Consider the following 144,179-nt stretch of genomic DNA (forward strand, 5'->3'; position numbering starts at 1 on the left):
TGTCATTCAAAACTTAAGGCAGCGCAAGAGGTGCAAACCGAGCAGCCATTGCTCTTGGTGGATTTGGTCTGGGGGATGTTGGAGGAGTGGGAGCAGCTGATGTATGAGGTGTATGAGGAGGTGTATGCGGAGGTGAAGCAATTTTGGATGTAGAAGGAGTAGATGGAGGTGAATTTACAACAGACTTTTGATCAGCAATATTAGGCTGCGGGGGAAGGGTGGGAATGAAGGGAGGTTCGGTAGGTAGAAGGAGTAGATGGAGGTGAATTTACAGCAGAATTTTGATCAACAATATTAGGCTACGGGGGAAGGGTGGGAATGAAGGGAGGTTCGGTAGGGATTTTCGAAGCGGATGCCGTTACGGAAGATCCGAGGGTTGCAGATGCAGCTTCTAGGAAATCAACGATATTTGAAACGTGAATTTCTCTCTGAAGGTGCCTCAAGATAAAATTCTCAATTGATTTATTATTTCTTTCAACTTCAAGAGCTGCAGCAAAGTCAGGATTTGGAACTATCGAACCAAGAGCACTTTCGGATTTGGTTTCAAATAATGACAATTCAAACTTTTCATCAAAATCAAGCTCTTCAAGATACTTAAAAATTGTAGGACATGAATGAGATTTAAACACGGGAGTGATGGAGCTTTCTTGGCGAACAATTCTTGAAATCAGATTAGGATTCTCGTAGAAAGGGGGAGGATTTGGATCTGGATTAGCTCTGGTATATCTCTTTGAAGCCAACGTGTTATTTTCAAGAAATCAAAGGAACATAGACAACTTATTCAGCCTGCCAAATTCTAAGCTTATCATCCAAAGCTTAGAAATCTCAAATGTATTGGGGCGATTTACAGGTCAAGTGTCACGATTACAAGCTAGAACGGAGATTGACTGAAGCAACGTTTATCTACTTGTGCTAATGCAAAGCAAAAGCGTTTCGAAGGCTACCTGGCATAACTTCACGCTCCATCTGTAGCTTAGAAAACTAATGACATCAACAAGAAAACCATTTTCTTCCCCAGTATGGTCGCCACTATGTTAGAGCTTAGATTTGTCTCAGGCTGGAAAGACAAGGTTCTAGGTCCACACTATGTTAGAGTCTAGATTTGTCTCAAGCTATAAAGACAAGGTTCTAGGTCCACATCAAACCACGCTCTGCCTCATAACTAGCCCTACGAGGACAGGAGAGGGATCTCTCCCGGTCAATCTCGGCAAAAGGTAATCGATGAGGCTCGAGATGACTAAATTTGCAACTGATCTTAGGCTAGGTATTAAGTGCAAGGATTTGATTTGAGTTTTTTAGGGTTTTGTTGAAAAAATAGGAAAGGCAAATTTGGGGTCGGGGATGAGGCACAGTTTTTGCAGAGTTCCGATTGGGGCAAGGAAGGCAATTGTTTTGATGCTTTAAAGCAAGTGAGATGGATATATCAGACTAGTGAGGAGCTAAGGAGAGCAAGAGAGTCTCAAGAATTCTCCTTAAATAGATGAAAACATGGAAATTTAAACAAATTCAAAGGCATAACATAACAGTTATGGGTTCCACCTTAATCACTCATTTGTTTCAAATTCAGAAGAAGAAGCATGAAAATGAGACACATAACACTATATAAACTTACAATTACTCAGAGAAGCACACCATAAAAACATAAAGCCACATGGATCCCAAATAGTGCTACAAAACCCTGGTCTTTCCTTAGCCAAAAAATGCAGAGATACAATGTACAATAGAGTGCCAAGCTTTTCCTAAGAGTCCAACCCTGACAATGACTTAGAAAATACGTGATATAGACTAGCCCAACCCATTCCCTTGCCTCTAGGGGTCGAGCTCATCATTCTAGGAGTTGTTTCAACCAATTCTAAACAAAGCACTAAAATCTAGGCAATCAAAACAACTTGCCTCTATAAGGTAGGAAACTAATTCATTCATTAAATTTTCACTCTTTGTTGAATGAATCCTCTAGAACAAGTAACTAAGTGTAAAAATTACATCATGTTCACCCAATTACATCAAGATAATTCAAAAATTACATCACAAAGCAAAACTAGTCAAACTGGCCGAATTTCTGAGCTGGAAGGTGAAAAATTGGGCAAAAAACCTCTGTGCGTCGCGCCACTTTGAGGCTAAGTTTGAGGCACTTCCTGAAGTCCAAATTGAGCCCAAGTGTGCTTGTTGGAAAGCCCTGCCTGTCTACTTTTCAACCCAAGTGGAATTTCGGAATTTGGTGCCCATTTGCCCCTCCAAAACGTCAATCTCCAAAGAATTCTTCCTGTGTGTCAAAATAGGGGTAGAGAGGTCATTTTTTGAGTGTTTTTGACCTCTCAAGGACTCAAAACTTGCCCAAACCTCTTTGCCATGCACCAAAAGTCATGATTTTTCATGAAAAATCCAAAACTATAAACTTTTTTGCATTTGGAGCTTCCAATCTTAAGCGCGCACCACGTGGCGCGGTGCACAGGGAGAAAAGCCCTATTTTTTGCACAAAAATTTCCAAAAATACAAAAAATGCCCAAAATTTCTTGAAATTTGGGCTGGAGCTTCCTTATCAAGTGCTATGCTAGGCTAAAGAGGCTTCGGCCAATATCTGAAGATGATCGAGCTCCCTTTGCCTCTTTTTCTTCTTGATTGCCTTCCTCAATTTCGCCTTCAAATTCCTGATTCGGGCCTTGCACACTTTGTTTCGTGCCATGTAGTGAAAAGCCATGTGTCTCAGCAGTGCATGGTCTTTGTTGGCCTTGTCCAACAACCTCTCTAGGTGCATGTTAACTCTCTCGATATTGGCCTCCCGATCCTCATTAATATCTTGCTCCAATGACGTGAGCTCAACTCTTCTCCTTTGTGCAGCTTGGCGATGCTCACGAATGTTTTGTAGCTCCATGATTGCCTGCTGATCTTCAAGTTGTTTGTTCCTCTGCTCCAAGTATTTCATGGTCCACTTAGCCCTCTCCAAGTCAAGGGATAAGGCTTCGATCTCTGATTGCTGCTCTTGGATGATCTCTCTAAGTTTGGCGCTTTGTGGACCCGTATCTGTATCATCATCATGAAGGAGAATGAAGTCGGTCTCTCGTTCACCTGATGGCTCACCTGAATGCCCCTCATCCTGCATTGGCCTCTTGCCTTTGTCCTATACCTGTGATGCTGATGGAGAAAGCGAGGCCCCTTCCACCCCGGGTGGAGATAACACTTGCTTTGCAGCTGCAAACAAATGTCTGGTGCCTCTCTAATATGTGATGAAAACCGGCACACTAGTGGTCTCATGGCGCTCATACTGATGAGAAGGTTCACCTTCATGCTTAACCTCTGATACTCCTCGTGAAGCTCTGAAGAAGTCACGAGAGATGAAATCATCCCAAGTGATGCCCTGCAATCCAAACTGATGAACCACCAAAATCTTAATAAGAGAAAAATGATAGACACTGTTAAGTTGCTGCTGAGGGGTTTTATGCTGTATAAAGGTGGTCATCCTCTCTATGTTTCGGCAAATGAAATACGGAATGTTCATCATTCGTACCCCGGTGAAATGCATGAGCAACCTGATGTGATAATCATAAAGACGAGATAAACGTCCCTCATAGCTGAAATATTTCATGATCAATCTCATTAGTGGAGCATATTCATCTTTCAGATACCGGAACGGGAACACTCCCTTGAGCTGCCTCAAGAAATTGGTTTTAATGTATGGCTCATAATGTTGCTGATCAATCTTCTGTTTCTTGTGCCATGGTTCACCAATATTCGGTATACCGGTTGCTAATGAGACAGATTTTGGTGTAAGTGTGAAGGTGACACCAGCCAAGATAGTTTGATCTCCGTGCAAGAGCAACACAAAAAGACGAGCCAACTCATGATGAAATTGGACACTAGCCACCTTTTGACAAAACTCATAGCAAGACTGATGCTGAAAACACTGCATAGCAAGAGGGCAGGCCTGCAATTCTGTGAGGGTGATTGGTTCTTCCCTAACATGTCTACCACTTTTATGAGGCCTCCGGGGTGCCTGTTCTTCTAAGGGAGAGTCACTTTGGGTTTCCACCTCATAGTCCGATGAATGCTCAGATGCCATGACTGCTGGACAAAATACCTTGAAGACAAAGCTACTGATGTATATAAAATGTACTTGGAATGCTCTTTTGATGTAAAAAACTGCTGTGTTGTGATTCTGCCACCAAGGGGAAAAAAAACAAATGCAACCACGGAATGTTAGGAAGGGGAAAACAGCAGGGGATTAGGGAATATTGAAATAAATTTAATTAGGGAGAGGAGGGGGATTTTATGTATGGGAATAAGGTTTAGGATTTGGGATTAGTTGTATAGGTTTTGAGGTGTGAGGTTGGAGGATTTGGGATAGAGTATGGAGGAGAAGGAGTAATGAATTGAGGTGATAGGGTATTAGGGATTGGTGAAGATAAGGGAACAAGGGGAAGGACAAATGATTTTGGTGGCAAAACTGTGAGCTCTGAAACCCTGGCAGCAAATTTGTTTGTGTTTATAGAAAGAGGGTTTGAATTTTTGTTTCAACCTTTATCACCCTTACACCACCATCTCTTATCATAAAATTTGAAGCAATGTCAAAAAGAAGGCCCTACCTGGAAAATTCACGCAAGGTATTAGCAATTTGGAGAAGTTTGAAACAATTTCGGGCTTTGAATTGTGTGCGCCGCACCAAAAACCCAATGCACCACGCGCTCTCTGTGCGCCGCGCCCATTCAAATTAACACTGGGTAGAAACTCCTAGTGCGCCGTGCGCTTCCAGTGCATCGCGCCACCTGTCATGTGCGCTGCACCGGTTAGCTGCAAGCTCCTTCGCCCCAAAACACACACTTGCTCACTCAATTCGCTTTCAAAGCTTTTCCTCGACCTTGGTATGCACAATGACATTCATCTTCATGGAAAAACCTTTATAAAGACATCAATTTGATTTTTGGTTCTCCAAACCCATTTTTGTAATGTTTTGCAATTGACACTTTTTTCACAATTAATAGAACTCTGACTTTTTGTTTCCTCCTTGATTTTTTGGTTGAAATGATGAATTTCTTGGCAAATTTTTGCAGGAATAGCTGACATGGGATTTGGCAAAGGAGACTAGGGCTGTGCCTGGAGAATTCAAGAACTGAAAATTTTGGAAAATTATTATAAAAAATGAAATGTCGACTTGTCTTCAAACCAAAGTTTTGAAGAAAAGTCATAATCCATCTATATGAAGATAAAAATCTTTTGAAATAACAACTTATCAAGGACCTCCCTCTGGCCTGTTGGCTTTATTACACTTTGTCGAAGACCAAATTGACTAACCCTAGACCTAATGACTAAAATGACTGTTATGACCTAGAAACTGAAATAGGACTACAAATGACTTTTAAGATTTGATTTTGATGGACAGACCTGAGCCATCAGTGCAAAGCATGAGGGGAATGAATGACAAAAGCCCTTCCGTCAGATTTATGGCATGCTCCTAACGAAATGTAACTGATCAAGAGAGATGGGACACCTAAACATGAAATGCAAAAAGAGTTTTGATCTTTGACGGAGGGATGACCAGACCGACTCTAACAGAACCGACGATAATATGATGCGAGACTTTTCTATGATTGTGATATAAATCGCATTGCAATTGTGATTGCTCCAGGGGCCAATTACCTTATCCAATTACGATATTCGATTGTGATTGCATTGCAACCTATTTGCATTGGGGGCCGATTCTATAACACTCATCCACCTGCGATTTGCGATATACGATATCACTAATTGAAAATCAACACTACTTAGGGGTCGATTCGCAACCCACAACCTCCGTTTTCCTCGATACATGATATGTGGGACCCAATGGTAACCTGCTACTTGGCGCTTCCCCATTCGTTGGAACCTTTGCCATGTTATCCAATCCTACTACATTTCCAAGTCAAATCTGAACTTTGACTTTCTCTAACTTCTGCATATGAGCTCAGATTTTAGTGTCGTTCACACCATTGGATTTAGAATGACGAGCTCTTCGATATAAAGCTAAGATTATCAAGATTCTAACACTTTGAATTTTTGGCAAATTTTGAGCTCATGGTCATTGATCTGTATATTGGTGTAGGCTGCAAGGTATTTGCATTAATATTTTCTGAATAATTATGAAAATATCTTGTTAAAATGAAGAACACAAGTAGGTAATGCAAATCAATTTACTGCAGTAGGATTTTTGATTTGTTAGATTCAAGATTTTTCACATGGTATCAAAGCGATTGCAGTTCAAGGAGGACTAACGGCATCAACAAAAAGACAGGGGAAAATTTTGTGCATGAAGATAGTTGTCCCAAGAGACAACTTAGTTTTAGGCCAAGAGAGCAGAGGAGGGGTGACACAGTCACCAAGGCAGGCTCATGCAGAGCATGCGTCAGCCTGATTGGGTGACGTTGTTGTTGCAGAGGGCAACACAATGGTTACTGGGCCAATGCAGAGACTCGTGAGTCTCATTTTTTTAAAGTTTCTGTGGCTAGGGGTGCAACATAGGTTTTATCTGGAGTTGCTGGTGGGGTGCTGATTCTGTTGGTGTAGAAAAATACCTAGTGGGGCAGAAACAAAGTAGAGGGAATTAGTTCCTCAGAATATTTCTTTCCAATAAATATAGATCCAGTGTTGAGAAGTAGTAAAGAGAGATCAGAGTGGGGTGGTTCAACAGAGGTTGGCAGATGCATTTCTGCGAAGGAAATTGAAATGCAGAGGGAGCATGGTCCTTAGAGGATTTCTATCACCAAAGAAATCCAGATCTGAGTTTTGCTGGAAAAACAACAAAATAGGGAGAAGAGAACCAGTTCGACATTCTTTTGAGTAGAGATGGTCGTTAACGAACTGAGGGATCAGGATAGGTTGGATGGAGCATCCAACTTCGTCATATGGAAGGCCAAGATCCTGACAATTTTGGATAAACATTGTATCAAGGATTATGCCTTGAAGACGGTTGTTGTTTTGGTTGATGCTGATCCTCTTAAAAAGTATGAGGAGGCTTAGGAAAAAGCAAAGTGCATGATCATGGATGGGGTCAAGGATCATGGGATCCCACATATTTCTGAGAAAGACATAGTAAGGGAAATGTGGGAGGCCTTGATCACTTTGTATGAGGGAACTTCCATTTAGTGGAAGATGTTGCTTGAGATTCAGCTGAGATACTTTTAGATGAAAAATGGAGAAGAAATTGATCCCTTCCTTCTTAGGTTGCAAAGGATCTATGACCAGCTAGCTTCCTTGGGGGATACACCAGATGCTAAATTTATGGTCAAGACTGCACTGAATACAGTCCCTGAGGACTAGGAAGACTTTGTCCAAAGCATCTTGGGAAGAGCTTCTCTTCCCAGTTGGGAGAAAATGTGGGTAGCTCTTCGATAGGAAGAGATCAGACAATGGACCAAGGCGGGAAGTAGCAGCAAAGGGATTAGAATCAAGAAGGAGGAAGAGGAGGATGTGGCTCTCACATAAGTGGGACAACAAGGGCAAAACGAATTAAAGAAGAAGGACATATCCAAAGTTAGATGATTCAGATGTGGATAAATGGGTCATTTCGCCACGTAGTTCCCTCAGAAGAAGAAGGGAAAATAAGAGAATTCTGACTCAAAGGCTGTTCCAGCGCAAGCCGATGGAGAGGACAATGATGATTGCACCATGAGTGCTCATGCACCTCTAGAAAAGAAGTGGGGTGATATATAACTGTAGTTGAAGCTACAATGAAGTAAGGGGTAGGATCCTTGAGGTGCCCAAAATCTTGGATCACATACGGCTATTGGAGCCCTTAATGACAATAGAAAAATGATGGGAGTCAGTTGGTGCGAGGGATGATGGAGCAAGAGTGGCAGAGCTAGAGAACCAAATTTTGAAGTAGCGCAATGGAGTGTTGTAGCAGTGCAGAAGACATAGATCATATACAATAACAACGCAGTAGCATCATAGGGTCAACACATATTAGTAGCAGAGGTAGCTTCAGCGTCAGGGGGCATCTAGACTGACCAGTATGTCAGTGTTTGGGTGCATTTTCAGTTGCTTACTTCTTAGCAAATGAGTTGCAGTGTAGCAGTTAGTAGTGGCAGTGCTATGGGAAACATGATGCAACATATTGAGAGGGAGCTGCAATATAGATACAACAATGACAGTGGAAATGTCATGGGTAGTAGTACAGATTGCAGCGGCATAGTGGATGAAGGGCAGCAGGCCGAGCATTAGCAACACAGAGGACCGATGTTGTGGATCAATGTGATACTTCTGTTGGGAAGTATTGCTAGAGCACATTCCTCGCTAAGAGGGAGTGTTGATTTTTTGGTTATCATCGGATGTGCTCTAGATTCTAAATTTTGTGGAGGGTCTAGAACACATGAGATCTCCAAGATCTAGAAATCGTTTGGAGAAATTCCACTTGGAGTGCATGCTATTCAAATAATTGATTATTTTTAATGGTGCCTAGGTTAAAACTCAGGAAATTAAAATAATTAAAGTGAATTAATGTAAATATGGGTGAGAAGCTTCTAAGTGACGAGGATAAAGTCTAATTTAATCTTAGCAGTTGATTAGAGATTAGATCACGGTCGTTTATTTCTCAACAGGAAAAGTATAAAGGAAGGTTTGGGGCCAGTTGGAGAATATACATAGGGGAGAGCAACACTTGAGCTAGATCAAAATTCTGGGGCATGGTTTGCTGATTTCGGAGTAAGCTTCTATTGCAGAGAGGGGAAGTTTGACAGTGAGACTTTCATCCAAGGTTGAGACTACATAACAGAGAGGCAGTGCAACACCAGGGAGAGACAATGCATCTCCAGGAGGGTGACGCAGAGGCTAGAGGACTAACATAGTCACGCAAAGGCATCGTTGGGGTTTATGTGAGGCAGATTGAGCATCAATTCATCAGATTGATTTCTGAGTTGAAAGGCTCACCGGAGGGTGATGGAGCTCCTAGAGGAGGTGATGCAGTCCCAACATAGAGCTGGGAGAATCCATCCTTACATAGCTCTGGGGGTAGTGTAGTCACAGGTGGGGTTTGTTCATCAAGTTGCTGGATCCGCTAAAATATCTGTCTCTGGATAGAGGTACTTCTGCCGGGTTATTCCCTATTGGGTGAGCTGGATTTGGCACCCTAGTTGTATTAAAAAATATGCATAATAATAAAACCCTCATATCTGTTGCACTAGTTTTCCCACATTAGGTTTTTCTAGGGATGTTTAGTCCAAAAATAAGTGTGTCCTTTGTGTGGTTGTCTCATTTATTTTTTCCAGTACTTGATCTGTATATTAGTGTAGGATGCAATGTATTTTCATTAATATTTTTTGGATAATTCTAAAAATAAATTTTTATAATGAAGAACACAAGTAGGTAATACAAATCAGTTTACTGCAGTAGGATTTCTGATTTGTTAGATTCAGAAATTTCCACAAATATGAGCTCAACCTGCAAGTGAATAACTTATCTCTCTACTCATTGAGAAGCTCTGACCCAAGCTTAGTCAATTTTTGCCTCTGCTTGAGCCACTATTTCCTTGCGCAATCCCTAAGGAAATTAGGCCCCTATTATTTAGGAATTTCCTCCAAAATGCTTGCGCAACTCCCAAGGATGATCATCTAACTGCATGCAACACCTGTACACTCAAGACTAGTCTACAACTGATGTTACACATCCTTGAAATCTCCACCATAGTTTGGGACATTGAATTTTATGCATGCACTAGCTATTTTTGGCTGATTGATCAGTGACCTGGATAGTCACTGAGTTAAATTGAAGTCTCACTGCACAACTGACCTTCCACTAGTTCCTCTAACAATTAGAACTAGTTTAACAGAAAACAACTTGAAATAACTGACCTTGAATGCTAAAAATTAGAAATCGCACATGCTTAACTGAACTATAACTCCTCTAACTCGAATTTAATAAGCTAACTATGTGAAAAAATCCATTTCACACAAGTTAACTGCATCCAATTTTTTTGCTGATGTGGAAATTCAAATTTTCTCAGTTTGACCAGGGCAAAATCAAATGAGACTTTCTTTATTCATTTTAAGCACTCCCTCTTACAAATAAAATGATTTTCAACCACCCCTATCCTACACCTATGGAACTCAAAATTCCCTCTTGGTAAAGCCTTTGTTAAGATGTCAACATCTTGTTCCTCTATCAGAATGCATTGTAGCAACATTATCCACCTCTGGACACAGTCCTGTAAATGGTGATACCAGATATCTGTATGCTTGGATTGATCATGAAACACAAGATTATTAGAGAGCTTTATGCAACTTTGATTATCACAATAGATGATAGTTGGATCCATCATTTGACCAAACAGTCCCACAAGTATCCTTCTCATCAAAATCGCCTCACATGCTGCTTGACTTGCAGTAAGGTATTCTGCTTATGCCGAGATGAGTGCCACAGATCTTTGCTTCTTGCTATACCATGAAATAGTTGCAGACCCAACACTGAAAATTACACTTTATTTACTCTTTTGGTTCGATGGACTCCCTACCCAATCTACATCTGTGAAGCCACACAAATTCACTCCCTTTGTCCTTCTGTACCATAGTCCAAACTGGTTAGTGCCTCTGAGGTACAGTAAAACATGATTAGTTGCCTTCCAAAATAATTTGGTCAACCTAACCATAGCTTCGCTCATTTGGTTGACTGCATAACACATATATAGTCATGTGTTCACAAGATACATTAGTGAACCCACTAGCTGCTGATAAATAATAGCATCCACTTCTTCACTTGAAGTGGCATCCTCCTTCCTCTTGTTGGTCGCTAGAGGTGTCTCCATGGGTTTACAAATCTCCATGAGGAATCTCTGTAGTATCTCATTTACATAATTTCCATAAGAAACAAATATTTCCCCATCGCCTTTCCATACTTCCATCCCGAGGAAGTAGTGCATGAGACCCATGTCCTTCATTTCAAATTCCCTTGCAAGGTACTCGTTGCAAGGTCTGATCAATTATAGTCCTTCGACAATGCAATCCTTAGATGCATAGGAGTATATCAATTCCTGTAGTCCTTCTAAAACTTTCTGGTTTCGTAGCAACTTCATACAAGTTTGTAAGAAAGATTTAAAAAAGCCTAGATCCATATCTTGTGTCGCAACTACTATTATGTCATTGTTATTCTTTTGCTTCATTTGCGTGTTAGATGTCGAAGCTCCTGCGTCCATAAAGCTTCACTTCGCCTCCATAAAGACTTCTTTTTCCTTGTGAATATCAAACATCAGTGCTTTTTCTGTAGTCTTTCTAACCCATGTATCTTCAACTACCTTCTTCCCATTTGCTTTTTCATTTCTACTCACAGCTCCACTCCTTGTTACAATATTAATGCGAGGTTCATCTATCCTAGGTTTCGCAGTCATCATATGAATGTTTTGGGTCGAATGTGGATTCTTATTTTCTTGTATTTTCTCTATAAGTACTGGACACTCTTCAATGATATGGTCAATTTATTTACAATACTTACAGGTCATAGTCAGATTTTGATAATCTCTTGCAAAGTGACATAACTGGCTGCAGTTATAGCAAATAATCTAACCTCATCCTCGACTAACTCTGCCTCCTCGACCTCCTCCTACATAGCCACCTCAGCCACCACTCTATTCACTTCCTTCGTGTCCCTATTCTTCGGCTTTCATTATATACGTATCAGCACCACGATCCATCCTCAATATATAGGCTCGATAGTTATTTTCATCATGCCCCACCGATTTACAGAACTTGCAAAATAAGCTCTTTGCAGTATGCACATATTTTTGTAACAAATAGAAATCTTCAGAGTGATGTTTGCCTCTAGTTCTGGATATATCGCACCATAAACTAGATCCAACATTCAAAGGATTAGGTGCTCCACTAGCTATGTAATTTATGAAAATAGGACATTGCTCTTTAGAGTTACCTTCTGCTTTGGATTTTGTACACTAGACATCTTCACGAATTTCTTTACTCTTCTTCATGTCCTGTAACTGCATATTCAAATTCACCATATGAATCTATATTTGCTGCATACTCGTATTTTTATCACTATCGACGAAACTTTTAACTTCATTGCCAACTCCAAAGCTTCGGCTTGAGTCTCTATTTTTTTCCCGTCTCAAGGGTAATCTTATGTGCGGAAACAACATAGCTATAAACCATTCCTTGTGATACTGGGAGCTATGTAAAATCTCACTTGATCCAACAATACCTTGAACCTTTGATCAAATTCCCACACTGACTCAGCCGACCTTTGTTTGATCTACTTTAGTTCTATGATGCATTGCGACTTGGATTTTGGTTTATTGAATTGTTTTACCAATGCTGATTTAATGTCTACATAAGACTTGATCTAGTTTCTCAAATTTTTCATATACTAATTTAATGTTCAATCTCTGAATGTTGTGGCGAGATGCACCTTTTTCACATTTTCATCATGGACCTGCTTCACGGTCCATATTGCTTCGCATAAGAACCAAAACTGCTCCAGATCCTCTAATCCAGTTCCTTTAAAGATTGGAAACTTAATATCATCGACCATCATTCTTCTCGGGGGGGGGGAGAGAGGGGGATGGGGGGTAGGGGGGTTAGTGGGGATAAGAGGTGGGGAAAACTAAAATTTGTCTGAATCTGGCTAGATTTGGGATTTGACGCACTTTCAGGCTGAAAGGGTGAATACTGTGGAGTTCCTTCTAGATTCTTAGGGGGGTTTCCTTCACCTTCATATTCACTCAATAGAGGGCTATAGTAAGTATCTATGAAAAGCTTCAGATCTTGATCGTGAGATCCCTTCTTAGTGTCTACTTTATACCTTTTTCCACTACACGTTGTTCTAGTCTCTTCTTCAGATCTTTTTCCAAAAATAATCTACTAATTTGACTACATTCAAAGAATTCCCTTTTCACACAAAAGAATTTTAATCGAGAATTTCAAAGATCTCAAGTACTTACATCACGGTCCCTTGAAAAAAATGCGTTCAACTTCACTGTAGGACACCGTTGTGTCTATTGCAAATTCAGTAATAAACCCTCCCAAAACACTGTCAACCTAGAAATCAACATCTCTTGAAATGTTGTTATCAATGTTCTTTAGTTGTTGTATTAATTATGGAGTCCAAATGCTTAGGTTTGTCTCCTTTAAAACAATTCTTCGTGGATCCCTCTAGATTTTAGTGGTGTATCCCTCTAGATTTTGTTGTTTGTAGCGTGCTCCATCCCTTTCCTTAACCAAATGATCGTGCTCCTTCTCCAATGAAGCTCTTTCCTTTTCCACCTGAATATTTAACAACGAAGTGCGTTGTTCTCGCTCCTGCAGTTCAACTGTTATACCTTGGTGGAACTCGTGTAATGTTGAGGTTGGTAGTGTGGCGATGTTGATATTGACACGGTCCCACCCTTTTTCTCGTTCTCTATCTTCAGATGATTCAAACTATAACACTCTTACTGGTATCTTCAGAATCCTTAACCCAAATATTGTTTCTATCCGTCGCTCTAGTTGCAATGGTTGTCCCATCTGTTCTGGTTGTCTGGCTATTTGTGACAGTGCCTTTAACTTTGCAATACCTTTCTGAACATCTACCAAGAGTGCTATGTAATGATTACCAATCCTGTCCCAGTTTTCTACTGTTACTTCCTGCACTTTATCTCCAATTTTGTCGATGTCCCCATCAGTAAGGACAAGTGGTATTTCACCCTTAGATTTGTCCGCCTTCTGCTTCTTTCTTGCGCTCACCGTAGGCACTGTAGGTATCATTTTATTGATGATGAACAGGGATTCATTCTCTTCTTCGCTGAGAGGGTCCTCGGTACCCTGTTCTCACTCTGGCTCTATCTCTTCTACTTCTTTTCCTTTGTCCTTTCCACTTGGACCCGCATCTGGAATGAAATCCTTCTCTGCTCTGATGTGTTCTATGGTTGAAGTCATCCACTCTGCTGACCAGTGGTGTATTGTGATAAGAAGGCCATCTTTGGTGACCAAATATGGTAGAGGGTGCCATGTCTCTATCGAATACTTCCGAGCCTTTACATATACCCTGTGAAAATCTGCCTCAAAATCTGCTATATTGTGATACTGAACGTACAAACTTGGTGACATCCTGGGATGTTGGTTCACCATCATTTTCAGCTGGTCTCTTTTCTTGTCTTATTTTTGGTTGTTCTTCTGTGATTACTTGCTTCCACAGTGACCTTGCATGTGTTGGGGTCACAGGTGTTAGCACTCAGAATGAACCTCAAGGCTGAGAAGAGGCAATTTTGAGGTAACCATAGACCAAGCTTTTGATCTGGCATCTAGCCCTGCCAGACTAGAGAGGGCTCTCTCTTTGCCAAAAAAACGTGGTTGTAATAAGTGAATCTTAGGCTAGCTATGAATTACGGGGATTTGATTGAAAGTTGTGGGTCGAAAACAGCTAGAGAAGGGACCATTGGGCTATGGAATCGAGGCTAGTTTCTGCCAACAAACTTGGGGAAAAGTAAGCGCAATGTTCACCCAGATTAAAGATATAATGAGAGAAGGAAAGAGGAGAAAGCCTGATGCCCTATAAGAATCAATCAAGGGACAGATGTACAGTGGCAGCGTTAGAAGAAAAATAAACACCGGGTTACTCAACAAAGCATCTAACAGAGGATGGATTCTGCAAAGATAACCACTACATCTAACAACAAAATCATTGCGAAAGGAGCATCGCGCATGGATGGATTCCTAACACTTCCCTTAGATAATGCTGTAACAAGAATTAGCAGAAAAAAACAAAGTATGTAAGTGATTTTACAAGGAACACATGCTGCAAATTAAACATGATGATGGATCCCAAATCTAAAGGGCAGAAACTGCTCCATTAAAAATTATATTCAAAAAAAAACTTTACACAGTCCAAAGAAGATTTCCTTTGCTAAAAAATTCAAACCTTTTACACTCTGTAATTCATAAAATATATACAATTAGCTCATCCCCATACTAAGGGAGTTGAGCTCAACCATCTCCCTAAAGATAGAAACAGTTACATTAAATTTGGACCGAATTTCTGAAAATAGGGGTCAAAGTCGTATCTCTTGAACCATAACACCTATTACAAAAGTGAAAGAGATTTTTGTAGATAAGGTCATGTTTGAGAAAAAAACCCTCTCAAATTGTGGAAATTAGTTTCCAGTTGCTCGGAATCTGTGCCACAAAATAATCTCTAAAACAGGAAAGAATTAAATATTTAAATCTGTAAAAATAGGCTCTAAAGATCTAGTCAAATATTCCAATTCATGACACCTGTAAATGAAATGAAAGAGGTTTTTGTTATATGGATCGTGGTTGACATAAAAATCCTTGGGTTTCTCAAAATTACTTTCCATATGTTGTAAAATGGTGCCACACTACAATGACTAAAATAGTAAAACAAATGCAAAATTTGTTTTGTTTTAATGTAGGCTTCAAATATCACTACATATCTCCCACATAGTAACACCTGTGCATAAAATGAAGGAGGTTTTTGTTATTTGGTATGTGATTGACAAAAACCACTTTCATTTTTGTAAAATTCATTTCCATTACTTCAAAAACGGATTTTGTAGTAAACTTGTCCTTGTGTGCAACAAATGACTTCAAAACATGCATAACCAAGAATCAATCATTCATTTCGATCATATCTTCCGATCCGGGAGCCGGTTTTGGGAGTGTGATATACCATTGGAAATATTTTTATGAGATGCTTCTGATGAACATGCTTAGGATATGATTTGCACTGAATATCATGTGCAAAACATCTCTAAAAAACAGACATAGTAAGAGCCCATTTTGATCCCCAGTGACAAGCTGCGAAGACTGGAAGTAACAACAGGTACACTTGATGTTGCGGATTTACCATTCTAGGATTTCAAGATGCATGCTAGCACTTTCTTTGCAAACTCTCTAGCAATCCCTTCGAATCTTCTCTCAGACATACATCAACACACTTGTCTCACAGTTGGTCACAAATTCTCAAACTGAATTCTCTAGATAGAAAAGTGTAAAATGTGGAGCAGGACATGGATTTTATAGCGAATTTGAATTTAAAACCCCATGATTAGCTTATATCCCACTCATTCAATGCAGATATGGCGCTAGGTCTAGCTAGTTGTGCTTCATAAATGTGTTTCTCTCGCGCCTTTTAATGACAAGTTTCTTTTAACGACAAATTTTTCCTTCCAACGGTCATATTTCTAGTGAACTTCGATGAACCTTCCCTTGTGGCACAATAATCCTTCCTTCATCATGGTTCTTTCAAACTTTGACATACTCCTGAATATCACACAATAATCTTCCTTTGGCGAAGTTCCCTTCTGCAGAGTAGTTTATAGTCCAATGCCCACTTTCAACTGTAGGTGGCACTAAGACTCTTTTCCTTTCGTCCTTTAACACAAAGTTCTAGGGACAGAGTCGTCCCTGTATACCTTAAATCTTCTACCATTGACTCATTCTAGAATCATATGACCATTTAGCTTTGCGAGCTGAACTGCACCACCATCAGAGATGTTCTTGATGATATACGGTCCTAACCAATGTGTTTTAAATTTTACTGCGAACTTCATGAATTTGATATTATATAAAAGTACAAGATCCCCTTCCCAGAATGTCTTCTACTTGATGTGCTTGTCATGCCAAGATTTCTCCCTTGCTTTTTTCACTTGCTGATGAAAACCTGCTATAAACCTGTCTTCTTCTAGAGCAAGTAATTGTGCCATCCTTTCTTCCATTATATCGGAGTCTGCCATGTCTGTGAAGGTTGCAATTCTTAAACTTGGCACAATGTACTCCATAAGCATGATTTCTTCTTGTCCATATACCAACCTAAAAGGTGTTTGTCTTGTCAGTTTCTTACATGTTGTCCTATATGCCCACAAAAACGTTGGAATCCTTAGATCCCAATCATTTCTGTTCACATTGCACACTTTTGTGAGTGCATTCTCCATAATATTATTGAATGCTTCCACAATTCCATTTGCCTGAGGATGATAAGGAGTGCTCTTCTAGTGGTAAATTTGAAATTCCTTAGTTAATGCTTCAATGGTTTGATTCAATAAATGTGACCCTTAATCACTCAAATCTGCACAAAATATACTCAAATATGAACTTCGTAGCAGTTTTTGCGATACAATCCTTCACAGGCTACGTGTCAGCCCACCTAGTCAGATAATCAGTTGTAGTGATTATATACCTCGCACCAGTAAGTTTCCTTGGTGGATTAATCGGTCCAACAAAATAAATAGCCCATTTGTCAAAGTCTGCAATGTTTCTTGAGGTACTAGTGGGATTTCATCTCTTCTTGAAGGGTTTCCTGTTCTTTGGCAGATATCACAAGCTAGATAATATTCCTTTGCATCTTTGTGTCATGTAGGCCACCATAGTCCAACTCTTAATTTTTTTTGCATAGTGGATTTCCCTGCATAATGCCCACTAGTTGCGCCATTATGAGCTTCTGTCAAAATTTGTAGTCTTTCGTGCTCAAGAACACACTTGAGCAATATTCATCTAGTCCCAATTTATACAAATTCCCTGCTATCATTGAAAAATCTTCTACCTTAACCACCAATTCTTTCTTCTGTTGCGTAGTGTAGTCTGAAGGGGCCATTCCTGTGGTTAAGAACTGAATAATATCAATAAAGTGCTCATCTGCTAATTTTATTGAAAATAGTTGTGCATCAAGAAGATTATCCTCTATATTTATTGGTTCTTCTCTTGTTCTATCCTTGACAAATGATCAGGTCCAACATTTAGTCTTCCTGGTTTAACAATAAATTCAAAGTCATATTCTTGAAATAATAATAGCCACCTTCAAAATTTTCCTCCTAAAACAGGTTTGTTTACCAAATATTTTAGTGTAGAGTGATCTGTGAACATCTTGAAATGTGATCCCAAAAAATAATGTCTAAACTTCTGTAATGCATATACCATAGCTAGACCTTCCCTTTTTGTAGTTGTATAGTTCTTTTCTGCTTTATAAAATTTCCTACTTGCAAAAGCTATGGGATGATCTATTTCTCCTACACTAGGCTATGCTAATACTACTCCTAAATATATGCATGAAGCATCCACATGAACATGAAATTCCTTATTCCATTATGGGAAAACCAAAATAGGCACAATTACCATCTTTTGTTTTAATGTGTCGAGGCTCTTTTGACACTTTTCATTCCATATAAATATTACATATTTCTTTAGCAGTTTTTCCGTCAACATAGTGATCTGCGTATATCCTTTGATAAACTTTCTGTAATATTCTGTATGTCCCAATGTGGTGCGAAGTTGCCTCACTGTCTTTAGTGGAGGTAAATGCACAATAATATCAATCTTCACAATATCCACCATCAATCCTTGCTTGCAAACAATGTGTCTTAGCAATATACCAAAAGGTACACAAAATATACACTTTTTGATATTCAGAGAAATTTGATACTATCTGCATGTGTCAAGCATCAGCCTTAAGCTCAAAACATGTTTCTTCAATAACCCAAACACTGTCCAATTATCGAAGTATACTTCCAAAAAGTTGTGAATATACTCTTTGAAAGTTGCGACCACTACTATTGAAAATATGGAAGGGGAATTCTTCATACCAAAAGGCATCACTGTATTGATATGATCCCCATTCTGTAGCGAAGGTGGTCTTATGTCGATCTTTTGGTGCAATTGTAATATGATGGTATCCAAAAATCCATTTGTAAATGAATTGGCTTCCTGACCTCCTACATTGTTCAATACTTAATCAAAAAAAGGAGTAGGGAATGGATCATGTAGACATGCATCATTTAACTTCCTTAGATCAACACAAATCTTGATTTCCCCCTACGCTTTCTTTTCTTGTACTACCATAGGACTTACCCACTCTAATTCTTCCACAGTTCAATGATTCCATCTGCTATCATTTTCTCAAGTTCTTTCTTCACTTTTTCTTTGTATTTTGGATTTAGTCTATAAGGCCTTTGTTTAACTGGCTTCAATCAGGCTTCAGAGGAATCTTCATAACTCCGAAGTCACCTACTATGTCTTACATATCTGGGATCTTAGTGGGGAATAGGTCCTGATATTCATGCAAAATATCTGTTACCTTGCTGACTGTTTCTTCATCCCAATAATCTCCTATGGTTGCAAACTTTGGCTCATCTTATGACCCTATATTCACCTTCTTTGTTTTTAATGGCTTGGTTATATCATGCATTTCTATCTCAGGTCCATTTACTTCTTGGTAACCTTAAGATTCCGTTATGTCAATATTGTGAGGATCTTCATCTTCTTCTGAAAAGATGTTGTAGCATTCTAGTACATTTTGTAGCTACGCAGCCCAATCAGGTTGTCAAATGAGTGGAATTTCATTCTAAAAAATCTTCTTTTTAACTATCTGAAGGGTCGAATCTATGTATGGATAGTCATCTTCAAAGCTAAATGTCAAAATAAACCCATAAACCATCTCTACCTAGCTCGCAATACCATGTTGAAGTTCAGTTTCCAAATACCAGTTTTGAGGAATTGTCTCCAATGTATGGATGAACCCATGCACCCATTCTTCTTGTGGAATATCTTTCCATGCTGTCATGCAAAGATGGATGTTCTCTCTAGGATCAGTTTGTCCATCATATTTATTTGTCAATTCTATATCTACATGACCAAACCTTACCCATATAAACCTTTGACATTCTTTCCAAGTTCCTATATTCTTCTTATGTGTACCCCACCATCTAGCAGGAGTAGCTCTTAGGGCTATATCCAAGGCTAATAATCTTTAACATTCTGGTACATGTTCTTCATATTCTTCAAGAAAATTATTTATATCAACCAAACCATCATAGTAAGGTAAATTACATACCTCAAAGGTTATACATCGAAGTGATTTAGTCATTCTTGCACATCGTCTTGTAAACACTTCATGTAACCTCTTTTTCCAATTTTCTAATTATTCTTCCAAATTTGAAGTGCAAGAGATGTTATACTCCCAACTCAAATTTCCATCTACAGTAGGGTTGATCCATTCTTCTTCTTTGGCTATCATTTGATAGATGTTATCTATATCAACTGCGCTATACTCTTCTTTAACAGGTTCAATATACCTCGCTCCTTCTGATGGATCTAATGGAACAATGACTCTCATATTGTTGCTTTCAAATATTGTTTGCCTCTTCTTCAAGTTGATTATATCCAAGTTAGAAAATGTCTAATCCAATCCAAGTAATGCAAGATAGGGATTACTGTCATCTACAATTTCTATTACCTAAAAATATGTAGTAGTGCACACCCCTTCAATGTCCACTATGATTCCTAATAATCTTCCCAGAGGAACAATGTTTTGTTGATTTTCCATTCTCAGTTGAATAGGTGACCATTGCAACTTCAGTTTACCCATTAGTTCCCATGTTTTCTTCGTCAAGACATTATCCCAGATCTAAAATAACTTGGTCCATATCATATTATCCTATTTGTGCACTAAGCCTCATTTCCTTTCTAGTTCTCTTTTGTCTATTTAAATTATTTACTTTGCACATTTCACTCCATGGTACTTCCTTAGATGCATAAGAGTCTATCAATTCCTACATTCCTTCTACAACTTTATGGTTTCGTAACAACTTCATACAAGTTTGTAAGAAATATTTTAAAATACCTGGATCCATATCTTGTGTCACAATTTCTATTATGTCACTATTATTCTTCTACTTCAACTGCGCGCTAGATGTCAAAGCTCCTGCATCCATAAATATTCACTTCACCTCCATAAAGACTTCTTTTTCCTTGTGAATATCGAACATCGATGCTTTTTTCTATAGTATTTCTAACCCATGTATCTTCAACTACCTTCTTCCCATCTGCTTTGTCATTTCTAGCCGTAACTCCACTCCTTATTACAATATTAATGCGAGGTTCATCTGTCCTTGGTTCCACAATTATCATCTGAATTTTCTGGGTCGACTGTGGGTTCTTCTTTTCTTTCATTTTCACTATAAGTACTAGACACTCTTCAATAACATGGTCAAATGATTTACAGTAATTACAGGTCGTAGTCAGATTCTGACAATCTCTTGCGAAGTGACCTTCCTGGCTGCAGTTATAGAAAATAATCTAACCTCATCCTCAACCAGATCTACCTCCTCAAACTTGTCCTGTATAGCCACCTCGCCCACCACGCTATCCACTTCCTTCGTGCCCCTATTCTTTGGCTTGCATTATATATGTATCAGCACCACGATCCATGATCAATTCATAGGCTCGACAATTATTTTCATCATGCCCCAATGATTTACAGAACTTGTAAAATAAGTTCTTCATAGTCTGCACATATTTTTGTAACAAATATTAATCTTCAGAGCAATGTTCACCTCTAGTTCTGCATATCTCACACCAAAAATTAGATCTAACATTTAAACGATTAGGTGCTCCACTAGCTATGTAATTTCTAAAAATAGGACATTTCTCTTTAGAGTGACCTTCTTCTTTGCATTTTATAAACTAGAACTCTTCGCGAAATTCTTTACTCTTCTTCATGTCCTGTAACTATAGAATCAAATTTTCCAGTTGACTCTGTATCTGCTGCATACCAACATTTGTATCACCTATCAAAGAAACTTGTAACTTCATTGCCAACTCCAAAGCTTCAGCTTGAGTCTCTAATTTTTGATGTGTCAAGGGTAATTTGATGTGTGGAAGCAACATAACTATAAACCATTCCTTGTGCTGCTATGGAGTTATGTCGAAGCTCACCTAATCCAATAATACCTTGAACCTTTGATCAAATTCCCACATTGACTCAGTCGACCTTTGTTTGATCTCCTTTAGTTTTGTGATGCACTGTGACTCAGATTTTGGTTTCTTGAATTCTTTTACTAATGATGATTTAATGTCTGCATAATACCTGATCTGGTTGCTCGAATATTTCACATACCAATTTAATGCTCAATATCTCTATGTTGGGGCGAGCTATGCCTTTTTCACATTTTCATCATGGACTTGCTTCGCAGTCCATAATGTTTCACATAAGAGCTAGAACTGCTCTGTATCCTTTGGTCCATTTCCTTTAAAGATTGGCAACTTAATATCATCGACCATTGTTCTTCTCGAGGAGGGGGAGGGGGAGGGGGAGCGGGATGGGGGGTAGGGGAGTAGTGGGAAGGGAAAACCAAAATTTGTCTGACTCTGGCTAGATTCAAGCTTTGACTCACTTTCAGGATGAAAGGGTGAATACTTGGAGTTCCTTCGAGATTCACAGGGGGGTTCCCTTCACCTTCGGATTCACTCAACAGAGGGCTATAGTCAATCTCTATGAAAAGCTTCAGATCTTGGTCGCAAGATCCCTTCTTAGTGTCTACTTTATACCTTTTTCCACTTCATGTTGTTCCATTCTCTTGTTCATATCTTTTTCCAAACATAATCTACTAATCTGACTGCATTTGAATAATTCCCTTTTCACACAAAATCATTTTAATCGAGAATTTCAAAGATATCAAGTACTTACCTCATGGTCCCTTGAAAATTTTTCATTCATCTTCACTATAGGACATCGTTGTGTCTATTGCAAATTCAGTAATTAACCCTCCCAAAATGTTATCAATCCAGAAACCAACAACTCTTGAAATTTTGTTATCAATGTTCTTTAGTTGTTGTATCAATTATGGAGTCCAATGCTCATGTTTGTCTCCTTTAAAACAATTCTTTCTCCCTGTCAATCTTGAAATCCACTCATACAACTCGATGTGAAATGAACCAAATAATATTTCTTACTGATATTTGAAGATATACTTCTCCAACCACTTTTGAGATGACAATTTAAGGTTTTTGTTCTCTTGATATGCAAATTATCGTTCCTTCTTTTCTACCCACTTCTGGATCTCTTTCTTCGACGGATGCCGAAACATATCCCTCAAATAGATCTTGGTCTTGGCTACGGAACCATTTGTTGGCTTAGGTGGGCTAGACCCAGGTTCAAAGTTTGTTGCACACCAAGAAAACCCTCAACCACTGGCCCTCTCGGCAATGACCTGTAAGCAGACCACAGTCTCACCCGAAGTGATTATGGGAGGTTGTAGAACCAGGTTTCTGCAGCCTAAGGGATACTATGTTGTGGCAATGTTGTATTTTTTTTATGCTTTAATTCTTATAAACAAATTCACATTAATAAACAACTTCACACGTATACTTTACTCCGTGGAGTTACATTCATCAATTAAGCATAACATAAACATTCATAAACTCTACAGAACTGAAATAAAGTGCGCATAATAAGAAAATGAACACTGAGACATAGATTTTACCGTGGTTCATCCCAATGAGGGACTACATCCACAAGAACTGTTGCTCATAACTTGGAATTCGATACAACAAATAGTTCTTCCCTGTGCACAACTGTAAGATTTTTATGCACGAAGCTGCAGATGGTTTGTGTACTTAGCTACAGACCTAGGTCTCTGTGCACATAGTTGCGGGGCCTCACCCTTCCTCCAAAGTACACATGACAAAAGTATCACATAAACACAGATCTGTTCCAATACATCATCATAGGATTGATTCTCTTCTTATTATTCATCCCTATATATATTATTACATGAGGCATAGTGCCTTAATTCATGACAATTGAAGCATTTAATTATGGAAAAATCTTTCTTCTTGCCCCCTTGGTTGGATTCTAGTTTGGTTTGAGATTTATTCCCTTTCCCTTCTTTCCCTTTCCAACCAATGCAAATTTTTATTCATCCTCGCCCTCGGATGAAGTCCCATCTCTAGTATTCCGCCTTATCTCCTCTTGTACCAAACCAAACCATAAGCGTTCCCAATTTGATAATTTCTCCCTCCCATTCATCGAGTCTTGGTATCTATGCCAGCTTTTGGGAAGGCCTAGAATAGCTAGGATTATCAAATCATCTTATTCAACATTAACATCAACCTCACCAATTTCATCATGAACTTGTGTAAATTTGCTTAGATACTGTGGGATAGTGTCATTCTTCTACATCTTGATATTTCAAAGTTTATCCTTGAACGCTAGTTTCTTATGGTCGCTGTTATTATTGAACAATTCTATCAATGCTTTCCACATTGCGAAAGGAGTTTCTTTCCCACGGAGATTTGAGAAAATGTGATCCCGTACTCCCTCCAAGATTATTCTCCTCACTTTGGCTACGTCTTTCTTCCATTGGGCTAGGTTCAGTGCATCAAAATGCTTGTGGTTTTACAATATCTATCTTGACATATTCTAGCAAATCCATTGTCATTCAACATTGCCTTCATGTAATCATTCCATGCAATGAAATTAGAGCTTCCTTCCAAGGCATACTTTAGTCTCAGCCCATTGAAGGTCATCTTCCCAACTATGAATAATATCGCTACATTGAACTACAAATTTGATCCTCCTGAGAAATAAATTTGAAATTCCTATTTTAATGTGATCCTGTTATGATACAATGTAGAAATCATGGTGTAGAATTGTAACTACTCATGAAATTTTAATCAAAATCACAAGACACAATCCTACTCTAGTTTTTTGCAAAATTAAATTCACAATTTAGAACATCAATCACAAACATGCAATGATAAATAACACACATGCACACAATATTTTTCCAGGGTAAAGAAATCTGCTAAAAACCCCTTTGCCCGCTTCCATTAATATGATGAATAAATATGTATTATAATTTCTATCTCAATCTAAGCTTAACCTGCAAGTGAATAACCTATCTCTCTACTCACTGAGAAGCTCTGACCCAGACTTAGTCAATTTCTGCCTCTACTTGAGCCCCTATTTCCTTGTGCAATTCCCGAGGAAATTAGGTCCACATATTATTTGGGAATTTCCTCCAAAATTCTTGCACAATTCCCAAGGTTGATCACTTGACTACATGAAACACTTGTACACTCAAGACTAGTGTACAATTGATGTACTTACATTGCCTTGGAATCTCCACCACAACTGGGGAACTTGAATTTTCTACATGCAATAGATATTTTGGTTTGATTGATCAATTAACTGGATGATCACTGAGTTAGACTGAAGTCTCACTGCACAAAAAACCTTCCATTAGTTCCTCCAATAGTTAGAACTAGTTTAATGAAAACAACTTGAAATAACTGTCCTTGATTGCTACAAATTAACAATCACACATGCTTAACTGAACTCTAACTCTTGTATCTCGAATTTACTGAGAGAACGGAGTGACAAAACTCATGTTACACAAGTTAAGTGCATCCAATTTGTTTGTTGATGTGGAAGTTCAAATTTTCTCAATTTGGCAAAGACAAAACCAAATTGAGACTTTCTTGCTGCATTTTCAACAAGGTACATGAAGAAATTGAAAGATTTTGTTTGACAAAGGGAAAAACCCAAGGGGTCTATGGAAGAGGGGTATACATCATATGATTCCTTCTATTATGCTAGTGAGTACATCAAGAAGATCGAAAACACATCAGTTGCGGTGATTTGTGACGAGAAAAGGGATGAACACAAAAGAAAATGGGGGATGATCAAAATGAATGGAAAGAGGCGCATGATAAAGAGTAAGTGCAGGCTTATCATTTGTCAAATTACCACACAATAACTATTCACACTGAACTTCATATTAATGCATATTTTTATCTCATACATACTATATATATGTTAGCTTGATTTCATCAGCGAATTTAGAAATTGAAGCCATCAAAAAATTCATTCTTTACAATATGGAAGCGACACAACCATGGGTCGCATTGTACGAACAAAAGAGGAGGAAATGGGATAGTGACAGGAAAGAATTCAAATGGTTGAATGGTAGAAGTGTTCCTTATCTTGATCATTTAAAATAAAATATGCCAATGACATGCCCTAACAATTGGGTTGCTGATCAAGTCAGAGAGAAATATGGTGCATCTGGTCGTTACCCACGTGCTGAAGAGGATGCACTAAACATAGGGATTGGGTGAAACAACTCAGTAATTATAATATCTTTATGTATAGTTTTAACTTCATACTGAACCTTTGAAACGTAACATCTATATATATTTTATATTTTTAATTATGTTCGTATTTATTAGACACATCACTATGATTTTTTCATTTTTTTATAGGTGCATTTGTTCCCATCTATATGGGCATATGGACATAAATTTCACATGGAGGTTACTGATGATGGATGCATGACACAAGATTGTCGAGTGGAATTCAAGTTCGACCTATCTATTCGTGCTAACCACCACGATCAAAACCTATTGCAAGGGATGCTAGGTTACATTGGAAAGATACAAGAGATCATTCAAGTGGACTGCTCTTCGTTCCAATGTGTTATTTTTAGCTGTAAGTGGTGGGACGTCTTTGATCATAATAATGTAAAGCAAGGTCACAATAGTGGGATGATATCTATTGACTCTAGAAATATGTGGCATGAAGCTAGGGAGCCTTATGTTTTCCCAAAACACTGCAACCATGTGTTTTTTTACCTAGATGTGTTGGATATGGATTTTTGGTTCGTATTAAGACACAACCCTAGTCAAAACATAGTTTTGAGAAAAAACATGTTATGATGCCAAGCGAGGAAGATAATTAGGGTGATGACAATGGAGAGTGATATGTATTTGTGTTATTTCATCATTTATACTATTGTTGTATGTTTTTATTTTCTTTATTTCGCTAATTATATTGTTTTTTTATTCATCTTGTTGGCATTTTATAATATAATTGGTAAGGTTCACAAATGCTTTTACACTTTTTTTTTTGGCAGTGGAAACATTTTTACACTTAAAACTAAGTATTTCCAATTGTGTACAATATCTATGATAATAAGGATTCAAGGTCACAATCCTTCTCAAATTGGAAAATGAGAAGAAAATAGTGAATTTAGAAATAACATTGAAGATTTAGTCTCGATTTAGATACTTATTGGTTTATTAATCAATTCACATGTTTTTATTCTTGTTTAGTTCAAAATCAATATAAATCATCATGTAGTGATAACTCTATGAGGACTTTAACAATGAAAAAAATGTGTATTAATATGTAAGATTCAATTCTTGACATGAGAGGTAAAGTCATGTTTACTATATTTAAATTATAGTTCTTGCAACATTTTGTAAACCAAAAGGAGGGCTTATGCATGTATAAAAATATTTTACCTTTAATTAAGAAATAACTAAATTATTTTACCTTTAATTATTTTTTCCTTGTGAGTATTGAAATATTTTACTAATTAAGTTAGATTGAATATCAATGAACTATCTAAGCAATAAAATAATATTTATTGTAATTTTACAATCATAGTTTCAACCATACTAAAATTTGTAATTTATAAAAATACCTTTGCATTTGTTTTTTAAAGTAAGTCATTTTGCATGTAATTTTGACATGTAAAAGTTTGATATAAGTTCACCAATACATAATCTATAATAAATATTATTTCATAAAAATAAACATCATGATGATAACCATCTAACGTCAAACATAAACATCATTTAAGATACACATTTGAATTCACCACCATCGTCTAATTATATACACCTATAACACATATAAACATCATTAGCTAACACACAAATATAATAATTTAACATTGCATCATCATCATGATCACATTTAACAAAACACAAACATTGTAATCTAACATCATCACCACACACATCCTCAAATTAATATACATCTCATGTCAAATAACTACTATCACATACACATCTATCTGCAAGCACATTAAATGAACATATCTAATATGACCTAACAATATACACATCAACACCAACATAAAAATTAAGTACATAAACATGAACAAAAAAATGAACCATATATATATATATACACAGAAACAAGTAAAATAACTGCAATAAAATATCTGATACAACAAATGTAGTAGTGCTAGCTGTATGGTTTGCAGTAGAAGATGATTGGAGGATGTTGTTGTGGCCTGGCAATAATATTCAACAACTTTTTCAAATTTGGAGGATGCTACCGGTGTCACAATAATATTAATTTAGGATTCCAAGTTGAAAATTAAATTTAAATTGATTTGAATATTTAGAAAAAGTGTAATCATATTTTTAGGTTTTGATTTTTTTTTATAAATATTTTTCAATCAGTATGATGAGTATTACTACACTTCTAACAATAATATATTATATACAAAATTTCGGTAATAATAAATGATAAGGCTACATAATAAGGTGTTGCGTGTGATATATTATTAAAATATATCTTACCAAGAATATTCATTGAAGGTCACGAGCCCAAGCCATATACATCATGTCACTGAAAGTCACGAGCCTAAGCCATATACATAATGTCATTGAAAGTCATGATCCTAAGCCATATACATCATGTCGCTGGTTTGAAGGACATCAATTGTACGATATGATTGTGGCGTGAAAGGCATGCCTACAAGTTTTCATGGTGTTTGGTGTGTGACTGATAAGACCCATGAAACCCTAATGTGATATATTTTCTCCATACCACTGCCTTCTCGTTTCAATCTTAGTTTACCATTTGAACCGAAAACATTTAACAAAGTATAAACTTTTCACAATTCCATTTCTGAAATCCATGGCACTATGGTGGGTTGTAGCAGGAACCTTTGAGATCCAGGTAGGACACCTGGAGTGTGTATTGTAGGACAACAATTAGGTTTTCTCCCTCTCTCTAGCCTCCCATGGTCAGACCATATTGTATGGGTCCACTATTTTCTACTGTTCCCTCTGCTAACGTATCTGCTACATATTTGACATATAAAATACATCAACCTCATACATAGAATACATTTTTTCTTATTAAGTGAAAATTGTGTTTATAAATATGGATACATAACTTTCAATTAAAAAGAAATCATCGGTGCACCCAAGACACAATGATGCACCGACTCCAATGTGATGTAAAAAACAATCACACTGATAATGATGCATACATACATATGATGTAGCACTGTTGGTTCCAATTTAAATTTTCATCGCTGTGTGTCACACTTATGCACCGATGCCCAGATCCTTCAGCTGTTACCTAGGGGCGACGCATCTGCTTCCAACGGCTGCTCTCGATACGCCACACCCTTTAAGGTACAAGTTAACTTTGAAATCCCCATATTCGAGGGTCAGATAGACGCAGATGCTGCAGATAAATGGTTAAATATGCTAGAAGGTTACTTTTTTGTTCATGATTTTTCTAGCTGAGAAAAGATCACTTTTTCACTTCTCAAAGCAGCCCCCCAGGTCAAGGGCTGGTGGGAAACCTACTGCGAGTAGAAGGATGAAAGTACGAGCTCACTATTTTCAGCGCACCCACTTGTAATACATTCCAGGATGCCATCAAGGGGCAGTACTACCCTATCAGGAGCTATGAGGACAAATACATAAAAGTTGACCATGCTGCGGTAGGGAAGTGACCAAGATGTGCCGAAGTTCACAAATATTTTTCATACCCTTCACACAAAGTTGGGTATCAAGGATTATGAGCTGAATTTGGTACTCAAATACCGCGGTTGCCTACACAGGTACATCCAGGACAAGATGGATTTCCTGGACATCTCCGCGCTCAGCACGACATACCGATATGCTGTCAAGATCAAGCATAAGTTTAAACAAAAGAAGTGAGACTTTGGATCTGTGAATCCGAAGAACAAAGGACAAAGCCAGGCAGGGTGACCCAAGACAACTCGTCGAAGCTGCAATAGAAGAACAACACCACGAAGTCAAAGAAGGACACAAGAAAGTGGTGTGAGTTCCATAAGAGCCCCACTCATAAGGCAAGTGAGTGTCGGACCAAGAAGTCACTGGTGGCCGAGTTGAAGGCTTCAGAATCAGATGCATGTTCCGACCCTGAGTCAGAACCTGACAATGGGAATGAAAAAGGGAAGAAAATCATTGATGCAGAGCCCAGCTCCACTATTTCCACTGCCAAGGTCTAGAAGAATGAGCCCAAAGATTTAGAGAGGGGGAGCTTCTTTTCCACTCACAAATGTGGGTGAAGGGTTCGCCGCTACAATTCATTGTTGACAGTGGCAGCCAAAAGAACCTCATTTCAGCAGAGGTCGTGAAGCGGCTGGTACTACCAACTATACCACACCTGCAACTGTACAACATAAGGTGGCTTTACCAAGGATGAGATCTTCGAGTCCACTAGCAGTGCCACCTTCCCTACAACATCAAGCCCTTCACAGATGAGGCATTGTGTGGTGTTGCACCGCTTGATGTTTGTGATGTATTATTAGGCTAACCATACTTGTGGAAGTGACATGCTGTGTATGATTTAAGGCCTCGCACTGTTATTATTTCTTTGTGTAATACATTATACAGGATACCGGAGGTAGCCCCACCTACTGCCACTTCTTTGATCTATGCTAAGAAATGCACTAAGATCATCTCCCAGACTAGGAAATTTATTTTCTGTCTGGTTTGCCCTCAAAGTAAGGGGAAGATCATAGCCACATCCATGGCCCCCCGGGAAGGGTTCCTCCATGTAGCAGAAGTAGGTGGATATGGTCATGAAAGAAGACAGGGACATCTTCTCCTCACCCACAAGGGTATCGTTGAACTGTCAGGTCAAGCATTCGTCCCATCTGACTCCCGGAGCACCTCTACCCAATGGGACGATATATCGCCACTCCATTATGGATAATGCCAAGTACAAGTAGTGACATGATTAGCATCAGGTACCACATAAGTTTCAAGTGGGTGAAAAAGTTTGGTTGCATCTACAGAAAGAATGCCTTACACGAGCCCATCAGAAGCTCAGACCACTCCGATATGGTTCTTACACCATTACCAAAGTTGTGGGAAACAATGCTTTGGAGCACAAGATTCCCCCATTCCTTCGCTTGCACCGAGTGTTCAATGTGGACTGCCCTCGACCATGCTTCCCACTATTACTGGACACATCAGAGGCTGCAGAACAGCTCACCAGGGACCAAGTTCAACAAAAGTTTCCTCATCTCATCGAGGAACTCAATGCAATGGGGACCATTGCTTCCTAAGGGGGGAGGAATGATCCAGGTGGATGTCGGTGGCCACCCGCCTATCCCACTTGGACCCCCACAATTGTCTCTTTCAGTTTCCTTAATTGTAGCACAATTTACTATTTTTAGCAGTTTTTCGGGTCTTGATCTTTCAGAGCCATTTTGAGGCCCTAAATGATGTTTTTTGGGAAAAGTGGGAGCAACATGGGTCCTTGGACCAATGTTTCTCATCGTAAAGTTGTAGTCCTCGGATATATATTTCTAACGAGGTATTGTACGCGTCAAATGGAGATCGTATGCCAAAGTTATGACCTCGGGAAGTTGATGTACCAATTTACCCAAAAAGGGGTCCATAGTTTGGTGCTTCATCTCCTAGGGTTAGGTTTTGGATGTTTAGGGTTTTCCATTGTTTCTCAACAATAAATAGAAATTCGAGCATCATTGTAAGATAGTTCAGAGGCATGTAGCTGCCACCTCTCTTCTAAGAGATAAGCTACCATCGCCCTAGCTGGTTTATTTCCATTTCTGTTTGTAAGCATATTTCAATATTTTACATTAATGAAATGAAGTATTATTTCTCCTGCGTCTCTGTGTTTATGGTTATATCTGTAATTTGTTGCATTCCTATTTAAATATGAATCAGTGGTATCAGAGTGGTCTGCTCTCTCTCTGTTTTTCTTTGCATGTCCCCAACGAGGTCAAGATATAAGGAGTTAGGGATTGAACTGGTTGAAACCTTACAAGACCAGCCTCACAAATCCTGACGACCTCCCATGGTAGATGAAAAGAAAGACAAGGGGGCATGAGATCCTATCAAAATCTTACTTGAAGAAGCCCTCGAGCGGAACGCGATGATAGAAAACTTTGCCCAGAGCCTTCAACGGCTACCTAGGGGTGACACATTTGTTTCCAACAGCTACACTGGAAACACCACACCCTTTAAGGTACAAGTTAACTTTGAAATTCACATATTCGAGGGTCAGATAGACGCAGATGCCGTAGATAAATGGTTAAATCTGCTAGATGGTTATTTTTCTGTTAATGATTTTTCCAGCTGGGAAAAGATCACTTTTGCACTTCTCAAAGCAACCCCCCACGTCAAGGACTGGTGGGAAACCTATTGCGAGTAGAAGGATGAAAGTACGGGCTCACTATTGTTAGCCGCACCTACTTGGAATTCATTCCAGGATGCCATCAAGGAGTAGTACTACCCTGTCAGGAGCTATGAGGACAAATACATAAAGTGGACCACACTGCGACAGGGAAGGGACCAAGATGTGCCAGAGTTCACAAATATTTTTCATACCCTTCGCACAAAGTTGGGTATCAAGGATTATAAGCTGCATTTGGTACTCAAATACCACAACTGCCTACATAGGTACATCCAGGATGAGATGGAGTTCCTGGACATCTCCTTGCTCAACACGACATACCAATACATTGTCAAGATCAAGCAGAAGTTTAAACAAAAGAAGCGAGACTTTGGATTTGTGAATCCGAAGAACAAAGGAAAAAGCTAAGGCAGGGTGACCCAAGACAACCCGTCGAAGCCACAAGAAAAGAAAAACACCACGAAGTCAAAGAAGGACACAGGAAAGTGGTGGGAGTTCCATAAGAGCCCCACTCATAACACAAGTGAGTGTCAGACCAAGCAGTCGCTGGTGGCAGAGTTGAAGGCTTCAGAATCAGATGCATGTTTCGACCCTGAGTCAGACCAGACAAGGGGAATGAAAAAGGGAAGAAAATCATTGATGTAGAGCCCAGTGCCACTGTTGGCACCGCCAAGATCTAGAAGAATGAGCCCGAAGATCTAGAGGAGGGGGAACGTCTTTTCCACTCATAGATGTGGGTGAAGGGTTCGTCGCTGCAATTCATTGTTGACAGTGGGAGCCAAAAGAACCTCATTTCAGCAGAGGTTGTGAAGTGACTGGGCCTACCAACCACACAACACCTGCAACTGTACAACATCTGGTGGCTTCACCAAGGATGAGATCTCTGAGTCTGCCAACAGTGTCGTCTTCCCTATAGCATCAAGCCCTTCACAGATGAGGTATTGTGTGACGTTGCACCTATTGATGTTTGTGATGTATTATTAGGCCAATCATACTTGTGGAGGCGACATACTGTGTATGAGCCAAGGCCTCGTGCTGTTATTATTTCTTTGTGTAATACATTATACAGGATACCGGAGGTAGCCCCACCTACCACCACTTCTTTGATCTCTACTAAAAAGGGCAGTAAGATTATCTCCTAGACTAGGAAATTTATTTTTTGTCTGGTTCACCCTCAAAGTAAGGGGAAGATCGTCACCAGATCCATGACCCCCGAGAAGGGTTCCTCTACGCAGCATAAGCAGGTGAATATGGTCATGAAAGAAGACAGGGACATCTTCTCCTCACCCACAGGGGTACCATTGCACTGTCAGGTCAAGCATTCGTCCGATCTGACTTTCGGAGCACCTCTACCGAACGGGCTGATCTATCGCCACTCCATTATGGAAAATGCAAAGTACAAGCAATGACATGATCAACATCAGGTACCACACAAGTTTCAAGTGGGTGACAAAGTTTGGTTGCATCTATAGAAAGAACGCCTTACATGAGCCCATAAGAAGCTCAAACCACTCCGATATGGTCCTTACACCATTACCAAGGTTGTGGGAAACAATGATTTGGAGCACAACATTCCCCCATTCCTTCGCTTGCACCAAGTGTTCAATGTGGACCGTCCTTGACCATTCTTTCCATCATTATTGGACACATCAGAAGTTGTAGAACAGCTCACTAGAGACCAAGTTCAACAGAAGTTTCCTCATATCATGGAGGAACTCGACACAATGGGGACCATTGCTTCCTAAGGGGGGAGGAATGATCCAAGTGGATGTTGGTGGCCACCTGCCTATCCCACTTGGACCCCCACAACTCTCTTTCAGTTTCCTTAATTGTAGCACAATTTACTATTTTTAACAGTTTTTCGGGTCCTAAACTTCCGGAGCCGTTTTGAGGCCCTAAACAACGTTTTTCAGAAAAGTGGGAGCAACATTGTTCCATGGTCTAATGTTTCTCATCCCAAAGTTTTAGTTCTTATATAGATATTTCTAACGAGGTTTTGTGCGCGTCAAACAGAGATCGTATGCCAAAGTTACGACCCCGGGAAGTTGATGTACCAATTTACCCAAAACGGGGCCCATAGTTTGGCACTTCATCTCCTAGTGTTAGGTTTTTGGATGTTTATGATTTTCCATTATTTCTCAACAATAAATAGGCCTTCGAGCCTCATTGTAAGGCAGTTCAAAGGCATGTAGCCATCACGTCTCTTCTCAGAGATAAGCTACCATCGCCCTAGCTAGTTTATTTCCATTTATGTTTGTAAGCATATCTCAGTATTTTACATTAATGAAATGAAGTATTATTTCTGCTGCATCTCTGTGTTTATGGTTATATCTGTAATTTGTTGCATTCCTGTTTAAATCCAGATCACATGTATAACCGTTTCACACTGACACGAAACGTTTAGGTTATCGAACACACCGATCTATAGCTATATTTTTAAATATTATTTTGTGGTGTGTTTGGTAAATTTAGATGCATCTGGAGTAACGCACCAACATAGAATTTTTACCTTTCCCAGTGTGTTTTCATTTATGAAGCACACCGCAACAATAACAATGTGCTACATTCATGCACCGAATTGTGGTGCACCTTGTAAATTTATAAGGTGCACTACTCTCGGTGTGAGCCGAACATATTGAGCACAACGCATAGGGAATTTTTTTTTTTAAACAATTTAAATTTTAAGCTAATTTGCAATTATAATCCACTAAAAAATTAAATTAGAGAGAAACATAGACATTACCTGGACATTTGGTTGTCGAGGAGGCATTTTTGACACGTAATAGAGAAAACTAAATTTTACCACTGTTTGAAAAAATTGGAAAGTCAGGGAGTGAGAACAATATGGAGGGATGATGAGCAAGAGAAGCACCAATGTCAGGGCGCTTGCATGAGGAAAGAGTAGCATCGATGCTTCAGATCTCTCCAGCACTATATATGGTAAAAATGAAATTTACGGCCAGGAGGTTTTTTTTTTCCTTATTTAACCCTCCTCCGATGCGTTACTATAACTGAACTAGTGCGGAAGATATCCAAGAGCACCACGTTTTTTTTTTTTAAATTAAAAAATCTCTAGCGGTGATTTTGTTAAGACATCCCGGGGGGTTCTAATATAGGTATCGCACCAGTGCTTAGTTTGAATATAACACCGCTCTTTAAAAAAAAAATTAAAACCACCTAGTGGTTCTCTTTAGAAGACACCCCAGGAATTTTAGTACATTTACAACACTGGTGCATCGTTGGAAAATAACACCGCATTTCTTTGAAATTTAGAAACTATAGCAATGGTCCTTCTTTGTATGCACTGAGGCGTTTTACTACATGAAGGGCACCAATGTTGCAGGTGTATATAACATCGATAATTTCTAAAAGTAATATTTTTTTGGTGCTATTAATTGTTCAAGCACCGATGCGGTTTGTTATTTAGCACATTGTGTTTTTTGTTTTTATAAAAATAATTTTTCCATGGTGCACCATGTTCTATGCGGCACCAATGATTGTATGGATGGTAAAGCACCGGTGCATTTGTAGATTGTAAATGCACAGTCCAAAAAACATTTGATAAAACATCCCCCTCCTCACCTCCACTAGTGACCTCTGCTATAAACTAATTTTTGGCTATTTTTATAGGGGCTTCCACAAAAACCTCCACTATAAGGTTTTTTCCTTGTAGTTATGTGTGTGTTACAGCTAGCATGAGAGGTAGTAATCCTTCTTGAGGAACATCTTATGAAAGTAATGAAACAATGAACCGATTATGCATTCATGACCTGTAGGTACTACGTTTACAAGGTGTTTGTCTAAATGATTAACACATGTTGGTAAGCTTGAACAAGAATTAAACTTAGAAACAAATCTTGGAGCCTCATATAGATTGTTGATAAAGTTTTGGGCAGTTGGCCTGTAGGCTAACCCTAAAATTCAGGAGAAAAGCTCGTGGCCACACCCTCAGAACTGGGAAATATTGGCTCTAGTCACACTAAAGGTGGGTTGTGTGTGCATCCGGAGGCCTCTAGCTGCATTGACTAGCCTTCATGCATGTGGTTGGGCTGCAATCTAGGTCAAAATGTGATTCTAGCTTAGGGAAAAGGTCACCAGTGGAAATTGTTTGACACGTTTGTGATCATGTGTCTCTGAGTGTTGTAGTAAGTTGGTAAGTGGACCCCACCTCCATAACTAGATATTAGATGCTAGGTCATGCATAGTAACTCTCAACTCATGTTTACCTTGGTGTTGTAGTGGCTACAACCATCCTCCAAAATTTTGCCTTGGCTTCGTTTTGGAGCCTCCCTACCAACCATCCTTAGCAGCATGTCTTGCACTTCCTAGGTACATATGCTTTTAGTTGAGTTTCTTGGATTATCATCTTGTGTTTGCTAACTTGTTTTCCTTCACCCGCAAGCTGACATCTCGTAACTTGGTTTTCTAATGGATCTTGTGCTCACTTGCAGAATTGCGAAGAACTGGAGGGAAACCAACCTTGCTCTCTAGAATTGCACATAGCATCAAGGAAGCCTGATGCTCTCCAGAAATGTGTAGAGCAAGAAGATTCCCTTCCCCCTGAAAATTGCACAAAGCAGCCCATCATTGGGGTTGCTCTCAGAATTTGTTTAGTTCTGGATGGCAGCCTTGGCTTTAGTCTAGAAATTGCGTAGATGCTGAGGGGCAGCCAGAGCCACTCAGCCCAGAAACTGTGTAGAAGTCACTCCAAGGCTTGTAGTCTGTTGCATGTGCTCCCAAGTTAACTGGTTCCCTCCAGGACCGAGCAATATTTCTTTGCATGCATGGGCAAAATTTTCCCGAAAAAGAAAAAAGCATCCATAGATTTTAGGGATCTATTTTCAGCAGCTGGGGGTTACATGCAAAAGCCATTTTTTCCTAGATTTGTGGCACGGGCGTCATAAGCCTTGATCTTGTCAAATATATTTATTTGACACTTAAGAGATCATTATTCACTTTGATCTTGGAGCTCTGGCATCCCCAATGCATCTAGGAACCTTCGACACACTCAACTCAGCTTTTTCTGGGTAAGTTCGCTTTTCATGTCTTTTGCTGCTTTTATGTCACTTTTTATATTTTGGTTTGTGTGAATGTTGTTTGCTTGGTTTTGTTGAATGATTGTTGTCGTTTTAATGCATGTTAGCTTGTAGAAGCACTGTTTCAAGTTTTCCATTGCATCTCCTTGTTGTCGCATGCATGACACTGTTTCTGCACTAGCGGTCGCCGTTGCGGTGACTCGCTTCACACACTCAGTTTTCCTTATTGTTTTAATGAATCTTGCACTCACTGATTGCATGCATGTTCATTCACTCATGTCTACACCCAACTTCACACATGCATTCAGTCCTTATCGCTTTCAGTCGCCTGTCGGTGGGTCTGGGCTGCCTTGGCCTAGACCTTGCCTTGCCCAACTTGCATTGCACATTTCTGCGATGGAAGGCCTTGCCTTTCTCCCAAAAATTGCGTAGATATTGCCTCAAACTAGCCTCCTAGGCTTTCTATGTGAAATTATGAGAGGCAGTTACTTAGTTGGCCCCTGGAATTGCGCAATGTAGTTTTAACGGGTTGTAGTCATGTTGACTGAAACTGCGCATTGTGTAGTTTCAGTCCTCAGCATTCCAAGTTGGATTGTTCTCTACACAATTTCAACAGTCAGACAGCTCACTGGCAGTTCGGACTGTGTTCTGCATAGTTCTGGCAGTCTAGACTGTGTTCTGCGCAGTTCTGGCAGTCAATCTCTCAGCCTCCCAATGAAAATTACGCAAATCTTGCAGTCGTCACCCATGTGTGTTGCATGTCCGTCCTCAGGGTGCTTTTGGTTTTCAAATGACATTATGTTTGCCATGAGTGTTGCTCTATCTCCAGGTATCACTGGTGTTTGTTAGTCTCTCAGAAATACAGGTACAATGGATTCCAAGAGCGCAGGGTCAAAGGACACCATTGAGATCGCAACTGGAGATGTGGTCAAGCAAGTGTCTATGAGCTTGTCCATCTATGAAGACACTAAGTTGTTCATATACAAGGATATCTAGATCACTTTTCAAGCACCTTTGAGAAGAATTTGGAGGACCGCAGAGTATATTTAAACATACACAAGTCTTGTAGAAATTCTCACTGTAGATCACCTGATAATGCAATGTAACTAAAGCAAAATACTTGATCTACTTCTACAAACAAACTTGCGGAAGCTTAATCGATTTTGAGCAAGATAAAATAGAACACATATAACAGATAAAGAAGAAATCAATCACACATGAACACAAAAGAATATTCTGGGGAAAGCCTTAGCTAAAAAACCGCTATCTGTATTATCATACAAGTGGAAATATCTCAGGATTACACAAAGCTTTAGCTCTCAAGCTATCCAACTCTCAGTACAATCCTTCACTGCTGCTCATAGACAGAATAGACAACACATATTCCTTTCTTCTGTCCTCCAAGCCTCCTATTTCCTTACGCAGTTTCTCCTGGGTCCTTAAGCTGCCACCTGTGTGTAATTACCTCACACACTGCTCACTAACATCTGAAATAATTGCGCAATCCTCAAGGAAAGAATTCCTTCTGCATGCAAGAGAATCCTCATGGGAATATTCCTGCAATTGATAGTACATTGTCCCATCCTTTGATCTCAACTGGGTCTCTCTCTGAACTGACATGCATGAGTTATTTATGAGAGAATATTCAGTTATCTGAAGAACACTAGTTGCATGCATACATGCATTGACTAACTGAACTCATAATCAGTTCCATAAATTGTTGGAACTAATCTAACTGGACTTAACTCAGTTAACTGAGCTAACTAATTACAACTCAAAGTACAACTCATCCTGATCTCCTTAATTAAGGGATAACTTCCTCAATCAAAGGGATAACTGTTGCATGTCTTCACATAGACTTCATGTTGATTTTCTTCAACTAATTAACTCAAGATAAATTAATTAATTATTTTACAAACAATTGCTGAGATCAAATTCGAATTTTAATTATCAATTTTAATTTAGGGACTAATTAAAATTGGAATGTATCCCGAAATGCTATCTATAGCAATACTATCTATAGCAATGCTATTTTTAGCATTTCTATTTTTATCATTTCTTGTTGCTATTTTCAACACTCCCTCTCAACAAGAAAGGGATTATCTGTCACCCCGATCCTGTCTCTGTGGAACTCAAATTTGCATTTTGACAACACCTTAGTCAAAATGTCTGCATCCTACTCCTCGGTCGAAACATACTGCAACAACATGATCCTCTTCACCACACAGTCTTGAAGATGATGATACTGGATATCGATGTGCTTGGACCTCTCATGAAATATTGGATTCTCAGAGAGTTTGGTACAACTCTGATTATCGCAATATATCACAGTAGGATCTATCCTCTGATCAAACAACCCAACTAGAATTTTCCGCATCCAAATGGCCTCACATGCTGCCTGGTTTGCAGCCATGTATTCAGCCTTTGCTGAGCTAAGTGCAACTAATCTCTGTTTTCTACTGTACCAAGAAACTGCAGCTGAACCAAGGTTGACAATTCCTCCTGAAGTGCTCTTCCGATCTGATGGACTCCCTGCCCAATTTGCATCTATGAAGCCCTGAAGCTTCACTCCCTCTGTTTTTCTGTACCATAATCCATACTGAGATGTGCCTCTGAGGTATCTCAGCACATGCTTAGTTGCCTTCCAAAATAGCTTGGTAGGCGAAGCACAAATCTGGTCGTGTGTTCACTAAATACATCAATGGATCCACAAGCTGTCGATACACAATAGAAGCTACTACCTCACCTGAAGTAGCATCCTTCTTCCTCCAATTACCTGCTAGAGGAGTCTGCATAGGTTTGCACTTCTCCATGTGGAATCTCCTGATTATCTCATTGGCATACTTGCCTTGAGACACAAACACTTTCCCATCCTTCTGCCACACTTCCATGCCTAGAAAGTAGTGCATGAGACCCATATCTTTCATCTCGAACTCCCTTGCAAGGTCCTCCTTGTAAGAAATTATCAACTAATCATCCCCTGTAAATATCATATCATCGACATAAAGAACAATGATCAACTGCTTACCTTCCACCACGATGTGGTATAAGTTCGCATCAACCTGGTGAAGTAGTTGTCGATCCTGGTGTACCAAGCACAAGGTGCTTGTTTCATCCCGTACAAAGCTCTCTTGATTCGGCACACATGTGACTCACGATCGAAGGTCTCAAATCCTTCTGGCTGTTCTATGTAAACCTCTTGCTCAATCTTGACATTGAGGAATGCAGTCTTCACATCCATCTGATGGATCTTCCAACCCATCTGTGCTGATAGTGCCAACATCGATCAGATAGATGAGTACCTTGCTACAGGAGCAAAAGTCTCATCATAGTCGATCCCCTCGACCTGTGAGAAACCACGGGCAAAAAACCTTGCCTTATGTTTCTCCACACTACCATCAGCTGCTTGCTTTACCTTGTGAAGCCAATGGGAACTCACCACTGACTTTTTCTCCGGTCTTGGAACAACATCCCAAACACTGTTCCAAACTATGGGGCCATACTCCTCCACCATAGCATCAACCCAAACTGGTTTCTGCACTGCTTCCTCGAAGGAAGATAATTCGGTCTCTATACATTCCCAAACAAGGGCCATGTAACCAGTGTACCGCTCAGGTGACCTCCTCTTTTTGCGCTGAGAAGATGTCTCTCCCACATTCTCTCTCGCATCCATCAACAATCTGTCAGCTTCCCCAGAGCATTTTCGCCCATCTCTGGAAGACTCCGCATGAGTGGATGTCTCCACTCTTGGATCCTCTGCATGCAGTTACTCTGCATCAGTTTGAGGCTCCTCCTCCTTAGGAACCAAAAGTTCCTCCTCTGCATGCAACTTAAGCTCCCTCTCAAGGGAAACTCGCATGGCCTTCAACTCATTGAACTTAAGATCTCTACAAACCACTGTCCTTTGACTGGTAGGGAAATACAACCGATAGTTGTGGGGAGTACTAGTGTACCTGACAAGTATCCCCAACTCTGCTGTTGGCTCTAGCTTCTTTCGGGCATCTTTGGTCACATTGAAAAATACCGATGAGCCAAAGATCCTGAAGTGACTCACATCTGGTATCTTCTTGGAGAAGCCTCCTCTAGTGTCTTCATCCCAAGTATGCGATGTGGGCTTCTATTCTGCAAGTATACCGCTGTATTGCATGCCTCAGCCCACAAATGAAGTGGTAGGCCTTGGTCATGTAGCATCGCCCGAAATTCTCCCACAATCATTCTGTTCTTCCTTTCAGCCACCCCATTCGGCTATGGGTTATGGGGTGCCTTCAACTCCCATTTAATTCCTTCTTCTGCACATAAGTCCTTAAACTCTTGAGAGACATACTCTCCACCATTGTCGCTTCGCAAGGCCTTGATCTTCTTCCCCGATTCTTTCTCAGCCAAGGCTTTGAAATCACAAAACCTTGAGAAGGTTTGATCCTTCTTCTGCATGAAATAGATCCAACATCTATGAGAAAAATCATCAATGAAAATAACATAGTACATTTTTTTAGTGGTGGAGGCTGTCGAGAATGGTCCACACACATATGTATGAACTCGCTCCAAGATTGCTTCAACTCGACTGTCTCGATCATGAAAGGAAGATTTTGCATACTTACCCAAGGTACAACCTTTGCATGTGTCCACTTGCTCAAGTTTACCCTTGGGAAGTCCGGTAGAAATCTGTTGCATGATCTTCAAGGCCCCATGGTGCAAGTGGCCCAATCTTCTATGCCATAGCTTGTTAATATCTCGGCTTTGCACCAACTCTGCTTTGGAACTCAATGCAACACAGTCATCTACCTCCAGCTTGTAGAGATTCTTTACTCGAATCCCAATCGTCTTGGTATGACCTATGGCGATGTGTCTTAGAAACGCCTTTCCTTTACTAAAGACTACATCATAGCCTTTGTCTTCCAACATTGCGATGAATACCAGGTTCTTCTTCAGTCCAGGCACATACTTTACATCAATCAGGGTGAGAGGAGCTCCATACTCCCTCTACAACACAACCATGCCTTCACCTGAAACATAATACTTTCCATCATCACCCATCTCTATCAGCATCTGGAGGTCCTTCTCCTCCAAGGTACTGAATAAACTCTTGTCGCTGGTCATGGGGAATGAGGCTCCAATGTCCAGGTACCAAACAAAACCCACCATCGATGAAACCATGCATGTGATGAGGGTAAAATCCAATTCGAATTGTGAGGCCAGTGCCTCACCATCTGATCCTTTCAAGGATCCTTTCTTGGATTTCTTCTGTGGACAATTTATTGCATAATGGTCCACGTCATGAAAATTAAAGCATCACACTTTAGATTTGTCAATCTTCTTCCCACCATGGGAAGAACTGGATTTAGAATGGGAAGCCTTCCCTTTCCCTTTCCTTGCCTTACTTGCTAAGGCTAGATTTTCTTCATCATCATGCTTTGATGAAGAACCATCTTTGGTGCTTCTCCTGATCTCCTCATGCATCAGATCTAACCATAATCATTCCCAATATGGCAGTTTCTCTCTTCCATTCACTAAGTCTTGGTAGCTATGCCAGCTCTTAGGAAGACCAAGGAGAGCAAGACTCACCATGTCATCATCGGCTGTCGTGATTCCTACACTTCCAAGCTCATCCATGCAGGTGGTGAGCTTGTTCAGATATGTAGAGATCGTGTCGCCCTTTTCACACTTGATTTTCTGAAGCTTGTCTTTCAGTGCCAGCTTCCTCTAATCACTGCTTTTCTGATATAGATCCTTCAATGTCTTCCACATTGAAAACTGTGTCTCCTTCCCATGGAGACTTGAGACAATATGGTCTTGAACTCCCTCCAGAAGAATCCTCCTCGCTCTAGCCACACATTTCTTCCATTCCGCCAATTCTTGGGCATTAGCTGCTACTGGCTTGGGGACTTCTTGATCAATGAAGTCCTTCAAACCGTTGTCCTCTAATATCACTTCCATGCGATCCTTCCAGGATATTTAATTCGAGCTGCCATCTAGGGCATACTTGAGTCTTAAACCATTGAATGCCATTGGTGAACTTTGAGATGTGATAAGAATTCGATTTCTTTAATCAAAAACTTCAAAATTTTAACTTCTCCTTTCTTTGTATACTATTCTCTGCTTTGATCACCTTTGCTCTGATACCATGTAGAAATTCTCACTATAGATCACCTGATAATGCAATGTAACTAAAGAAAAATACTTGATCTACTTCTACAAACAAACTTGCGGAAGCTTAATCAATTTTGAGCAAGATCAAATAGAACACATATAACAGATGAAGAAGAAATAAATCACACATGAACACAGAAGAATATTCTAGGGAAAGCCTCAGCTAAAAACCCTGCTATATGTATTATCATACAAGTGGAAATATATTAGGATGACACAAAGATTTAGCTCTCAATCTATCTAGCTCTCAGTACAATCCCTCACTTCTTCTCATAGACAGAATAGGCAACACATATGCCTTTCCTCTGCTCTCCAAGCCTCCTATTTCCTTGCGCAGTTTCTCCTGGGTCCTCAAGATGCCACTTGTGTGTAATTACCTCACACACTACTCACTAACCTCTAAAATAACTGCGCAATACTCAAGGAAAGAATTCCTTCTGCATGCAAGAGATATCCTCATGGGAACATTCTTGCAATTGATAGTACATTGTCCCATCCTTTGATCTCAACTGGGTCTCTGTCTGAACTGACATGCATGAGTTATTTATGAGAGAATATTCAGTTATCTGAAGAACACTAGTTGCATGCATGCATGCATTGACTAACTGAACTCACAATCAGTTCCAAAAACTGTTGGAACTAATCTAACTGGACTTAACTTAGTTAAATGAGCGAACTAATTACAACTCAAAGTACAACTCATCCCGATCTCCTTAATTAAGGGATAACTTCCTCAATCAAAGGGATAACTGTTGCATCTCTTCACATAGACTTCATTTTTGATTTTCTTCAACTAATTACTCAAGATGGATTAAGTAATTATTTTACAAACAACTAATGAGATCAAATTCGAATTTTAATTCTCAATTTTAATTTATGGACTAATTAAAATTGGAATGTATCCCGAAATTCTATCTATAGCAATGCTATTTTTAGCATTTCTTGTTGCTATTTTCAACAAGTTTGCCTTGTATCAGGTTTCATGCAAGTATCCTGTGTTGCCATGAGTGGACATAATCCACTGGATTGTCTTGCATAATGATCCAGAGGCAATGGTGTTGATTAGTTTGAGTGGAACAAAACTTGCTACCTTCAGGGCAAAGGACTTTCAGGAGATGTATCACTTGCCGCAGTCGGTGGTCACAATGGATGCACCCTTCACTAGGCCCAACAACAGTGAAAACTCAAGAGACATCTTCAAGAGCTGGGTGAAAGATCCATATCAGTTCATGACAACACCCAACCAGTTATACAAGACAAGGATATTGCGGAAGACTTATCAGCTCTTGGTCATCTTCGCATGTCGATTATATGCCCATGAAAGTACACAAACCTTCCTGCAAAGTTGGGTGATTGTGCTAGATCAACTGGTGAAGGAAGGAAGACCTTTCAATTGGTCTGACATGTTGGATCTCCAGCTAAAGGGACAAGTAACAAAACCTGACATCCTCCTAAGGGTCAGTAAGAAAAGCTCTTTATGTCCACTTACATACTTGATGTAATCTGTGCCCATCAGTAGTTCCCTGGCTTGGGTTGGGCATGGAAACCTTCAGAAACCTCTGTGCACACCTATTGTAGGTTGTTCTCCAAATGCAACTTCCATCGAGTTATAATAAAACTATAAGACCACTTCGTCACCCGGTGTACAAGATGATCTAGGAGTAGGATCTACCTTGCATGTCACAGGAAGTGATGGAGGAATTGGTTAACATACAAGATTTGTATGCCCCACCCCTTGGCACCTTCATCTGGATGTACAACACGGATAAGGCTCCACATGTGCTACTGAAGTTTGCTATGGACAAGTTGGTCTTTCAAGAGGTTTCATAGGGTTGTCAGCAAGACTACATAGGAAGAAGAAGACACCTTGGCCCACTCTTCCTTTGTGGATCAGGTTGTATGAGATCTAGAATCTCAAGCATGCTGAGGTTGAGACAAAGGAATTCAAGAGGTTCACATTCGACACCAGAAGTTTCAATCCATATGACCTACATCACTTAGTGGAAGAACACTGTACGAGAGTGTATCATCCTTGGATCCACGGGGCGTGTCATTGGCCTAAGGAAGACCCATTGAGATATTGCTATAACTTCTCAAGGCTCAATGAACCGATCATAATGCCAATAAAGTGGTTAGAAGCACAGAAGGAAGCAACATCTAAGAGTGTAGCAACAATAGCAGGAGATTGAAGTAGACCTGTGCTTGACAAAGGCAAGAGGAAGGTTGTTAACATCGCAGACATGGAGCAAAGATGCTCCACTTTTGTTAAGAGCATCTTTGGGGAGTGAGGCAAAGAGGTGACAACGCGACAGAAGGATTGCACACAAATAGAGGGAGAAGAAGAAGCTGGAGGAGGCAGAAAAGGAGTTGCAGGAGTTGAAGCAACAACTGAGGGAAGAACAAGAGCTGTGCAGAAGAGAGAAGGAAGCGAAACAAGAACAAGAACAACAGGAGGCACAACATGCACACATTGATGAAACTGTGGCCATACTAGTTATTGAATCATCTGAATAGCTAGAAGATAACAAACAGGGTGAGCAGTCCTAGGAGAAGCACTTGGCTCAGGATATTGAAGAAATGTTGGAATAGATGAACACGAATGTGGTTCATCCAGAGCTAGATCAAGATATTGACCTCATTCCTAAGAACCAATAGGTCACTCCACTGGCTTCACCAGATCTGGGAGCATAGAAAGTCCCAAGCGACCAAGGATGCACTAAAATCCTTGAGGATAATCTAGAAGCGGAAGTGCACAACATATCCTTCGACGAGTCAAAACAAAGAGTTGTGCAGTCATGCAGACTACCCACTCCAGATTTCCATGTATCTCCTGCGCAATTTGAAGAGTGAGTGATTGTGTCTGATGTGCGTAGACATCCAACTGCATTGATTGATGCTACAAACGCATATGTCTAAGCCACCAGCTCAAGTGTTAGATTCTTGATAGTTGAGAATGAGTGCATGGCTAAGGAGCTACAAGTGGCCAAGCAGGGAGAAGAGAAAGCTACAACATCCACCAGAGTAGAGTTGAAGAAAGCAATACTTGATGAAGTATCGTCTCTCAATACGGTCATGCATAAGTTGTACTTCAGGTTTGTCACCGTGCATAAGTCAGTTGTCCATCTTAACGGTTGGAAGTAGCGTTGTGCTAGGAGAGAACACATCTTTTCAGACATAAACACTACTGTCGATCCATGCAGATATGAAAAATGAGGTAGAAGGGAGCCTCGTTGCACTTGCCAAATATTATGAAGCCAAAGGTAGTGGAGTTGAAGGCATGCAGCCGGAGTCAGATCCGAAACTATGAGGAACTCCCACATCTCATTACTAGCTTACAGGCTTCCCATGCCCGAGTGTTTAGGAGCATGTGTGTCATTGTGTGCATGCATGTGATCCCATCCATTGGAACATCCATCGAGGCAAAAGAAAAGAACCAAGTCCGACTAGAGTTGGAGATGTACTTCGATTAGTTGATGTGCATAACCACCAACGCAGACTTGCAGATGTACACAGACACTATGCACCAGTATGTTGCTGGTCTGACTACACTCAAGACCATGATACACATGCTATCCGATGAGTTGGACAGAGGTGCCAAATCAGTGTAACCGGATGCAACGAAGGCAAGAGTTCTCTTTCAGAAGGATGTTACCATGGAGTATGTAAACACCATAACAGATTACCAAGATTGGCATCAGTTTTCCACCGTCGATCATCAAGAGGATGTCATAGAGTTAGTCTTCCCACAACTATCCAAGTCTTAGTGATGTCTTGTATGGCTTACTCAAGCCCATTTTTGTCTCACGTGGGTATATGTGTAGATTGTATTGTAAACATGTTGTAAAGTGAAAGACCAAGTGTCAATAGTAGAATGTAAATAGTCATGTGTAATTTGAAGAGTCATGAGGGTAGTTGAAGAGTCACAAAGGAGAATTCCAAGGGTCACCCCACCCTTTGCTATATATAGAACCTCATAACTCATTGTATAGGCTTTTGGGAGCCAAGCTTCTGATAGGTATAACTTAGAGAAAGCTTGGAGTGTATTGTAACGAGCCTTGGCTTCTCCATAGTGTAGAGCTAGTACATCTCTTTGGAGGAGTAGGCAACTGTGACTGTAATGTTCTGCTATTAGGGCTAGTGGTTGTCGTGGTTGTATGTGTTAGTGTCAGTCTTGTTAGCCTATCACCTGGATCAAATATGCTTTTACAATGCTTGTCAGGAATATCAAAATCAATTTTTTTATGTCACTAGGGTTACACAGAAAAATTTGGTCAGTCTAGAAATGAGGCCAGTCTTTTGAAAATTCACTCATGCTAGTAACCCATCACATTTCTATGAAGGTGTCATAATAAAAGCAAGTCAGTCATCATCACATCCCATTTAGTTTCAGGTCATTGATTAGGTCACTAGGGTTTCCAAGGTCCATTATTTTCATGAATAAATCCAGTAGTGAAAAGAGCATGACAAGTAGCTCTTTGGTATTGATTTGTGAGTTATCACACTTTCATCATGTTTTCATGTTTGAAAAGTTCTAGAAGAAGAAGTTCCAGTACTCCGGAAACTGAAAAGACAGCTAAGGTTTCAACATGAAAGGTGACTCTGTTTTCAAAAGTGAAAAAATCAGTTTTTCAAACGTTTGTGGGTCGCATTTATTTTTAAAAAGAGAAATATATTTTCCTATATAAACTCAAAAGCCCCAAACTTGTTTCCTTTACCTCTTATTCACTCTTGAGTATCAAGCTCTCCACTCAAAAAGAGAGAAAAAATTCGATTTTTTAGGCAAAATTGGAAAAAATCTCAAGGCGCTGCGCACAGAGACAAGGCGCTGCACTTGGAGGCTTGGCACTGCGCACAGAGACACTATGCTACACACAACCTAACTACACTGCGCATGGGGCAGACTGTCCAGAAAACGCCACAAGGTTTTTGTCATCATGGAGGTCGAATCTTCACCAGAGAGGAAGAGACATCACAAGGGAGGGAAAAGCCTCAGATATGAGCCATCAAATTGCAGTGAAATCAACTCATATCCCTTTATCAAACAATGCTTTGAAGATGCACATCGCTTGTATTCCTATAACAGGGTGAGTGAGGTGGGCTTTCATGAGCATTTAACAGATTGGGTGGCAACTTAGTTGAAGGGTGAAAGTGCTGTTATTGCTGGTGTTGAATTCATTTTTTCAGTGGCCTCCATTTCACTTGCTACAAGGCTACCAAACAATGGTGAATATTGGTTCAAGGGAATGAACCTAGATCTTGAATATTATAAACCTTTCTTAAAAACACCATACAGGGAAAAACATGCTCACACTATGCCTTTCAGATACTTATTGGAGAAATATGCCCCTTTGATGAAGATTATCATGAAGTTCTTTACATGTGAAGGAAGATTCTCCAAGTTGTATGCTTATCATTTTCGCCTCCTAATGCACTTCACCTCTCAGAAGCCACTCAACATGTGTAACTTCCTATTCAGGAGCATTTCCAAAATGTCAGAGAAGATACAAATGAAGAACAAGGAGCACTACCCAAGCCTGTTTCATCATAGTCTGATCAAGACTATAGTCCTTCACTAGCTTGCAGAGAAAGGTATGACTTGGGAAACCTTTTTGGAAACAACCCTGAAATGGCATGAAGCCAATGTAGCAGCTCAAACCTCTAGCATACCAAAACAAAAAAGGGAAGTGGGGTCCTCTAGAAAATTAGTTGATAAAAATAAAGCACCTAAGCCTGAGGTTACTAGGATGTACAAGAGAGGACAAAGGCTTGTGTTTGCTTGTCATGGTGAGAAAGGGGCCAAGCCTTCTACATCAACAAAGTAGGAATCAACAATGCAGGATAAAGAAAAAGTTGAGCATGAGTCTGAGCTAGTTGATTTAGAGGCAGAGGATTAGACTTCAAGTATGCAACAGACAATCAGAGATAAAGAATATCAGATCAAGGAGCTTACAATCAACATGGTGAGAGCTAGATACATCATTTCATTCCTTGAACAGGAGAATAGTTAGCTCAAAGTAAAGCAATCGATAATGGAAAAAGGGTAAACCAAGTTATTACAGTAGGTTGGCAAGGGCAAAGAAATCATAGAGTCAAGTGAGCTTGAAGGAGAAAAAGAGAAAGGTAAGAGGAAAAGGCCAAGAACAAAGGGCCTAAAGAAGGCATTACAAGAAGAGGAAGAACACATCCTGTTGAATGAAGACATAGACCTAGAGGACAAAATTGCTCTTGAGGTCAATCAAGAAAAGGAGTATTGGCTCAACAGGGTGAATGAAAACTTGGAAAAGCTCCTTGAGAAGGAAAACAGAGATAATTGGTTGCATAGGCATATGGCGCATCACTACCAGGCTCAAAACATGATCGCCAATGTCAAGGTAAAGCAGCTTGAAAACAAGCTCAACGAAGCAAAAAAGGACCAAAAGGATGAGGGAAACTTGGAGATGCTTGATGACACATTTATGTAGGTTTAACATACATTTTTACAGCTTCTAGCCAATTTCGAGCAAATTTTGAGCAATTTTGGTTTTTTGTGGATTTTGGAGCTAAATTCAGAAAATCAGCAGCTCCAGAAGCACAACGCCTTGGCGCTGTGATTTTTCCTCAGGCATCTATTTTAGGAGAAATTTATATTTTTGGAAAGCTCTTGCCATCCTCTAAAAGCCCATTTTCTCATATTTTATAGAGGTGGCTCAGTTTTGGATAAAAGTGGCAAAAAACTAGCATTCTGGACCCTTTTTTGATAGGCGGTGCGCACCTGGAGAGACCTTGGGAGAATGGATCTTTGAAGGCCTTCCCATGGGTCAAATTCAAAAATTCAAACTATTTTGGAAATAAGACTTGAAGTGCTAGTTGACCATTCTCTCAGACTTGCATTTGGACCTCTGGAAGGCACCTGAAAGTAAAATCAAAGTTAGTGCTACGCTTATGCACTTTTCTGTGTTTTAATTTGTAAATTTCACTGTGTAAAATTTCTAGTTTCCAATTTGACTTAGTCAAAGTCAAACCTCTTTATGTAATGGCACTAGTTTCGAGGCTAGGTGATGTAGGCATAAATAAATGTACATAATAGGTTGTTTTTTATGTTTATTAGGCCTCATAAAGGAAGCAAACTCCTAAACAAACTCTCCAAGAAGTGTTTGAGTTTCACCTTCTCACTCTCACCTGTTGGTTGAGAGAATCTTGGAGTCAGTTCCTCCACCAAGGAATTCGAATCCTGAAGGTTGGCAAGTGGTCTAAGAGAGTCTTTATAGATCATTTCTCCTTCAGAGAGAGGGGTTGTACTTTTTGTGGAGGAGGCTTGCATGTAATCATCTTTTCAGCTAATACATAAACATTTGTAGCTATTTTCACGGAACTCTAGCCCAATGAGTTCATGGTGTTTTTTCTTCATTCTATTTGTTTTATAAAGGTTAAAACATCTTTATCTACATGACATCTCTTCTTTCTATGGATGCCTTACAATGAAATATACAAAATTCTTGTTTCTCAAGCTTTATTTATCTGGTTTCATAGTTATGTTTATGTCTTCCTAAGCTAATGAAATCATGTTTACTTATGCTCATTAGTTTCTTCTACATTTTTCTTCTATACTACATTGACAATATTCTAAATACACCATGGCTTCTGATATCTAGCTCCTTCTCATATTTGCTCCTGCACTCCTACAACCTAGACTTATTTGTGGCTCCAAACCCTAGTTCAGTAAACCATAAAACCAAAATTTTCACAAACACACAAACAAATATATATATCTAGCCTTAAAATCATTTGCTTTAAAGCCATATCACTAATAAGAGACTTAGAGAGATCCCTCTCATGCTCAGTAGGGCTAGCTACTGAGCTGAAGTGGTTTGAGGTTACCCTTCTTGATTTCCTTTTTAGCCTAGGAAATTGTAAGGACTAACATTTTTGGCGCTGTTGCTGGGGAATGACTGTTAAATCATTCCTGGGAAATATCTAAGAGCTTTCAAAGAACTAGTTCTGTAGTTCACAGCTTCTAGTATCCAAAGATAGGTTGAATTCATAAATTTCATCAGTTTAGGGTTTGTACATTCTGGCTTCTAAAAGGCATACCAGGTCAAACCCTGACCCAAATCCACCCTTCATTGTTGAAGATCTAGAAAGACTTCTTAGAAAACTTAGATTACCCATCACTAAAAGTGTAGTTCGAAAAATTAAAAGAACAACCTCTCTTCCTAAAAATCTATTTGCCTTTGAGCAAATTCCTTTTGATGAGCAGATAGAATTATCTCTTTCCAGGTCAAAGTCTGAGTCCTGTATTTCTGAAGTAACATTAGAGCCTTTAAAGGTTGAAACTCACTCTATTTCTTTAGAATCTTTGTCTGCTAAAACTGATCATGAACTATGGTTGAATTTTGACAAGCTTCAAAGCCTTGCTGACCAACTCTAGATCACTACTGAAAAGGCCTTCATCCAGTATCAACTTGAATACCTAGCCACTGCTTCATCTTCTATTTTGCCTCCAAGCACATCTGTTACATCTCCCAAGACTTCAGTTTCATCATCTTTCATACCACCTCCATTTGTTCCATCTTTGCCTATACAACCAATTGCAGTAACTCTGCCACCCCCATCAGTATCATCATCCTTACCTACACAACCCATTGTAGTACCCCCACCACCTCCAACAGTCATGGCACGATTTGCGCCCCTCATACTACCTGCTCAACTTTCTGCTTTGCCTCAGAATTATGGTCAAAGACTCCCCTTGTTTGATGGAAGTGTATAAATCACAACTCAACATCATGTTGATAAATTGATAGATTTTATTGACCTAGAAGAAATTGATGATGATGATGCTAAAATGAGAATCATAGCTTAAAGATTTTCAGGGGATGTGAAGAAGTGGTTTCGCAACCTAGCTGCTAATTCTGTAAATAACTCACAAAGGTTGATTGAGTTGTTCCTAGCTCGTTGGCAAGAGAAGAAAAATCCATTGCAGATATTGGCTGAGTATAATTCAATGAAAATAAATGCAAATGAGACAGTTCAAGAATTTACAGCAAGATTTAATTTGGTATACAATTCTATTCTTGATGATATGAAGCCTCCACCTGGTCTAGCGCTTCTCCATTATCCCGATGCCTTTGACTCAGACATGGCATATCAGCTCAGAGAGAGAGAGACCCTGCTACTCTTGAAGAAATGTAGCAAAATGTAGTGAGTGTTGAAGCCAATCTGCTTATCAAGAAGTCTAAATCAAAGCTTGAGAGGACTAAGAAGAAAGTTGTCTTTAAAGAAGAACCTGCATCATCTTCTGATGTAAATCTTGACAATCTGATAAAAACTATGGAGAGGATGATGGATAGAATATCCATAACTGATTGACAAGCAGAACCTTCAGTGAGGAATCCTAACTTTTGTGGATAGCAACAACAACAGTTCAGAAATCGACAGAAAGAGCACCGAAACCAAGATCCTCAAGGTCAAGTAAGAGCTCCATTTCAACAAAATTATACTGAAGGCCAGGATGAAGATGAAGAAGAGATTGTGGAAGTGAATCACTTCTTTCAAGAAGATGAGCTGCCTACTTTCCTAACAGAAGAAGATCAATTTTCCGAAGATTCTCTCATACCGAGTGATCAACAACTTGTGCTAGCAAGTGACGATCTGTGGGCTGTTCAAACTGAAGAATACCAAAGAGGATATCAGAACACCCTTAGTCATCTCCAAAAGTAGTACAACTTGAGAAATAGAAATGTACTTGTTACCTTGACTTAGAAAAGACAAAATGTACAAAAAGACACACCAAGCAAGGAACCAAATCCTGTAGGTTAGAATAAAGAAAAGGAAATTGTCATACTGAACCGGGACAAAACAAATGAAGCCTCTACCAGCAATGTGAGGAAGGACAAAGAATTTCAAACTAAAAGTCACAAGAAAGAATCTCAAGCTAAAGGATAAACAAAAAAGAAGGACATCACTGCAAAGGAGGTAGAAAAACAATCTAACCTTTTTAGTTTAGAAAATGAAATTTCTAAATTTAAGGTTTCTATTCCCCTCACTGAATTAGTGAATAATGACAAATATAAATTTCAGATTGCAAAAATGCTTAAGGTTGACCAGATGTCAGATACAGTTAATGTAGCTAATGATGAACCAGCCATCCTTTTTGGTCCAGCCTTAGAAGGTACTCCTGAAGATAGTGAAATCCCTCCTTTTTATATGAGTCTTAAGTTGCATGATTTTATCCTCCATAATGCCATGCTAGATTCTGGTGCCTCACATAACCTTATGCCTAAAGTCATCATGGACAAAATAGGACTCAGTATCACCCGACCCTACCATGATCTTTATTCCTTTGATTCCGGGAGAGTGTCATGCCTTGGACTTATTAAAGACTTGGTAGTATCCTTGGACCAAATCCCAACCAAGAATGTGCTTATGTATGTAGTAGTTCCTGATATTGCTCCTAGGTTTGGCATGTTGCTTTCAAGGTCTTGGGGAGAAAAACTAAAGGGCACTCTACAACTTGACTTTTCATATGTCACTATCCTTGTTTTTGGTCAGCTCCAAAAACTTTATAGGGAAAAGAAGATGAAATTCATGATTAGCAGTAAGGAGAAGCCAATCAATCATCCTATACATGTTGTCCATAGTGATATTGATTGTTTCATTTTATTTAGCGACATGAATTTTGTTGATGATGAAAGTTAGCTAGTGGAAATTTCAGAAGTTCCTAAGGTCATGAGCAACATGCATGAAGTCATTACAGTTGAAGGGAAAGAGGTGAATGAATAGTGTTTGCAGCCAACGAATTCTATTAAGGAGATTGAAAGAATAGTGCAGAAAATAGAGAGTCTTGAGACAGCTGACCATCTTCCTAAAGAGAAAACAATTTAGTCTTCAAAGATCCTTTTTCTGGATGAAGAAAATGGTCTTTGGACCATGGAGTTCGATGGTGCATCGGGAAGAGAAGGAGCTGGGATTGGTGTCTGGATACATGGTCCATTGCATCAGTCAAATAAAATTCCTCGAAATGTGAGAATGAGTTCTTACAAGTTGGCTTTTGAGTGTTCAAATAATGAGGTGGAGTATGAGGCATTGATTGCTGGCCTCAAAATTCTGAAGAAGTTGGGAGCAAAGAAGATTTCTATTTATGGTGACTCCGAATTGGTAATCAAACAAGTTAAAGGGGAATACCAGGCCAAGCACCCAAGAATGAGAGCTTATCGCAATGCTATACTTGACATCCTCAAGACTTTTTCAGAATACACTTTGTCTCTTATTCCTAGAACTTAGAATGTCATAGCTGACTCACTCGCCATTGCAGCAAGTATGGTGAAGATTCCTATTCATCCTAATCAAAAGTACTCCATCCATGTCAAACATCGCCCAGCTGTTCCAGATAACATGAGATTTTGGCAAGTGTTTGGGGATGATAAACAGATAGACAATTTTCTGCAATTGGAAGGAGAATTTCAGAATTCTCACATTGATGATGCATCCAATTTGAATGATCCAAACATCCACTCAGCTGAGATTGAGATATTACAGCTCAAGGACAACAACATTCCAAGAGGCTTGGTTCCTTTGGAAGAGTTGTTTGATCATGATGATGTCGCCAAGAAGCCCACCATGGTTCCTACAGAAAAAGGAGTTGAAGATGTAAACATTGGCACAACTTTCTTATGTATTCGCTGATGTGTTTGCTTGGGACTATTCAGATCTGAAGGTTTATGACAAGAGTATCATTCAACATACCATTCCTATCAAGCCCGATCAAAAGCCATTTCGCCAGAAACTAAGGAGGATCAATCCCAAGATGCTGCCATCAATTGAGAAAGAGGTAAATAGACTTTATAAGTCTGGTATCATAGTCCCTATTAGATTTTCTGAATGGATGTCTAATCTAGTGCCTGTAAGAAAGAATATCAGGGAGATTTGTCTATGTATTGATTTTAGAAATTTGAATAAGGTATCCCTGAAAGACAATTATCCCCTGCCCAAGATGGATCATATACTTTAGAGGGTGGTTGGGTCCTCTAGGATGTCATTTCTAGATGGATACTCTGGATACAATCAAATTATGGTACACAAGGATGATCAGCTCAAGACAACCTTCACAATGCCATGGGGTACATTCATGTATGCTAAGATGCCTTTTGGATTGAAGAATGCAGGAGCTACTTTTCAGCGGGCTATGGACATAGCTTTTGCAAATGAAAAAGATGTATTTCTGGTTATCTATTTAGATGATCTTACAATGTTTTCAAAATCTGATGAAGATCATTTACATCATTTAAGAATTGTTTTTTCAGAAATGCAGAAAATTTGGCATCTCACTCAACCCAAAGAAGAGCTTATTCGCCATGGAAGAAGGTAAGATATTGGGACACATCATCTCTAAAGATGGCATTCACATTGATCCTGCAAGAGTGGAGGTCATTCAGCAATTAGATTTCCCAAGGAACAAGATATATAGTCAGTATTTCAATGGGAAAATCAATTTTATGAGAAGATTCATTCCTAATCTAGCTAAGCATTTGAAGGAAATGACAAACATGCTGAAGAAGGACAGTGAGGTAAAGTGGTCTTTAGAGGCTAAGAAATCATTTCATGCAGTGAAGTTTGCATTATCTACTGCTCCTATTTTGATTAGTCTAGATTACACTTCAGATTTCATCATCTTTTCTTTTGCATCTGAGCATACATTAGCAACGGTCCTAATGCAGAAGAAAGATTAGAAAAATGAGCAGCCCATAGCGTTTTTCAGTCGCACTATAAGAGATGTAGCACTAAGATACAATATCATTGAGAAGCAGGCCTTGGCTTTGGTGAAGGCTCTCAAGGATTTCTGAGTTTATATTCTGCATTCTCACACCATTGCTTATGTTCCTACTACAACAGTTAAAGAAATTCTTGTGCAGACAGATCTTGAAGGCAGAAGAGGAAAGTGGATTGTAGCTATGCTAGAGTATGACTTGGAGATAAAGCCTACAAAGCTCATCAAAGGAAAAGGTTTGGCTAAACTCATGGCTGAATCAAATCTACATGCACTAGACATCAATTTGATTGTTGCACTTTCTAAAGCACAAGAAGAAGACGATGCTTTCCTACAAGTGTCTAATATATTTATTTCCTCCTTGGTATTCCAACATTGTCCATGTCTTGCAGCACTTGAATCCTCCACCGGAAGTTCCCAAAGGTAAAGCTAGATCTTTAAAATTGAAGGCTTCAAAATATTGTATTCTAGATGGTGTTTTATATTGGAAAGATCCTGGTGGTGTGCTGCTAAATTGTTTGGTAGAAAATGAAGCCAAGGATGTCATGAAATATTTCCATAAAGGAGACTGTGGTGGTCATCACTTTTGGAAAACTACAAAAAATAATATCTTAAGAGTTGGCTTCTATTGGCCAACCCTCTTTTTTGATGTATACAAAACAGTGATGAGCTGCCATGAATGTCATATTTTTCAAGGAAAGAGAAAGATTTTGCCATTGCCCTTGCAGCCTATCTCAATTTCAGCTCCTTTTCAGTAGTGGGGTCTTGATTTCATTGGCGAAATCCATCCTTCATCTTCAACACAACATAAATGGATATTGACAGCCACCGACTACTTCACAAAGTGGATTGAGGCAATCCCAACCAGGAAAGCTACTGATTCTGTTATCATTCAATTCATTGAGTCTAATATCTTGTCTAGATTTGGCTGCCCACAGAAAATAATTATTGATAATGCTTCTACCTTCAAGTCAAAGAGAATGGTGGACTTTTGTGCCAAATACCATATTGTTTTAGGACATTCTACTGCTTATCATCCACAAGGGAATGGTCTTGCCAAATCCTCCAATAAATCCTTGGTCAACATCATCAAGAAGGTTCTAGAAGTGAACAAGAAGAACTGGCATAAAAATCTCATCAATGCCTTATGGGCAGACAGGGTCAGCACTAAAAAATCAATAGGTATGTCCCCTTTTCAGTTGGTATATGGGATTGATACAATTTTTCCTTCATCTCTTGCTGTCTCGGTCATGAAAATTTTGCAGGAATTGGATAGTGAGACTAATGATATGCAAAGAAGGATAAATTAGATGATTCATTTACAACAGACAAGGGAAGAGGTTCTTCAGAACACATCTAAACTCCAGGAGAAGATTAAAAAGATTTATGATTGCAAGACCAAGGAAGACAATTTCAATCTAGGAGATGTGGTTCTTCGGTGGGATGCTAGAAATGAAGAGAAGGGAAAACATGGAAAATTTGAAAACTTATGGAAGGGACCTTACAAAATTTCTGCTTTCAGAGGAAAGAATGCTTTCTTATTGGAAGAAATGGATGGAGGAGATTATTCAGGAGGAGCGATCAATGGTAGGATTCTCAAGCACTACTATGTTTGAAAGAGTTATGAAAATTCATCATCATTGTATGTACTTTATTTCCAACAATATAAGTAGCTGTCATAGGAGATTGAAGCCCGAAGAGAAGGCCCTAAGGCTTCTATGGTTAGTTCCTCTTTTGGTTTTTATTTTACTCTTCAGTCATTGTCATGTCAAAAAGTCAGTCAGTTTTAAGTCAAAAGTTTTTTAGTCTAGTTTAGTTTTTTTTGTTTTTTTTTTCTTTTCTATTTTTTTGTTTTTGTTTTAGTTTTAGTTTTGTTTTTTGTTTTTTGTTTTGTTTTTTGTTTTTTGTTTTTTTTTGTTTTTGTTTTTGTTTGTTTGTTTGTTTTGTTTGTTTGTTTGTTTGTTTGTTTTGTTTTATTTTGTTTTGTTTGTTTGTTTGTTTGTTTGTTTTTTTTTTGCATGTTGACTCCATTGCCCAATGGATAAGGATACGGTGTTCTTGACACCTCCAAGGAGCTGCCATCCCCAGCTGGAGCCAATTTTAGTGTTAGTCTTGTTAGCTTGTCACCTGGATCAAATATGCTTTTACAATGCTTGTCAGGACTATCAAAATCAAATTTTTTTATGTCACTAGGGTTACACTGTAAAATTTGGTCACTGTTTTGTCAGTCTAGATATGAGGTTAGTCTTTTTAAAATTCACTCTTGCTGGTCACCTATCACATTTCTATGAAGGTGTCATAATAAAAGCAAGTCATTCATCATCATCATTCCATTCAGTTTTAGGTCATCCATTAGGTCGCTAGGGTTTCCAAGGTCCATTATTTTCATGAATAAATCCAACAGTGAAAAGAACATGACAAGCAACTCTTTATTATTTATTTGTGAGTTATCACACATTCATCATGTTTTAATGTTTGAAAAGTTCCAGAAGAGTTCCAGTACTTAGGAAAGTGAAAAGACAACTCAGGTTTTAGCATTAAAGGTGACTCTGTTTTCAAAAGTGAAAAAATCAGTTTATCAAAGGTTTGTGGTCACATTTCTTTTTAAAAAGAGAAATAATTTTGCCTATATAAAATCAAAATCCCCAAACTTGTTTCATTTACCTCTTATTCACTCTTGAGTATCGAGCTCTCCACTCCAAAAGAGAGAAACAAGTGATTTTTTAGGAAAAATTGGAAAAAATCTCAAGGCGCTTATTGGGCGCGGGATCCACCAAGGGAAGTTTTGGGGCTTAAAGCCAAGATTTTGTCTAAATCTGATGTAAAGACTCCGCGTTTTGTGGGCGTGGAGCGCGACCTTGTAAATGAGTCATAGGGTTGTCTGCCCTCATTTTTGTAATGTAATGCGACTTTAGAGATCTACCCATGGTCCGCGGACCATGGGATTGTATAAATAGAGCGAGGCTCTAAGTTGTAAAGAAAGAATGAAGTCATAAATGAAGGATGGACAATTGAGTCTTATTTAAGTGTAGAGTTGAGTCTTGGGTTGTAGAGTAGGGAGGCTCTACAACTGAGTGCGCAGAGGCCTAGTAGTCCGCAGCTGAGTGCGCGGACCCCTGCAGCTGAGTGCACAGGGCGAGTCGAGTTTGTAACCATTGGAGAAGTAATAAGGAGAAGTTTCATATCATTTCTGTATCTTTTTCCTATTTTGTGCATTAAATGTGTTGGGTATAAATTACATTTCTGCTGTTTATATGATGCGCGAACATACATTATTGTGTTGATTAAGTGAATATAAGATAAGTATCTATTTACGCGAAGTTAACTAACAGTGATAAAAAGATAAGTAAGATTCAGGGTGTAACTTGGGGAACTAGCGCAGATCGCTTCCTTAGCAGCGCGAAAGCACCTTAACCCCTGGTTAGGGCTACGTGAAGGCAATTATAACAGATCGTGAGGGTATCGCAGGTCAGGATAATGTGCGAAGTGACCTGCACGAAGGTATTCACAGTTGAACTAAATTGACCCCTCAGACATCTCGAGGGTGAGAAAACTTGGTTCCAGAATGCATCCATACTGCTTCGGGTGAGACTTTAGTTTGCGCTCCATGGGCTGATGCCAAAAGGGCCAGTAGTGTAGGGATTTGTTTGGCTATTTAACTCTGAACCTGGGTTAGGCCCCTTCAAGCTAACAAATGGTTCTGTTGTCGGGACAGGAATCTACATAGAGATGTCTGATGTCGTATCATTGGAATCCAACTAAGAAGGAAATTGAAGGTTGGTTGGAGAGGAGAATTCATGAGTTCGCGACATAGGAGAATAGGAATCTGTGATTGACAAAAGAAGAGTGGTTATACTGCTACCTGTACATAGAGATCCATGAAATCTTCTTTGCATCTTTCCCTACTGAGCTGTATGAGTGGATCGCGAAGCTAGCAGATAGCTAAGGAAGTTGGAAACTCAACGGTTCTATTGTGTGGACCCTAGAGTTGGTGTGTAGATTGGAAGCATCAGAGGATAAGAGCGCGCACTCTGTTGATCACTAGCTCGATCAGATTATAGGAGGATTCATCACTGAATTCGCGGTAGACACTTCAGTCAGCTATAGCGAGGCAGAGCGATGCTTTCTCAAAGGACCGTGAGGCAAGTACGTAAAGTCTTTGAATACTTGGATTAAAATGCTATTGTGTGAAAAGAGGGTTATGCAATTACCTTGATGTTCAGAGCTACGTGAAGCAGAAAAAATTACAGAAACGAAGGAAGTAAGGGACCAGAGAATAGCCCTTTGGTTTCACCTCCGTGAGGGGACGTGAAAGAGTTCGCGAAGTGCGATCCATTTAATAAGGCCGAGGATTTTGAGCATACCACCCCCACCCACACGACCACCAGCTTCACCACCATCACCTCCATCTTCACCAGTACCACCTCCGCCACCACTGTGAGTCAATATGGAAAGCACGATAAAGTTGCCTGTGTTCAAGGGAGTGGGAAATGAGGATCCAGACCAATTCTGGTTCGTCATACGAGCTGTATGGGAAGCATAGGGAGTTACAGATGACAATATGAAGAAAGCGACACTAGTTAGCACCCTGCAGGACCACACACTGACCTGGTATATTAAGCATTCTAATGACAATATGAATGCGGGAATCACAGATATCCAAATTGCGCTAAATAAGGAATTTAGCAGGCTGAAGTGAGAAGCACAGCCAGTAAAAGATTGCACGACCGCAATGGCCGTAAAGTTTCTGTTTGAACACTTATTGACACGATTTGGATGTCCGAATATCTTGATGAGTGACCACGGTACACATTTCCTGAATGAGATGATCAACTTGCTTACAGAAGAGTTTCAGGTGTATCATCAGAAAAGCACACCGTATCATACACAAGCTAATGGGACAGTAGAAGCATTTAACAAAGTACTGGAGACTACGCTGACCAAGGTATGCAATGCGTAACAAAGTGATTGGGACCTATGTGTACCTGCAGTATTATGGGCTTATAGGATGACATGTAAGAAACTGATGGGACAGACACCTTTCCGGCTGGTCTATGGAGTGGAAGCCATAATGCTGATGGAATACATCGTGCCTAGTCTACGCATAGCAGTGCTCACAGGTATGATGGACTGCGGAGCCTTGGAGGAGAGGCTCGCGCAGTTGGAGGAACTCGAGGAAGAATGATTTTTGGTTGGCTTTCACCAACAGGTACAAAAGCAACGTGAAAAGGCTTGGCATGATCGACATATTAAGTTGCACACCTTCAAGGTGAACGATTTGGTGTTACTGTATGATAGTAAGTTTGATAAATTCCCAGGAAAACTCAAAATGCATTGGCTGGGACCGTATGTTATTAAGGAGGTCATCGATGGAAGCACGGTGAAGTTGGTAAAGTTAAATGGAGAACCTTTCCTAGGAAAAGTGAATGGCAGTTGGTTGAAGCCAAATAGAGGTGGCCAAACTATCTGACTAGCTGACCGAAGCATAGTCTTAGCACGCTAGGTAGCTGAAAGAAGGCGCGAGACTATAAACAGGTGTAGGGCAGCAATTCAGCTACAACGTTCTCTGAACAACGCATCCAAGAGGTATAGTAGGTAGCCGCTCAGTGCGCTGCCGACCTTGCAGCGGTCCGGGTAGAGTTGGGAGGTCTCCGCACTGACAGAGTGACTCGAGGGCAAGTCACGATGTTTGTGTTGGGGGCATGTTGGGTGCGTGATCCCCCAAGGGAAGTTTTGGGGCTTAAAGCCCAGATTTTGACTAAATCCAATGTAAAGACTCCGCATTTTGAGGGTGCGGAGCGCAACCTTGTAAATGAGTCATAGGGTTATTCACCCTCATTTTTGTAATGTAATGTCGGCTTTAGAGATCTACCCATGGTTCGTGGACCATGGGACTGTATAAATAGAGAGAGGCTCTAAGTTGTAAAGAGAGAATGAAGTCATGAATGAAGGATGAAGAATTGAGTCTTATCTAAGTGTAGAGTCGAGTCTTGGGTCGTAGAGTAGGGGAAGGCTCTGCAGTTGAGTGCGCAAAGGCGTAGTAGTCCACAGTTGAGTGCACGGACCCCTACAACAAAGTGCGCAGGGTGAGTCGAGTCTGTAACCATTGGAGAAGTAATAAAGAGAAGTTTCATATCATTTCTGTTTCTTTTCCCTGTTTTGTGCATTGAATGTATTGGGTATAAATTACATTTCTGCTGTTTATATGATGTGTGAACATATATGATTGTGTTGATTAAGTGAATATAATATAAAGTATCTATTTACGTGAAGTTAAATAATAGTTATAAAAAAATAAGTAAGATCCGGGGTGTAACTTGGGGATCTAGTGCAGATCGTTGCCTTAGCAGTGCGAAAGCACCTTAGCCCCCGGTTAAGGTTGCGCGAAGGAAATTATAACAGATCGCGAGGGTATTGCAGGTCAGGATAGTGCGTGAAGTGACCTACGCGAAGGTATTCACAGTTGAACTAAATCGGCCCCTCAGACATCTCGAGGGTGTGGAAACTTGGTTCCAGCATCCCCCCATACTGCTTCAGGTGAGACTTCAGTCTGTGCTCCATGGGCTAATGCCAAAAGGGCTAGTAGTGTAGGGATTTGTTTGGCTAATTAACTCTGAATCTGTGTCAGGCCCCTTCAAGCCAATAGCTGCGCACAGAGACAAGGCGTTGTGCTTGGAGGCTTGGCGCTGCACACAGAGACACTGCGCTGTGCACAGGCACTGCGCACAGCCTAACTGCGCTACGCATAGGGTGGAGTGTCTAGAAAACACCCAAATCTCTCCCAAATTTGATTTTTAAGCCTGCAAACTTGAGTTCATTACTTCCTAAGCTAAGTAACAAGATTTTGTCATCATGGAGGCACAATCTTCACCAGAGAGGAAGAGACATCACAAGGGAGGGAAAATCCTCAGATATGAGCCATCAAAGTGCAGTGAAATCAACTCATATCCCTTTATCAAATAATGCTTTGAAGATGCACATTGCTTTGATTTCTGCAACATGGTGAGTGAGGTGGGTTTTCATGAGTAGTTAACAGATTGGGTCGCAACTCAGTTGAAGGGTGAAAGTGCTATTATTGCTGGTGTTGAATTCACTTGCTACAGGACTACCAAACAATGGTGAATATTGGTTCAAGGGAGTGAACCTAGATCTTGAATATTATAATGATCCCAAAAATCTTTTCCTTGTGATGCATTAAGAATTACATATTAAACTTGCATTTATCCATGGAATTACAAGTGCATAAAAAAGGAAGAGAAGAATAGCAATTCACACATAGAAGACACCGGATTGATATTGGAGTTCATCCAGGAGGGACTACATCTCTGGGCCCTACTCGAATTAGTGGGGAGGCCCTGTTTTCATTAGATGGAAAAATAATGAAAATACATCAAAAGTCAAAATGACGACCTTATACCTCCAAAATTGAAGAAAGCCCAAAAATTGTAGATCTTTGATGGAGAAACAGACAACACTGTTGAGTTCGTGGCATTGAGAAATGCTGAAACCATATAAAACTTGTCAAAAACTGATAAAGTGAAAATCTGACCCCCTGGACAAATTGCTCATATCATGGTTCTAGTCCCCTCTCTGCATCACTTAGGGTTCCACCTGCATAGAAATCTGTGCCCGCCCCTTGACCTCCTCCTGACGCACTATGAAAAAGGCATATATATTTATGAGTGGGTGGATTACCCAATGTGGGCCGTTGGGTGCATTGGCTAATTTAAAAATTTCGTTGAGGAGGGGTTGGGTGGTCAAACCCCGCCCCTCCCATTTTTAACACATGTCCATTTTATTGTTTAACTATGGGGTGGCGGGTACACTATTTTGGTGGCCCACGCCCCTTTTTCCACCAATAGTTGCTGCGTATTATGGGAGGTGGCGAGGGCGGCGGGGTTGACAGCCCGCGCCCCCACCATTAACGCTCCGTTGCTGAGCAAGCTCCAGGGGTGGCGGGGTCATGGCCGCCCACCCCTTGTTTTGGTTATGGTGTCTAAGGGAGGGTCAGTAGGGGTCATGGCCTGTCAGCCCATAATTAATTATTTTTTTATTATTGGATATGGGGGGGTGGCGAGGTTGGTGGCTCGCCACCCAAAATTGATATTTTTTTGTTTTATTTAAACAACAATTGGCCATTTTTAAAAATTCAAAAAATGACCGAAGGAGACAAATTAAACAAGGCACAAATTCACCTGGAATCTAGCCTAGGTTGGCCGGAATCTGGTGGTCAGATTTTGTCCAAATTGCTGCCTCCTTAAGCTTGCCCAGTCACCCAAGTCAACCCTAAACTTTGACTGCTCCTAACTTTCACATACAGACTCGGTTTGACGAAACGTTCATACCACCACGATCATGACGATGAGATATTCAACATGAACCTAGTTCGAGCACAATGCAAACACTTTGATTTTTGACCCTTCCTGAGTCCTCTTGGACTTCTGCATGTGTTTGGAGCCACCAGGATCAATCCTCTCCACTGAGGAGCCTTTGGACCCCAACAAAATTTACACTTAACGCACTGTTTGTGTCTTTTTCAATCCACACTTTCGGTCACTTGCACGCGAAACTAGTACATTCTTTGCAAGCATGCACACCACAAATGACTTAACAACCCTTCCTTGCCAAGACTTTATAGCACACACTCCTTGGCTAAGGATTACATAAAAAGTAATCAATACCTCAACTACTAATAAAGAAAGGCCAAAATATCATCTTTGCATTTTGAAGTGATAGGAAACACACCATCACTTTTACATTTGCTTGTAACGTATGATTTACAATGGTGGCCATAACAAGACACTACCTTAGAAAAACCAACTTAATAAAGTAGACCACCGTGAATGGGGTGGATTCATTTGTTGAACATGTTCACCTTTCGGCTCCTCTAGCGATGTTTCGAGAGCATGGAGCATCGGACATGCGGTTTGTTGGTGTCCCTCTTTGTTGCAATGACTACAACGATTCTTTTTCCTCCAAACTTTCGAGGCTACCTTGGGGCGCTTTCCCCTAGTGTTCCTCTGGTAAGTGTTTATGGGGCCCTCACTATTGCTGGATTGTGAGGATGGAATTTCATCGTCTGTCATTGGCTGGTTACTAGTTGTATTGGAGCTTTCTCCCATTTCCTTTTCGACGTATTCGAGTCCTGCATGACGCGACAATTCATCGACTTCGATGGGGTTTATGATGCCTTAGCCTTTGATGTCGAGGCCCCTTCCCTGATACCCCATCTTCTTCAATAGTTTGGATCCAATCCCTATAGTATGTTTTTCAAAAGTAGCGAATTCATCATCATGAAAATCATATGAAATCGGGGAATCACTTTTTACCTCTAAATAGTGATGCTGCAGCTTTTCCAAGGCCTCATCCTTGGCTTGCAACTGGCGTAGTAATGTTTGTTTTTCTTCCCTTGCCTCTTGTAGAAGCCTCCTTACCTCAGCATTCTCTGCTTGGATGTGGTGGTTGATCTCCTCAATTTCTTGGAGTCTTGCTGCGGGGAGTGCCCTTTTCATTATGTTTGTTGAAATCCTTGATTCATGGCCGGAATCAGACCCCAAATCTATGGGTCCTCCTACCACGATCCCAAGGGCTGCAAACTTCATTTCATCACCGGAATCAGACCCCAAGTCAATGGGCCTACCTCGTGCAAATCCTGCAGCTGTGACCTTCTCATCTTCCTTTGACTCAGAATCTTGGTTTTGTTGCACGGTGGTGACAACCTTCTGCTTCCCCTTTCTGTCATTCCTTTCAAGTCTCAGCTCAGGGTGCAACTTCCAACAATTTTCTTCATCATGCCCCTCTTTCTCACAATGTGTACAAGAGGGCTTTTCTCCCCTTCTCTTGGCTGTTGCGGTTCTCTTTGGGTGGTCATCTCGTTCATGTGTTCCCCTGTTTTCCAGATGAATGGCCTTTACACTAGCCGAGTCAATGGTAGTAGGTTCAAACAATAATAATGAATGTCTAATGTAACTATGTAATGATCCAATATACTTAGTTACTACTTCAGGTGAGTCAAGTGCAATGCCCAAATTAAGTGCTTGTTTTCTAAACTCCTCGGTAAAGCTTTGAACATCCTGACCTCTGCCTTGCCTTAAGTATTGCTAATCCATTAAGGCTTTTTGCTTATAACCCAAGGGATAAAATTGTTCCTTTAATGCAGAAATGAAAATAAGCCATGAGGAAAGAAGATTACCCACGCTCTTACTGCTTCGCAATTTTCTCTCCCACCAGATGAGAGTGGTGCCACTCAGTCGAAGAGAGGCCAACTGAATATTTGCCTCATCCTCTTCGATCTGCTAAATCCTACAGTAGATCTCAATCTTCCTAATCCAATTATTAAGATTTTCTGCATTACTTTCACTGTTATACATGGGAAGATCAAATTTGACATATAATTTAAAGAAAGGTTTCTTAGATGCACCCCTTGAATTTCTATGATGATGGTGATGAGAGGAAGAAGAGCTTTCACTCATGGAAGGAGAAGGAGGGGGTTCTTCTCCACCATTTCCATGCACTGACCCTTGTTCTTCTACCTTTTTCCCTTCCATTTTCTCCAACCTTGAAAGCAACTGACCGACATTTTCTGCCATTGTATAGAAGGTTTTATGGAAATTGAGCTCCCCTTCATAACGAGCCTCTTCATCTGCCATGTTTCTCCTTCGATGTGCACGCCTCACTTCGGGATCGAAAGACCTTAGTTTCCCTTCGCCTCTTCGGGGCCTGTTTCTTGTTAGCATACAAACATGCAATTCACATCTACAAAGACTAGCTCTGATACCACTTGATCCCAAAAATATTTTCCTTGTGATGCATTAAGAATTACATATTAAACTTGCATTTATTCATGGAATTACAAGTGCACAAAAAAAAGGAAGAGAAGAATAACAAGTCACGCATAGAAGACACCAGATTGATATCGGACTTCGTCCAGGACAGAATACGTCTCTAGGCCCTGCCCGAATTAGTGGGGAGGCCCTATTTTCATTAGATGGAAAAATAATGAAAATACATCAAAAGTCAAAATGACGACCTTATACCTCCAAAATTGAAGAAAGCCCAAAAATTCCAGATCTCTGATGGAGAAATGGATAGCACCATTGAGTTTGTGGTGTCGAGAAATTTTGAAACCATATAAACTTGTCAAAAAATGACAAAGTGAAAATATGACCCCCTGGAGAAATTGCTCAGATCATGGTTCCGGCCCCCTCTCTGCACCACTTAGGGTTCCACCTGCATAGAAAACCATGCCCGACCCTTGTCCTCCTCCTGGCGTACTATGCAAAAAGGCATATATATTTCTGAGTGGGCGGATTACCCAATGTGGGCCGTTGGGTGCATTGGCTAATTTAAAAATTTCGTTGAGGAGGGGTCGGGTGGTCAAACCTCGCCCCTCCCATTTTTAACACATGTCCATTTTATTGTTTAACTATGGGGTGGTGGGTCCACTATTTTGGTGGTCCGCACCCCTTTTTCCACGGACAATTTCTGCATATTATGGGAGGTGGCGAGGGAAACGAGGTTGACAGCCTGCACCCACACCATTAACGCTTCATTGCTGAGCAGGCTCCATGGGTGGCGGGGTCATGACCACCCACCCTTTGTTTTGGTTATGGTGTTTAAAGGAGGGCCGGCGGGGGTCATGGCCCATCGGCCCACAATTAATTATTTTTTTATTATTGGATATGGGGGGGGTGGCGGGGTTGGTGGCCCGCCACCCCAAAATTATATGTTTTTGTTTTATTTAAACAACAATTGGCCATTTTTGAAAATTTGAAAAATGACCGAAGGAGACAAATTATACAGGCCACAAATTTTCCTAGAATCTGGCCCAGGTTGGCCGGAATCCGGTGGCCGGATTTTGTCCAAATTGCTGCCTCCTTAAGCTTGCCCAATCATTCAAGTCAACCCTGAACTTTGACTACTCCTAACTTTCACATATAGACTTGGTTTGATGAACCGTTCACACCACCGTGATCATGACGACGAGATCTTCAACATGAACCTAGTTCAAGCACAATCCGAACACTTTGATTTTTTACCCTTCCTGAGTCCTCTTGGACTTCTGCATGTGTCAGGAGCCACCGTTTCTTTTTAAAAAGAGAAATAATTTTTCCTATATAAACTCAAAAGCCCCAAACTTGTTTCATTTACCTCTTATTCACTCTCGAGTATTGATATCTCCACTCCAAAAGAGAGAAACAATCGATTTTTTAGGGAAAATTGGAAAAAATCTCAAGGCACTGTGAACAGAGACAAGGCGTTGTGCTTGGAGGCTTGGCACTACACACAGAGAAACTGCGTTGCACACAGGCGTTGCGCATAGCCTAACTATGCTATACACGGGGCAAAATGTCCAGAAAACACCCACATCTCTCCCAAATTTGATTTTTAATTCTACAAACTTGAGTTCATTGCTTCCTAAGCCAAGAAACATGGTTTTTGTCATCATGGAGGCAGAATCTTCACCAGAGAGGAAGAGACATCACAAGGGAGGGAAAATCCTCAGGTATGAGCTATCAAATTGTAGTGAAATCAACTCATATCCCTTTATCAAACAATGCTTTGAAGATGCACATTGCTTGGATTTTTGCAACAAGGTGAGTGAGGTGGGTTTTCATGAGCAGTTAATAGATTGGGTGGCAACTAAGTTGAAGGGTGAAAGTGCTGTTATTTCTAGTGTTGAATTCATTTTTTTAGTGGCCTCCATTTCACTTGCTACTGGGCTACCAAACCAGGTGAATATTGGTTCAAGGGAATGAACCTAGATCTTGAATATTATAAACCTTTCTTAAAAACACCATACAGGGAAAAACATGCTCACACTATGCCTTTCAGATACTTATTGGAGAAATATGCCCTTTTGATGAAGATTATCATGAAGTTCTTTACATGTGAAGGAAGATTCTTCAGGTTGTATGCTTATCATTTTCGCCTCCTAATGCGCTTCACCTCTCAGAAACCACTCAACATGTGTAACTTCCTATTCAGGAGCATTTCCAAAATGTCAGAGAAGATACAAATGAAGAACAAGGAGCACTACCCAAACCTGTTTCATCATAGTTCGATCAAGACTATAGTCCTTCACCAGCTTGCAGAGAAAGGTATGACTTGGGAAACCTTCTTGGAAACAACCCTGAGATGGCATGAAGCCAATGTAGCAGCTCAAACATCTAGCATACCAAAACAAAAAATGGAAGTGGGGTCCTCTAGCAAATCAGCTGAGAAAACTCAAAAACATAAGCTTGAGGTGACCAGAATGTATAAGAGAGGACATAGGCTTGTGTTTGCTTCTCATAGTGAGAAAGGGGCCAAGCCTTCTACATCAACAAAGCAAGGATCAACAACGCGGGATAAAGACACAGTTGACCATGAGTTTGAGCTAGTTGATTTAGAAGTAAAGGATCAGACTTCAAGCATGCATCAGATGATTAGAGATAAAGACTATTAGATCAAAGAGCTTACAATCAATATGGCAAGAGCTAGATACATCATTTCATTCCTTGAACAGGAGAATAGTTAGCTCAAAGCAAAGCAATTGATCATGGAAAAAGAGCAAACCAAGTTATTACAATAGGTTGGCAAGGGCAAAGAAATCATAGAGTCAAGTGAGCCTAAAGGAGCAAAAGGGAAAGGTAAGAGGAAAAGGCTAAGAACAAAGGGCCTAAAGAAGGCCTTACAAAAATAGGAAGAACACATCCTGTTGAATGAATACACAGACCTAGAGGACAAAATTTCTCTTGAGGTAAATCAAGATAAGGAGTATTGGCTCAATAGGGTGAATTAACACTTGGAGAAGCTCCTTGAGAAGGAAAACATAGATAATAGGTTTCTTAGGCATATGGTGCATCACTACCAGACTCAAAACATGATCGCCAATGTCAAGGTAAAGCAGCTTGAAAACAAGCTCAAAGAAGCCAAAAAGGACCAAAAGGATGAGGGAAACTTGGAGATGCTTGCTAAAGCATCTATGAAGGTTTAAAATACATAATTTTACAGCTTCTAGCCAATTTTGAGCAAATTCTAAGCACTTTTTGTTTTTTGTGAATTTTGGAGCTAAATTTAGAAAATCAACAGCTCCAGAAGTGTAGTGCCTTGGCGTTGCGATTTTTCCTCAAGCATCTATTTCAGGAAAAAATTATATTTTTGGAAATCTCTTGCCATCCTCTAAAAACCCATTTTCTTAGATTTTACAGAGGTGGCTCAGTTTTGGAGAAAAGTGCAAAAAAGTGGAAAAAAACTAGCATTCTAGACCCTTTTTTGACAGGCGTTGCGCACCTGGAGTGACCTTGGGAGAATGGATTTTTGAAGGCCTTCCCATGGGTCAAATTCAAAAATTAAAACTATTATGGAAACTATACTTGAAGGGCTAGTTGACCGTTCTCTCAGACTTTCATTTGGACCTCTGGAAGGCACCTGAAAATCAGCTCAAAATCGGCGCTGCGCTTTTGCACTTTTCTGTGTTTTAATTTGTAAATTTCACTGTGTAAAATTTCTAGTTTCCAGTTTGACTTAGTCAAAGTCAAACCTCTTTATGTAATGGCACTAGTTTCAAGGCTAGATGATGTAGGCATGAATAAATGTACATCATAGGTTGTTATCTATGTTTATTAGGCCTCATAAAGGAGGCAAACTCCTAAACAAACTCTCCAAGAAGTGTTTGAGTTTCACCTTCTCACTCTCACTTGTTGGTTGAGAGAATCTTGAGTTGCTCCACCAAGGAATTCAACTCCTGAATGTTGGCAAGTAGTCTAAGAGATTCTATATAGATCATTTCTCTTTCAGAGAGAGGGGTTGAACTTTTTGTGGAGGAGGCTTGCATGTAATCATCTTTGTTAAACACACATGGAAAACATAGAATAGGAAAGATAAATCAGTGAGTACATTTTTTTATTAACATCAGATATACATTTATAGTACAATGTGTGACTCTTGGGTTTCAGATCCCAAGGTCTCTTGGACTGCTTTTGTCCATTCAACTTCCACACTAACCATTTAGGATTAGGTGTCCAACATTCCCCCCCTTAATCCGAAGGGTTATGTATGAGTCCAAGAAGAGAGCTGTAATACAAAATGTGCAAAAAATACATGGCAGCACTAGGCTAAATGTGCTCTATGAAATGTTGGTATAAAGGGCGGTGGTTTAAGGATGACCACCAACACTGGAACGCTTAGTGCAGTTCCCGGAACTCTTCCAAAACTGGCAAGAAACTGAAGTTTTCTGTTAGAGGAAGTGTTCTCAATCTGTGATGGTTTAAGGATGACCAACAACTCTGGAATGCTTAATGCAATTCCTGGAACTCTTCCAAAACTGGCAAGAAGCTGGAGTCTTCTGCTAGAGGAAGTGTTCTTAATCTGTGATGGTTTAAGGATGACCAACAACTCTGTAATTCCTGGAGCTCTTCCAAAACTGGCAAGAAGCTGGAGTCTTCTGCTAGAGGAAGTGTCCCAGATTGCCAACTGAAGGCATGTTCAGGCATCTTTGTCTCTGGCTACAACTCTGAAACTGGTGTGGCAGGTTGTGGCTCAGGCTCGCTTGATGTGACTTTGAAGCTTGTAGATGACCATCATTTCCCCCCCTGTCAGGTACAAGGTGAGAAGATGGAGAAAACTCAACTGCAAGACTATTCAATATTCTGGAACAAGTTCTGGCATGTGTTTGGAATATCTTCTTGGCTGTTGATGCCCATTGCCAAGAAGCGATCCATCCAAGATGAATCTTTGTTCTTGCAGGACGTTTGTTTCTGAAGCATCTGTGTGAAGAATGGCTGGTTTTATGACAGTGCTTACATGGATGAAGATCAAAACAATGATCTTTCAAATGGCCAACTCGGTCACAGTGTTGGCATTTCACGATCTGTTGTTGTTGTTGTTGCTGTGGAAGAGGGGCAGAGTCCGGAACAGCTGAAGCTAAACTGTCATAAGGAGCAGGTGAACTGTCATGAATGAATCCAGCACTCTGAAACTGAATGGGCTTGACATAGTCTGGAATATGAAAGGACAAGTCCTTGTCATATCCAAGACCAGTTCTGTGCTTGTTGTGGACAAGCTGTTCCCAAGGTCTGATGACGGGCTTGGGAAGTGCAGATTGAGTTTCTGCATCTGCATGTACAACTGCTGCTTTAGTTGAATGGACTGTAACATTATTGACATGCTGCTGATGGGTGGTTGTCTCAATGTTCTGAACAAAAACAGGTTCAGAATGGTGTCTATTTTGATGTATCTCTTCTTGCTGTAGCTGTGATTCAAGCTGCAAAAAATCAATCTTTTCCTGTGCATTTTGTAAACATGTCTGAATTTCTGAGAGAGATCCTTTGCTGATTTGTAATGTGTCATCAACACTAGATAATATCAGAGTTTTAAGGAACTGTAATACTTCACTGGTTCTGGCCATTTTTTTCTTCAATGTCTGATTTACACCTTAAAAACTGATCACAACTATTACTCAATGCAGAAAAGTAATACCCACTCACAGTACACAGCAATATCCTTTATAAATGTGCAGCAAATGAATCAATGCATATATATGTGGACAGATACTATAATGAGTTTTAATACCACAACTGGGGCAGCAGCAACTGCAAACTTGCTTGGATCCTTCAAATACTCCTTCACTAAATGATGGCTATCAAAACTTCAATAATTTAACACCATGTCATGGGCATTCTTTGAACTGTAATTTGCAGCGGTCAACCTCAGCAAAGCATTAAACATATGAATAGCACCAGCAATTGAATCGGATCCAACTATAGGAACAGAAGCACAGAATCTCGGTTGCAAATGGAATTCGAACTATTCAAAGTGTATTTGAAACCAATCACCATATCATTGGATTGTATACCATTCAGGCCTCATACAGACTTATTTAAAACAACAGCTTCAACGTATTTCAGGCAGCATCATAGCGTATTCAGGTAGCTTAAATCACAGTTTTCGTTGCATTCAATACAGCTCCAGGTCAGCACACAAATAAATCAATGAGTGATATACAAAACTGATTTCTTTCATGCATAAACAACACTCCTTTGCAAGAACAACACTCCTTTGCATAAACAACAATCTGCAGTTGAAGTACAAACAGTTCGAGCACTCCTGAAGGTAGAACCAGCACACTAGTGAAGAATGAGTTCAGCTCACTTACATAATGCATAATTCATGTTGTTAACTTCACCATCCGATGCATATTTTATATTATTATTGTCATGCAACAAATTTGATATAGAACCATTAGTGATAGGATTCATCTCCCATTTCAGTTTCTTTACTCGCTCTTTGTAGAGCACCCCCACTGGTTTGGTCTTTACCCAAGATATTGGATGAGAATTAGATTACATCCACAATATTTAAGCAAATTCAGCGCATTGAAGTTGTAGCACTTGGGCAAGTATAGTCAACCAAAACAAAACAGAGGATTATTGGCGTACCATCGGAAATTCTTCGGAACAGTAGGTATGAAACGGTCATGATGTTCATCTCATTAAACATGAATGCAATGTTTTGAGCCTACATATCTCCGAAACATATAAATACCATTCTCATTTAAATTTGATTCAATATCAGATAATTCTTCTGTTTAAAGATGTTTGTACCCCGTGCGCGCTGTTCTCCTAGAGCCGAGAACTAATTATGTGTAATGTCCGCCTCAAGACTTAGGTTGCATCAATCATTATATTTTGGACAGACCAGCGATGAGTGGCCTTCGCCTCTGCGCAATCTAATCAATCAGTTTCTCCTTTTAGATTCTACGAGCTTTTCCTCTCTATGGTTCGTTGGTTTGGCTTATTTCTTTATATGTGGTGGTACAAATTATTCCACCTCGTTAGGGACCACTGGCTCGACCTTTATAGTTGTTATTCAACCCCATGAATGCCTCTAAACTGTCCTCTTAAATGAATTTTCAGCGTACCATTATTCAGTGTACACATGTAAAACGGTCTTCAAAATAGTTCAAGAACCAAAGCAAACATCATCGTTCAATATAGTGCAACATACATACCATAGAATACCAAACGGTCTTCACAGAGCATACACCTCCCAGTACCACAATCTGGCAGAATTGTTTATGTGTTTGATAGCGTGCCACCTGAGAAGGTACAGTCAGTGCTTTTACTTTTGGGTGGTTGTGAAATACCTCCAGGCCTCTCAGGCAGATGTGAAGCCCACTTCAGTCACCATGGTGAGTGTACTTCCGGCATGTGCGTAGCTAGCAAGAATGGAGGTCGAAATAGGAAGAACGGAGCAACGATGTTGATTGTAATTGCACCGAACCAAATAAGCAATACAAACTGATCAAATGGCTCATTCCCCACACTGATCAGATCCCTATCAAGGACATGACAATAATGGAGCGGAATGGATCTCACTTTGTGGTGGATGGCAACGAAAATGGGTGGAATTCGTACTGGTTAATGGAGCAAAGCGTGGACGATTTCAACAGGCACAGAGTGAAGAAAATACTCAGGAGAGGTGCGGAAATGGGTCTAACTGTGATAGATGCTAAGAAATATGTACCTGGTCTTCCAGATGACCTTGCTATTGCTTGCTTAATTCGGGTTCCACGTGTCTTCCATCGGAAACTCAGGCTCGTATGTAAAAGGTGGATTGTCTTTTGGCTGGAAATTTCTTTTATTCTCTGAGAAAAAGCCTTGGCATAGCAGAAGAGTGGATCTATGTAGGCGTTCTTCGATCCGCTTCTGCAGTTCAGCTTCTGCAGTAATATCTGAGGACAAAGACGAGATCTTTTACGCAGTAGGCGTTCTTCGATCCGCTGACCCACTGTGCTTGGCCGGGTCCTCCTGCTCAAACGATTTGCTATCACAGAACCAGCAAATAATCGATGTATCTACAAACGCAAACAAGATTGGCAACGATAAGAGCGAATCAGGCATGGGCGCGAAGCAATACTTAGCCCACCATTCCCAGGAATGGCAGTGGAAGAATCATTTTGGGAGCAAATGGGGAATATTTATGCAGAGAAAGGCGAGATACGATCCTCTGAACATTCTCGCTCCAGGACAAAGCATTCTCAATAGAAAACCACCGAGCATGACCTGATCGATTGATATATATGTATACGCTTGTTATAGCACTGCTTTGCATGTGCTTCAAGCTTCAACCACAACGCCTCAAATTCTCAAAACCTCAACGCTTCCCGCGGAATTAGGGCGATTCCGTGCTCCTTTTTCGCTCGAATTCAGTAACCGTAACTTGACAGAACGGTGTAATGGCTATTGTGGTATGTGTTGTGTTATTGTTTCAGTAACGCTAACTTGACAGAGGCAGCACAGGCTTGATAAGTTTGAAGAGACAAACAAAGATGCCGAGGTGTTATAGCTAGGGTAGGTAGGTGACAGAGACGTTAGGAATAGTGTCAGACCCGATTTCAGTGAGAGAGAGAAGCGATAATGTTTAGTGCAACTAGACAGGTAGTGCTGGCAGAGCGCTCAGGGAGGCATGACCGACAGTAGAGAAAAGCCACAGAATTGAACTGAGTAACATTATAAACATAGAGTAATTTTATTTCTATAGCTGACTGGCCAAATAAAGAAATGGCAAACAAATCTTGGAAAGAATGCAGCGCTGACAATATATTTGAGTTTGCAGATCTACCAGGCCAGTTTTACTATTACAGGATTATGGGTAGAGGTGCAGCACTGACATGCACATAAAAAGGCCACAGAAAAACAAGCGGCTTTGATACCATGTTAAACACACATGGAAAACATAGAATAGGAAAGATAAATCAGTGAGTACATTTTTTTATTAACATTAGATATACATTTATAGTACAATGTGTGACTCTTGGGTTTTAGATTCCAAGGTCTCTTGGACTGCTTTTGTCCATTCAACTTCCACACTAACCATTTAGGATTAGGTGTCCAACAATCTTTTCAGCTAATACAAAGACAGTTGCAACTATTTTCAAGTGACTCTAGCCCAGTGAGTTCATGGTGTTTGTTCTTCATTGTATTTGTTTTCTAAAGGTTAAAACATCTTATCTACATGATATCTATTCTTTCTATGGATTCCTTACAGTGAAATATACATAATTCTTGTTTCTCAAGCTCTGTTTATCTGGTTTTCATAGTTATGTTTATGTCTTCCTAGGCTAATGAAATCATGTTTACTTATGCTAATTAGTTTCTTCTACATTTTCTCTTCTATACTAGACTGACAATATTATAAATACACCATGGCTTCTGATATCTAGCTCCTTCACATATTTTCTCCTGCACTCCTACAACCTAGACTTATTTGTGGCTCCAAACCCTAGTTCAACAAACCCTAAAACCCAAATTTTCACAAACACACAAACAAATATATATATCTAGCCTTAAACTAATTTGCTTTAAAGTCATACCATTGATAAGAGACTTAGAGAGATCCCTCTCATGTTCAGTAGGGCTAGCTACTGAGCTAAAGTGGTTTGAGGTTACCCTTCTCGATTTCCTTTACAGCCTAGGAAATTGTAAGGACTAACAGTATGTATGATTGGATCTTTCACTCTTTTAATATAGCAAAGCCAAAACGTTTCATGCATATGTTATTATTGTAGTTCGGTTATCCTGGTTACTCTAATGATGTATGTAGTTGTAATTTACGCATGTATGTATGGAATATGCTGTATGTATTTGTATGAAACTTATCGAAGCATGTTGTTGATATAACTCATCACTTTGGATTGTCAACTATCCTGCTTTACATATTCTGATGTCTTTCAGCTCATGTGTTCCCTTTCAAGCTGCTTGTTATCTGTTATGAAACCAGCTCACAAAAAGATAGAAAAGAGAGATCCACGCCTTAGAATTCAGCCTCTTCGAGGGGGCAACCTCCTTTACATTACATAAATGAGAAATTCTTTGATTATTCAAATGAAAAAACCTCTTTTCTATATATAGGAGTCTAAGGCGTCACAATATAACCTAGCCGACCTAAAAATAATAATATAAAGCCACAAAAATAACAATAGAGGGATTCTATGGGGCACAGTAATAACAATATGGGGTCAATAGGGGCACAACAATATTAATAAGGGATACAACTACAATAGTAATGGGGTAATCACTAGTATTATAGGGACCCAACATGCCCCTCTCCTTCAAAAAAGTGTTGTCCTCAATGCTTCAGTAGTTCTGGATGCTTCTGTATAGAATTATCATCTTCCCATGTGGAATATTCAGTGGATAAGTTCTTCCACTTGATAAGATACTCCGAAATTGATCGATTTCGTAACTGTCGAGTTCTTGTTTTTGTGACTGCTTCTGGTTCCAATATAATTTTTCCTTCCTCGTCAAGTTCTAGAAATATTGTTTAAACTGGGAGCTTGTAGCCTATAACCTTCTTTAAACATGAAACATGGAAAACTGGGTGCAATCGAGAAGCTGCAGGAAGCTCCAATTTGTATGCCATAGTACCAATCTTTTGCAACACCTTGTACGGACCATAATACTTTGGTGATAATTTATTATCCTTCTTAGCTTGCTTGAGGGACATTTTCTTATATGGTTGTAGTCATAGGAATACCCAATCACCTACATCAAAACTTCTTTCGCTGCGATGTTGATCTGCCTGTTGTTTCATTTTATTCTGTGCCAACACAAGGTTATCCTTTAAGAGTTGGAGGACATGTTGTTGATGTTCGATGTGATGTTCCATTGCTTTAACCTTAGAATTTTCTCTTAAATATGATGTGATGGATGGTGGCTGATATCCATAAAGTGCCATAAATGGGGTCATTTTTGTTGCTGTATGGAAGGAAGTGTTATACCACCATTCAGCCAGAGGCAACCATTTGACCCATTGTGTCTGTTTATTAGATACAAAGCAACAAAGATATCCTTCCAAACATTTGTTTACTATCTTAGTTTGCCCATCAGATTGAGGATGATAAGATGAGCTATGAGCTAACTGAGTACCAAGACAAGAAAATAATTCTGTCCAAAAATTTCCAGTGAAAATGGGATCTCTGTCACTTACAATAATCTTTGGGTTTCCATGTAGCTTTTGAATTGTTTCCATAAATGCAGTAGAAATTGTACTGGCTTTAAATGGATGTGATAATGCAGAAAAGTGTGCATACTTGGTAAGTTTGTCAACTACCACCATGATGACACTCTTTCCCTCAGACTTGGGTAAACCTGTGATAAAATCCATTGAAACCTCCTCCCAACATTGGCTTGGAATGGATAAAGGTTGTAATAGACCCGGTGTCTTAATTGTTTCAACTTTATTTTGTTGGCAAACCAAACATTCCGCCACAAACTTTTGAATATCTGATTTAAGGCCCTCCCAAAAAAATTCCTTCTTAACCCTGTGGTAAGTTTTTAAAAATCCTGAGTGCCCTCCTAAGGGAGAAGTGTGCAATTCCATAAGAATCTTTTGTTTTAGCTGGGAATTCTTATAGAGGTATAAGCGATCTTTGTACCGTAACGAATCATTTTTCCAACTAAATGTATCAGACGTACTTGAGTCTTGTTGTAACTTTCGAATAAGTGCCCACACTTCTTCGTCATTCTTCCATTCCTCCCTTGCTTCGTTTATCCAATCTAGTTGGATAATAGAAATGGCGCACAACAATGCTTCCACATCCTCATCCTTTATTGAGAGTGCATCTGCCACCACATTTTGCTTCCATTTTTTGTAGATGATTTCAAAGTCATAACCAAACATCTTTATGACCCACTTTTGTTTCTCTTCAAAGGACAATCTTTGTTCTAAAAAGTATTTAAGGCTATCATGATCTGTTTTTACCTTGAAGTGTCTTCCCATTAGGTAGGGTCGCCATTTCTTAAGTGCATGGAGTATTGCCAACATTTCCTTCTCATAAATAGCTTTGTGTAAAAAATTTCCCTTGATTAGACGACTTTCGAAAGCAATGGGTCTTTCATCTTGCATTAAAACAGCACCAATTCCATTTCCTGAAGCATCACATTCCACAATAAAGGTTTTTGTGAAGTTTGGTATAGCTAAGACCGGTGCTTGGCACATTGCCTCTTTACGATGCTCGAAGGCCTTTGTTGCTTCTGGAGTCCATGAAAATGCATCTTTCTTCAATAATGTTGTTAGAGGTGCTGCTATTCTCCCATAATTCTTAACAAACTTGCGATAATACCCTATCAACCCGAGAAATCCTCGCAGATGATTTATGGATGTGGGGATTTTCCATTCCTTAATGGCTTTAATTTTTCTAGGGTCTACCTTAACTCCTTCATGAGATACAATATGACCCAGATATTCCACCTCTTGTACTCCAAAGAAACATTTGGATCTCTTTGCATATAATTGTTTCTCCTCCAATAATTGTAGCACCCTGTCAACATGTTCAACATGATCCTTCCAAGACTTGCTATAGATTAGTATATCATCAAAAAATACTAACACAAATTTTATAAGGAATGGTTTGAAAATGGAATTTATCAAACATTGAAATGTTGAAGGTGCATTGGTAAGGCCAAAAGGCATGACCAAAAATTCATAATGACCTCATGAGTTCTAAATGCTGTTTTTGGAATGTCTTCAGTCTTCATTCTGATTTGATGATATCCTGAACGAAGATCCAACTTGGTGAAGTAAATTGATCCATGCAATTCATCCAATAATTCATCAATGACTGGAATGGGAAACTTATCTTTAGTAGTGAGCTTGTTGAGCTCCATATAATCCGGACACATGCGCCATGATCCATCCTTCTTGTGCACCAATACTACTGGAGCAGAGAAAGAACTTTGACTTGGTTGAATTATGCCAACCTCTAGCATTTTTGCAACCATACGTTCAATTTCACTCTTTTGGGCATAGGGATATCTGTACGGCCTGATGTTTGGAGGAACACTTCCTGGAATCAGATGAATAGCATGATCATGATCACGAATAGGTGGGAGACCTTTGGGAGTATCAAATACCTTGGAATGATTGTCCAAGACTTTTTGGAGATCTGGAGAAATAGATGATTCCAATGTGGAAACATCTAGCGAACATAATTGTGCAATTACACCTCTTTGTTCCTTTTTAGAAGCTTTGTCATACCGTTAGAGCTGATTATCTTTCCCAGTTTCCCTGCAATACCCCTTAATTCAACTTCCTTACCTTCCACAGAAAATTTCATGAAAAGTTCTTGAAAATTAAAAGCTATTGTACCCATTGGACTCCTAGTACAACATCATCACCTCCCATTGGAATGGAAAGCATTGGGCTAGTCAATACATATTCTCCCATGGATAGCTTGATATTATGGCACTTTCCAGAGCAATTTATTGTTCCTCCATTTGCAACCATCACTTGACACTCTGGTGCTGGATATAAGAAGCAATTCAATTCTTTTGCTACCTTACAATGAATAAAATTGTGGGTACTTCCTGAATCAATCAACACTATTACCTTTTTCTTCTTGATTTGTCCTTCTATCTTGATGGTTTGAGGAGTGGTAATTCCTGCCAATGAATTAAAAGATATGGTCGGATTCATTTCTTCTTTATCTAGGCTTTGTTCCTGGAGTATATCCTCTTCTTTTGACCTTTCTTGCTCCTTTTCTTCTTCGTCTTCACAATCTATGTAGAATAATTTCTTCTCAGCACACTTATGACCTTTAGTGTATTTGATATCACAACTGTAACGAATCCCTTTTGCTATTTTTTCTTCCAATTGTTGTGGTGTCAACCTTATAGGTTGTGGAAGACTAGGGGCAACAACACTTCCATCTTTATAGTTGTGAGTGGTATGCTTCCTGGTTGCCATAATTTTGCTTTCCATTTTTCTTGCTAACCTGAATGCCTTCTCAAATGAATCAGGTTCCCAAAGGCGAACATCATGTTGGATATTATCCTTTAAAGTCCCTATGAACACATCAATCCTATGCTCCTCTGGAATATTTTTTACCCTTATGTTCAATTTTTGGAACTCCTCAATGTGCTCCATTATTGAACCCTTTTGTTTGAGACTTATCAATTGGCTAAAAAAAGTGTTGCTTTTTGTATCCTCATAATGTGCTGTCAATTCTTCCGTAAAAATTTCCCAAGTGATAATTTGTTTACGAGAGCAAAGCCATTGATACCATACAAACTGATTTGGTTCCAAATATAAAGTTGCAATACATACCTTTTGTGTGTTTTGCATGTTATTGAGATAGAAAAATTGCTCCATCTGTAATATCCATGTTGCGGGATCCTTGCCATCAAACTTCCTCATATCAATTTTTGGAATATGGTGGGTCTTCGATCCAACATTAGAGTCTATGGAATCATGTTTACCATTTCTTTTGTTCTCATCATGAGTTTCCTTTACTACCCTTTCACCATTAGTGACCATTTCTTGTAGCAACTTATTCATATTTATCTTCAATTCTTCCATCTTATCATCCATGCCATCAATTTTAGCGTCCATGCCATTCATCTTAGCTTCCATGCCATCCATCTTAGCTTCTACGCCTTTCTTTAAACAATCCATCTTAGCTTCTACACCTTTCTTTAAACCATCCATCTTAGCTTCTACATCTTTCCTTAAACCATCCATCTTAGATTCTGTTGCTTTTTGTGCAAGTGACACTTGTTGCACTTGGTCTCGTAATTTTGATATATCATGTTGCATTTCTTCCTCTTCTTCATAAGTCATGCTAGAGCTTTTAGGTTTCTTACTAGGTGTTTGCATTTTTTTTCCTCAGGGCATCAATTACCGATTCAAACTATTTTTCAAACCAAGTTTATGCAAAAATTAAAAAAAAAAAAACTACACACCTTTTTTCATTTTGTAGAAGCTTGATATTGAATCTGATGTATCTCTGCAATTTTGGATCATCCAGTTTTGAAATTGCGACCTGTAGTAGCCCTCTGTGTCCTCTTTCCAATGCCACCAGTCTGATCCAAGTTGGATTCTCCAAGGAAGAGTTATGCACAATCTCCCAAGATGACCTGATTATAGACTAGTTCAGTAGAGCGAACTTGTACGACGTGCCACGAGTCACTATTTTGACCTTTGGATCTGAAAAAGATATACAAGAAACTACAGTCCGTCCTCTTTTTGCACCTTCTTATGAAATTTCAATCCAATGCTCAGAGAGAATGTTATGACAATTTTCCCCAGGTCACCTGTTTGGAATGTAATTCAGGAGTCTTCAAAAAGACCAACTTCCTCAGATCATATCTCTGCAAATATAGCGCTAAAAGCTCTGAAATTCGAACCCAAGATTTAGCGCGATTTCTTCTCAAATGGGTTTTTTTTAGCTTCTGAAATGTCGCAGAAAAAAAGTTATAGCGAAAATTCCAAGACGACCTATTTGGAGCAACAAAACCCTAGAATCCAAAGCTCTGATACCAAATGTTATGAAACCAGCTCACAAAAAGATAGAAAAGAGAGATCCACGCCTTAGAATTAAGCCTCTTCGAGGGGGAAACCTCCTTTACATTACATAAATGAGCAATTCTTTGATGATTCAAATGAAAAAACCTCCTTTCTATATATAGGATTCTACGGAGTCACAATATAACCTAGCCGACCTAACAATAATAATATAAAGCCGCAAAAATAACAATAGAGGGATTCTATGGGGCACAGTAATAACAATATGGGGGCAATAGGGGTACAACAATATTAATAAGGGATACGACTACAATAGTAATGGGGTAATCACTAGTATTATAGGGACCCAACATTATCACAGGCTTTTAAGGGGCGCACTCTTCTCCCCATCCATGTGTTAGAGCCTTTCATGCACCTTCCTTGACTTGTTGCAAGGTCACACCCTTGCTTCCAACAAGCACATATTACTTACCTCTATGCGCAACTGCATTTAAGGCGATACCGTACTACCCACTGCTTGGACTCCTAATCCAAACGGCTTGAGGTGTAGTTGGGGCTTCTTACCAGGGAGATCCCCTGACATGTTGGCAGGTCCAACACCGTCAACATTTCTGGTGCTAGAAGGAGGGCCAGATGACAATATGAGTCCTCACATCTTGTTTTGAACCTTCACACATCTATCATGGATATTGCTATAGTTAACCCTCTACAATGTTTGTCCAATAGACATCCTTTTGAAGTCACGAAGGAGTTCTTTGATCACTTGTCTGAGCTCAGGTATGATGGTGAAGGTGAAGTGGCCTGGCCTGAGCACTTACATGACTTCATTGCATTCATGGAGAATGTGGAAGGTTTTGATGAAGTAAAGGTTAGTATGCGGCTTTCACACACACTTCGTGAATTCCCGTCGTTATGGTTCCGCGAAATACCTCCTAATTGCGTGCACTCATTCAAGTAGTTTAGTGATCTAATTGAATATGTTTTTCACCATTTTGATCCTGAAGCACTTGAAAAAAAATGTTAAAACAATGGAAGGACCCACATGAATCGCCTATGGATTTTTGGAAGCGCTTCCATCTACTCTTGTTTGAATATTCGAAAATTCAGATGAAATTGCAATATCTTATGGACAAATTTGAATATATCTGTCATAAATCACTCTGTCTCAAAGTGAAGAAAAAGCTCAAACCCCGCTCAACATACTTCGGTGATCAAGCTGCACAATCTCAAGTGGACACAGTTGCTGTCACTAGTGACTAGCTGCCTTCCTCTCATAAAAAAACCCCACCCCCACAATGTGGTGTGGGAGAGTGTGCACACAAGACTATTCAACTGGTACATGCTCCCACCCTCATTACTCTCAATTTCTGCACAGATTTGGTTGGGAAGCCCATGGGTTGTTATAAGAACTTGTTACCTCAACCTCCGTCTCCACGTTCTGCTGATCCTATGGATTGTATTGTCTTGTGTTCTTCCATTCCAAACTCTACACTTATTATGAACGAGGATCAAGCCATCGACGGAGTTGATGTTGTACAACCAACTTGCACTGTCATTTACGATGAGTATGACTAGGGATCTGAGCATGAACCTGTGGTGAAGGATGACCTTCTTCTGTCCTCACCTCCTCCACTTTTTCTTGACATATTTTGTGATTATTCTATCTCTGATTTTCCTTGTGTAAATCCATCCATAGATGCATCTACTTCCGATCATTCATAGAACACACCCGATGTCAGTACATCATTTGACAGCGGAGAGGAAAAATATTTCATTGAAAATCCACTTGATTTTTCATCTACTTTTTCTGGAAATGCAGAGGGTGAACATTCTTTCTTCTCATCTACCCCTCTATATGATTCATTAGATCATGAGGATGCCGATGAACTCATTGATTTTTCTGATCGTAGTTGTCATGATCTCTTTACTCCTATATTCGATCACAATGTTGAGTCAATCGTTGTTGAATTTTCAAAGCCACATGTTTATGATGATATATCTATCGATGAAGTTGAAACACCATAGGTTGTCTAGGTACTTCAGCCTGAGCTAATGGTTATGTCAAGCCCTCACTGTCCTGAGGTTGGTTTCACTCCCGATCAGGAAATTGTTGAACTACTAAAGGCTCCTCATCACTCATCTATATGCATTGAAGATCAATCCAACACACAGATTTTGCTTCCTCCACCCGAATCACATGATCCCATCACTCATGCATTGGAGGAATCTTACACAGCAAGCACACTTGGAAGACGTAAGTTGTCTCTTTTTCTCATGTTTTCTTGTCTGTCATAGTCAAGAGAGTGCATATGCTTATCATATGCACACAATGTTTCACAGCACCATGGTAAGTCCACAGATTGCTTGTCGTGTGCTTTCACTATTTTCTTTTCTGTGGACGCATTTAAACTCAGAGTGTGTGGGTATTCATTGTTATATATTTCATGTTTTCTGGTCCGCTTGACTGTTCTTTTCACAAACCATGCCTTCACCAACATGGGTCAACCAATTCGCCAGTGGCTGCATTGGAAATATCACTTCACGTGAGCAGACCCATGCATCGTTAGCTTAGGAGTAGGAGTAGTGTTTTCTTTTGTCTGGTTTGCTTGCATGCATGTTTTCTTTCTTACTTTGTTTGTTTGTTTGCTTTCCTTCCTGCTTTTCTTACTCGTTTTTATTACGCATTTTCTTCCGCTCTTTGCATTTTTGTTTTATTTTCTTGTTTACATTTGTAGGTTAGTTTCACATGGAACCGTGTGACCCTTAAAGACAAGCAGGGTAAAGTACAAGAGGACTTGTACATATATCAACACTTGGTTACATGTCATCCTCTCTGTTATGAAACCAGCTCAAGAAAAGATAGAAAAGATAGATCAACGCCTTAGAATTCAGCCTCTTCGAGGGGGCAACCTCCTTTACATTACATAAATGAACAATTCTTGGATGATTCAAATGACAAAACCTCCTTTCTATATATAGGAGTCTAAGGAGTCACAATATAATCTAGCCGACCTAACAATAATAATAAAGCCACAAAAATAATAATAGAGGGATTCTATGGGGCACATAAACAACAGTATAGGGGTAATAGGGGCACAACAATATAAATAAGGGGTATAACTACAATAGTAATGGGGTAATCACTAGTATTATAGGGACCCAACATGCCCCTCTCCTTCAAAAAAGTGTTGTCCTCAACGCTTGCGTAGTTCTGGATACTTCTACATAAAATTCTCATCCTCCCATGTGGAATCTTCAGCGGATAAGTTCTTCCACTTCATAAGATACTCTGAAATTGATCGATTTCGTAGCTATCGAGTTCTTGTTTCTGTGACTGCTTCCGGTTCCAATATAATTTTTCCTTCCTCATCAAGTTCTAGCAATATTGTTTGAACTAGGAGCTTGTTGCCTATAACCTTCTTTAAACATGAAACATGGAAAACTGGGTGCAATCGAGAAGCTGCAGGAAGCTCCAATTTGTATGCCACAGTACCAATCTTTTGCAACACCTTGTACGGACCATAATACTTTGGTGATAATTTATTATCCTTCTTAGCTTTCTTTAGGGACATTTGCTTATATGGTTGTAGCCGAAGGAATACCGAATCACCTACATCAAAACTTCTTTCACTACGATGTTGATCTGCCTGTTGTTTCATTCTATTTTGTGCCAACACGAGGTTATCCTTTAAGAGTTGGAGGACTTGTTGTTGATGTTCGATGTGATGTTCCACTGCCTGAACCTTAGAATTTTCTCTTAAATATGATGTGATGGATGGTGGTTGATACCCATAAAGTGCCATAAATGGGGTCATTTTTGTTGCTGTATGGAAGGAAGTGTTATACCACCATTCAGCGAGAGGCAACCATTTGACCCATTGTGTTTGTTTATCAGATACAAAGCAATGAAGATATCCTTCCAAACATTTGTTTACTATCTTAGTTTGCCCATCAGATTGAGGATGATAAGATGAGCTATGAGCTAACTGAGTACCAAGACAAGAAAATAATTCTATCCAAAAAATTCCAGTGAAAATAGGATCTCTGTCACTTACAATAATCTTTGGGTTTCCATGTAGCTTTTGAATTGTTTCCATAAATGTAGTAGAAACTGTACTGGATTTAAATGGATGTGATAATGCACAAAAGTGTGCATACTTGGTAAGTCTGTCAACTACCACCATGATGACACTCTTTCCCTCAGACTTGGGTAAACCTGTGATAAAATCCATTGAAACCTCCTCCCAACGTTGGCTTGGAATGGATAAAGGTTGTAATAGACCTGGTGTCTTAATTGTTTCAACTTTATTTTGTTGGCAAACCAAACATTCTGCCACAAACTTTTGAATATCTAATTTAAGGCCATCCCAAAAGAATTCCTTCTTAACCCTGTGGTAAGTTTTTAAAAATCCTGAGTGCCCTCCTAAGGGAGAAGTGTGCAATTCCATAAGAATATTTTGTTTTAGTTGGGAATTCTTATAGAGGTATAAGCGATCTTTGTACCATAACGAATCATTTTTCCAGCTAAATGTATCAGACGTACTGGAATCTTGTTGTAGCTTTCGAATAAGTGCCCACACTTCTTCGTCATTCTTCCATTCCTCCCTTGCTTCGTTTATCCAATCTGGTTGGATAATAGAAATGGCGCACAACAATGCTTCCACATCCTCGTCCTTTCTTGAGAGTGCATCTGCCACCACATTTTGCTTCCCTTTTTTGTAGATGATTTCAAAGTCATAACCCAACATCTTTGTGACCCACTTTTGTTGCTCTTCAGAGGATAATCTTTGTTCTAAAAAGTATTTAAGGCTATCATGATCTGTTTTTACCTTGAAGTGTCTTCCCATTAGGTAGGGTCGCCATTTCTTAAGTGCATGGAGTATTGCCAACATTTCCTCCTCATAAATAGCTTTGCTTAAAAACTTTCCCTTGATTGGACGACTTTCAAAAGCAATGGGTCTTTCATCTTGCATTAGAACAACACCAATTCCATTTCCTGAAGCATCACCTTCTACAATAAAGGTTTTTGTGAAGTCCGGTGTAGCTAAGACCGGTGCTTCTCACATTGCCTCTTTAAGATGTTCAAAGGCCTTTGTTGCTTTCGGAGTCCATGAAAATGCATCTTTCTTCAATAATGTTGTTAGAGGTGCTGCTATTCTCCCATAATTCTTAACAAACTTGTGATAATACCCTGTCAACCCAAGAAATCCTCGCAGATGCTTTATGGATGTGGGGATTTTCATTCCTTAATGGCTTTAATTTTGCTAGGGTCTACCTTAACTCCTTCATGAGATACAATATGACCCAAATATTCCACCTCCTGGACTCCAAAGAAACATTTGGATATTTTTGCATATAATTGTTTCTCCTCCAATAGTTGTAGCACGCTGTCAACATGTTCAACATGATCCTTCCAAGACTTGCTGTAGATTAGTATATCATCAAAAAATACTAACACAAATTTTCTAAGGAATGGTTTGAAAATTGAATTCATCAAACCTTGAATGTTGAAGGTGCATTGGTAAGGCCAAAAGGCATGACCAAAAATTCATAATGACCCTCATAAGTTCTAAATGCCGTTTTCGAAATGTCTTTAATCTTCATTCTGATTTGATGATATCCCGAACGAAGATCCAACTTGGTGAAGTAAATTGATCCATGCAATTCATCCAGTAATTCATCCAGTAATTCATCAATGACAGGAATGGGGAACTTATCTTTAATAGTGAGCTTGTTGAGCTCCCTATAATCCGGACACATGCGCCATGATCCATCCTTCTTGTGCACCAATACTACTGGAGCAGAGAAAGAAATTTGACTCGGTTGAATTATACCAGCCTCTAGCATTTCTGCAACCATACGTTCAATTTCACTTTTTTGGACATAGGGATATCTTTACGGCCTGATGTTTGGAGGAACACTTCCTGGAATCAGATGAATAACATGATCATGATCATGCATAGGTGGGAGACCTTTGGGAGTCTCAAATACCTTGGAATGATTGTCCAGGACCTTTTGGAGATCTGGAGAAATAGATGATTCCGATGTGGAAACATCTAGCGAACATAATTGTGCAATTACACCTCTTTGCTCCTTTTTTAGAAGCTTTGTCATACCATTAGAGCTGATTATCTTTCCTGGTTTCCCTACGATACCCCTTAATTCAACTTCCTTTCCTTCCGTAGAAAATTTGATGAAAAGTTCTTGAAAATTAAAAGCTATTGTACCCAAGGGTTGTAGCCATTGGACCCCTAGTACAACATCAGCACCTCCCATTGGAATGGAAAGCATTGGGCTAGTCAATACATATTCTCCCATGGATAGCTTGATATTATGGCACTTTCCAGAGCAATTTATTGTTCCTCCATTTGTAATCATCACTTGACACTCTGGTGCTGGATATAGGAAGCAATTCAATTCTTTTTCTACCCTACAATGAATAAAATTGTGGGTGCTTCCTGAATCAATCAACACTATTACCTTTTTCTTCTTGATTTGTCCTTCTATCTTGATGGTTTGAGGAGTGGTAATTCCCGCCAATGCATTACAAGATATGTTCGGATTTATTTGTTCTTCATCTAGGCTTTGTTCCTGGAGTATATCCTCTTCTTTTGACCTTTCTTGCTCCTTTTCTTCTTCCTCTTCACAATCTATGTAGAATAATTTCTTCTCAGCACACTTATGACCTTTAGTGTATTTGCTATCGCAACTGTAACAAAGACCTTTTGCTCTTTTTTCTTCCAATTGTTGTGGTGTCAACCTTATAGGTTGTGGAAGACTAGGGGCAACAACACTTCTGTCTTTATAGTTGTGAGTGGTATGCTTCCTGGTTGCCATAATTTTGCTTTCCATTTCTCTTGCTAACCTAAATGCCTTCTCTAATGAATTAGGTTCCCAAAGGCGAAAATCATGTTGAATATTATCCTTTAAAGACCCTATGAACACATCAATCCTATGCTCCTCTGGAATATCTTTTACCCTTATGTTCAATTTTTGGAACTCCTCAATGTGCTCCATTATTGAACCCTTTTGTTTGAGACTTATCAATTGGCTAAAAAAAGTGTTTCTTTTTGTATCCTCATAATGTGCTATCAATTCTTTTGTAAAAATTGCCCAAGTGATAAATTGTTTACGAGAACAAAGCCATTGATACCATACAAACTGATTTGGTTCCAAATATACAGTTGCCATACGTACCTTTTGTGTGTTTTGCACATTATTGAGATCGAAGAACTGCTCCATCTGTAATATCCATGTGGCGAGATCCTTGCCATCAAACTTCCTCATATCGAGTTTTGGAATATGGTGGGTCTTCGATCCAACATTAGAGTCTATGGAATCATGATTAACATTTATTTGGTTCACATCATGAGTTTCCTTTACAACCTTTCCACCATTAGTATGTATTTCATGTAGAAAATTTGTCAAATCTACCTTCAAATCTGCCATGTCTTGTCTTCAAATCTGTCTTCATATCATCCATCTTAGCTTCCATTCCCTTTATCTTAGATTCCATGCCATTTATCTTAGATTCCACGCCATTTATCTTAGCTTCTGTTAGCTTTTGTGAGCGTGACATTTGTTGCACTTGTTCTTGTAATTTTGATATATCATGTAGCATTTCTTCCTCTTCTTCATGAGTCATGCTAGAGCTTTCAGGTTCCTTACTAGGTGTTTGCATTTTCTTTCCTCGAGGCATCAGTTACCGATAATAATGCTTTACTATGCCCTTTGAATTCCTTCAAACCAAGCTTACGCAAAAATAAAAAATAAAAAACTACACACCTTTTTTCACTTTGTAGAAGCCTGATATTGAATCTGATGTATCTTTGTAATTTTGGATCATCAAGTTCTGAAATTGCAACCTATGGTAGCCTTCTGTGTCCTCTTTCCAATGCCACAAGTCTGACCCAAATTGGTTTCTCCAATGAAGAGTTATGCTAAATCTCCCACAGTGACTTGATTATAGACTAGTTCAGTAGAGCAAACTTGTACGACGTGCCACGAGTCACTGTTTCAACCTATGGATCTGAAAAATTCCTGCAAGAAACTACAGTCCATCCTCTTTCTATACCTTCTTACCAAATTTCAATCCGATCGCCAGAGAGAAAGTTATGACGATTTTCCCCAAGTCACCTGTTTTGAATGTAATTCAGGAGTCTGCAAAAAGACCAATTTTCTCAGATCATATCTCCGCAAATATCGTGCGAAAAGCTCTAAAATTTGGACCCAAGGTTCAGTGCGATTTATTCGCAAATGGGTTTTTTTTGTGACTTCTGAAACGTCACAAAAAAAAAAGTTATAGCAAAAATTCCACGATGACCTGTTTGGAGTAGCGAAACCCTAGAATCCAAAGCTCTGATACCAAATGTTATGAAACCAGCTCAAGAAAAGATAGAAAAGATAGATCAACGCCTTAGAATTCAGCCTCTTTGAGGGGGCAACCTCCTTTACATTACATAAATGAACAATTCTTGGATGATTCAAATGACAAAACCTCCTTTCTATATATAGGAGTCTAAGGAGTCACAATATAATCTAGCCGACCTAACAATAATAATATAAAGCCACAAAAATAATAATAGAGGGATTCTATGGGGCACAGAAAAAATAGTATGGGGGTAATAGGGGCACAACAATATAAATAAGGGGTATAACTACAATAGTAATGGGGTAACCACTAGTATTATAGGGACCTAACACTCTCTCTTTATGTAGAACTTGTTTTCTTTAGTCAATGATATACCAATGGAAAATACGTTCTATTTGAAGTGAATCTTGTTGAAAACACAACACTTGCGCTCTAACTAGTGCCACTTACTCTAGTCGGTTGTTTTTGGGTTAACCCTTGTCAGCTCAGTCAAGTAGAGTAAGGTGAGGGGGAAAACCTTAACAAGTATGTCAGAGGCATACATAAAATACTTATCTGAAGGAACAACCTCTTCTGATCTCAATAAGTCGGGATCCCTCTTTCGCCTCTTAAATAAATAAGTGCCTATGCATAGTTCTTTGAAAAAATGAAAATATGAAAATATGAAAATTTTGAAAAAAAGGAATAAGGTGAAAGAAGAGAAAGGCTTCCTGCGTAGAGAGGTGATGCAAGTAATTCCGCCGGGGTACTAACTAAGCTCGCTCGCAGAGGAGCGATGCTCATGTTCATGCATGACTCCACCGGGGCACTATCCAGGGCTGCTGGCAGTGCAACAACACTAGAGATGAAACTTAAACTCTGGCAATCATATTGCTTGTGCATCAATATACCCCTCATTCCCAATCGAAACAACTAAGTTGACTAGGCTTGGAATGCGTGTTGACCAATCAAGAGCATGATAGGTGCTACATATTTCACTCAAGTTAGTGTGGAAACCACGATGATCAAAGAATTGAACAATACTTCCAAGAGGAGTTCAAATTTCTTTTCACGAAACAAGGTCCATTCAGAGAGTTGGAGTTCTACTAGTGTGTTGCCAATGTTGCAACGACTACAACCATCCTCCAAAATTTTTGCCTAGCTTCGTTTTGGAGCCTGCCTACCAACCATCCTTAGCAATATGTCTTGCACTACCCAGGTACATATGCTTTTAGTTGAGTTTCTTGGCTTATCAGCTTGTGTTTGCTAACTTGTTTGCCTTCACTCACAAGTTGACATCCCGTGACTTGGTTTTCAACTGGCTCTTGTGCTCACTTTCAGAATTGCGTAGAACTAGAGGGCAACCAACCTTTCTCTCCAGAATTGCGGAGAGCATCAAGGAAGCCTGCTTCTCTCTAGAAATGTGCAGAGAAAGCAGTTTTTGTTCCCCCTACAAATTGTGTAGAGTAGCCTATCACTGCGTTTGCTCTCAGAATTTGCACATTTTTGGATGGCAACCTTGGATTTAGTCCAGAAATTGCGTAGAGCTTAAGGGGTAGCCAAAGCCACATAGCTTAGAAAATGCGCAAAAGTCACTCCAAGACTTGCAGTCCATTGCATGTGCTCCTAAGTTGACCTGTTCCCTCCAAGATTGAGAAATCTTGCTTTGCATGCATGGGCAATTTTTTCGCAAAAAAGAAAAAAGCATCCCTAGATTTTAGGGATCTATTTTTAGCAGCTAGGAGTTACATGCAAAAGTCATTTTTTTCTAGACTTTTGGCATGCACATCATAAGCCTCGATCTTGTCAAAACTATTTATTTGACACTCTAGAGCTCATTCTTCACTTCGATTTTGGAGCTCTGGCATCCCCAATGCATCTAGGAACCTTCGACACACTTATCTCATTTTTTTTTTTTTTTGTTTTTGTTTTTGTTTTTTTTTGGGTAAGTCTGCTTTTCATGTATTTTACAACTTTTCTGTCGCTTTTTGTATTTCGATTTGTGTGAATGTTTTTTTCTTGGTTTTTTTGAATGCTTGCTGTCATCTTAATGCATGTTAGCTTGTAGAAGCACCGTTTCAAGTTTTCCATTGCATCTCCTTACTGTCGCATGCATGACATTGTTTCTTCACTGACGGTCGCTGTTGCGGTGACTTGCTTCACACACTTAGTTATATTTCCCATTTGACTGAATCCTGCACTCACTGGTTACATGCATGTTCATTCACTCATGTCTGCACCCAACTTTGCACATGCTTTTACTCACCAATTTTAGTCGCTTGTCGGCAGGTCTAGGTTGCCTTGGCCTCAAACTTGCCTTGCCCAACTTGCATTTCAAATTTATGGGATGGAAGGTCTTGCATTGCTCCCAAAAATTGCTCAGAGATTGCCTCACAATGGCCTCCCGGGCTTGCTCTACATAATTCTAAGAGGCAATACTTGATGAAGAAGAGTTGAACAAAGCGATACTTAATGATGTATCATCTCTTGAGATGGTCATGCAAAAGCTGTACTTCAAGTTCGTCACCATGCATAAGTCAGTTGTCCATCTTAACAGTTGGCAGCAACATTGTGCTAGGAGAGCAGACATCTTGTTAGAGATAGAAATTGTTTTTGATCACATGCAGATATGGACAATGAGGTACAAGGAGCCCCGTTGCACTTGGAAAAGATGATGAAGCCAAAGGCAGTGGAGTTGAAGGAATGCATTCGGATTCAGATGCAGAACTACGAGGAACTGCCACAGCTCATCACCAGCTTATAGGCTTCCCATGCATGACTGTAAAAGAGAATGGATGTCATTTTGAACACACATGCGATCCCATCCATTGGCACACTCACCGAGGTGAAAGCAAAGAACCAAGTCTGACTGAAGATGGACATGTACTTCGATCAGTTGATGTGGATAGCCACTAGCGCAAACTCGCAGATGAGTGTAGATATTATGCACTAGTATGTCGCTGGTTCGGTTGCACTCAAGACCATGATGCACATGCTATCCGATGAGTTGGATAGAGGTGCAAAATTAGTGTACTCAGATGCAACGGAGGCAAGAGTTTGCTTTTAGAAGGATGTCACCATGGAGTACATGGACACCATAACAGATTACCAAGCTTGGCATAAGTTCGTCACCGTCGATCATCAAGAGGATGTTGAAGAGTTAGTCTTCCCACAACTGACCGAGTCATAGTGATGTATTGTATGGCTTACTCGAGCCCATTTTTATCTCACATGGGTACATGTGCAGACTGTATTGTAAACATGTTGTAAAGTGAAAGACCAAGTATCAATAGTAGAATGTAAACAATCATGTGTAAGTTGAAGAGTCATGAGGGTAATTGAAGAGTCACAAAGGGGAATGTCAAGGGTCACCCCACCCTTTGATATATATAGAACCTCATAACTCATTGTACAGGCTTGTGGGAGCCAAGCTTATGATAGGTATAACTTAGAGAAAGCTTGGAGTGCATTGTAATGAGCCTTGGCTTCTCCATAGTGCAGAGATAGTACATCTCTTTGGAGGAGCAGGCGGCTGTGACTGTAACATTCTGCTATCGAGGCTAGTGGTTGTCATGGTTGTATGTATGATTGGATCTTTCAATATTTTAATATAATAGAGCCAACACGTTTCATGCATATGTTGTTATTATAGTTTGATTATCTTGGTTACTCTAATGATGTATGTAGTTGTAATTTACGCATTTATGTATGGACTATTCCATATGTGTTTGTATGAATCTTATTGAAGCGTGTTGTTGATATAACCCATCACTTTGGATCGTCAGCTATCCTTCTTTACATCTTGTGATGTATTTCAGCTCATGTGTTCTCTTTCAAGCTGCGTGCTATCATAGGTTTCTAAGGGGCGCACTCTTCTCCCCTTCTGTGTGTTAGAGCCTTTCATGCACCTTCCTTGACTTGCTGCAAGGTCACACCCTTTCTTCCAACAAAGACATATTACTTGCCTCTGCGCACAACCACAGTCGAGGCGATACCGTAATACCCACTGCTAGGACTCCTACTCAAAACGGTCTGAGGTCTAGTTGGGACTTCCTACTGGGAGATCCCCTAACATGTTGGTGTGTCCAACACCGTCAACACCTGGTGAACTTGTAAAAGTGGGTAAATGTGGGGTGGGGTGTTTAATATTAAGCCAAAGTCATGCACAAAAACTATGAGTACATACATACCCAATAAAGAATAGTAGAGTATATATATTCATATAGAAAATATCTAGTTTAGGTATTAAATCCTGCATGTCAAACACATGTACATCAAAGAAATATATTCATACTCATAATTTCTAGGCCAACTAGGGTTTATTGTTAAATACGACACACGAATACATGATACAATGAATCCAACATTGAAATCATAATGGTGGATAACATAACACATAATTATAATTCATAAAATTAGGGTTTTTCCATATTGCACTCCCACACAACCGTTTTAACATTAATACACAACATAATACTCATAGCACAAGAACCCTGGCTAGGTTTTACAACCAAATGAATCATATTTGCAACACGTGGCACACATAATTAAATTAAATACCCATTTTAGGGTTTAATCAATAGAGTTCACTATTACATAAAATATACACATAACTATATCATAGATAGTCAGTATGGTACGTAAAACCAACAAGGTAGACTAGGATTTTCAACACATGTCATATAATTCACAAAGAACATAAGATATGATTATTATCTGTAAAAATAGCGACTAACCATGGGATCTCCACATTCCACCCTACCATAGACCTTGTGGTTCAATAATTTCAAACATGGGTCACCCCCAAGCCAAGGCTGCAACACCATAGGAAAAAAATAAACCAATAATAACATGTTCTCCATGGAAAATATGCCAACCTAATAACTATGTTGCTCCAAGGCTCCAGGCCACAATAACTAATTTGGCTTGCTAGTTAGTCCAGAACCCAAGTGGCACACCCTTATTTGGGATGGGTAGTCCCTCTCCGGTGCCCACCTTTTAGGTCTCACCAATTTGTTCATAAGCAAATCCATGTCGTCCTCCTCCAAGTAATGATCATAATAATAATTGTCATGATAATAATTGTTATAACCACCCCTTTGTCTCTTTTCCAAGCACATATATACTTCTTCCACTGCATGGTTCGTTTCCACCATGTGGCACTACTGAAGCTACATGGGCCATAGGCACCATTTTTTCATTGGCATTTGTCGCCAACACTCGATTCCTTGCCCCGTGCAGTCTCACTGGTCCTCAAACCCTTTTTACGTGGAGTACCACCCAGGCATCCTATTTATTATTAATAATTGTCTTAATACATCATAATTACAAATCCGACTCTTTGGCCTTACAAACATTAAAGACATTTATATTTGGGCACGCTGGCCCAAAAAGACATAACATAAATACATAGGCATGTAGGCCTATAATATAATTATGGCTCACCATCCTACTAGTCAAAGTACATGTAATTACAATATCATAAATGAGTGCGAGTATTGCATTCCTTCCCCCTTTATTTTATGCATTGTCCTCAGTGCATTATATGTCCATAATCTGATTTAGTTGCTACAAAGTGGCTAGAGATCGCAATGTTGTAATTGTAGGTCCATGTCCTCATGCATGATTAGTGTACAAGATCAGCACCATCCTCCTCACACCTAGAGGACATTGAACAAATAACATTAATATTACTAATAGTTAATGCTTGCCTACACACACACACACACACACACACACACACACACACACACACACACACACATCCTCCCTATCAACAAGAAACAATCAACAATCAAATGTACGCAAGCAAAAACAAATCCTGATGAATGGAATTTTCATATAATGTAAAAAGCCATAGTCAAAAATTGTTTCCAAGTGCTGCAATCACATGCACAATATCCTCATAGGATCTTTGCATATGAACATATTTATGTGAATTTTGTTGTTGCGTTTTTGGTTTCCTTTATTCATGCTGCAATTTCTAAATTTACATAATAGGGCATTTTGGCAGCACTGTATCAAACTTGTGACAAGTTATTATACTTTGTTATAACAATATTACCCATGTTAATGACACTTGGAAATGTTCTTCCAAAGGCCTGTTAAAATCTGTGATAAGCTTGTCATAACTTAACAGTATCCCTGCTACAATCCTGTTATCACCCTGTGATAAACCAATCACAAAAATGTTATAGAACCCGTTTCAAAATTTTTTATCACTTGTGACCAATTCCTCGATTGTATCTTGTAATGATCTTGTCACCTACTATAGTGTACTAGGGTAATTTATCCCTAGGGTTTCTTAGGATTCTAGGGTTTTTTAGGCAACTCTTCCTTGACAGTGGAATTTCTCAATATTACAATGAATAAACAAATTCCACACAATCGAACAACGTAATAACAATGTTCAACAAGTAATGTTCATGTTTAGTTAAACCCCAATTCGGCCATACAACAAGTTCAATATGGTAAACACACTTAGTGGATATCCACCGATGCACATGCAATATAGTTGATACAATAGAGAAAATAAAACAAAATTGTTTAAACATATAAAGGTACCCAAAGTAGAAGGCTATCCATAGTTATGCAATACTGGTATGGATAATCGGTTCCAATTTTTTGCCTTGTGTTAATTGTTTCAATCCTGGTGATAATCTTGGGCTTGTAAAAGGGTGATTCCTATCTCTATTATAAGATCCGTACCTTAGATACGTTCAGAGCTTGGGATTCGCACCAACCAAAGAGTTTGCTGAAGACTTCTCCTCCACTATGTGGTATCTGAACCACTCATAATTACTAAGTATCACTGCAAAATGCCTTTCCTAACTTCATAAAACTCAAATCCTTTGCCACAATGCTACTACAATAGTATGATGCCCAAACTTTAATCCCAAATTACTTGTCTACATAGAAATTGCATAATAGGTCACAAAATTCACAATTGGCCATAGAGGCTCAGAAATCCAATCACAAAACTCACAATTATACCATAGAGCTCTGAGTCAAGTAACAACACCCACACTCTCCAGTCTAGGAAACCCTTATCTGCTTAGTCCCAGGAAAATACATCTGCTCTTAAGAGAGTTCGTTGATTAGAACAATCCTCCTTCACAAATTTGTGCCAAGAAAGCTTCAGGAAAGAAAGAATTCCTCACTAACTTTCCTCTTGGATGGTTTTCCTATGCTAAGAGAAAGAATCATAGCTAACAGAGAATTCGTTGTATTCTCTATATATTTTCCTATGTTAAACAAGGATCAAGAACCAATAGATTTTTTTTCCTTTCTAGATAGTATTCATGTGCCAGTATAGAGAGAAAATAATGGAATGGTGTCAACTAAGGTGGAATCTTTCACCACCAAAATTGACAAGAAGAAAAGTGGTCTTAAAACCCTCAGAGATAATGCTCTAGAAACATATGAATTGATCCACATTGATGCTCCAAAAGGAATTCAAACCTCTTGTATTTTTATATTTCCTAGAGGGGTCTATTCTTCTTAATTAATTTAGTAAATTTTACTCCAAACCCGAATTTTGGGTTTCTTTGCCCAACTACCTCAAAACTCACCTAGACATTGCCTATTTTGGGGGATTTCCCATTTATTGAAGACTTCAGCCTACGAGGATCAATATGATATTTTTTCCTTAATTCATCCTCAAGTTATAGAGGACATTACAACCCCCTGCTTGAAATTTCTCTCATTCAAGTAATTACAAATTTGGGTGCTACAAAATTCATTCTCCTTCCCATGTCACGTCCTCTTCTGGTATAATCTTCCATTTTATAAGGTATTATGGGATTAGTATCCCTCTTAACTGATTTTCTTGCATAACCATTATTATTTATAGAATCAGTTCCATTTGTCCCTCTTTGTCTAATGGAGACAATTCGATAAATATGGTGCCCTATTGTCCCACAACCTTCTTGAGGCATGGCACATGGAATACATTATGGACGTTGCTGTCCCTCAGTAGTTCTAACCCATATGCCACTTCAACAATATTTCAGTGAACTTTGTAAGGCCCATAAAACCTAGGCTTCAACTTTTCTGTGTCACTTTTCTTGAGTGCAGATTGCCTACATGCCTACAATCTCAAGAAAACAAGGTCTCCTACCTAAAAGATGCGTTCTATTTTATGCTGGTTGGTGAACATCTTATGCCAATTTTGAGAAAACTACATTTTTTCCTTGAGTAACCTGAGAATTTCCTGAATCTCTTATATCCAGTATTTACAATAGGCCCCTTTTTGTCTCCAAAAATCCCATCGATAAATGATGGTGCATCATACCTATATCATTCTTTGAATGGTGTCATTCCAATGGATAAATTGTAGGTGGGTGTTGTAGCAATGCTTCCCAAGGTACAACCATTTGATCCATACTTTTTTCTGACCCGTCACGTAATTGCATAGGTACCTTTCAATCCGCTTATTCACGATTTCTATTAGACCATCAGTTTGTGGGTGATATATAGTACTAGGGGTTAATTCTGTTCCCACTAGTCTAAAGATATCTTACCAAAAATTACCAATAAACCTATTGTACTGATCATTGACTATATTCTTTGGTAGTCCATTAAGTTTGAAGACCTATTTGAAAAACAATTATGTTACTTGTTTAGCTGAATAGTCAACTAATATGGAAAAGAAGTGTGTGAATTTGGTCAACTTGTCCACCACGATGTAGATGTAGTCCTTTCCTTGCACTTTGGGTAACCCTGTGATGTAATCCATCAATATGCTCTCCCATTTTTGTTCTGGGATTGCTAGAGGGTGTGTGTGTTCGGCCTTATATTTTTTGCATGTCACACATATTTGACGTATTTCATCACATCATTCTTAAGACATTTCCACAGAAAATGCTCCCTAATTTTTCGGTATGTTTTGAAGAACCCTTGATGTCTAGCTAATGGATTGTCATGTGTGATCTTAAAAATATTTTCTTTGAGGAAAAATTCTAGAACCAAGTATATCCTATCTTTATAGTGCACAACCTCACCAATTATTTTGTATCGATCATATTGAATGAGCATGTTAGTTAGTGTGCACACGAACTAGTTTTTGGCATATTCAGCTGAGAGCTGAGTCTTCCAGTTTTTTGTAAGATCCAAAAGGGTACATGTTATTGGTTTCCTGGAAAGGGAATCAACCATAATATTCTTTTTCCCTTTCACATAGTAGCAAAATAATAGGCTTGGATCTTACTTACCCACTTCTTTTGTTGTTCGTTCAAGTCCCTTTGTCCCAAGAAATGATGCAAGTTGTTGTGATATTTCCTTACTACAAACCTCTTTCCCCCCAAATATTGTCTACATTATGCCAAAGCATGCATGCTAGCCAACATCTCCTTGTCATATATAGAGTAAAGTTTCTCTAAATCCTAAAGCTTCTAACCTTCGAATGCAATTTGATGGCCCATTTTCCTTATGACAACCCTAATTCCCTCTACGGATGCATCACATTATAATATAAAAGGTTAACTAAAGCCGGGGAGGGCCAAAATTTGACATGAGCTCATCACTTCCTTTAGCTTGTTAAACTTCTTGTTGGATTCTTCTGTCCACCTGAATGCTTCCTTTTTGGTCAAATATGTTGAGGGTGGACTTAATTGAGAGAAACCTTTGATAAGCCATCAATAATAGCTACAAATCCCAAATAATCCTCGTAACTCAGTTAGGCTCTTGGGTGTAGGCCAGTCCAATATTGCATGAATCTTCTCTTGATGAACTTGTACTCCCTTTTCATTGATTATGTGTCCCAAGTAATGAATCTCTGTCAATCCAAACTCACTCTTTTATGCCTTGGCATAAAGTGACTATTCTTTCATGACGCTCAAGATTTTATCCAAATGTTCCAAATGATCATCCCATGTCTCATTGTAAATGAAGGTTGTAAAAAAAATACTAATAAAAACTTCTTTAGTTGCTTGTTGAAGATGTTGTTCATGCAATATTGGAAAGTGGTGGGGGTGTTGGTTAGTCCAAATAGCATGACCAAACACTCAAAGTGTCCACAATGGCACTAGAACATTGTTTTCAACACATCTTGCTCTCGAACTCAGATTTGATGATACCATGATTGTAATTCAATCTTTGTAAAATATACTTCTCCATGACGTTCATCCAGTAACTCATCGATCTTGGGAATATGATGCTTGTTTTTGATGGTTTTCTTGTTGAGAGCTCGGTAATAAATATACATCCTCCAAATTCCATCCTTCTTCTTCACCAAAACCATGGATGAGGTGAAAAAACTTGAGCTAGGTCTGATATGACCCATTACTAATAATTCCTTTATGGTCTCCTCTATATTGTCCTTGAATTTCTTTGGATGTTTATTTGGTGTGGTGATTACCGGCTTGGTGCCTTCTTCTAGTTCTATAGTATGCGCAAACCCTATCTTAGGGGGCAATCCTGGAAGAATCTCACCAAACACTTGAGCATGCTTGTCTATCACTTGTTGAATATCTAACCTGTATTGTGGTTTGTCATTGCTAAGGGTCATTTTGCTCATAATCCTACATTATACTACATATGATACATCTTCATGCCTGAATATGGCTTCCATCCTCCTGGATGAAACGAACTATGGGCTGCCATTATCCATGCCTCTCAAGACTACCTACTACCATTTGGTTCTTTAAATTCCATTTTGAGTGCTTGGTAGTCCATTGTGTTGTTGCCCAATGAATACAACCATTGAACCCCTAGTAACATATTGAGGTCTGTAAGGTCTATTACATAAAAGTAACCAGTAAAAGTATTGTTACCAAGAGTTATGCTCAAACCTGGGATCATTCGAGTGTAATATACTTTGTACCCATCCACAACTTTCACATCCAGGCCCTCAAACTCTTTAGTGGGAAGTCCCCTTTTGGCCACTGGGGTTGCAACAATGAAATTGTGTGTGGCTCCTCCTTCAATTTTTGCTATGATGAATTTTCCTTTTATGACTCCCCTGATTCTAAAGGTGTAATACTTAGGCATGCATGAAAGGGTTGTAATCTTAACTTGTGGTCATGTTTGCTTCCCTCTATTGTGCCTTTCCTCTCCTTTCACTTCCTCTTGTGGTGATTCCACCTTGGGGCTGCTAGGATTTTCTTCTTCTTTTGCTTCCCTATGTGGTAATTCTTATTCAACATTTGAAATGGGCTCCTCTCCTCCCTCATCATCATTGGATACAACTTTGATGTAGTGAACTTTTCCCTTATCTTAGTAATGATATCCTAGTTCCCATGGCTCCTTGCAATTAAAGCATAGATTCTTTCGCCTATGTTTACTTCACTTCAGGTTTTGTCATATAACCTGTCTTTTCTGGGCCATTCACATTGAAAGGGATTCTTCTTCTTATCTTTTAGGGGAATGAAAGGCTTGGATGAAGCTTGCACCAAGGAAGCTTGAGGAAACAAAGAGTTCCTCGCTAAGTTTCCTCCTGGATGGTCTTCCTGTGCCAAGATAAAGAATCATAGCCAATAGAGAATTTGTTATCATCCCTGATAATTTCCCATTCCAAAAAAGGATCAAGAACCAATAGAATTAGTTTCCTTTCCAGATAATATTCTTATGCTTTTGGATATATCCCACCTCGGTGCGGTTAGCTAAATGCACCGATGGAGGGTTAAATAAAAAAACCTTCTTGGTCGGAATTTTATTTTTACCATCTACAGTGCGAGAGATATCTGAAGCACCGATGCCACTCTTACCACATGCAAGCACCTTAACGTCGGTGGTTCTCTTGCTCATTGTTTGAGTTTCCAATTTTTTCAAACAGTGTTAAAATTTGGTTTTTCTCCATTACGTGTCCACAATGCCTCCCTAGCGACCAAATACCCAAGAAATGTCTATGTTTCTTTGTAATTTAATTTTTTAGTGGATTATAATTGAAAATTAGGCTAATTTTGCCACTATTTTTGAATTATTTTTTCCACCGCATGGTGCGCTTGATATGTTCGGCTCGTACCAGGCACGGTACGCCCTGTAAATTTACAGGGTGCACAACATGTTGGTGCATGAACATAATGCACCACTATTGTTGCGGTGTGTTTTGTAAATGAAAAAACATCAGGAAAGATATGAAATATTGTACATCGGTGTGTCACAATAGGTGCATTTGTATTTACCAAACGCACTGCAAAAATAATATTTAAAAATATGGCTATAGCTCGGTGAATTCGATAACCTGAACATTCCATACAGGTGCCAAAACGTAATACGTGCGCACTGGTGCACAAGTGTTTCATACCACTATCAAAAGTTAAATTTGTGAACCAACAACAATGCGTCATACTTATTTGCACACTGATAGCAATGTGGTCGAAATTAAAAGCACGTCGAGGTCGGTGAATGACTGTGTTTTGGTGCACACCAGTGATTTTTTTTTAAATTGAAAGTATGTTTCCATATTTATAAATACATGTTTCACTTAATAAAAAAATTGTAGCTTATGAATGATGTTGATGTATGTTTTATTTCAATCATGTAGTAGAGATGTCAGCATAGATATCATCAACAGGAGTAGGAGTAGTAAGCGGACCCATACAATATGGTCCGAACATGGAAGGCTACAGAGCGAGAGAGGGATTTATACCCTCACCCTATTAGTGCAGTGACCCAAGAACTCTTGAGGAATGTAGGCCTCCTCAAGTATTATGAGGAGGCCACATCCATGAAGGCACACTCTATTTTATTAGCACATATGATCCACTCATGGAGTGCCCAAGAATAGGCTTTTTGTGTAGGTCCTACGATGTGGTATAGGCCCACTGAGGAGGATATATACTTTATCACTGGCCTATCCATGAGAGGGGAGGATTTACCCCTATTCCCTGATGTCCTCCATGGTGTTGCAAGAGAGAGTCAACTTGCATACACTTAGAGAGATATCGGGCCTCATGCGGTCCGTCCATCATATTTTTAGGTCCATGGTGGACATCTCAAGGTTTCTTCTTTTGCTGTAGAGGAGGTTAGGTGCATGTTGTTATTAGTCACAACCATTGCACACTCTAGTAGTGATGGGAATCACATTAGTTTCCCTCTTTTGTATTATGTTGATTCTTTGATTCAGATGCCATGTTGCATCAAATGTTTTTTCATTTTTTTGAGGTAGTTTTGCATGGATTTAGATAGATGTCATGCATTGAGACATGGGAGGGAGACCTTTCCTTTCTATTTCGATATTTTTTGTTTTTTTTTTGAAAGGTTTTCAAAGACGAGGCCTAAATTTGACTATTCCCTCCTAGGCTGATCATTGAGGTTCGAATGTGCATGTGGGGGCAGATGATGCCCAAGAGGGGCTTGCCAGATTTTCTGGCCAGAATTTCTCCTGATGCACTGGTGCTACTAGGCAGTGAGGATAACCATGCATTTGTCACGTTGGCATTTCCATATGTGGGGATTGATTGGAGAGGGTGTCCCAACATATTCTTCACAATGGATGAGCCCCCTGATGATAGAGGTAATATTAGTGTTTTCTTTAAATTAATCTAGTTTCATTTTCTTGTTTTAATTAATTAGAATAAAATTTATTTTAGCATGTTCTTTAACTTGTTTTATTAAATTGTTTAATGAATTTGTCTAATTATTTTTCTGTACTATATGTTTTATAGACATTGTCACATTAGATGCGGACATGCCTCCTCCCCTACCAGATGTCAGAGGATATGAGGAGATGGGCAAGGCCTAAGAGGGTGAGGAACATCCTTTGGGGGTGTGGGTGTCCAGGGCCGTAGTGCTGGTCTACGAGTTTAGATGGACTACTGCGATAGATTGGCCAAAGATTTATTTGATGCGGGAGTCTGCTCTACGAGGGTTCGAGATATCACCACAGATCCTAGTTTCATGGGTTTCTACTAGGAATGTTTGTTGGTGATGATGTCTCTTATGCCACATATCATCGAAGCTAGTAGTGTCTTGACAACAATGATGGATGAAAGCCAAGATCATGCAACAACATATACATTAGAAGAGGGTGGTGATGATGATGATCGGGGTGATGATCATGATCATGATGATGAGGCTGGCGATCATGATTCTTTTGGTAGTACCACCCCATCAGATCATGGCTATGAGGGTGATAGTGATCCACCTGGCAGTACACCTCCTAAGTCGCCTGATGACGAGATGCTAGAGCTAGAGGATGTCCCTCATGTTTCTCCTAATAGAGCAGACCAACCACCTCGTCCTCCACATCATAGTTCACAAAACCGCGTTGAGGGTGCAGACGTAGTTAACCATCTATCGTCTTCTACTACAGAACGACCTGACACTACGTCTATTTTATAAAATATTTGATTGCACTTATTTGACTTGATGTAATTATTTGATTTGTATATATATCATTTTTTTTCATGTTTATGTACTTAATTTATATGTTGGTTTGATGTGTATATTGTTAGGTCATGTTAGATATGCTCATTTAATGTGCTTTCAGATAGATTGATGCAGGTGCATCTAACCTAGGTCAAATGTTTACTAGAGGAGTTAGTTTACAAAGTTAGGATTTAATTAATTAATGTATTTTTTCTATAGTTTTAAGAGAACAATGAGAATTCTTGTAAATAGGAGAAGATTCGAGAGTATGTTCGAACGTTTTAGAGAATTGTGGATTAGTTAGATCTTATCTAGGAATAAGGGATTAGATGAGAGATTTTATGGAGTATGAGATATATTTTGGGAGTTAGTTTAGAGATCTAGAACATACTCGTGCTTTAATCCATCTTTATAAATTTAGGTGAGCCATGAGGCATGAAGTATGTAGAAGTGTGTGAGTGAGTATGAGGAGTGAGAGGCCAAGCATGAGGCCAATAGTTCTCTTGTAATTATTTTATTAATTAAATTAATTCTAAATATTTTATGTGCATACTTGGTGTGTGGATTTTAGTTCAGTTTGGTGTTGTGTGTGATAATTTTCTTAATTTGCAGACCCTATGGTTAGACCTGCGTCATAGATGTGTATGCGATAACAATTATTTGACATGATATTTATATTAATTTGAGGATGTGTGTGGTTATGATGTTAGATTACAATGTTTGTGTTTTGTTAGATGTAATCACAATGATGATGCCTAATTAGATTATTAGATTGTTGTGCTAGCTAATGATGTTTATATGTGTTAGACGTGTATATAATTAGATGATGGTAGTGAATTCGAATGTGTATCTTAGATGATGTTTATGATTGTTATATGGTTATCATGATGATGTTTATTTTTATGAAATAATATTTATTATAGATTATGTATTGGTGAACTTATATCAAACTTATATAATGAAATTGCATGTAAAACGACTTACTTTAAAAAAATGCAAAGATATTTTTATAAATTACAAAGTTTAGTTTGGGGGAAACTATGATTGCAAAATTATGATAAATATTTTTCTATTGCTTAGATAGTTCATTGATATTTTTTTTGTAAGCGTGGCATTTGTAAATATTCATCATCCAAATTCTCAACCTGATCAAGGGGATAGCACAAGATTTGAACACAAGACTTCTGGTTCGATGAGACTTCATTTCCACGACCATTGCCAATTGAGCTACCCCAAGCAAACTATAGTTTATTGATATTCAATCTAACTTAATTAGTAAAATATTTCAATACCGACAAAGAAAAAATAATTAAAGATAAAATAATTTAGTTAGTTCTTAATGAGATGAAAATGTGTAACGCATTCAATTTTTAATATAAAATATTATTAACAATAAATTATTCAAAAATACAATTTAACTAATTCAATATTGGTTTATAAAGTTCAATCTATTGTTAAATTTAAAAAACTTAAGTCACAAATTTTTATAACCTGCAGCCTAGATCCATCTTAACTCTGGATCTACCAAACTTGGAGAGAGATCAAATTCAATCTTGAGATGCAAACATCTTTGAGAGTGAAAATGGCTTCGAGAGAGATCAAATTTGATCTTGAGATGCAAACATCTTTGAGAGTGAAAAGATATTTGATCCGTCTAGACGCTTGGTAAATCCAGAGTTAAGATGGATTTAGACTGGTATAATATATATGTAGTTGACATTGAAATATTTTATTTATAATTCATGTTCTCTACATTAAAATGTTAAAATATGCCCCCTCATAACGTTTTTACTGTATGTATACATTTAATTATTTTTATTATTAATATTTTTTAGAAGATTACATATCAAATCCATATTAAACATTAAAAAATTTACAAATGTCCCTCATACATTTAATTAGAAAGCAACTCTTAATGAAATAAGAATTCTCTCAATCTTTCTCACTAAAGTAAAAATATAATAAAATTTTCAATTTAAATTACTTTACTTTTCTCTATACAAAATATCTATAAAATTATGTTATTTAATATGGACATTGAAATATTTTACTTATCAGTAAAATATTTTTTGTTATAAATATATTTTTGTTTTAAATATCACATGTAAATGGAACATAGAATTAATTACACATAATGTAATATCAATAATACTATTTCTTGTCATTTGAAAAAATTACATTTCTTCCTTGTAGTAAAATGTAAGTGTTTTTAGTCATTACATTTCTTCCTCATAATAAATGCTAAATTAGTTTTTTTAACTTTCGGTTACTTTATATCTCTATATAAAGTTATGTGAGATTAAGGTGTAAATTGAATTATTATAATTATGGCTGACATTAGCTTTTTTTGTTATTACTTTTTTTAATTTGACAACATCTCTCCCATATTGAGTTGTAGAGCACCTCTCGACGCAATTAATTTAGATTTAATATAAGTTAAAAAATTCTATTTTTATAAAATTTAATTTATTACTAAAGTTATGATATTTTCAAGCAATTTAAATTTTATATTTATAACAACTCTTACCAATTTAAATTAGATTTGCTCTATTAGAAGTTCTTCCTTAAAGAGGCAAGTGATTTTTTTTTCTAGTCATAAAAATATAACATTTTGATGTTATTTTGGTTCTTTATTTGCTATTGTAAAAGTTTAAATTTAACTCTTTTTAATAATAAATATGAATTAAATAATACAATAATAATAATATATCAGATTTAAACTTTTGACAGATAATATATTTGATTATTTTTTAATAACAACTCAAAAATATTATTTTTTCCACATACTTATCATGAGATAGTCACTAAAATTCATGTTTTTCACATTTCTCCTAGCTAATAATATATCATGTTCACATTGATAAAGACGTGTCTACTTTAAATAATTTAGTTATAAATACATTCAAAATAGATATTTATTTCACATAATATAAATAGGAAATAAAAATGCATCACCAAGTCTATTTGAAAGTCAAACAAATGCCTATTAATCACCATCACAAATTTGGTGCGCTTGATATGTTCTTCTCACACTGGTGCGATAATATTTATCAAACATGTCACAAAAAATAATACTTGAACATATAGTTATAACCCAATGCATTCGATAACATGAATTTTTTGTATCGGTGCTAAAACGTCATACGTGTGCACTAGTGCATAAGTGTGATGCACCACTACGGAAATTTAAATTTCTGAACTAACAATGGTGCATCAAAGGTATTTATGCACCGATTCCAGTGTGATTGTGTCTTAAAGCGCATCGGCTCTGGTGCATAACTGTGTTTTGGGAGCACCGATGTTTTTTTTTTTTTTTTTAATTGAAAGTTATGTTTCCATATTAATAAATACATTTTTCATTTAATAGAAAAACTTTGTGAATCTTACCAATTATATTATAAAATGCCAACAAGACGAATAAAAAACAATATAATTAGTGAAATAATGACAACAAAAACATATAACAATAGTATAAATGATGAAATAACACAAGTACATATCACTCTCCATTGTCATCACCTTGATTATATTCCTCGCTTGGCATGATAACACTGTTGTTCTAAGAAATATGTTTTGATTTAGGGTCGTGTCTTAATACAAACCACTAATCCTCATCCAACACATCTGGGTAAAAAAACACACGGTTACAGTGTTTTGGGAAAACATAAGGCTCCCTAGATTCACACCACATCTTTCTAGAGTTGATAGATATCAACCCATTATCACGATCTTCCTTTACATTATTTCGATTAAAGGTGTCCCACCACTTGCACGTAAAAATAACACATTGGAACGAATAGAAGTCCACTTGAATGATCTCTTGTATCTTTCCAATGTAACATAATATCCCCTTCATTAGGTTTTGATCGCGGTCGATAGCATGACTAGATTGGTCAAACTCGACTTCCATTCCACAATCTTGTGTCATGCAACCATCATCAACATCCTCTGTGCGAAAATGATGTCCATATTCCCACATAGATGGGAACAAATTCACCTATAAGAAATTGAAAAAATCAAAGTGTCATGTGTCTAATAACTCGAACATAATTAAATATATATATATATATATATATATATATATATATATATATATATATATAGATGTTACAATTCAAAAATGCAGTATGAAGATAAAATTGTACAGAAAGAGAATATAATTATCGAGTTGTTGCACCTAATCCCTATGTTTAGCATATCCTCTTCAACACGTGGGTAACGACGAGATGCACAATATTTCTCAATGACTTGATCAACAACCCAACTGTTAGGGCATGACATTGTCATATTTTATTTTAAAGAATGAATTTGTTGATGGCTTAAATTTTTGAATTCGCTGATGATCAAATAAAACCAACACACACACATATACACACACACACACACACATATATCTATCTCTCTCTCTCTCTCTCTCTCTCTATATATATATATATATAGTATGTATGAGATCAAAATATGTATTAATATGAAGTTTAGTGTGAATAGTTATTGTGTAGTAATTTGAAAAATGATAAGCTTGCACTTACTCTTTATCATTCACCTCCTTCCATTCATTTTGAGAAGCTCACCTTCTCTTTTTTCTTCATCCCTTTTGTCGTCCCAAATCACCGCACCTGGTGTGTTGTCGATCTGCTTTATGTACTCACTAGAATAATAGAAATACTCATACAATATATAGCCCTTTGCCATAGACCCCTTGGATTTTTCTCTTTGTCGAACAAAACATTTCAATTTCTTCATGTACCTCTCTAAGAAGAACATCCAATGACAAGAAACAACCCCAACTAATTCAACCTCATCTACTAGGTGAATTATAATATGAACCCGCAATCCATGAAACTCATCAACAACTCCTTCTCAAACATACATACAATCTTAGCTATCTCTTGATTCCACCATGGAATTATATCCATATGAATCTCCTTTGATGTGATCTAAAGTACAAATGTAGATAAGTTAGATATGGCATGTCATAGATCTTGGGGGAAGTCATGATTCACACACCCACGCATGAACAGATGATAATGAGACTGCACAATAAATAGTACATTATACAAAAATTAATTTACTAAAGCTTTTTTTGTTGAAAATTATTTGATTTATTTGTAAAATATATTAATTGGCTTCTATATTGAATGCTACATGTTGTATATTGATAAAAAATGTCTCGGAAGGTTTCAAGTAAAAAAACTATTGATCAACACATCAAAAAAGGTAGAGAAGGCAAGTTCTTTGTAAATTTGTTACAAAATTAATATGTTTGAGCTATATGTAATTTTAACTAATATGCATTGGTTGGTGTGTGTCATGCAGAGCTGCAAAATGAACAAGGTCGATAAGATTATTTCTAATCTAAGTGTAGAAGAATGTAAAAGATTGATAAAAGAATTGAAAAATGATGAATAAGGTGAATGAAAAACTACTATTCAATATGAGTTATTTTTTTTGAACTTTCATTAAATAATATACTTAAGAATATTACATAACATGTTTCAAACAATCTATTAATTCATATATGTTTAATTCATATATGTTTAGTGTTCTATAGGGAGCAATAATGAAGGAAAATATCAATGTCGTTCTAAGAAAGGAAAAATTATAGAACATGTAAATGACGATGAATTGGTCCTTAACTCATATGGAGTGGTGCTAGTGGTTAATAAAAGGGTTTTTTTTTTTTTTTTTTAACAAAACTATGATGGATCTAGTGGAACAGACATTTAGACATACTTTCCACTTACAATACAAAAATCAATCCAATGAATCTAAGAACTAAATTATATCTAAACTATACGAAGCATTTCCAAAGGAATGGTCAATGAGACATGTGAGACTTGCAATAGCAAAAACATACAACAACAAAAAAGAATCATTCAGAAGGAAATATTCCTAATTGTATAAAATGATTTTCTAGAATTATATGTATATATTACTACAAGCCATTCATTTAATATCGATTTTGTTATATTTAGTTTTCATATGTCATTATAAAAATAGTTTATTTTTTATTTTTTATTTTTATTTTTATTTTTTTATTTTTATTTTTTTATTTTTATTTTTTATTTTTTATTTTTTAATTTATTTTTTATTTTTTATTTTATTTTCAGGAAGATTATGAAAATCCCAAATGATCAACATGCTGATATGTGAAACATGCCAGTAGGAATGTCTAAAAAAGTGTATAAGGAGATGGTCAAAGAAATGGACATAATTGCATCACAGGAAGAGCCATCTCAACAATGAACTTACTTCAAAAATATGTAATCATGATTGAATTTGTACGTATAAAAATATCATTTAGCATTAAAGATTAATTTTCGAGTATTTTCTTGCAGAAAAGAAAAAGATGGAACTAATTCAACACATAAAATAGGACGAAAATGAAGAAAAGGGTTGATTTCAAAGTTTGTGAGTAATTGTCAATATTGCCTTATAAGAACACATGGTTTCATTTTTATATATTTTAAGTTGTTTTACAACAACCATCCTTGAATATCTTCAAATAGGTGCTAACATACAAAGAAGAGCCATCAGAAGAATTGATTGACATTGGGTTAAATAAGGGTTGTGAGTATATGTTGCCATATTAAAAATTAATTGTTGAATTTGTAAGTATCTATGTTGTTTTACTTCTCTGATTTTATAATTAATAGAACAAAAAAATCATTTATATTAAATCTATGATTTATAATGGGGTTTAAAACATGTAAGAAACAAAGTATGGAACTATGCCAACAGAAGACTTGTTGCAACAAGGCATGAGACTTGGTTTTGAAACCATGTGCACAATTTATGAGTCATTTCTTGCTATGGTACATTGCTATTCAATTTACATTGATGTATATTATTTAGTTCAAATTTCATTATTCTCACCAATGTAGATACACTTATTACACTTTATTTCTACATTTGTAGATGGAACTGCAAGATCAAGAAGACAAAAACAGTTGATGCAATCAACAGATAATTCCTCCAAATAACCCAAGTCATGGAAGTAGCCCAAGCACTGGAAATAGTTCCCGCGAAGAATAATGATCGATTTTGATATCAATACAACATGTTTGTATTTTTTGAAATAATTTCCAGTGAAAATCAGACATTTTGTTTAATGTAATGGACATAGTGTCCCAATTGAAAGACAAGGGTTTACCAATAACAATCCCATTTTGTATGACAAAGAGCCTTTTATTGATATATAATAAATACATTTTAATTTATTCTATTGTGTTATTCAATGTCACTGTGAAATGTTACACCACTGATTAACTATATGGATGATTAAATATTATAACGAAGAGATGCGAAATCTGATAATATAACAAATTAATCCAAACATCATATATAAATGCACTAATCAAATCTTAATTTATATCAATACTTTTATAAGATATATGTCAATTTTTCGATGAACAACGAATTTAAAATATTACAAAAATTGCACTGTCACATGTCGATGTTTTCAAAATAAAGAAAATATCATTAAAAAAACCAGTGCGTCTATAATGTAAAAACACACTAGTTCGTTGTGTTATATAAAATCATTGTGACAACATATTTTTGCATTCTTGGTGCCTTTTAAGAAAATGAAAGCACTGGTGCGTTTATCACTTTAAGCTCTGATCCCGTTTGAGATTAATGCCCTGGTGCATTATAATTCTTAATGCACCAATGCTTTCATATTATAACTAACTCCTCGGTCCTACACAATATTATTCCAACCCAATGCTCTATGAAAACTAACATCAGTCCTTTTGTATAATTAATGCATCAGGGCCTTTGTACTAATGATACACATCGACGCTGTAAGTTTAAAAAAAGCACTGAAACAACAATTATTTTTTGCATGCCTCGGTGTCATTCCTTAGAAGAATGCCCTAAGGATTTTTTTTTATCTCTTAGCACCTATGCGGTATATGTTACACATCAATATTCTTTCATTCAACACCTCGGTGATTTTAGTTGTGTATGTTGCTTAATGCTTTTATGTAATTTACACACCAATGCTACATGTTCCATTAAGCGCATTGCAAAAAAAACATCCGCTAGAACCTTCAACCGCCCAAATGTTTTTCAGTTGGGATGAAGTTCCATTAAAACTTCAGCTAAAACATTCGCTATCTCAAACAAATTTTTTAACGAATGTTTTTTTTTATAATTTTTTACCAATTTTATAACACTAAAAACCTCCATTATAACCTCCGCTAGAAGATATTTTCCTTATAATGCCATCTACCCCAAAACTCGCCTAGACATTGGATATTTTAGGGGTTTTCACCTTTATTGAGGACTGTAGCATACATAGATTGATATGCTATTTCATCCTTCATTCATCCTCAATTATAGAGGAAATTACACCTACCTATGAGAAAACACTGTGATTTCTTGGCATTAATATGTCACTAACCCATGACACACTTGTGGTAACCTAGGTATAACTTGTTCTAGTACCTATAGTAAACTCGTCACCCACCAGTGATAATTTATCATAAACATTCTAGGAATCCTGATATTGACCTATGATAAACTTACCTATAATACTTTGTCACAACTTGTAAATTATACTTGTCATCTGCCTGTGATAAGCTTTTGATAAACCTGTGAGGGCCTCGTCACCCTTTTGTGACTAATCCACTTGTAACATTTTGTTATTACCTATACTATAGTTTTCACTTACCTATGATAACATGTTTATATAATATGTAACATACCTGTCACTATCCTATGATTGAGTTGGTATAACCTGTTACTAATCCATTATTCCTTGTAGGGAATCTGGTATACTGCCTGTATGCCTAGAATGAAACCTATATACAATATTGTTACAATATTGATCTTAACCCATCACTGATATGTATTTAATTTTTTCATCCACTCATTTCTTGCTTATTATCACCTTATTCTTTGTAATAAAACATGTATACAACATGCATAAGGTTATTGTATACCATTCCTATTACAAAACTATTATGTTTGTCACAATCTTATGCATGAACCTGCTTTGAAGTCATGCATGTTGCTTATCCAATGTCCATCCTATAAGATGACATAGCCACATAAATTTTCCCACCATCCCAACCTTCCGTTTCAGAGCATTGAACAATCTTCTCAATACTATATTTACCAAAATCAAGTCTCGGTTTTAGGATAGTTATCTAAAATTTCCTGAAGCATACCTGTAAAACCAATAACCTATCTATAGTATCCTATTCCTAAGAATTCACGATTCATAACACATATATTCATAACACCAAAAAGGTAAGATATGTGAAAATAATCAAAACTTGTTAGATGAGCCCTCACATAAGATATTGTATAAATACCAAGCACATGTTCATACAACACATTCGCATATGCATATAGATATACATGATAATAATATTTTATAATTCATCAGAAAGAGAAAGTTTATAGATTTTTTCCTTCTCCTTTTTCTTGTAGATCACATAATTCAATTGACACCGTTGTCCTATTTTGTGATTTTCTTATTATTCATACTCCTCTACTAACCACCTGTATCTTCCATTGCTATTGTTTTCATTGTTGTACCTACATCTAGTATCAAGTTATCCTGGTTTCCTATTCATATTAAGTCCTTACAATACAAACCCTGTCACCTTGACTTGGGCATATGTAACAACAATCTTAATATCATGGTTTCATCAGGGCACTTTATTGTATTTTAGTCGTTATCGATTTGACACTATCGAGGGAACTTGAAGTGAACAAAGTTCCTTCTTCAAGTTAAATACTCCAAAAGACTTGGAATATAAAGGTATCCATGAGGATACAAATATTATATATTAAAATGTATGAAGAATTATGATACAATGAGAATGAGGGACCTGTATATATAACCAGGTAAGTACCCTTTCACGAATAGTTATGTCCTTTAGGGACATACCTTTTCATTAATTTCTAACTAATTAATCATTAAATCATTTTTTTTTTTGCATTATTTGTGTTTATTTTTATATATATTTAGTTTGTTACATTGCCTTCCTCTTCAAAAATATTTGTCCTCAAAGCTTACCGATGAAGGATCGGTTCTCTTCTATTGATCGACATATCTTCTTATTTCTGAGCTTTCATCTTTGTTGATACAAGACGATATGATGTTCTGAGTGATAGACATAATTGTCGTACTGAAAACAGATGAGACCATCCTAGATTAATCTTCTGGGAAATATTCTAACCCTTGGAGCTATGTGGTGAATAGTTATCGTATGACTGGATTAAGCTCACTTCAGTATTCTTCGGAATATAAGTTTTTTGTTTATGTTTTGCATGATATAGATTTGTAGATTTATTAAGGCGTCTACTCTTGTGATTCGGATGTAGATAGGGATTTTTTATTGTTTTAACTTCCTTAAACGTTTTTATGGCAGTTTCCTAATTTCCATCAGGCATTGTTATTGTTGACTTAACTATTGAATCCTTATTTGGGGTGTCCTTTGTTTGAACGACAACCTCTGAGTATGTTTTTACTTCAATAGGGTTTGGATTCGCTTGAACTATGGGATTAATGGTATTGATGTTTATTTCTTCAGTTTGGACTGCTACATATGGATATTTGGTGCTTCCTTTGCGACAAGTTCTTTGAACCTATTTGTCAATGATTTATTTTTGTACTTAAGTTTTTTTTATCTGTTTGAGCATATTTTGATTATGATTTTTGAGACATAGCATTCCTCATTCTTTGAGTCAAATTTATTTTTTCCTTCACGCTTCATGTCTTTTAAATACTTGATTTGTTCTACTAATGTTTGGTTAAGGCTCTTTAAACGTAAATTTTCTTCTTCTCGTTTTAATAAACACTCCTCGAGTTCCTTCTTTGATGCTTTAGCTTTCTTGACTTGTTCGAGTAGTTTTTCTTGGTGAACTCTTAGGCGTGAAATTTATTTGTCTTTGTTGCAGATGACTTCTTCAATCTCTTTTTGCTTCTTTGATATAATTTTTTGCTATCTTGAAACATCAAGTTTGAGATACACTTAAGTTCTTCTAATGAAGATTTTACTGATTTTGATTTACTTGTTATGTCTCGAAATGTGACCATCTTCCCTTATAAGGAAACATCAAAACTTGTTTCTCTATGTTTAACATGAATGTACCCAAATCCTTAAACCAGGGTTGTCTGAGTATGATGTCTCTCTTTTTATCCATCCTTACAACATGAAATCGAGACATGTACCCATAATGACCTATTGTCACTTGTAGATCACTAATTCTATACTCTTTTTGGTCAAAAATATTTTTCTTTACAACAATGCTTAGATTTGGAATTAATAGTTGATTTTCCAAGTTGATGTTGATATAATTTTTATCATTGCTTGGGCTGATAGCGACATTAACTTCTCTTCCTTGGATGCTTCCTTTTAATATAATTACTCCGTGATCTGTAACTAAAAGACCATTATAAGAAAACGTTTCTTCCTTCGTCATTTTAGAATTGAGGTTCATCATTTTTTTTCAATGATTGATCCCATTTGTTTGTCGAGATGAATTAAGGTATTATGTAATCTAAATATATAAAATTTCTTTTAATTTGATGTATTGTGAACACTTAGCTATCAATTGGAATATTCTCCAAATTCACCTTTTTATGTTTTATAAGAATATATATCTTCCCTATAACCCACTAAGGAATAAAATTTAATACTACCCTTTTCTTATATTCACTTATATATATTTGAATGTTTCTCTCTATACTTATATAAAGATATGCTTTCATGTAACCTTCTTAATTTTTAGTTTTTAATTTTTATTTTTTTAAACTTTATATTCTCTCATTTTTTTGACTTGAACTTTTCTTTAAAATACCCCTTTATAATATAAAACTTATCTTTATATATATTTTATTTATAATCTTTTCTTTTTCTTTTTGAAAAGTTATAACCCTAGTGAAACACCACTATTCATCTCTTTGGGGTATAATATAAAATATATGTCCACTTATTTTCCTTTGACTCAATTAATTTTCTCAAAGGTATTGACATTAGTTTTTGAATTATATGTTAACAAAGGTGATGTGGCCTCAACTGAAGTGTTTTACTGAAGTGTTTTAGAGTGTCTCAGCGATTTAAAGTTAAAAGTCAGTGTTTTAGATAGCCCAAACCTTTTGAAATTAAAGGAATTTTTTTTAAATAGCCTCAGTTGTTTGAATTTAAAAGCCTTGTTAGCCTGTAAATATCTTCCTCTTGTGAAGAAAAGAAGCATAAGAATCCTAAAATTATCTAATGCTATATGTACATGAATGCTAAACTATTATTTTATGTTAATACCCCTAACCTACAAGTTCTATAAATAGTTAAAAATGATACAATAATAAAATTAGTAATTAGTTGTTAATATACGATAGGTGATATACAAATTATACAAGAAATATAGTACAGAAAGAAAGGAATTAAAAACTTGTGTAATTGGTGGTAATTATAAAGAAAAAGTTATATTTTCATTATGATATATTCCTAAATCAAATTATATAACTAATTTTGAATTTTAAATACAATTAGACAAAAAATTAATTTTCTCCACGTAAAAGTAAAACTTACCATTCACATATAGAGTTTTTGTATTCCTTTTGTTTTTCTTTTACCTTGAAAATAACATGGGCAATTACCATGGTATTCTCAAACCACGGGCTTGTAAGCCACTTAATGAAGAATTAAGATAATATTATATACTCTTCCTTCTCTTACGTATAGTTTTAAAGATATTTGGAAAGATTCCATCTTAACTTTATCATGCACTTTTTATCAATAATATAGAACTTTTTTATATATATGAATGTTATCCTTCAAATTTCACACCAGACTATATATATATCTTTTTTTTTAATAGTATATTTTTATATGATTTTTTTTTTCTTTGACTATATTTTTTTTGTTTGTTTAATGGCCAAAGGTCTCTGATGAATTAGCAATGAAGAAACTCCCAAAAGTGTAGTGAAACGCTTCAATTTCGACGACAACAATGTTGACGAAACCTGGATGGCCAAGGGCCTAGATCGGAGAGCGTGACTCTGTGCAGCGGTGGAGTGGCTAGAGGATCGAACTGCGCTGATACCAAATGAAGTGAATAAAGTTTCTTCTTCAGTTTAAATACTCCAGAAGACTTGGAATATAATATATCCATGAGGATACAAATATTATATATTAAAATGTATGAAGAATGATGATACAATGAGAATGAGGGTCCTGTACATATAGCTAGGTAAGTACCCTTTCATGAACAGTTATGTCCTTTAGGGACATACCTTTTCATTAATTGCTAACTAATTAATCATTTAATATTTTTTGTTGTTTTTACATTATTTGTGTTTATTTTTATATATATTTAGTTTGATACAAAACCCAATTCAACCCATGCTTCAATGTTCATGATCCTATCAATACTCATTATGTTCCTGTGGTAATTATGTAGCTTTTCAGAAAATTTTCCTCGAAGTTCATACCCATATCTGATTTTTGGGTTCCAACGTATTTTTCTAGTCAATAGCTTTCTTTTGACTACTCTATTACCAAATTTTTATTCTCGAGCTAAAAGTTATGCCCTTTATAAGTCTTAAGTGAATTGCTTATTTTCCAACACCTGTAACTTTTTGTGATATTTTCCTCACAAATATCACCCTCTTTTAAATTCTTGATTCCTAAAATATTCTCCTTGTCAATAAATTTATATTGACTATCTATTTGTGTCATTTCAACCTTTGTGCTAAAAGATATGCTCTATAGAGTGTTACAACCTATTAGGTCATTTTTGCTCCTTTAAGAATGTTGTAGTTTTCTTTGCAATTTCTATGGAATTTTGAAATGCAACCCAATTTATAGGTTTATAATTGTATTGTAATCAAAATTATCTTTCTTTTGACTATTTATGGGTCAAATTATGATTTTTGGGTTCAAATATATGCCCCTGCAAAGTTTTTCTTCTTTTCATCCTACCTCTCAGCTATCCTGCATTGTTGGGAAGGGGTCCCTGAGGGTTAAGTTTTACTAAGTCTTAAGTCAAATTTTGATAAGATATTGTAAAGTCTTTGCATTTTGAGGAGCGGAGTGCGAGTAGCATAGGTTGTTAAGAGTCAAAGGGGATTTTAGGCAAGTCAAAACCCCTTAATTTGTAAAGGGATGAGTTGTTTTAAGCTCCGCCCGGGTTTCATGGACCATGGTAATGTAATGAAAACACTATAAAAAGTTAAGTTAAGGAAGTTATATGTCATTATTGATGCTTAGAGTCTGAACTGTTCTTCTTTGGATTCGGGTGAAGGGGAAGGCTCCTACTGTTGTGTACGCGGAGACCTTGGTAAGTCCACAACTGAGTGCACGGGCCCCTGCAGCTGTGTGCGCAGGGTCTGGAAAGTATATGTATTGAAGATATGGAATAATAAAGAGTATTTGAAGCAATTCTGTGTCTAAACTGTATACTTATGTATTTTCTGTATTTATGCTCAGTCAAATGCTATTTATCTGTAAGATTATCTTATTTACTTCGCAAAAATTTGGATCTACTGTTATATGTTATTTTATGTATGATTATACCTTTAGGTGAAGCTCATAACTCTATTAACTGGAAATTTCTATAAGTTTAGGGATTTTGAGGATAAGGGTTCGCAAAGGTCAGATCAAGCCTTAAACTAAAGAAATGCCTTACCCCCACATCACATAGCCTTTAGATGCAGAAAGTTTGTTCTAGCATCCCCCAATACTGCCTCGGGTGAGACTGTAGCCTATGCTAAGGGGGTTGTTGCCGAAAGGGCCAATAGTGTAGGGTTTTGTTGGTTAGCGAAACTAACTCTAAACCTGGGTCCAAGCCCCCTCAAGCCAACATGAGCCCAATTTCTATTTCCCAAAATTTGTGGCACTCGAGTGGCCCCTAAATTTCCTCAAGTGAGTATGTCTACATTGCTCATGATAACATGGACCACATAAATAGCGTGGTCCTCATACCCAGTATCACATGCCACTATGTCTCATGTGTGGCCCACCTAATCCTAAAAAGGGGAATCCCCACACATTCTGACCATATCTCATCAATCCACAATATATATATATATATATATATATAACATAATTATACCACACTAAAGTCATGCATCATAAACCATATATACGTATATAATTTAATAATATGTTTGTGGATCCTGGTGCATAAGCCACCTCGACAAACACTCCATGCGGTCTAGGCCCACCACACACTCTGGGCCTAAATATTCGACATTATATTTTAATGTAAATGTATGTGGTCCCTCCACTCATTGCATTATAACCATGGCTCCAACCTAACGCAATATCCGTGGGACCTTCCCTGTTGATCAATGGTGGGTATACAATGATGAATGAATTACTTTGATTGAATAGCAGACCCAATGTCACCCTGGCCCACACATGATTCACCTCACGATCGATAGAGGGGAGGTTTCCAACAATATCATCGATGAGGAGGCCATATCGAGTTGCAAATAGTGCGTTTGTTAACATAGCCAAGCCATGTGTTGGAAAGCATGGCCCCACTCATTGTTCTTACATGGAAGCCTTCTGTTGGGATTGGGTTTCAAACGATGCTTCCTTAAACCACTTTTTGAGAGTTTGATACCACCTCATGGGGTGGTTTTGAGGATTGAGAAAAATGTGTATGTCAGTGCTCAATACCATCTTCCTTCCCCATAAAAATAGATAATTTTCACCACTATCTAATCATATTTTTCTACATTTCTAGGAGCAATCTTAACTGATCCATGTTTACAACATTTGCACATTCAGATGATTCTCACAATACAATAGATGGCCATGTCAACAACTCGGCAGGTTCAACGTCAGTTGTTTGTCTGTTTCCTCTTTTTCTCACTAACTTCTAGATTTTTTCGATTTGACAGCTAAGACCCATGGTCACTTGTGGGAACAAGTTTCAATAATCCTTTTAAATTCCTTGGAAACACTTTCTTTGTCCTCTTCCATCCCACTTCTTGCCATACATGGCCAAAAACTCCTTCAAAAATTCATGCGCAATGCCTTAAGTGTCAAGCAACGTGCCATAGAGATCTAAGAGTACATGTGATTTTGACTGTGTGGTGCACCCATCCTGTGAAATCCAAATACTAAAGAGTTGGTACAACTACTAAAGCCCGTGGATACAAAAACAAGTGGGGCTTCAACCATATGCCCAAGAAAGTATGGAAAAGAATATAGCCTCAACGCAGGATTTATGCTGATGGATGAAGTGAGAAAGTACAGAAGCAATGGTTAGTACAGATTTATATTAATACACCCTTATGTCATCATCTCAAGAAACACGACACACATGACTTGAGGGTGAAATCAATGAATTGAACACAACACAGAGGTGATTTCCAATGCAAGATTTGAGATCAATATTACTATGTAGGTGCAACCCCTTCAAACATTTGATTTTTGAATGTCTAACATGTGATATGGGATATGTTCATAAAGGTGTTTCTTTGGAAAGTTAGAATCTCATATATCTTTTCATAAGTTCCTCTCAATGGGAAAATAAATGTTTACAAGAAGTCATCTTAACTAGCAAGGCCAGTTTCAAGATAACAAAGTTTATATGCGCGCACACAATCACTTGATAAGATAGTGCATGGAAAATGGATTTTTCTTTAGTAAGGTCTTTCTTCTGACATGGAAACAAGGATAACATACATATTTTAATGCCTTAGTTACTAGACTTCTCCTCTATTATAGTGGCGAGGGACAAAAGCCTTGGAATAAAAAGACTCATAGATTAAGGCCTTGCCGACACCATTTTATAAGACTAAAGCCCTGTATTAATTCCATTACTAACATTCTTAACATAGTCACCACTTGAGCATTGCCCAATCCTTGGACATTGCTCCCCCAAAAAAAAGACTCTTTCCTTTCCCACATTTATCATGACCCATTAACTTACTTGTTTTAGTCATACATTGTTGTTATCTATGAGAGGACATGTCATTCTAGAATTATGTCAAATAGTTATTGTATATTATGTACTCTTTCACATTAGGTATTCTTGTACACTATAATTCAGACGAGATCTTCCCATAAAATGTAATAGATACCAAATAACAATACTAAGAGGAGAATTAATCATGCATTCCACAATTTCGAATTAAATCCTTCCACAAATTAACAAGAAGTTATCCATCACTCTTTATGCTATCATGATTCAAATTCAACCTTTTGTGGCTAAATTTTACTCAAGACCACCAAATTCTATCCCATAATTCTCTCTCAACTTAGCTAGTAATCCTTCTCGTGGTACCTGCTTTCGAATTGAGGGTAAATTTATGCCACTCCACCATTGTGACTTTTATCAAACAAATGGTAGATAAACTATAACTTGTAAAATTTTTCCTCAACTTACTCCAATTCTAGCCCACTTCAGACCCATTGTTGTAAACTGAGCTCTGATACTACTTTGTAATGTCACCGACCTCCAACTGGGAAACACTACGTAACCATAACCTAAATTCCATTTGCACATTCACTATTTTAATTCCATTTGCACATTCACTATATTTTTCTGTGGAAGCACAAAATGTTGGTTCTCTTTATTAAACCATGGATCAAATTGGTGAAGTACGTATAATCTAAACAATTCCTTAGCCATTATTATTTGTACAACCATTAGGGTTTTCCATATATTAAACTAGGGTTTCACAAAACAACTACGGGTAATTACAAACCCAATAAAGCAAAACAAAGTATATATATTCATATAGAAAATACCCAATTTAGGTCTTATATCCTGCATATCAAACACATGTACGACATGACAATTTATTCATACTCATAATTACCAGACCAACTACGGTTTATTGTTAAATACAACAAATGAATACATGGCACACAATCAATCCAACATTGAAATCATTAATGATAGATAACATAACACATAATTATAATTCATAGAATTGGTGTTTTTCCATATTAAACTCATACACAATCACTTGAACATTAACACACAATGAAATACTCATAACACAGAAACCCTGGCTAGGGTTCACATACAAATGGATCATATATGAAACGCATAACACACATAATTACATTAGATACCCAATTTAAGGTTTAATCAATGACATTCACTGTTACATAAAATATACACATAACTCTATCATAAACAATCATTATGGCATGTAAAACCACCAAACCAGAATAAAATTTTCAACACATATCATTTAATTCATAGAGAACATAAGGTATGATGTTTATCTGTAAAAATAGTGACTAGCCATGGACTCTCCATGTTCCGCCCTGTCATGGAACTCATGGTTCAATAATTTGAACCATAGGTCATCCTCGACCCGGGGTTGCAAATCCACAAGAAAAGTATAAATTGATAATAACATGTCCTCCATGCCCAAGGTGCCAACCCAATATCCATGCTGCTATAGGGCTCCAAGTACCCTCTAGGCTAACTGTTTGTTAAGAAAAATACTTGGGGGGGAGGTGGGGGGTGAATCAAAATTTTAATTCACTTTAGCTTTTCATTTCATATTTTGAATTCTGTATGCTGCTATTCTTTATGCAACCAACATGTGTATGCAACTTTAGTGAAGGAAAATAACGTATACCCAGTTTACTTAATTTAACATAAATCCCATAAATGAGTTAACTTTAACCATTGCATCTAGTATGCAGTAAATAATAGATAAATCACAACACATAAGAAACACACATAGAACACTGATATTTTTAGGTGGAAACCCAATGTGGGAGAAAATCACTATTGTCGCCGTCTTTGTCTTGTTTCTTATTATATAAAGAAATAATTCATTACATCTTGTATTGGCACAGTATCTTAATAATATGCAGATACCCGCTCGCAAGAGGCTACAACCTCCACTCATTCTCCAACACCCACTGGAAGGGAACTACAACCCCCTGATCTTGTTTATCGGCTCCTACAAGAAGGGAGAACCTACCCCATGAACAGATTTACCAGCTAACACTGGAAGGAAGCTCTAACTCCCTTACTGAAGGCTCCAACCCTCAACAACCTTTTGTGGAACACATTTCATAATATTTAAGACTAGATCAACTTGAATAAAAAATCAAAACCTATAGGCCACCTTTCATCGTATTTTCAAACTGAACCCATACCCAACATTATGCACAATATTAAACTAAATATTGAATCTAAAATGCAATCACTGAACCAACTAAATCACTGTAACATCGTCCCACTGAATACTGAATCAACCACTGCAAGTAGATCAGATCGATGCACTACCAAATCATAACAGATATAAACCATCCAAATCAAGACACCATTGACAAAAAACAAAAAATATAACATGACTCATCAACTATCACCATCAAGCAGCACTGCAAATCCTGACCAAGTTAGAATATACACGCAATTGTGATTAAGAAAACCAATGTATATACACATTTCCTCTGCATACATCTGCATACATATCTCAAATCATTGAATACTGAGATACTGTCAAACTGAATCACTGAAATACTTATTCACAACAACAACTAATTATAGATATATCAATATTGACTCACTGAATACCCAATCATAATGTAGCATCATCATTGATCAATACACCAAGCCACAACCTAATCAATCTAATCAACACTGCCATATATAGATCATGCTTATCATTGACAGACAATAACACATTGAATAAACATCTTCAGTTATCATCATTAAGAAACAATTGCAAACCCTAGTAGATATACACCTCTTCCATAAGACATATCTACATATATACACTACTACCATACATAACACCCGCGTACATATATCAACATAAATCTCACAATATATACGTGCCTCAATAGAAACAGATTCATGTATGTACGCGATTATCCAAAATAAAACCTGTGTATAAATCTAAAACCTTTCACTGGAAACATAATTCACATTCCACAAACTTCACCATCACACATTCAAATCATAGCATCATTATAACCGCATGTTTATCGTTATTAACTACAAGCATAAACTAATCAAGCAAGTGTATTTAGTTGTCTTCGCTACACTTTCAGATCTATCATATCTAAGCCTTCTCCTTGCTCCATTATGCATCCCTGTTCCAGTTCATATCACACATGAATAAACCATTACTTGCACACATAACACCTTGATCTCCATCTCCTTATATAGATTTTTTCCTTAGCGAATACCTCAGGTAAATCCTTTGGTAATGTCATTAGTATTTGTTGACGGGATCAAATAAATGTTGCCACCCCAATTACTATGGGAAAATACCATGGTAATGACCCTTGGTATCCATATTTCCATGGTTCAGATTCCGTACATGACTTTTTCTCTCAATTCCTGCATATGTAGGTGACCCTTCTTCACAAGAACCACATATACTTTCCGAAACTTCACTTTTTTTATCCATCTATAACTGATCTACCATTTCTCTATCAATATCCACTGTAACATTTGTACTAATATTCCTGATAGCTGTATTAGTTCCATGACCATCATATTGACATCAGGTACAACTTTCTCAAGTAGGTTGCCATCAAGGACAACACATTAACCATAGTGCCAACAATTTCCCCTTTGGACTTGATGGCAACCACTTTGATATTAGGACACCACTTGCAGACATCTGCAAACACACTTGCAAGCACCAAGTCTACTCTCCAAGTATTCTCTCCAAACACCAAGCTTCTCTCCCCCTTTGACATCAAAGGAAAAGGGCCGAATGAGGCTGAATGAAGTACTCACATGTAGTGTTGATCGCTAAGGTCTAATCTGTTGAATATGAATAATGAAATTTGCATACTGACCATCCCCCCCCGAGTGTATGTTGAACTTGCTGAAGATATTCAAAAGAGTACAAGACTTTATGACCCAACAAATTACAAATTTTCCTATCACCAATGAATCATGGTTACATTAAAAACCCAACATATTGGGTTTACATATTGGACCCAAATTTTACATTAATGTCCCAAAATAATGTGATTGCATACATAGAATGACTTGACCCCAATAGCCCATACATCACTGAATTTTACAATGATTTACAACATGGGTATTTTCATGACCTTTACATCAAGAGACATATATGACACTTATAACCATAAACAAGAACTTCAATAATGAGGTAGCAAGACCATGATAGTCATCAACAACCACCATGCACCAAATGTGCATCTATAACATAATCATCTGATAGCAACAACATAAACAACAACATGAACATCCTCAATATGTAAGATAAGACAATGTAGCATCAATCTTTTCAATATCATACACATGTGACCAAATGTGTAGTGCTTCGAAGCATCATCAAGCAAATATAACATAAGCATAAGATATTGCAATAAATATTTGTCTTCAACTCATCCCCTTGACCTCATTTCATCAAGGTCACCACACTCTCTCCACATATAGGAAGAGCCATAATCCACATTCAACAATTTTGAATGTCAATACCATAGGTATCATATGTATCAACAAAATGTGAGAAAATAAAGAGAACCTCCAAAATTATAAGACATCAACCAACATCTTCCTCATTAAGTGTATCAAGTAGGATTAACACACCATTGACAACTTCACCAAGTGAAACTCAAGCAACATATATAAATCATCCATAAATTCACCACATTCAATTCATGCATCATTGATAGCTCATGCCATAATGTCATCAACATGTGTATCTTTAGTAGTAACAACAGTAACAACCATAGATAAAAAATATTTATTTTAAACCCATCATGCAACAAGGAGTGCTCAAGAAACCATAATGCCAACCTATGCCAATTCATCATAGCAGATGCTCCCCCTAAACCTGTGCTAATTCTTCATCAAACCTGATCGTGTCCATCTCATCAATCAGTGAATGTACCAGAGAACCATTTCAATAGCAACAATAACATTTTTCAACAACATCATGAACCAACATCATTCCTAAGCAACATATGGTTATCATTAATAGTATGCAATAAATCAACATCAGAACCAGAATGCCAAGAATGAACTGATGGAAGCATATGAGAAGCTCCCCCTAAGTTTGTTCCATTCATTAATCCAAACCATACGTAACTTCCTAAGTCAGAAGATGCGTATACATGTTTATCTTTCATAAGATCTACGTACAAAAAATAAGATGTTGATTTTTCATAACCACATCTCCCCTTGAACATGGCATGTCTAATCCTGTTCACTGTTACTTCATTAGATACACTGTCATTAATATAAACATCACCATAAGAATATTAAAACAACATAGGGAATCATCATCTAGATACACATGCATAGCCCCCCCTAAGATCATACATCACTAATACTGTGGACTTGATAATCATCTCCTGTTCTCCATGAGGTTATGTACCTCATAGTCACTTCTCTTATTTCTACATGAATTATTCTTTACTAGCACATATAATTTGTCTACATTTATGAATCCTCTTGCTATAACATTTCCAGTCTCTTCTTCTGTAACTTTGAATTTGGTTGATGTAAACACAATTATATTTACTTTATTAGTTATTTGAACTACACTTAGAATATTTTGCTTTAGCCTTTGAACTAATAATGCATCAACTTATTTTGTATACTTGTCAATTTTGGCTCTACCTTTTCCTAGAAACTTTGCTGAAGAAGTATTTCTAAGAATACATCTACCATATTTGTTTTTCTTAAGAGATTCAAACTTTTTCTTATCTCTAGACATGTGATGAAAACATCTGTTGTCTATGTACCATTGATCTTCATCTTCAATTGAACATAGAGCAAGGCCGCACTTAATTTGTTCTTCTTCCTTTTGTTTAATATGAGAATTGCTGGTGGATTCATCTTTCTCAGGTCCTTTAGTAACAATATTGTTGTTTGGTTACTTTACTTGGAGAAAAACAACTTGTTGTGTGTGTGCATCCATTGACTTGTTCTTGCATTCTTTTGCTACATGCCCAAACTTGCTATAAGCATAACATCTTACATGACTACTGTTGGCTTATTGGGGCCTGACCTAGGTTCAACGTTAGCTTCACCAACCAACAAAACCCTAATTGCTGGTCCTTTCGGTAAAAACTCATGTAGTAAGGGCCAAAGTCTCACTTGAAGTAGTGTTGGGGGATGATAGAACCATGTTTATGCATCCAAAGGTATGTGTGAAGGGTTCCTATGACCCTCATGGATTATTTATGTCTTTGTGAACCCTAATCTTCCCAAAACAGTTAATAATAATAAAACTTATACACAATATCTATACCTTCGCGAAGGTCCTTAAATAGTTATAACATGCATAAATTCTACAGATCTGCTACTTTCGCGCATAAGTTAACCATTCTTTCATATATTTTCAATTATAGAGTGAACACATAAAATTGCAGAAATAAACACAGAGATGCAAATACATAGAATAGGTCTTCAAAACTGTCTTTTTATTAGATATTCTTCAAAGTATAGAATTCTTTTCCCTGCACACTCAGTTGCAGGGGCTTGTGCACTCAGCTTGCGGACTTACCAAGGTCTCCGTGCACTCAGCTATAGGAGCCTCCCCCTTTGCCTAAGTATAGGAAACAAACCTATCCTACTTTAGATTCTTTCCCAAAACAATACTATTCTATCTTAGTTACTTCTCTAGACTCGCTATGACTCATCTATATATAGCATTTCGCTTACAATACCATGGTCCGCAGACCATGGGCGGGTCTCAAAACCTCCATATCACTTACCCACCTAAGGGACTAAATCCCCTTTGACTCATACTATCTTCACGCTTTGCTTCCACATTTCATGGAGACTTTACATTTTATACAAAATTTAACCCAAAAATTTGACCAAAACTTAACCCCAGGGACCCCATCCCAACAGGCCCCCAACACAATTAGGTGACTCGTCCTCGAGTCACTCAACTGGCACTTCGATCATTGCTTGGAGTTCGCGGAACTCCATCTTCAAAATCTGCAGATCAACTATCCCCTGTGTAGCTTCCTACTGTACTTCCTCGACGAGCTTCTCTATAGTAGGGCCTTCCATCGTGAGGCCCATTGTTCTTTATGTCTGCTGGATGCCCTTTAATTTGTTATGCATAGACAAAGTTAGCTGGCTTGCTTCCTCTGTCCAAGGATGTGTTCTGGCCCTCAAGATGGCCTCTTTCCAGTGCAACTCTTCAATTTCTATTTGTAGCTGCTTTCCTTCTTGTAAGCATGCGAAGCACTGGAGTTGTGCCAAAGTGCGCGTAATCCACCTTATTTCATCAAACTACTGCTACTTGTCCCGAATGTCAGTGCCAATCTTATACAGAGTGGGGTCCTCCTGCAAAGATGTCCATACTTCCATGGCCTGCTCAAATAAGCCTGTGAAGTCCTTGACTACTATGTCTAATGTGGCCATCCCTTCCTTGATCGCTGCTCCGTGCTGCTCCCAGACCTATGGTGAAGTTGTCGGTTGCAACTTCAACTGCAGCTTAGAACTTTGTAGCTGGAGTTCAAATTGGACATAGCTGATTTCATCCTTTGATTCTCTGACTGCTACATCTAACTTCTAAATCTTTTCTACTGATTCTACTTCTTTGGGAATGTTGAGCTTTGGCAACATATTGCATGCCTGTGTAATTGATGCTTCCAAGTTTTGGCTGCGTGTGGCCATTTCTTCTTTCTCTTTCAATGCCTGCGCCTTTTCTGCGACTATCTACTAGTTGTTGGTCTTGACCTCGCTTATCACTAGCAACGCGCACTACTCCCTAACCCTTAGCTCATCGGATATGCCTTGATGCAATTCGTGGAGGGTATAGATAGGGAGTACCACAAGATTGACACCTAGATCCTTGATCTCTGACAGTTGGGTGTTTGTTTCCTTTAATTGGGCGCGCAGGGCTCCGTTCAGTAATTGAATGAATCTGAGATCATGAGTCCTATATGTGACTACGACTGTCGTGCTAGCTTGCTGTAGGCTTGCCTAAATACTGCTCGCATGACCAACGCTCACTTTCAGTCGCCCTGTTTGGATCTGTAGATCGTGCAGGTCCTTCTGTATATTCCCCAGCACCTGTTGGTACTGTTGCTCAAACTATGTCCAATTTTGTTGTTGTGTCACGGTCCTTATCTCCAATCTCATCTAAGTCCACCTATGTGAGGAATAGCGGATCCACCTAGGAGAATTTGGTGGACTTCTACTTCTTCCTTGGTCCCAAAGATGTCTGTTGTGAGAACTTCTTTACTTTAAAGGGGGTGCCCTGTTCCGTGCCCCCACCTCCTTCAACATCAGACTCCTCTTAGTCCTTTGTGTGCTGAGAAGTAGACTCCTCAACTTCTTCTGTGCTCTCCTTAGCCACTTGTTCTTTGTCAACAACTGCCTTAGCAACAACTACCTTGGTAGCAACTACCTTAGTAGCAACTTCCTTCTGCTGCGCAACTTTCTCTCGAGCTATAGCCTGCTCTTCCTCCTTCTCTTTTTGTGCTGCTGTGGATTGCGCAAAGGAACTTCCCTAGCCTTTCTTGTGCTCGAAATGAGATGTGATGGGTGTAGTCACTCCCCTGGTCATTTCCAAACAATCTCCTACACATCCTCTTTTCCCACAAGGTATGGTAATTTGCACCACGCCTTCTTTGGATCCTGTCTTGCGCGAATAGAAACATTGTGAAAATCCACCTTGAACTGTGCATAAGCCTCCAATTGTTCATATAAAGTTGGTGACAACCTCTACCTCTGGGTGATCACCATGTGGAGATCCATCTCTACAAGAACCTAAAACATTTTTGTCTCCATGACCCACACTGCATCCTTGTTCGCCCAAAGCAAAATGAACTTCACTGCCTCTAGAAGGTCTGGGTCTTGTGGAGGAAACTAGCTATTCTCTGGTATCCACCATGCTACCAATATGATCAACAAAAATAACCAGGCATAATGGAGTGCCTTGCCCTCATCTTGGGCTTCACGATAGTTTGCTAATAAATCCTTACAGAGGTACTACGCCTAGTTGTACTGGACACCTTTAGCACATTGTGCAGCTAATGAAATCACCGACACCTGAACCTCGTTTGCGCGACACTTTCATATGATATTACATGCCAAGATATGCATGACAATTTGCACCACTTTGTATGTAATAGAGTGGATGGAATATCTGTGTGACTTATTCACTAGGTCAAACTCGCTCTTCATTTGGTTCGTGAGTTTCTTTTCTTTTGATTTTCTTCCAAATGCCTCTGCTGGATCCACACCTTGATAGGGCAACATAGTAATCTAGTGGATCAACATGTCAGTAATAGGGATGGATTATCCCAGCCAGAGACACCCATCATGCACCAGGGTGAGTAGTTTCTTAACAAGCATGGTGTTAATGTTTGTTCTGCTGAAGTGCGGCACCCAGAGCATATTCAACAGGCCTGCTTTCTCAACTCCCGCGACCCACTTCATTAGCTCTAGTCATGTTACTTTGGTTTCTTCATAGTAAATTTTTGCCAAATATTTATGCAACACAAGCCGAGGGAAATTCTCATGGTCTGCCAAGTCCCAATCCTCTAGCTTGAGTGATGGAATGCGACCCAACAACGCGCCTTCAAACACCACTTTCTCTGGTAGCAGTGGTGTAGAAATCATGAATTTGGGAGTGTCTGGGTCCTTAGGCACCTTGTCCTGGCCTTTCTGCGGTGGAATATACTTCAGGAGCTGAGTCATAGGATCACCCTCTTCGACATCCATTTCCTAAATGCCTCCGCGAAGCTCTTCTTCATCGAGATCAAAGTGCTCGTGCAGCTGATTTGACTTGTCCGTTTTCCCGTTTTGGTTAATCTCTGTGGGGTTTTTCTGTGGTGATTTCATCACCGAAACTTGTTGCAGCTTCTTCTATTTCAAATCCACTGCAGAGGGCTTAGGTCTAGGAGACGTAGGCACCAAAACTCTCGTAGGAACAGGGGGTGATACTTCATCGAAGGGTGTGTCTTTAGAGGGCACAACTTCAGAGGGCATGACTTCAGAATTTACATCTTCTGTGAGGTGAGTTGCAGTCATTCTGTTTAGGAAGGCCTTACGGAAAGTTTCAGACACACTAGCTACCTCTGGTCGTGAGAAAATATCTTCCCAATCGGGCTCAGACATAGAATTAAAATCTTGGTGCAACATAAGGTGAGAAATCTCACAATCATATTTTAGAGGGAAAAGTGTTCTAATGCAGGGTAGCATGCTAGATTTATAGGTGATTTCAAATTCAAATCCGACCGTTCCCTCCAAAAACCCATCATCATTACTCCTTTAGTGGCAAATTGCTAAATATTTGGCCAATAAATGCACCCCCCCCGCTCCTCCTAATAGAAAATTTACCATCCAATCATCTACAGTATCTTCAACGACTACTTTTTGAGTGGTCTGCATGACACTCATCCCCATAGCGCAGTTACCTTGGCGTAACTCCCCTTGGTGCCTTGCTTTCCTCCATCGCGCAACCCTTTTTCTTCATCTGTTCACGATTTGGGCAGAGTAGTTTAAAGTCCCATACCTCCTTGCAGCTGCCTAGAGTACTAAGATTATCCCGCCATCATATAGTCATTGCACAGGGGTAGAATCACCCTTGTACAACTTCAACCGACTGCCATTAACTTGTCTTAGGAACATCTCTCCATTCAACTTCATGCACTGAACTGCGCCACCATTTGTAATTTGTTTGATGACATACGACCCCAACCAATGCATTTGAAATTTTCCAGAAAACTTTGTGAATTTGCTATCATAAAGTAACACTAAATCATTCACTTGGAAGGTGCGTTGCTTAATATGTCGATCGCGCCAGGCCTTTTCGTGCTCCTTTTGTACCTGTTGGTGAAATCCTACCAAAGACCTACCTTACTCCAATTCCATTAGCTGAGCGAGACGCTCTTCCATAGTGTCACAATCAACCATATAGATTAGTGCCACAATCCATAGAATCGACACAATATACTCCATGGGCATCACAAACTCTATCCCATAGACCAACCTGAAAGGAGTTTGGCCTGTCAATGTTTTACATGTTGTCCTGTATGCCTATAGGACTGCTGGTATGCACACATCCCAATCATTCCTTTTCGCGTTGCAAACCTTTGTTAATGTGTTCTCCAAGATCTTATTGAATGCTTCAACCATACCATTAGCTTGAGGATGATAGGGCATGCTCTTCTGGTGATAAACTCAGAATTTGTCCAACATTGCAGCAATAGTTATGTTCAAGAAATGCATACCCCTGTCACTCATTAATATCTTCAGGCAACCAAACCAAGTTAATATAAACTCGAAAAGGAACTTCGTAGTTATAGCAGTGCTATAGTCTTTGATCAACTATGCTTCCCATCGTGTCAAATACTCGGTTGCAGTAATAATGTATCATGCGCTCGTCTTTTTCCTTGATGGTTGTATCAGACCCACAAAGTCAATCGCTGATTTGTCAAACATAAGCAAAGAAATCTACAGGCTTAAGGATAGTTTGTCCCTCTACTATGGCTTCCCCATCCTCTGACAAGCATCACATGCCCTACAAAATGCCATAGAATCCTTATGCATTGTTGCCCACCACAATCCTATGCGCAGGATCTTCTACACAGTTTCTCTGCTAGCATAGTGTCCTCCCGCCACTCCTCCATGTGCTTCGACGAGGATGCTAGATCGTTCAAACTTGGAAAATATCACCGTAGTATTTCATTGGAGCCCATCTTATACAAGTGTTCAATGATCACAGAAAAATCAGCCACGCGGACCACTAATTCCTTTTTCGGCTATTTAGAATATCCCTTCGGGGCTGTGTCAATGGTTAAAAACTAGATTATGTCAACAAAGTGATCATCTATGACACATAAAACAAAGAGCTGTGCATCTGGCAACACTTCTTCCAAACTAGTGGGCTTTTCGCTTATCTCAATTCTGGATAAGTGAGATGGTCCTGCATTCAATCGTCCGGGCTTCACAATCACCTCAAATTCATAGTCTTGAAAAAGAAACATCCACCTATAGATCTTCCCCACCAACAAAGGCTTGTTGACCAAGTATTTGAGAGAAGAGTGATTTGTATACATTTTGAAGTGTGCGCCTAATAGGTAATGTTGAAATTTTTGTAGCACATACACCATTTCCAACCCTTCGCGCTCTATAGTTGATTAGTTCTTCTCAGCCTTTGATAATTTACTGCTCGCGAAGGCTATAGGATGATCAATTTCGCCTTCGCCTCACTGGGTTAATACCGCACCTAACGCAATACAGGAGGCATCCACATGAACATGAAATTATTTCTTCCAGTTTGGGAACACCAAAATCGGTGCAGTCACCATATTTTCCTTTAAAACATCCAAACTGTTCTAACACTCCTCATCCCAGTAGAAATTCGCATCCTTCTTCAGTAATTTCTCCATTGGTGTAGTTATCTGCGCATAAGCTTTGATAAAATTCCTATCATATCCAGTGTGGCCCAGTATTGCGCGTAGTTGCTTTACATTCTTTGGAGCCTCTAAATTGACAATAACAACTATCTTTGTAGGGTATACCATTAATCCCTACTTTCATACTACATGGCCTCGCAATATCCCACAGGGAACACAAAAGATACATTTCTCCAAATTCAGGGCAATTTGGTATCTGTGACAAGTATCCAACATAAGGCACAGACTTGCAATGTGGCGCTTTACCAACCCAAAAAAAGTCGAGTCATCAAAATAAAATTCTAAGAATTTATGGATGAACTCCTTAAAATCTGCAATTACAACCCTTGAGAAGACCACAGGTGCATTCTTGAGCCTGAATGGTATCACTGTGTACTGGAAGCATCCCCACTCCGTCGCGAAGGTGGTCTTGCTACGGTCTTATTCTGGTGGTACCCTGAGAACCCATTAGTGAATGAATAGGCTTCCTACCCTCCAACATTCTCTAGAACTTCATCTGTAAACGGTGTTGGAAATGGGTTATGGAGTCACGCATCATTGAGCTTCCTTAGATCTACACATATCCTGATTTCACCTTGTTGCTTCTTATCCTGAACAACCATAAAGCTCACCCGATCAGACTCTTCCATCGGCTTAATGATTCCAACCTCTAGCATTTTGTCTAGCTCTTTTCACATCTTCTCCTTATACTTTGGATTTAAATGGTAGGGTCTCTGTTTCACAAGCTTCGCATTGGGCTTTAAGGTGATCTTCATTACACCTAGATCCCCTATTATTCCCTTCAGATATGAGAACTTGGTAGGAAACAAGTCTTGGTATTCGCACAGTAGCTCTGCAACCTTATCAACTATATCTTCATCCCAATAATCGCCTATCTTTGCAAACTTAGGCTGCGCGTCAGATCCAATGTTCACTTGCCTGGTCTTCAAAGGTTCTGTTATATCAGGGTTTGCTACTTTGGGTCCTTCAACCTCGCGCTATCCCTCAGACTCTGGAATGTTGATATTTCGTGGATCCTCTTCTTCTTCTTCTACGGTCATGTTGTAGCATTCTAGCACATGGCATAGTTGTGTATTCCAGTCTGGTTGAACCCATTCTACTAGCTCCTCAAGCATCCTAAAGATTGTGGCCTTAATTTCCTAGAGTGCTTCATCAATACATGCAAATCCATCCTCAAAGTTGAAAGTTAACAAGAAACTTTCCCTCAGGATATCCCACTCAGTCGTCCCATGGTGTAGCTTCGTTTCCAAGTACCAATTCATCAGAATAGTATCTAGGGTGTGACAAAAGATATGTACCCATTCAGGTTGAGGCTCCTCCCCCCAAGCTTTAGTCCATCATGCCAAATTCTCGCGCAGATCATCCTTGCCTGAGTATTTCTCTGTCAGGCGGGTATTCACGTACCTGAAACTTAGCTTCATCATTTGCTTGTACTCTTTCTAGTCATCGAAGCTATCCTTATGTGTCCCCCTCCATCGTGAAGGCATAGTGTGTAGTGCCAAATCTAGCACCTGGAATCGATATTCCTGTGGTACCTCCTTTTCAAACTGATCCAAAAACAAGTTAACATCATTCAGACCATCATAATGAGGTAGATTTCATACATCTGTAGATACACAGCAAAGCGATTTGGTCAACATATTGCAGTGTAGCGTTGAGACTTCGTGCAACCTATTCTTCTAATGCTCGAGTTCTTCATCTGAATATGAGATACAAGAGCTATCACTATCCCATGTAATTTTCCCTTATGCAGTGGGATTGATCCAATCTTCATCGTGTGCAGTGATCTTGTATATTTTCTCCAAATCCTCCTCCTCTTCATAGTCATGGACTGGCTCAGTGTAGCGCACTCTTTCAGTGGGATCCAATGGGACAATAACCCGGAGTGCCTTCTTCTCAAATGTCATCCTTCACCTCTTCAGATTAATTACCGCATCCTTGTCTAAGGCCCAATAAATTCCTAATAGCGCAGGGTAAGGATTGTTGTCATCCACTATTTCAATTACTTCAAAGTCAGCCAAAGCAATTTCTCCCTCAAGGTCTACTGTTACCCCATACAGGCGCCCCATAGGAATCATCTTTTGTTGATTGTCCATGCATATCTATATAGGAGACCATTGTAGCGCAATTCTCCCCATCCTTTCCCACGTATGATTTGGAAACACGTTCACATTAGATCCCAGATCCAAGATGACTTGATCCATTTCGTACTCTCCAATCTGCGCGGCCAGCCTCATTTCGCGCTCTATCTGCGTCTTATGTTTACCCAATTTCCTCATAGCATGCTTGATCAGGAGCTCAAAATTTGACAAAAAAAATTAAAGTGTCAAAATCTTGATAAGATTAGCTTCATATCAAAGAGCTTGTTATTATGAATCCAATGGTGCGAACGAAACTCAAATCCGAGCTTGTATGTAGAAGTTAGAGAAAGTCAAAGTTCAAATTTGACTTAGACACGTGGCAGGATTGGATGACATGGAAAATGTCCCAGCGAATGGGGAAGCACCAAGTGGTAGGTTGCCATTGGGTCTCGCATATCACATATCGGAGAAAAACAGAGGAGAGGCTTAAGGAGAATCGGCCCTAGGCAAGTGGTGATATGATAACTGCATATTGCAATCGCACAAAGGGAAAGTGTAAGAATCAACCCCCGGCAGGATCCCGATTATGATTGCGATATCACAAGATGGAGGAGGAATGAGAATTGCCCCCCGACGAAGCCCGATTGCAATCCGACAAAATCACAATCATAGATCGCAACGGGAGCATGAAGTAACATCCTCGATATTGTGATACGCTGTATTTTAGAACCCCAACGGGTCTGTTGCTATCACAGTGTATGGACTTTGATATTTTCCAAGGGAAAGTGCCGATTGCGATTGCAATGGGGTCCCCGGATGTGATATGCTATATGTTGTGTTTTATAATCTCGGCAGGTCCGTGTATTGCAGAGTGCCTGTTTTTTGGGCTTGGGGTTTTCTGTCGATTGCGAGTTTCGACAGAGCTGCAGAACCATCGCCTTAACCGCCGGATGACCACTTTGCACATGAACACTCAAGCTTAACCATGAGATAGGCAAGAAAGTTGGCGGGACCAACGATTTCAACGGAACTGCTAAATTTAACTCAAGATAATGAATTTAACTTGCAGTAATCCAGATTTGGAGGAGAAGATTGTGGAAAGACTGACAAAAGTCATAAATAAGGCAATTTTCAACCAAATGGGATGCAAAAAGAGGCTAGATAGCCATTTTTGGACATTATGAACTCATTGGAACATGTTTCAGGATCAAAGGAGCGCTTCTAGATAGGATTTTTGAAAAGTTAAGCCCATGGGTGTTGTTTCAATTTATGGAGGAGTATGAAGATGGAGATGACCTTGCCTGGGTCTTCCAGCCTCCATGTGCTTTCTGCAACAACCATTACAACAATGTTGTAGCTTTATTTCTTCTTTTCTCTATATGTGTATGGAGAAAGAGACTTGTTTAAGTACTTCAAGTGGATTGTAGTACTGTTTATGCTCTTGGAAGTTGGAGTATGGGGTCTTGATTTGAGAGCCCTTAGCTTGCTGATTGTTTCATGACTAACTGTAGGTTTTCATGTGTTTAGAGTGAGATTTCTTTGCAGAAGAATGTTTCCTTGAAGGGCAAACTAGCCACTCTTTTTGTCTGCACACTTATGAACTCTTTATTACTAAAGAATTTTGAGCACAATGAGAAGGCGTCATGCCTTTAGATTTGATCCAAGGAGATGTAGCCCAGGAGGGGTGAACTCCTTTATCAATGACTGGTGTATTATTGATTGATGCATGCTTCCATTCAGTGTTTTGGTTTCATGTTTTAAGTTTTGTTCATGAAACTAACTTAAGTAAACACACATAAAATTCATATGTTTACTTGCTATTTTGGAGTTCAAATCTCAAGCACATTTTTATATTTTGAATGGGGAATTAGCACAACATTACTAATCTACTTCATTTCAGATCAAGTTGGTATCAAAGCATAGGTTTTCTTTGTGCAAAGAGGAATTGATTGTTGTTTGCAATTGAATGTGTTTTGAAGCTCATTGAGGAGAAGGTTTCAGAAAGGAGAGCTAGATTGTTACAATCTCTACCATAAAGTTCTACCTCAAATTTCAGTAGAAACTTTAAGCAAAGCATGTCCCAAGGAGGAGAGCCTACAAGAATGTCAGAGCATGTGAAGGATTTTAGAAAGGCTTTCTTAGACATGGCAGAAATGGTGAAAATCCTCTATGAAGAGAAGAAACCAAATTGCAAGGTGAAATATCTAGACCTCTAAGAGGAGAATGTTCTCCAAGGGAGGAAGGGAACAAGAATGGTGATAAACCACCATATTCTCCACAATCTTCATGTTTTTCTATAACTCTTATGCAAGATGCTAGTGTATAAAGTCCCTCAGAGAAGGTAGATGGAAAAGTTTGTACCTTTTGTCCACATGATGTGGAAGATTAGGTTCAATTAGCACCCAAATTCAAGGAGCTAAAAGAAGAGAGCCAAAGAGCCCAAGAGGAAACATCCAGAATCAAAAGGGAGTTTGAAAACATCTTTGTATGTCAATCAAAAGATGCAGCAAATGGTAAGAATTTATTTGCTTCTTCCTTATGTGAAAGTGTTGATGTAAATTTATTTGTAGCCTTTGAAAAACATAGTAAAGGCATTGGATCCAAGCTCTTGACCAAGATGGGTTACAACGAAGGAGGCCTTGGAGTAAACCAACAAGGCATTAAAAATCCAATTTAGGCCAAGGAGAGGTCTAAATATGAAGGTTTAGGCTATGTTGCAAAATAAGAATGGTCTTCTAGTGACAATTCGTGGATATCGTGTTTCTTTTTCCGTAAGAAAGGACATGAGGAGGCAAGATGTTGGGAGTTGCATCCAAAATTGGTTCCCACTTGGTTCCTCAAGCATAAGGAGGACTTGAAGTTCAAAATGTCTCCAAAAAGAGATGAAAATGTTGAAGCAGAAGGGAATAAATTATTCTTGCCACACAAGTTCCTCACACAAACAACGTAAGCCAAATGACAACAGACAGAGGTATAACCGTTCTGTTAATTCGAATGTTGTTCATAATGGAAAACAACATGATGATTGGAATAACATATTGAGGAAAATGTTTCCATGCACCTTTTTCCTTTCATCTAAACCATTGTGTAGATAAGTGCGGTAAAAGGAAAGAAATCATCGAGAAGATGTTTATGTCTATTGGAATTGAGACTAAAAAGAGAAAATCTCGTCCAAGGTTAAAGGCAAGTGAGCCAAGAGGAGCTCAAAATAACTTCTGTACTCACTGCAATATCAGTGGGAATTGGGTTGATAAGTGTTGGAAATTGTTTTGACAACTTCATCCTGGTAAGGGAAAGAAAATCATGCAAGCACCAGAAGAGGAATCGACAAAAGAAAAAGTGGCGCAAGATGCAACCATCCCTGAAGCAACTCAGAAGAAGAGAAAGTTCAAATAGAGGGTTCATTTACCTGGTTGGGTAAGAAATGGGTGGACTATTTGTCCAGCTAAAGTTTGTAAATTTTTGTTTTGCACTAGTTGCATATCCCCATAGTTAGGTAATTTGTAAAAGTGATGTTCATAAATAAATGACTTATATGCAACAGTGTTTTCTTTAAGAATTATAATGCTAGTTTGGCTTGTTGATAGTCAATTTGGGAATCAAGTTTATTCCATTTTGTAAAATGCATTTCTATTCGTAGTTGAGAAAGCATTTTAAAACTGTTGTATGAGTAGTTGCAGCACATTAGTATGTTCCAAATGTGTTTAGCACTCAAGTTATAAAAGTATTTACTATGTGAGGCTTGTTTTGGTTCATTTGGCAAAGTATTTTAGGATCTTATCCTCGATAAGGATTTTGCAGATGAGCACCTTGGAATTCTTCTTGGGAAGGATGTTGTTGTGGATGGCCATAGAGACATGGACAAACTGAGAAGAACATCGAACCTGAATTCTTTGGTCAAGTTATATTTTAAGTTTAGCTTGAGAAAAAGCCAAGGAAAGTACAAGTTAGGGCATTGCAAACATTGATTGGATCGAGTTTGGAAAAATGAAGGAACTATACCTTCAAATGCAGAACAATTGAAAGTAAAATTTTGGAGACAAAATTTTTTTCAGTGGGGAAGAGTGATTAGGAGCTCAAAATTTGCTAAGAAAAAATCAAAGTGTCAGAATATTGATAAGCTTAGATTCAAATCAAAGATCTTTTTATTTTGATTCCAATGGTGTGAATGACACTAAAATCTGAGCTCGTATGCAGAAGTTAGAGCAAGTCAAAGTTCAGATTTGACTTGGACAAGTGGTAGGATTGGATGACATGGAAAAGGTCCCAGCGAATGGGGAAGCGCCAAGTGGCAGGTTTCCATTGGGTCCCGCATATCGCATATCGGAGAAAAACAGAGGAGTGGATTAAGGAGAATCGGCCCTAGGCAAGTGGTGATGTGATAATCACATATCACAATCACACAAAGGGAAAGTGTTAAGAATCGGCCCTCAGCAGGATCCCAGTTACGATTGCGATATTGCAAGACGGAGGAGGAATGAGAATTGGCCCCCGACGAAGCCCAGTTGTGATGCGAAAAAATCACAATCATAGATCACAACAGGAGCATGAAGTAATACCCCGACCACCTCCGATTGCAATTTGCGATCGGGGGACTTTCGAACCCGATATTGTTATATGTTGTATTTTATAACCCCGACGGGTCCACTGCTATCGTAGTGTATGGAATTTGATATCTACAGAGGGAAAGTGCCGATTGCAATTGGGTCCCTAGATGCGATATGCTATATGTTGTGTTTTATAATCCTGACGGGTCCGTGTATCACAGAGTGCATGTTGTTTGGGCTTGAGGTTTTCCGCTGATTGCGAGTTGCGACAGAGATGAGGAACCGTCGCCTTAACTGACAGATGACCACTTTGCATATGAAAACTCGACCTTAACTGTGAGATAGGCGGGAAAGTTGGTGGGACTGCCGATTTCGACAGAACTGCCAGATTTAACTCTAGATAATGAATTTAACTTGTAGTAAGCCAAATTTGGAGGAGAAAATTGTAGAAAGACTGACAGAAGTCATAACTAAGGTAATTTTCAACCAAATGGGATGTAAAAAGAGGCTATATAGCCATTTTTGGACATTCTAAACTCATAGGAATAGGTTTTAGAATTAAAGGAGAACTTCTAGATAAGATTTTTACAAAGTGAATCCTATCGGTGCTTGGTCAACCAAAGTGTTGATTTAGTTTATGGAGGAGATAAAGATGGAGATGACCTTGCAAGGGTCTTCCAGCCTCCATGTGCTTTCTACAACAGCCATTACAACAGTTTTGTAGGTTTATTTCTTCTTTTCTCTATATGTGTATGGAGAAAGAGACTTGTTTAAGTACTTCAAGTGGATTGTAGTACTGTTTATGATCTTGGAAGTTGGAGTATGGGGTCTTGATTTGAGATCCCTTAGCTTGCTGATTGTTTCATGACTAACTGTAGCTTATCAGTGAGAGTTCTTTGTAGAATAATGTTTCCTTGAAAGGGAAACTAGGCACTCTTTTTGTCAGCACACTTATGTACTCTTTATTACTTAAGAATTTTGAGCATAATGAGAAGGGGTCATGCCTTTAGAGCTAATCCAAGGAGACGTAGCCCAGGAGGGGTGAACTCCTTTATCAATGGCTGGTGTATTATTGATTAATGCATGCTTGTTGGCTTGAGGGGGCTTGACGCAGGTTCAATGTTAGTTAGCCAAACAAATCCCTACACTACTGTCCCTTTCGGCATCAACCCGTGGAGCGCAGACTGAAGTCTCCCCCGAAGCAGTATGGGGGGATGCTGGAACCAAGTTTTCGCACCCTTGAGATAGTTGTGATGTTGGTATATTCCAACTATACCTACCTTAGTACAGGTGATTTATCCCTCTGCTCTACCCTTCGGTACCTTTGCGAAATGTTACAATCAGCTTCGGCACAGCCCTAACTAGGGGTTGAAGTCCTTTCGCGCTGCTAGGGTAGCGAACAACGATATCTCCAAAACTAAGCTAAGTATCTTACTTATCTTATTAACAGATCTTAGTTAGCTTCACGTAAATAGATGTTCTTACTTGCATTCACTTAACCAATATAGTTATACACATTCGCACATAATATAAGCATTAGAAGTGAAATTCATACCCAGTATAACAGATGCATAAACAGGAAATAAGACGCAGAAATTGTAGAATACTTCTCTTTATTGATAATTCTGGACTATTAGAGACTCAACCCGCCCTGCGCACTCAGCTGCAGGGGTCTTCCCACTCAACCACGGACTTCTAGGCCTCTGTGCACTCAGCTGCAGAGCTTCTACCTACGCTACGACCCAAAAGTTAGACTTCTACTTCAGAGCTATCTCTCATACAACATAGTTCATTTGTAATTAGTTCATGTCTCCTTAACTACTTAGAGCTTCGCTCTATTTATACAATCCCATGGTCTGCAGACCATGGGTAGCTCTTTTACAACCAACATTACATTATCAAAATAAGGGCGGACAACCCTGTGACTCTTTAACAACTATGCGCTCCGCGACCACAAATGCGGAGTATTTACACTTGGATTAAAAAGTTGGACCAAAATAGGGCTTTAAGCCCCAAAACTATCCTTGGGGGATCTACCCATGGTTCGCAAGCCATGGAATTGTATAAATAGAGCAAAGCTCTAAGTAGTTAACGAGACACGAACTAATTACGAATGAAGATATGATGTAAGAGAGATAGCTCTGAAGTAGAAGTCTAATTTTTGGGTCGTAGCATAGGTAGAGGCTTTGCAGTTGAGTGCACAGAGGCCTAGAAGTCTGTAGCTAAGTGCGCGGACCCCTGCAGTTGAGTGCGCAGGGAGGGTTGAGTCTGTAATAGTCCATAATTATCAATAAAGAGAAGTATTCTACAATTTCTGCATCTTATTTCCTGTTTATGCATCTGTTATATTGGTTATGAATTTCACTTCTAATGCTTATATGATGCGCGAATGTGTATAGATGTATTGGTTAAGTGAACGCAAGTAATAAAATCCTGTTTACGCGAAGCTAACTAAGATCTGTTAATAAGATAAGTAGGATACTTAGCCTAGTTTGGGAGATATCGCAGTTCGCTGCCCTAGCAGCACGAAAGGACTTCAGCCCCTGGTTAGGGCTGCGCAGAGGCCAATTGTAACAGTTCACGAAGGTACTGAAGGGTAGAGAAGAGGGATAATCAACCTGCACGAACGCAGGTATAGTTGGAATAAACTGACATCAAAACCATCTCAAGGGTGCGAAGACTTGGTTCTAGCATCCCCCCATACTGCTTCAGGTGAGACTTCAGTCCATGCTCCGCGGGCTGATGCCGAAAGGGCCAGTAGTGTAGGGATTTGTTTGGCTAACTAAAGGTGAACCTCGACTAGGCCCCCTCAATCCAACAAATGGTTCTGTATCGTGACTCGCCCTCGAGTCACTCTGCAGGTGCAGAGATCTTAGCGCGAAGACCTCCCAGCTATGTTTGGATCACCACAACTTCGAAAGTGCATTGAGTAGCCGCCTGCTAGACTTATTCCATGCACTGTTCGGTGACTGTTTCTGAACTTTTGCTCTAAATATTCTGCTGACCTGCCTGTAGTTTCGCGAGCTTTCCTTCAATGGAGGTTGTGATTGCATAAGCCTCGTCTATCCATGGCTATAGGCGCACTTTTAAGACCTCTTCTTTGTGTCGAGTGACATCCACCTGTTCCTTGAGCGCCTTTGCCTCCTGCATCCGTTCAATCCTCTGTGTAAGGGAAACCGTCTGCGCGGTCCCTTTTACCTCGTCATACCTTTGTTGGAGCTTGTGTGCCTCTGTCTCTAGGTGCTCTACATTCGAGCCTCCTACAGGGTGGTTATGACCTCAAATGACTATTCGAAAAGCATAATTCAGTCTGCCACTGCACTGTCAACTGTCGCAATTGTTGTTGTGACTGCAGTGCTACATTGTTCTCTGACCTCTGGCAGAG

Source organism: Pinus tabuliformis, chromosome 8, assembly GCF_031772625.1.
Source record: "Pinus tabuliformis cultivar Carrire ecotype Pingquan chromosome 8, CPIR1, whole genome shotgun sequence".
Lineage (NCBI taxonomy): Eukaryota > Viridiplantae > Streptophyta > Pinopsida > Pinales > Pinaceae > Pinus > Pinus tabuliformis.